Genomic DNA, 120,669 nt, shown 5'->3' on the forward strand with positions numbered 1-120,669 from the left:
ACACCTACACATTTTTAATGAAGTGGAATTAGAGTTGTTGCATGATTTCATGACATGATCTGCGGAACACAGATTCCGTGTTGATAATTAAAGAATCCAACACTCACACAACAGACCAATGAACCACGAGACACTTCCAGCACATTTCTCATAGTGTTGTCATTTGAGTCTCCATCTCCAACATGGAATCTAATACTGATCCATAAGTTCTTTCTCAAGTTGGGAAGAACCACTACTGTATATCCAGATTTTATTCCATGTCATAGTTTCTCCTGACGTTACAGATTCAACAAAACGGCAACACATGAACAGCCCTGTTGGCTTGTGTGTGAAACATATGGTCTTCATAGATCTTACGGCGGCAACGTCATTTGTTGTTGCTGTACCGTGGACAATTTAGGGGAAGTAACAACAGAATTGTTTTTCATTTGGATCAATTTCATTTTCTGTGAATAATCTCTTTGTTTATTGTTGTCTGATAAAATGTGGTTATTGTGCTTGAAATGTGGACTGTATAGTACTGTTGATTTCAATATACGTGAGCAAATCCACGCTGATAATGAACGTGAATTTACGCAGCTTGTCAGTTAACAAGGCTCTGTGTAGTAACAGATGCTCTATGTGAAATCACGCATCTGATGGAATTTACTGCGGATTAGAGAACCGGCTTTACTGAGATGGGCATTAATTATCGGCCGATATTTATCATGCACCCCTAATATCAACTTGTGGAAAATGGGCATCAGATGACCCCTTTAAATATCACTAGGATTTTACAATAAAATACTATCTTCAGAATTTTTCTGTGTAATAAATGCAGACTAGGCCTTTTACTGCCACAACATAAAATATTACTGCAAAACATTAGTGACCAACACTAATATCCAGGAATATACTTTAAATTCAAACTAAAATTCAAAACATCATATTTTTTTTATCATTTTTGCATATATATATAAACATCGCTATTTTTAATGTTTCTGAAAGAAGTTTCTTCTGCTCATCAAACCTGCATTTATTTGATCAAAAATACAGAAAAAAATGTAATATTGTGAAATATTATTACATCTTCAAATAATAGTTTTCTAGTTGAATATACTTTTAAAAAATAATTTATTCCTGTGATGCAAAGCTGAATATTCAGCATCATTATTCCAGCTTCAGTGTCACATGTAACATCAGTCTATCACATGATCATTTAGAAATCATTCTAATATTCTGATTTATTATGAGTGTTGGAAATAGTTCTGCTGTCTAATATATTTGATCAATAAAAGGTTAAAAATAACTGCATTTATTCAACAACAAAAAAATTCTAATAATATATATTCTAATGATATATTTTCTTTACTATCACTTTTTATCAATTTAACACATCCTTGCTGAATAAAAGTATTGATTTTATTTTTTTTTTAAAAAGAAGAAAAAAAATTAATAACCCCAAATTACTGACCAGTAGTGTATATTGTTATTACAAAATATTTACATTTTAAAAACCGCTTCTTTTTTTTTTTTTTTTACTTCTTCATCAAAGTATCCTAAAAAAGTATCACATGTTCTGAAAAAATATTAAGCAGCAGAACTGTTTCCAACTTTGATAATGAATCATCATATTAGAATGATTTCTAAAGGATCATGTGATAATGATCCTAAAAATTCAGCTTTGCATCACAGAAATAAATGATAATTTAAAGTATAATACATTTAAAAACAATTATTTTAAATTGTAATAATATATCACAATATTACACTTTTTTTCTTACATTTTATATATATATATATATATATATATATATATATATATATATATATATATATGCAAAAATTATTAAAAATATAATGTTTTCTTTGTGGTTAGCCTTACAAGGTGATGAAAAGTTGTCTGTATTGGATGCAACTTAAGCCATTGGATAATATATATATATATATATATATATATATATATATATATATATATATATATATATATATATATATATATATATACACATCCAACTGCTTGAAAGGACCACTGTTTGTTCTAGCACATAAGCATAGGCTTATATAAAATTTAATTTCATATTTAAACTATAGTGTCAAACATTCATGAAATCTAAAACATCATATAGCACCACCAATGGTCAAACCAAGCTTCGCTCTTCTGAAAAGTTTCTAAACTGTTAAACTCTGTGGTGGCAGAACAACATCAAAAATGCACAAAATACAAATTTAAAAAGGAATAAACAAGAAACTGCTGAAGAAACGAGTGAGCGCTCTGCGGCTCATTCACTCAAGCGTAGAGTAATTGTGAAATCAGGGCTTAGACAAAATGGAGGCTCTGAGAGAATAAACACGGCAGATCAGTGCAAAGAATCGTGGGCCTTTCCTGCCCTCCAGAGGACATGAGGGTTCATCATTTCACCTCTGATTTATATCATTTAAAACAACAGCCTCTTATACTTATACACTGTGCCTGCAGCTGCTGTAACTCACTCCTGTAGGCAGAGAAAGATTCTAGATTCTGCTTCATACAGCAGCTGAATGACATCAGATCCTGTTAAAACATCGCTCAGTTTCGTCAGTATTAATCTCTATGTAGTTTCACCTCGATGAAATTGTATTAGAATGTTCTGTTTGTTTTTAATTTATTTGCATGTTGTCAATATGTGTTTTAACAAGCAGTGGTTGGTTATAGAAGTATAACAGACATCCCAAAATCTATAAATGTAACAGAAAAATTGCAGAACATGTCCACAAGGCTGATTTTAAGATTTGTTTTCCACAGGAGAGATTTGTAAAAAAATGTAAGAATTTTGTAAAATAAAAGTGTGACATAGATGTAAGTCAAAAGTATTGCATAAAATGTCTGATTATGTCCAGATAACATGAATTAGAAGGTGATTTAAATTAGTAGAATGACTGATTTTGCATAACATATTTTTGATAGTGATATTGTAACGTGCCTACACAGAGATGGATAGGAATTAATAATTGTGAAAGATGGAGAGAACAGCATTTTAGTGACACCTTCTGTCTGGATTGATATAACACGAGTGAAATGAAATAAACATATAGGCCTGAGAGGACCAAAAAGGACTCAGATGATTTCTGATCATTTCCATTTCTTTGTTCATTTCTCCTTTCCTAAGGTCTGTTCTGAATTCTTCATTTTTACACTCCTCCTGAAGACTCTTTAGCTTCTGAGAGGTGTTTGGAAAAACATTTGTGACAATGTCTTTATGAATAAACATAAGAGGTCAGACAGTGTTTATTATAGCAACATGGCTCAACAGTATAAAAAAATTAATTCAGCTTAAAATGTAAAATTTTACATTTCTTGTGGTTGTTCCTCTAAACAAATTTTACATTTGTATTTATCCAAATTTGTCAGAAAACATTTATAAATATACTGCATTTGATTAAAAAAATCAGGGACTTACAGTTTTAACAATAATTTAGCATTTTTGACTCAATTATGTCATGCACAATTCTTCATGGGATGAATAGTCAGTGTTGTTATTGTAAACCAAAAGTAAAATTATTAAAAAGTGTTTTAGTTAACTGAAACTAAAAATAAATATCAGGTGAAAAATTTAAAATGAGGAAAATTTGAATGTTGCTTTGGCAACTATATCAAATAAATAAGTATTAAAATTACTAAAACGGACAAAAGAATAAAGTAAAGAAATATTATATATATATATATATATATATATATATATATATATATATATATATATATATATATATATATATATATATATATATATATATATAAAAAAAAAGAAATATAATAACATTTACGAAAACACAATATTATTAAACTTCAACTTAAAAATATTTTAATCATTTTAAAATTATAATCATTATAAAAATAAATAAATTTAAATACTAATACATTCTATAATAGTATTATAAATAATAAAACAACAGGGAGTAGTTCATTCACAAAATAAACAGTTCAGTTTAGCACTCTTTATAAAATCTCTGATGCGCTCCTCTAGTACGTTCTGGACTCTTTTAGTTAGACCTACATCCTTTCTTCTCTGTGGTTTTGTCTTATTGATCTCAGCTCCTCTAAACAAGCCAACGAACGGGTCTGGCAGTAAACACCTCACTTTGTGCTGTTCGGATCTGCTTCATGATTTCACTCTCCAGCCGGAGTCTCTCGTGCGCAAGCGGCCCGTGTTTCCTCATAAAATCGATATCCTCCTTCAGACGTCGGTTCAGCAGCTCTGCGTGGGTCAGTCTGTCTCTCATCTCTCCTCATTTCATCAGCTCGGCGATGTCTGTGTTGCAGGCTTCACGCTCTGACCGTGCCAATATGAGACGGACAGATGCGAAAAGTTAAGGATGGAGCAGAAAAGAGATTATTTTGGTAATTCAACTTTTTTAAGGACCCCATAACATACGTTTTGTGGCTTTTAGTCCAAATCTGTAAAAAAAATTTACTTTTTTTTTTTGCCTTGATAACTGATATTGATAACTGGTATTTTATTGCCTTTAACATTTATTTTAATTCATATAAATTACTTTATATTTGTGCCCCTCAAGCCATTTTTGTGTGTTTTTGACCCTGCTGAATTTTTTTTGACTGTAAATTGTAATAGAATAGAATAAAATAGACACTTTATTGCCACATTACTGGGCCTGAAGTAAAATGTTAGAGCTAGAAAAAACTATCTGGACATAAATTGCATGCAGTAATCAATATCCAGTCCAACCTTTCTGCACTGCTAAAGGAATCTCAATCTGCTTCCAGAGACAGAGGCTGTCCGGCTTCTCTCAAAGTTTCTTTGCTTTCTCCTTTTCTTCCTGAAGAGTTTTCTCTGCTTCTCTGGTCCAGCTCAAGATGCTCGATCAAACTCATCGTCTCCATCAGGACGTCTGCGGAGAGACATCAACACTCCACTGTCTATTAACAAATGAATAAATTATTATTATTATGTTATTACTGTTATTTACTAAATAACTAAAACTAATTTGTTGATTGAAATAAAGCTGGAATAACTTGGCCATTACCTTGGCCAAATACACTATTTAATCAGTTTTAATAATATGAATAAATTAATTTACAGTTATTTTATGGTGATATGTTAGAGTCTGTATAATAGGTGTAAGACTGCTGATCACAAGTGCTATTGAAAAAAAAAGTTATAATTGATGTACTGTATGTGATCTATCTATAATGCTTCATGGCTCACTTCCAAATGATACTGTGGTTGTTTTCATGTGCAGTTTCATGCTGAGTATTATCACCCTAGAAGAGAGGAGACATTCATTATTCATTCATTATGTAATATGAGAGCAAAGAAAATAAGATGTGATTCAACTCATATAACTGACAGCTCAATCTGGGTTTGATCTGTGTGGTACTGGTCTTGATCTAAGGCTTGAATTATTGTGGTTGAGCCTTGGTCAGAGATAAAATAAATAACACATATTTTATATATATATATATATAATATGTGATGTTTTTAATCAGCTGTTTGGACTCTCATTCTGATGGCACCCATTCACTGGAGAGGATTCATTGGAGAGCAAGTGATGTAAAGCTAATTTGCTCCAAATCTGTTCCCATGAAGAAACAAACTCATCTATACATTGGATGGCATGAGGGTAAGTAAATTTTTTTGCTCATTTTCATTTTTGGGTGAACTATCCCTTTAAAGGTCAACATAAAATGGCTTGCACAACCCATTTTGACATATTTTAGAATGAAACAGCATTCAGAATAGATAAAGGTGGGGTTTTTTTTTTTATCCTAGTGGATATGATAGAAGATTGTGAAGACAATTTTGTCTTTTTTAGAATAATGTGCACAGATTAATGGTTAAAAATAAAACCAAAAACATGCATTAAGACAGATCTTATGTCCTGTTGTCTTTTTATGATGCTTTATTATTGAACTCAACTTTGCTGTGTTCATTGTAACTATTAATATTTAAAAAATAAAAATTGTATCCTGCATGTACGTATGTGATATTTGACACACATTAAGCACAATAGTTTGGGAAAAGGATCCTGATCCCTATACATGCCATGCTAAGCAAATACTATTGATAAACAGTATTGCACGTTACATTAAGAATGCTCCTTCACTTGAAGGAAACTTGAGTAACTTTAAGTCAGGCATCTCTCAAAAAACATCTATGAAAATCAAAATCAGTGACTGAATGTATCAATCAACAACCACTGATCACATACTGTTAAAACCAATGATTCTCTAAGCTTGATGATAACAAATGCATTACTATGGTATCCTATTTTTATTAATTTTTGTTGTTACTTTTGTTATTCTTGACATCATACATTGACATTAATCAAAACAGCTCTTTAACTACCGTCTGCACAAAAATAAACAAAGTTATCTTAAGTCAATTAGTAATGAAGCAGGTTAAACGATGTTCATCAGATAAGTACAGCAACACAACAGGTTTGACTGTGATTCACGCGCTAAATACTTACTTTATTCCCTGCTAAAGCGCTGAACGTTGAGCCATTGATGACATGTATTTTATTTATGACCCATCAAGCGCGATATGATACATGTTGACATCTCGCCTTTGTGTCACGTCGCGACGCCACTTTTCTGTTTCCAGCCCCCAGCTTTTATCGTGCGCGCGCGGTTACTAGGCAACAGGAAGGCCTTCATTCACCACTGAGACAATAGACAAAACTGAGAAAGTGAAAAAAGCCTTTCAGGGTTGCGAAGGTTTTGATGCTGTAGGGTTGAATACAATCACGCATTAGCATATTTCAATTGAGAAAATAAATAAATAAATAATAATAATAATATATGCACAAGATAAATCAAATTAAATAAGAGCTAATTTTCGTTGTTGTGATATATATGTTTGGTATTTTTCATATTTATAATACAATTATCCCACAAATGATTTGGTCATAACATTTCGACACATCAAATTTTACTTTAAATGTATAATATATAATAAAATTACTTTACTAATATTTATTAATATTTCCGCAGGGCACTGATGGATGTGTTCAGTAGAGAGACTCCGCATTACGTCATCGCGAGAGGCGAATTACGTCACATCAAAGCAAATGGGCAGCAGAGCTCCGCGCCGCTCTCCGCGAGTCTAATGCGTACGAAAACAGACTTTTGTATTCAAACGCCGAGATTGTCGTCGATAAAGTGCGTCGTTTGAGCGCAGATGGGCTTCAGTGATCGCAGAGGAGCTGAATTGAAACCCGTTTTGGCGATGACAGGCGTTTGGTGGTGAGTAGCAAGTGCACAGAGCTCGAGACGCCTCTTTGTGAACGCTCCACAGTCTACTACTAACACGCATGATGCAGATTCTTCAAGTATGATATTAATAGTACTGTGTATATGGGACATTATGTCCTAAATCATCTGCTCCAATGCCAAAACGATAAAATATAACTATATTTATTTTGGTACTACTTATAAATTCTTCTACTAAATTCTGCTGAATATTATGCATGCATAATGCATTTATATAATTGCATGCATTTGATTGAGTTTTTTATATGCAGTGTTTGTTTGTTTACTGTTTCATCTCGTAAAATTTCAACAAAAAACAATCTTTTTTAAAACACCTTTATATTGTAAACAAACATTGTTGCCATTTGATTTGTATTTTATGCACTTTAAGTGAAATTTTAATAGTAAGACATTTGGAAAATAAGTTAAAAAAGTTCTGCATGCACAAAGTCAATCTGTGTACATTAAAGTTATTTCTTTATTTGCTATGCCTTTTAATGTTATGCATGTTATTTTTGAAGTGCATCATTATATTAATTAATCTAATCAGATGCATAAAACAAATGGAGACTACTTAAAAGACGACATTAGAAGACTTTCCTGTAAACAACTACATGTAAATCATAGTCTGAATGGGCTGGGAGACTTTACCCAGAGTTCTGTGCTGCTTCATGGTGGTACCATGACAATCAGTGCAGCATACAGGCAGTTACTGTGTCTGATTGGTGGAAAAAGCAGTTAGGTTGAGTAATGGTTCACTTTGCTGCAGATAGAGTTCTCATGGAATCCAATTCACAGCTTTCAAAGAAACCCAAGACAGGACTTAATGTGCAAAAGTAAACAAAATCTCTTTTCATTCAGACATTGAAATTGACTGATGTTTCCATGAACTGCATATTTTATTAATGCATAAATAATGTCTAAAATGGGATTTTCCTGTGAAACCATATGCATATATGTATTATTATAAGTATAATAGTTTAATTGATAATGTACAGTATATACAAAGGACAATACAGAAAAATATAAGAATTTCATAGATATATATATAGTTTTGTCTGTTATCTAGCGATGGTGTTTCTCAAAAATATGCATTATGTGGTTTCGGAAAAATGCAATAGCATTATCTACTATCAGTTACTCCCACATATGGTTTAATGTGAGTAATCCAGCACTAATTACTTGGTGAAGATACTCCGAACAGCTGCTATATGTAGAACATGACTTTGTCCTCGAGGTCATATCTGTACGCCTAATAAGCCAATCGCCTTCAAGTCTGAGCCAAAAAAAAAAACACACACACAAAATTTCATGTTTTTCATTCAACCTGCCGTACTAAATAAATCACGGCCAGAGAGTGACAAAAAATGGAGTTGGGTTCAAAATGCCTGGATGCCACTGACTGTCCAAAACGATATTCATAGGCTCGGAGATCCCAGAGCCACAATAAAAGGAGAAAGAGAGAGAGAAAAAGATTAAGACACCGACTTTGTGAAATATGGGATCTCTCTAGAAATGTCCCATTAGAGGGGTTGAATTACAGTCCTCTCTAGCAAGCCATTCTTGCGTAAACTCATCATTTTGCCTAATAATTTCACACAGAAAGTCTTTCAACTACAAATAACAGTACAGGCCCTACAGGCAGGACCGGGCCTAGGGTTAAAAGACGGTGCAAACTAGCAACCAGATCTGAATCGGCCGTCTAAGCCCAACAAGAATGTGAGTCTCGCTCATTGGAAGTTAAAGATAGAGGCAACACATGCTGGATCCTGACTGGCTCTTATTTCAGTCGGCTGCCAAGAACTCTATGGGCCACTTTTGTTGTGTTACGACCTGACAAAAAGCATTATTAAAAGTTCTGGACTCATTGTGGTCGCGCTTATAAATAAGCGAGAAGAGGACCATGGTGCTTTCCGTAGGGTATTTGCTTTGGATTTTCCTTTGTTTTTTGTGATAGTTTGGTTATTTTAGTTTGTTTAGATCTCTTCCATTTGGTTTAGCATGATACATGCGCCGTTGAAACATTGAACCAAAACACTACGCTTAATCACGCTGTGGCAGCTTGTTTATCTCTGATGTGAGTTCACTAGGGTAGATTAGTGTCACGTTACTGATGGATTCATTTTTTGCAGTGCATTCTGGATATTTTTCACATCTGCAGGTGAATGCGATATCGATGGCTGGACGTGTAGCGCTTTGGCCCCATGTTGGGCTCAACTCTTGGATCTCTAGGATTGTGATTGAACATTCCTTAAAGTTAATTGAGCATTCAAAGCTTTGTGAAGGAGGTAGTTTAACTTCTCTAGTAGATCAACTTCATGTTCATCGTACGGTTTACAGTGCTGTTTTGGAGAGGGATAAAAACCTTATTTTCAAAGTTTCCTCAGAGCAAATTAAAAGCATTTTTTTTCATTTTTCATAAAATGCAATCATTCTTAGTTCATGTCATTTAAGATTATGACGATAAAAACCAATTTACTGAGACATTTACAAAAAAAAGTATTGTGGCTGTAAATACAGTATGTACACTAACATTCAAAAGTTCAGTAGTCAGTAGGATTTTTGTCTTCTAAAGAAATTAATACTTTTGTTCAGCAAGGATGGAATAAATTGATAAAAAGTGACTGTATAGACAATCATAATATATATTCAGTAAAGAATATTTAACAAAAAAAAGTCAGTTTCCACAAAAATATTAAGCAGTATGATTCTTGAGCACCAAATCAGCACATTATATACACAACAAATATTTTTAATTAAATGTATTATTCACAATATTACTGTTTTACTGTATTTTTTTTTATCAAATAAGCATAGTCTCGCTGAGCATAAGAGACTTCTTTTACAAGCATTAAAAATACCAACCCCAAAGATTATTGGAATACATTTTACAACAAAATACAATTTCAGTCTTTCTACTTAAAAATTTCACGTTCTTTGTAATGATTTGTGAATCTTACTACTGTATACATTTCTAAGTAAAATTGTTTCTATACCAATTCTTCTTTCAGTCTATGATGTTTTTATATATACCATCATACTGAATGATTGCCCTATTTATCACGAGCGTATTTACATGAAGTATTCCAAAGTACGTCCAGAAATTACTATTGTACCATGACAAAAAACTTTGTAAAATGTAATTGTTGTATAAATTATTGTAGCTCTGTATATTTGTTGTACTAGATGATACAGCTGTTTCCTCAGTAACATGAGACAGTATTATACTGAATGCCACAAGGCAGTGATCTTCTAAATGTTATTTTTAATCAAGGTCACAAGTGAAGTTCAAAACCTCTGTTACTGTCTTTGATGTGAATTGTAACAAAAGGGCTCTGTAAAAGAAGAATGGGAGATAAGCACATGAATTCCACCAATGAACTTGTATTTTTATATTAAGACAGAGGTGGGTCACAGGTTTGCAAACAAGTTTCAAATAATGAAATGCAACTAATTGTGTATATTTTAGGAGAATGAAGTAAATATTTTTATCAACTTTTAAAAGGGAGGAGAAAATTCTTCCGATATCTTTTGCGGTGGATATCAATGGTTGTGTGTCCAATCAGACTCAATATTCTGTAGCGGTGAGCCAATCCAATTTTCAGTATCTGTTTTGAAATTCTACACTGATGTAAAAAAATAAAAACGATGGTTTCAATGGTAAAAAGCAATGGTATCAGATTAATATCGGTATCGGCAGATACTCAGAATATTTGGTAATTGATCGGGATCGGTTCTGAAAAAGTGGTATGGAGCCAGCCCTAGATTATGGTTTGTGTATTTGTAGTTTTATTTTGAGATCTGCATTAAAAAAAAATAAGTTTTATTCAATTTGTAGTGGAGTTTTGATGTATTAACAGCTCAAAACTTTGGAGAATGATGTTATCATTATAGATGTTATTTTTTATTTTTTTCCTTTGTAATGAAGTTAGTATTTCTATATTTAGTAGATTGTGTGTAACACAAAATAGTGACAATCAGGTCAACACACATGGAGGTATTGAAATTCTACAGTGATTAAAAAAAAACTTAATTGTATCAGATTGATATCAGTATTGCATATGCTCAGAATTTTTGGTATCGGATTGGGATTGGTTCTAAAAAAATTGGTATCAAGTCAGCCCTAGATTATGCTTATAAATATTTTTTCGTTTGTTATTTTTCTATATAATGAAGTTGCCTATATTTAGTAGATTGTGTGTAACACACAAAATAGTGACAATCAGGTCAACACACATGGAGATATAGAAATTCTACTCTAATTAAAAAGAAAATGCACTTTTATCAGATTGATATCGGTATCGGCCGATACTCAGAATTTTTGGTATCGGATCGGGATCGGTTCTGAAAAAGTAGTATCAAGCCAGCACTATTATTTTATTGCAAATGTATCTGTCTTTTGGTAGATGCAAACCAAATAAGGCAGTTGCAGCATGGATTTGTGCATTTTGGTGTGTATTTGTAGTTTTATTTTAAGAACTGCGTTTGTTTTTATCAGTTTTAGTGAATTAACGGCTCAAAACCTTTGTGAATGATGTAATACATTATAGATGTTGTTTTACCCACGGTAATAGTTAATTAACTTTATGCAGATCTGAAGACTAATTCCTCAAAAGGTCTATTTGCAGCCCAGTTTTCCTTCACAGCTGTGGGATGCCTGTCACACTGACCTTTTGTTTTTTCTGATGTTTCGCAGAATGATTGAAGAGTCAGGCCGCAACAGCAGCACCATGGCAGACAGAAGACAACTGTTTGCTGAAATGCGTATGTATTTTTCTGTTTTACTCTATACTCAAGCTGCGATATGATGGTAATCATGTTGATAAGTTTATAGAAATTATTACATTTTGATTCATCAAGGATGCATTAAATCTAAACACCAGCTAAAATGTCTCAGGCTGTATTTAAGCTGTATATTTGGACATGAACTTTCATGAGATGTGATGTTTTCATCTCACAGGTGCACTAGATCTTGATTCTATCAGATTGTCCACGTATAGGACAGCGTGCAAACTGAGATTCATTCAGAAGAGGTGCAATTGTAAGTATGAAAGTGTTTACTGCTAAGAAATATACATTATGTTAACATTAGTAGATGTTTTTTCCACATAAACCTTTTGAATGCCCATTGTTATGAATACAACTTTTTTTGTTGTATTTACAGTAACTTTAGTCTTTGGAAATGATGTTGCCATTTGTTCTTCACTTCTTGCAGTGCATTTGGTGGATATCTGGAATATTATCGAGGTTTTCCGGGAAAACAGACTCAACTCCATGGACCTCAACACAGAGTTCTCAGTGTCACATTTGCAAGCAATACTGTCCACCATCTATTACCAGCTGAACAAGCGCTTGCCCACAACCCACCAGATCAATGTAGACCAGTCCATCTCGTACATCCTCAACTTCCTGTTGGCGGCCTATGACCCGTAAGAAACCATGCAGAGCTACCTTAAATATGCCTTTTTTTTTGAGAGTAGAAAGAAAAATGTGAACTTCCTGTACATGAGGACTCTTCATAATCTTCACTTAAATTGCCGACCGTATTAATTTCTGAGTTGACGATTGTCTCTTTTAGGGAAGGTATGGGAAAGATGTCGTTTTTTGTGGTGAAGATGGCTCTGGCTGCTCTCTGTGGAGGGAAGATTTTAGATAAACTAAGATGTAAGTTTCACTTTGGATTTTTTTATGTTTTTTCTCTTATGCTCACCAAGGCTGCATTTATTTGATCAAAATACAATATTATTACAATTAAAAAAACATTAATATTTTGTCAAATGTAATTTATTCCTGTGATGCTGTGATCATTAATCCAGTCTTCAGTGTCACATGGTCCTTCATAAATCATTCTTCCTGCTTTTATAAAATGAAACTGAAAACTCATCTTTTTGTTCCACAAGATGTATTTTCACAGATATCTGACCCAAATGGAGTGATGATCTACTCCCAGTTTGACCAGTTCCTCAGGGAGGTGCTGAAACTGCCCATGACGGTTTTTGAGGGACCATCTTTTGGGTACACTGAGCAGTCCACAAGAACCTGCTTTCCACAAGAGGTTTGTGATAATTTTTTTAAATGATTTAATGTCATTTCATGCATAAAGTTATCAGACACAACTGTTCAAAGGTTTTATGGTCAGTATGATTTCATTATATATATATATATATATATATATATTTTTTTTTTTTTTTTTTTTTTTTTTCTTTATGAATTAATACTTTTATTCAACAAGGACACATTAAATTGATCAAAAGTGACAGTAAAGACATTTATAATTTTAAATAAATGCTGTTCTTTTGAACTTTTTATTTGTAGAAGAATAAGTATCAAGTTTTGCACAAAAAAATAAAGCAATTTCAGCACTGATATTAAAAAAATATATATATTGAGCAGCAAATCTTCATATTAGAATGATTTCTGAAGATCATGTGACACTGAAGACTGGAGTAATGATGATGAAAATTCAGCTGCGCATCATATATATTCACTTAGAAAACAGTTCTTTCAAATTGTAATAGTATTTCACACTATTACTGTTTTTACAGTATTTCTGTTTAAACAAATGCAGTCTTGGTTAACATAAAAAACATTAAAATATATTACCGACTACAGTGTACATTTTTTGTAGGGCAGACATTAAAACAGGTGAAATTAATAAGCAACACACTGGCAATAACCAGCAACGACCCAGTTTCAAGTGCATAGGAACCGCAACAACATTTGCAATTCACAATTTCTTGAGAAAAACAAAAAAACAGTTTTTCTTTTGTACACACATGGTATTTATTGACTCATTTGTATACTAACTGCCGTCCGTCCTCAGAAAAAGGTCTCGCTCAATGTGTTTCTCGACACGTTGATGTCGGATCCTCCTCCTCAGTGTCTGGTTTGGTTACCGCTGATGCATCGGCTGGCAAACGTTGAGAACGGTGCGTGTTTGTTTCATTTTTGTAGCAAACCATACATATGGCTCAGTGATATGTTATTACTTCCTTCAGCCATTCAGAAACTATATAAAAGACAAATATTATGACAGTGTTCAATTAGTATTGTTGACTTGAATTTGCGTATCTCTTCTCTAGTCTTCCATCCTGTGGAGTGCTCCTACTGCCACAGTCAGAGCATGATGGGATTCCGCTACCGGTGCCAACAATGTGATAATTACCAACTCTGCCAAGAGTGTTTCTGGAGGGGTCATGCCTCGGGCAGCCATAGCAATCAGCACCAGATGAAGGAGTACATGTCATGGGTAGGTGAACGGCCATGTGGGAACCTGTCATCCAAACACCCTTTAGACTTTACTGTATGCCTCTATACTAAATGTCCTGCACCAGTCTAATTTTAACTCTGAGCACTGAATTTGCCACTTTGGTAGCATTTACTTTTCTTCTCTAAAGTTTACTTGTGTTTGGGGTCGGGAAATTTAAAAAAAAATGTTTGTTGAAAGAAACGCTCAGCAAGGCTGCATTTGTTTGATCAAAAATAAAGTAATTATTATTAAAATTATTATATTATTTCTATTTAAAATAAGTTTAAGCTAAAATTGTAATTTATTCCTGTGATCAAAGCTGTATTTTCAGCATCATTCCTCCAGTCTTCAGTGTCACACGATTTTTCAGAAATCATGCTAATATGCTGATTTGCTGCTTGAGAAACATACATTTTTATCAAAATAGAAAGCGATAGAAAGTTCAAAAGAACTGCATTTATTTGTAACGTTATAAATGTCTTCAGTGTCACGTCAGAGCGATATAATGCATCCTTGCTGAATAAAAGTATTAATTTCTTCGAACAAATCTTACAGATTTCGATCTTACAATCAAATGAAGTATGCAAAAATTGCTAAAAAAAAAAAAAAAACAATTATTTTTCACAATATTTAAAAAAAGGTAAATAATTTTTTACATGACCATTTATATTTATAATTAAACATTTATTTTTAGTTACTGTACCTTTAAGACCTCTATATGTAAGTAATCTCTTTTATGATATTCTTCGAGTACTTCTACATAAACATTCATATTTATTTAAGTAATTCCTGTTTTTCATTATTTGGTTCCATAAAACATATTCATATATATATATTATTTTTTATTTTTTTTATTTTTATTTTTATATTTATTCTTCTGGTTCAGTACAGTCCTTTATTTTGCTCCAGAAATCTCCAGCTAAGAAGTTGTCGGACGCTCTTGGTAAATCTCTGAGTTGTGCCACCAGTCGAGAGCCTCCTTACCCGATGTTCTCCGATGCACCTGAGAAACCGCTCAACTTCACTCATGTTGGGTATGTAAACTCAGACATGACCATATCCGACACATTTTGCTCGAATAGTCCTCTTGAGTGTAAAACGCTTGATTGTATTACACAAAAATTGTGCATGCTAACATTGTCCTGCCTTGTGTGTGTTTTTTTGTTTGTTTGATTTTTGCTCATGCTGCGAAACAGGGACACATGGTAAGTGAAGTGAAATGAAGAGTCATATATTCTCTTATATCATATGGATTCACAATATTTTGATGGGGGAAAGCTAATCTTAGATGCACGGATATGTTTGACAGACATACAGACACCCTTTCATCACTGCACTTCAATTATTGTTTGCATTTCCTCCAGGCCTCCCAGACCTGTGACCAGTGGAAATGAATGCATGCTCCCTCACACAATGCCTTACTCAGGAAACCCATACTCCAGCAAAACGTGAGTCTGTAACTGTACGACACGTTCAATAGAAGTATGTGTACAAGCATAAATCTGAACCTAAAGCATTCAAGCTTTACCTCACATCATGAAGTCTTTGTTTCTTTTTTTGTTATGTCTGTTATGCTTTTATTTCTATGTTCAGTCAGACAGGCTGCTATTGTAAATAAATGAAAATTTTAAATGAGTTTTTGGTAACTAACTGAAATAAGTGTAACTTAACTTGAAGTACTAAAACTAAAATTGAAATATAAATATCAAAATAAAATAAAAATGTAAATATTAAAACTTTAAATCAAGAAAACCAAAAAAAAAAAAAACGAAAATGAAAGCTAATTCTAGCTATAATAGTATATATATAATACTAAAAATGACACTGGTGTGTTGATTAAGCATGTTTGTGTAAGTATACGTGTTGCTCATTAATTGAAACTTTTATTATGTCTCATTTTGGGGGTAAAAAGAGGTGCTCACGATGAGACAAAGCAAAAGAAGCAGTTTTCCCGGACGGCCCCGGATCTTTTAAAAGGGAAAGGGTAAGTCAACCTGGATGAAATTATGTCACTATTATCTGTTGTAAGTGCGAGAAGCATGTTAAGAAATAACAAGGAACAAAGATCATCTTGTAATGAGATATATGGGACTGTTTTGAGTAGATGCAAATAAAAACAAAGCTGTGAGGGATTGAAGAACAGCCCATTTAACCTGTCATGCTGGTTTGTACCTGATCGTTGTTTGTTGAGATGTCCTTTGTCCATTGCAAATTTATAATAAAAGACTAATTTTCAATGTATAGTCAATATTAAATGGATGGTACCTCCATCCCACACAACTCAGTTGCATTTGCATCAAGTAAAAGGGATAGTTCACCCAAAAATGAAAATTAACAGAACATTTACTTACCCTCAGGCCATCCAAGATGTAGATGAGTTTGTTTCTTCATAAGAAAAGATTTGGAGAAATTCAGCTTTACATCACTTCCTCATCAATGGATCCTCTGCAGTGGATGGGTGCCGTCAGAATGAGAGTCAAAACAGCTGATAAAAACATCAGTTAATTTCTTGCGAAGTGAAAAGCTGCATGTTTGTAAGAAACCAATCCAGCTGATGGACTCTCATTCTGACGGCACCCATTCACTGCTGAGGATCCTTTGGAGACCAAATGATGTTAATGCTAAATTTCTCCAAATCTGATGAAGAAACAAACTCATCTACATCGTGGACTGCATGAGGGTGGGGATTTTTAAGCAGATTTTCATTTTTGAGTTGACTATTAAATATGTCATCAAAGTCTATTTGCATTCTGTATTACAAATGCATTCTGTATTATTATTATGAATGCATTAAAATAATGCATAATTGTATAGTGGAATCATAAGAAGATGAGAAGATAAGATCGTGTGAAGATGTTTTTTACACTCCATTACTTTTACATCTCATCTGTGTTTGTGAAACATGGTTTCAGGGTTCAGTACAGCCTCGATATTGCGGATAGGCTCGCTGATGAGCACATACTTATCGGACTTTATGTGAATCTCCTCCGAAAGGACCGTTCATGGTCAGTGTGTGCTGTCAGTCTGCTGAGGTTGCTGTGGCAGTTTTCTTCCTAATCTGTTTTTAGAGCTCCAAGGTCACCATGTCAGTCTGGTAATACTTCAGTGTAACATTGTTAATGTCAAACTATCATTTGAGGAAACATTGCAGGTTTTTTCCCACAGTTTAAATGTACAGTATGTAATATCATTTCTGCATTTTAAAAAGGATACCAGATGTGAGATGGTGACTATTCTGGACACAACGCTGTCTTGTATTTGCAGCTTGCTAACTGGCCAGGCTTTTGTTGTGTTTAAGCAGTGTATTTGCTCTGTGTTAAACATATTACATTTCACTGCCATAGAACGCAACAGTCCAGAAGTAAAAATGCCCTTCATTTTCCCCATAGAGAGAATGACTTTTAGCGCTAAAATATTAACCTTTCAGTACAGAACTACCATGAGCTCTGAAGTTGTATAGTGATAAAATATGCTTCTATAGAATGTGATTCAAAATCATATTTAATTGCTGAAGTAAAGAACTGCACTTTCCATAATTCACCAATCAGATAAGTTGCTGTTGTACAAAATAAGTTTTATAAATGCAAAAATATATATATATGTTTTATGTTTCTTGACTTATAATCTATGTATTTATATTTTACTGTCATTTCTATTATAATTATGTCTTTCAAAATGTCAGATAGTGGTGTTAGCAACTCCAGGGTTATGGGTTAAATGCTTGATGTGATAAAATGCATGTTGTGAATCCAATGTTACTTCACATAAATACATAAATATAATATTTGTGGGATGAGAAGTCCCTCATCACTGTATTTGAAATGTACATTTTCAGATTTTCATGTATTTTTGTAGCAATCACATGGTTGTAATGGTATGATTCTCTTCAGAGCCTATTGGTTGGATTCATAAATGTTGAATTGGCTATGGAGAAAATGGATTGAAAAATCCCCAAAAAACATCCATAACCAGAGAAAGAAAAGTGCCGTTCACTGTAGTGCCAGATGTATGTGCACAATAGTTCAAAATGAGAACTATTAATAGCATCCCTTGCTTGTTAAACAAATACTGCCAACTAAATGAATCCATCCCAAACTATAACTTGTCTTCCAATTCAACAAACGTTTTATGGACTCTTTTGGAATAATATTGGTTCCCATCTATTATTCAAATAGTGTGTAAACTTCTAATTTGATTAATATATTACAAATATATGAATTATTATTAAATGTGAGTTTTTATTTTTGGGGAGTCAAGAACACACACTGCACAATCGGTTATTCCTTTTTGGCTTGGCGACCAGTCTATAAACAAGGACATGGTTATGATAGTGGATCTCAGAGTCACCAGTATCTATGAATGAAGTGCTTACCTATGACTACATGTTTTAAATTTTTAAATTGAGATTATTTCTTGCCTTTGCTCCTAACCTTGCAGTGCTTTTTTGGGAAACTGGGGCTCTGTGGTCTTCATGCTTTGCTTAGATCCCGAAATGTGTTTACGTGTGCTGGTTTCTGCAATTAGGATAGTACTGGTGGATATCTTGAATTATTATAATTTTTTGTAATGTTAGAACTTACTTAAAATTTTATGCATATTTAAAGAATAATACAGTTGGTATATATATATATATATATATATATATATATATATATATATATATATATATATATATATACTGTATATATATATATATATACTGTATATATATATATATACTGTATATATATATATATATATATATATATATATATATATATACATACATATATATATATACTGTATATATATATATACTGTATATATATATATATATATATATACTGTATATATACACACACACACACAAATGTTACAGCAAGAAAACAAAATAATTTGTAACAGGATGAATGATGGAACCACTAGTTTGTTTACTATCTATGCATGAGCTTTGCATAGGCTACTAATTGCTATATAAATATATAATGTTAAAGTAAGTGCTTTTGTCATTGTCAACCAGTAACTGTAAAGATAACTGAACTCCACCCCCTTTTCCATGATTGACAGTTTTCAGGAGAGCTGTAAGAACCAGGATGATGAGCACTTCCTCATTGCCCGTTACGCATCTCGATTGGCTGCTGATGGCGCTGCAGTGGTAAGACAGCCAATCAGAGAAATTTTCCATTATTCACTGAATATAAATGCCATTAGTTTTATAAACTGCAAAAAAATTAATTAGAATTTTTTTTTTTTTTTTTTCGTGGATATATTGATGTAGTGGGCAACTGTATTGTTTGGGAAACCTGTTTGGAAACAAACATTATGCAGTCATGCAATTGTGCTTGTGGTGCTGCATTTAGGAAAAACAAATGACACACTTAGACTTTAATTGTTCAAATTAAATATAATGCATTAATACATGCAAATAAATTCATGTAAACAACTCATTAACTTTATATACAACCTGAAAACTATTAACAGAAGACGAGAGTCCCGGAGGATATCTCTCTCTGTTTGGACTCTAATAAACAGCAGCGACAACTCATCGCTGAGCTAGAGAACAAGAACAAGTGAGTTTGAGTCTGTTTATTTAATTATTGCATGGTGACTGTGAATTAGAATTCATAAAATGAATAAACTGTGTGTTAGGGAGATTTTGCAAGAGATCCAACGCCTTCGACAACAACATGAAGAAGCCTCCCAGCCTCCGCCAGACAAAAGCCAACAAAACCCAATGTTACTGGCTGAACTGAGACTGCTCAGGTAAACACCTGCACACACACACACACACATACATACACACACACACACACAGACACATGCAGCATACGGCCGGGAATCAGACCTGAAACCTGATCGGATGTGGTGAACAACAGATGCTGATGGTTATGAGATAGACGCCATTGAAAGTGAGTGTAACCTGATCATGGCTCTTCTCTTGAGTGAGTGAAAGCACTTTAAAAGCAGTTTGTAACACTGAGGCTCCTTCCTGTATGTCGACATCACCAGTTCAGATTTGAATGGCGAACTGAGCCAAGCATGGATATTTAAATAAGCTCTAGTCTTTCAATTCTGAAAATTTACTGTGGTTTAACTCAAGCATTGTTAAATGTAGTAACATGATATTTTGGTTCTAGATTCATACTAAATAATCTATTAGGGAAGTGCTTTGTGTGGCAGTTTTGGTTTCTAAATGTGGTTTTATCACTATATTCATAATAAACACACACACACATATATTTATGGGAATAAGGATGTACCTGTTAGTCTACTGCAAATACCACACTTAAGAATATGACCCCGGTGAAGAACTATTTTTATACCTTTACCCACAAGTTTTAGTTTTTCATTACGATTTTCATAATGAACATGATTGATGGTTTTGTGAAAACCATAATTACATTTATAGAAATTAATTACATTTATAGAAATTAGATTTGACCTTTAAATAAAACCTACTGCAAGTGCCACATTGAAGAATATGGTACATTTTCATTTTTGTATATATATATATATAGATAGATAGATAGATAGATAGATAGATAGATAGATAGATAGATAGATAGATAGATAGATAGATAGAATTATTATTTTATATTCATTTTTATATATTTTAATTTAATGTTGGTTTTATATGTTATATATTTTTACGCACCTGCTTTTAATGATTGACATTTCTTTAAAGTAGACGTCTGATACAAATGTATTGTGTACAAGCGTTTGTCTGGTTGTGTCTCAGGCAGAGGAAGGAGGAGCTGGAGCAGAGGATGTCAGCTCTTCAGGAGAGCCGTCGAGAACTCATGGTCCAACTAGAGCAGCTCATGCTTCTGTTAAAGGTAGAACAGATCACACAACAAATGATGATCACACGATTTGAAGAAGTTAAATCCGGAATATAGACATCCAGAGTTAATGTTAATGAGCTGAACTGCTCCATCTACAGGAAGAAGAGCTAAAAAGATCTGTAAGTCTAGTGACAAAACTGTTAATATACCTCCACTTTCTCAAGATTAACTGGATGCTGTGTGTTAATATGAAACTCAAAAAATGTTTTGTGTTGGTTGTGTCTTTGGCATCCATCCAGGACTTACATTTGTTCATTTAGCATCGCACAAATCAAAGTAAATGCATGTTGTTATTCAGACAGTCTACATTTGGGCATGTCGATTACATACTCTAACAAACTTCTAACACACACTATAATAAATAATAATGCATTGTGCTTTGTAACTCATCGTTTCTGCTAAAGACATGAATGACTGAAAAAAAGAGAGAGAAACATGAGACAATCAGATTTTAAGACAGAGTACTTAAAGAACCTTACCTGACAAAGGACATTATATATAGTGTTACAAACTGTTATTCATAATAATTTGCTAATGATTATTTAATTTACAAGATTTGACAATGTATTTTATTAATGTTTTGTACTCAGACACTATGAGCACTTAATATTCTAAAATGTTTTTTTTTTTTTATATATATATATATATACATTTTCAGTTTTAATAATGTTGTTATGTGCTTTTGTCATTTTTGGGGGTGGCTATTTTTAATACTTTTAATAAAAACAGGTTTAAGAATGTATAACATTACATTTATAGATTATCCTGATAATCTCCTTTTGTTTCCTAGAACCAGGCCCCTGGCTCCTCCCCTCGCTCCTCCCCCAGCCACACCATCAACACATCCATCCAATCAGTGTCCGGCAATACCACGCCCATCCCCATGCCCGTCCAATCAACATCCGGCAATACCACGCCCAGCCAGACACCTCAGGACTCGCTCATGGGTCTGGGAGGAGAGGTGCAGCAGGCCTTCGCTCAGGGTAGCAGACACTTTCATTCATTCACCTGGGCTGACAAAATAAAACAACCTGATACTGCATTTTGACAATACAGGAATATCTTAGATTGCACCTGGTGACTCATTTTATTTTTTTAATACCTTTTATATTATTATAAATAATAAAGTAGCAGTTAAATATTAATATTTATGTAATTGAATATAATACACATGGTCAAAAATCATTAAAAAAATTAAAAATAATTGTAATGTTATTGGTTACCAAAGCAGCAAATACAGCACAAACATCAATATTGTAAAATATTATTACAATAACTCTTTTCTATTGTAATAAATTTTAAAATATGATTGATTTCTGTAATTAAAGCTGAATTTTCAGCATCATTCCTCCAGTCTTCAGTGTCACATGATCCTTCAGAAGTCATTCTAATATGCTGATTTAGTGCTCAAGAAACATTAATTATTATCAATGTTGAAAACACATTAAGTGTTATTATTAAATAATATAAAATAATTTGGTTTCTTTTTTAAAGGCTCCAGAAGGAACTTAAGAAATGATCTCCTGGTAGCTGCAGACTCCATAACCAACACAATGTCTTCACTGGTGAAAGAACTTAACTCAGGTAACATTGAATTTTATGCACTTGTTTAATTATAATTATAGAATAAGTCATACATTGATGTTCACACTTTGCCTTCGATGATGTTTAGAGGCCGGGAGTGAAACAGACAGCATCTCTGACCTCACGTTCCCAACATCAGACGTTGTTCACGCCAGGAGCGCTTCAAGATCAGGGTAACACAAGCTGGACTAAATCATCTGCTGACTGGCGGATCACGTGCTGTCCAGATGTTTACAGTGGTTCTGGTCTCATAGGGCGGCAGGTGCGCTGGAGTCTGGGGATTTCTATGGACATGATCTAGAAAAGCAGCTGAACAGAGAGCTGAAGATGGAGGAACGTCTCAGACACACGCAGGAACAGGACAAGAACGTCCTGGTGAGAGGCCTAGAGCTTTTTATAGAGCATTTCAAAGCAAAAACAATAATGCAGCAGTAAGATCAGCTTCGGTCCATTATTAGTCATCATTTTACTTCTATTTCTATTTATAATCTTGGCAGTATTATGCTCCTAAAAATTAACAAAATTAGACAGCATCTTAATTCAATGGGAATACTGAAAAAAAAAGTTTTGCTTTCCCAAAAATATGAAGCAGCACTGTTTTTAACACTGATAATAATCAGAAATGTTTCTTGAGCAGCAAATCAGCATATTAGAATGATTTCTGAAGATCATGTGACGCTGAAGACTGGAGGAATGATGCTGACAATTAAGCACCGCATCACAAGCATAAATTATATTTCCAAATATATTGCAATATTAAACATTTTAATGATATTTCCCGATATTATTGTTTTTATTAAATAAACATAGCCTTGGTGAACATTTTTAATGCATCAAAAAATAAAATAAAAAAAAATTCAGAATTAATTGTTAATTAAATTAAATTAAATTAAATTAAATTAAATTAAATTAAATTAAATTAAATTAAATTAAATTATTCCATTCAATTAAATATGCATGTAATAAGTGGTTTATATTTAAGACAAAACTCCCCCAAAAGATAAATAATATCTCTTACGTTTCTGTATTCACATCCATATTGTCATCTAACCCAAAGCCATTTTTAAGCAGCAAACTTTGGATGAATCTTCTGGAAAATGTGTGTCACGAGTGTGCTTCATCATATATCAAATTTTGATTCCTTTTTAACTGCTATAGAAATGAGAAGAAATAGAAATGAAATACCCATTAAACCAAATGGATATTTCATTGTAATGAACATATCCCCAGGCTGCTTCTAGGCACCTGTTTTTGAGTGCCATGATGATTTTAACCGTGCATCTGTACAAATAATGTCACGGGTGCTGCATGCAACATGCCACGACTATTCCTGCAAAAGACTTGCTCCTTCCATGTCATCTATGGATATCAGGTCATTTTAACATGGTCAGTTTTAAACTCCTTCATTCTATTTTTTCCAGGTGACTTTACAAGAATAGCTGTGTTTTAGTGAGCAATGGTAAGTATTTGTCAGTTGAACGGTGACTGATGCAATACAACAGTGTTTGATGCGTCAAATGAAGGTTTTCTCTGTCTCATGATCACAGCGACTCTGAAGCACTGTGCAGCCAGACCTGAGCTGGAACATACCACACTTCTGAAAACATCAACAGTACTGTGGGACACAACCCAATCTATAAATATATAGAAATATATTTTTAGACTCTGCAGGACGTTTTAAGACAATACTGTGAACGGACTTTGGAAATTACACATAATGGAACTGTCTACAACACCGCCAGTGCCATAAATCCAGTGATTATGAGATTATTTCATTTCCTTGGTGTTTATGTGTCCGGTTTGGTTTATTTCTGTGTGTATCTGTTCAAACGTGTTCTGTATTTAAATATCTGTTGGGTGAAGTGGGAGGGGGGTCTTTAATGAAGCTGCTATCTTTACAAATGGCATCTTTTATCGTGCATTAAGAGCAGAATAGCCTGACCTGATGCTCCTTTGAAACGTATAAAATAGCTGTAGCTTCAGTTTCTCTTTGAGTGGAATGATTTGAGATTCTCTCATAGTGTTTGATACACAAATACACTGCCTTAGCTTATCAGATTTATTTTAATAGCGGATAGGGGTGAGTACTTGATTGCAGTTTATTATTTTTTAAAGACATTTTAATGAATACGGGTGAATCTCGTATGTCACCAGGCCACATTTAATTTTATTTAACTTTATTTTGAACAAGTTCCCAAAACTAAACATGCAGTATGTTTTGCATGAAGTGAATAAAGCCTATTTTTAGGACCATTTAAATTTCTGTCATAGTAACATTATTTTCATGACAATTAAGCACAACATTGTAATATGTATTTATTAAAATCAGCTTAAATTAAAGGTTGTAATAATAACAGATGAGCTGGATATATACATGAATATATATATATATATATATATATATATATATATATATATATATATATATATATATATATATATATATGTATAATTACTGCAATAATTCCTAATGCATTATATATATGAATATATATTAATTATACATAAATATATAATAAATACATTATATATATATATATATATATATATATATATATATATATATATATATATATATATATATATATATATATAATTTATTTATTAGAAATTATTGCAATAATGATTTATAAATAATGATTTTTAAATTACAACTTAATTATTTATTCTCTTTATGCAAAATATATATATATTTTTTCCCCTTTGGATTTTAGAGTCTATTGCATGTGTTTTTATTTTATTTTATTTTTTTATACAGGTTTCATGAGTTTCACCCAAACCTCTGCATTCAGTGGAACATACTATTTGACTCCAAATGGGACACAGTTCATTTACCATGCTCTGTTATTAAATTTGAAACATTTTAAATTTTTTTAAGGCAAAAATATGTGACAGCATCTAACACTACTGAATGTGCTGTTATGTTGATCAAGAACTTACAAAATGCCTTTTGGTGTAAGATATGTTGATCTGGAACCGAATTTTCATGGTTGGACTGATTTTGTTAGTGAATATGAATTTCCTTGTAAAGACCGTCTCTAGTAGACAGGTTAAGAAAGACTGGTTTGGCTTTGACCATCTCCAGATTACGACATTGATGTGTTTATATTTTTTTCTTTCTTTGATATTCTACTGTCACACTGCAGCACTCACATTTTTCTCACTGTTTACTGTTACCAGAAAAAAAAAGCAGCATTCGCACCCTGCTGCCAACCATTGCACTTTTCAGTGATTTTGCATGGTCCAAAATAAAAATACAAATATCAAGTATCATCAAGTGTCTACGTTATATTTAATGTTATTTTATCAAATCTGTGCTAGCTGTCTCTGTATTTTCCATATCTTAAGAGTTTGTTCCATGTTGGTTAAAACTAATATAATTCTAATAATTTTGCACATAATGATATTCTAATTTTGTGAACTGTCATTTGTTGATGCAATATATACAACGGCCACTAGATGTCCTTTTTGAATAATTTGATATATTTTTCCATACAACAATAAAAATCACATTAAAATTTACTTAAACGTAAATTAACCAAATTTAAATAATGACATAAATTCCTAAAACTATTTATTAATTTGGGACGATCTCGCGGCTTTAATTATTAATGATCTGATTTTTTTTAAGTATTATTTTTCATTCATTTTTATATTTTACATTTTAGGTAACGTTTTAGTAATTCTGTGTTTTTTTTTTTTTTTTTTAGCATTTTTTAAATATGTCTAAATAGCTTTTATATATTTATATTTCAGTTGTAGTTATTTAGTTTATTTATTAAGCGCACTGCATTCCCATTGGTCGAGAAATACAACATCCGTTGCTTCCCTCAGCCGTTCATCTGAACAGAGGGAGTGGCCAATGAAAAAAACAACGGCCATTCTATCTGTCAACCAATCAGCGAGAAGATTGATGGGCGTCCGCCAATCAGCGGCAGCGGGTGGATAGGCGGTGGTGCTGATGGTTCTCTGAGGCGCTGGAGGGTGGGGTGCGAACCGAGAAGCGCAGCTGGTTTGGTCGGATTAACTGTTGAGTTCACGGGTGAGTCGAGTTTATATCAGGCGCTGTCTTTAAACTATTAATGCATTTTCTTAATAGAGGGGTATGGCTTCGCTCTGGCATGATCGAGCCTATGGGAAACCCCTGATTTATGTTTAATATTGTCATTAAAATCATGCAGGCAGAGTAGCTTGTTAGCGTAGCGTCAGCTGTTCATTACATTGTAGTGCACCGTGGCACTAACCCTAACCATCACTTTTAATGTTTTATGATGGTGGTTAATAAATATATAATATTACTGACACAAATGTGTGTTGGTGTTGTTTTTTCTTTTGTAATTAAGACGAAGTTGGTAATTTTCTAAGCACACTTCCTTGTTCTAAGAGAAATGCAATTGGTTTGTGAGGCTGCAAGGTGCAACTTTTACATTGATGTTACATATTTAGTCCACGTGTTTGCACGAATAAGTGAAAGGGTGACTGCAAAGCCGTATGAGAGGGGAAACAAGCCAACAAAAGACAATTGAACAGCCTGGTGCAATTAAAATGCAGTAATCTGCAACACAAACAGCTTAGTGGCCTCATGTTTTAACATGTTAGTGCTGGTGCAGAAACTTGACTTATTACAGTCTGGTCCAAAGGTGTGAGATCACCAGTTGACAATGCTTTTATTTTGCATAAATTTTTATTCAAGGCTAAAAAAAAAATGCAAATTATATTATCAGTATCAGAAATACTTAATTTCAAAGTGCATATGAATTTCAGAAATGCTTTAGGATCTGATTTGTGCTTCTTTTGCTTTAATGACCGCAGCACTTGAGCTTTTTAAGCTTTTTAACTCCATAGAACAAAAAAAAAAAATAATAATAATTGTATTTGTGACTTTTTATCTCACTAGAATTGTGAGATGTAAACACATAATTCTGACTTTTTAAATCCCTATTCCAAGTTTATATTTTGCGATAACACATTTTCTCAGAATTCTGAGTTTAAATCTCAAAATTCAGACTTTTTAACTCTGAATTTTCTAATTGCATCTCACAATTCATCTAACAATTTAGATGTTCTTTCTCACAGTTGAAAGTCTATGTCTTGCAATTCTGAGTTTGTCACAATTTTGAATTGAAATTGCTAGAGTAGAAGCAAAATAAAAGCGTCTGTACTAAGTCACATGATTAATGCCACTAGTTTACTTTAATAGGATTAGCAAGGACGGTAGTATCGAATGTAAAATAGAGAATTTTTCGTGTTCATTTTACATATAACTTCTCAAAGTCCTAAATCCTAAAGCATCCTGCTTACAGTATTTTCAGGTTTAATGCCTGAAACTCTCTTACATCCGAGCTGTATATGATTTGTATAACACCATACATGGCTTCATGTCACTTTCACTTATATATACACATGCTTAAAATTTTATATTTGATGCAAAATACGTGTATATTTCATGTTAGCTTATTTGTGTACATTGCATTTGCTGTAATTTAACAGCATTATTATTATATCTGTCAGGCACTCTGAAGTCACTGCCAGCCATTGGAAACTTAAAGACTAATCTTTTGTAACATTCTCCGCTGGCAGTTTATTTATGACCAGATTTATGGTAGTATAGGAACATGTGTTTAATGCATATGGAACATCTCAGTTACCAACTTTTACTATCTATTTGGCGGTTTAATTATAATGCTGGAGCATAAAAAAACTTGAAATAATCTCACTAAAATTTTCTCCATTTGTAATGTCATCACTTGTAAAAGTATGACATCTTCATTCTTCAGTTTGAGACTATTGCTCATGACCCAGCAGGCCATTTTGATAATTTATCTCTCTGTTTTGACTGTAAAAACCATAGATTTGATTGGTTGGAGAGACTACATTGTAAAGATGTCATACAACAAGAGCCTTATCTAAACTTTGAGTTATGTGTATATATCATAAACTAAATCACAACACTCTTTGCAATACAGTGAAGAATAATGAGCCACAGGCCTCATCACATAAAGAGCCAGATATCTTTGGTTTCTTTTTGAACTATTTCTATTTTATATCATTATTATAATTTATATTAATTAATATATAGTCTCTTATGCTCACAAAGGCTGCATTTATTTGATAAATACAGTAAAAAAAAAGTACAATTATGAAATATAACTATAAAAAAATATTTAATACATTTTAAAATGTAGTTTATTCCTGTGATGGCAAAGCTGAATTACTCCAGTCTTCAGAAATGAAACTAATATTCTGATTTGGTGCTCCAGAAACATTTTAATAATTATTAATGTTGTTATTTATCTGTTTTGTCTTCCTAAAGACAATAATAATAGTAAAAATGCTATGCATTGTCGCATGCATTTACAGAGATTTAGTTGTGCTGAAAGAGCAGATTCGTTTATATGTAGCTGTGGAGATAAAGTTTATTCATAAACTAGAATGCCTTTGTCAACCCATAACATGTGTATTAATCTTTATTACACAATTTTACCCATGCATGAGACGTTTACTAGTGTGTGGGGGGATGCACATAAAAAAAAAATAGAAAACATATTTTGGGGCAGAGATACGGAACTACTTTCATTAGGAAGACAAACCTAGGAACTTTTCCCTGGGTCTAATGAGGATGAAAGACCACAACGTTGTATTACTATAAAATACATCATATATATATATATATATATATATATATATATATATATATATATATATATATATATATATATATATATATATATATATATATATATATATATATATATTTAGGAAGAGGTAAAGTTCCTCTGGCTCAAATCTGAAGCACCCCTCCCAAAGTCACGTGACTGTAGTTCCGTGACTCGCCTGTGAGTGCGCTGTTGAGCCGAAGACACACATTCATATATTTATACACACACACACTTACACTCACACTCTTACAAACGGGATTTTTTCTAAGAACAAACAAGCAGGCGGCAGGGAATAACCCCGACGTCCCTTTCCTCGTCCGAACGAGTATTTCACAGAGCCAAATGCCCGGTCCGATGCAAGCTCTGTCCCCCAATGGAGAGAACAACAACGACATCATTCCGGACAGCAACGGCACCAACATCATTCCCTACAGAAAGAACACAGTGCGCGGAGAGCGCGCCTACAGGTACACCACTGCCATTACCACCCACCGGCCGCTTTACAAAGAAAACCACCGCGTAAACCGACCTACAGTCATTGCATTTAGCCGAAAATATCAAGATTGTACGTTTTAAACCATGCTTTTCCAATGCACTCGCTCTGGGAACCCACACTATGGCTGCGTTCTGTCTAACGGTGGGGCTTTTCCTGAGCCAGCTATGGCGTTTCCCCGATGATGCAGTCATAAAAAAGCATGCTAAACGCTGTTTAGTAAATGCGTTCATGCTTTTGAGCTTTTTCTCAGGCGTTATGCATATGATTTGAGATGGATGTATGTTGGGATGTGCGCTGACAGGCTGCTTTCCAAGGTTTTGACAGTACATGGCCTGTATGTTCACCAAGCAGTCAGCCATTGCGTAATGTAATTCATTTCATCCTATCCCCCAAATCAGTTCAGGTCTTCTGTTAAGGCGTGCATGTCGTTCTTAATACTGGGTAATAATCTCGTGCATGGGTAGAAATATGATTGCATGTGTTTTACAGGTCTACAAACATGTTTTGGGTTGATTGCTTTTGTTGACACTGATTTTTTTTCTCCCTCCCCCTTCACTCCAACATCTCACTAAACTCTTTATCTTTCCTGCTAAATTTAGATGAATCTGCTCTTTAAGCTCAACATCACTAATGTCTGGAAATGCAGTGTGTGTCTGAGTTTATTAAAGTCATGAGAAATTAATAGGCAGGTCCATTTGTCCCGGAGTGGTTTTAAAGAAATCTTAGTAAGAGATGTGGGTTTTCTTGAGGGATTCGCTTCATTATTCATATGATGGTGCACTGGGAAATCAAGGAGAATGGGATTGATCTGGTGGATCTTTCTCTTGGCAGTGATCTGAAACTAGCTTCAGTTAATTGAATTAGGTTAGTTTATTATGTGTAAGTTGAGATGATCTTTGATATGTCCATAGTATTTTAATATCAGTCCTAGCATGAAAATAATTATCACCGTGTATCATGTCAGCTAGTATCCACCCAATCAAACTGTGTTTTGTGCCAAACTGAGATGTTTCAAATTTATCCACACATCAAGAGCTTTTCGAGGACAAACCTCAATTCCTAAACAAAGTCATTTTTGTCCGAAGCAAATGTATTGTTTGACATCAAACGCTGTTCAGTTATGGAAAATGAATATGTTTGTACATACATTTACAAAGTACTTCACATATTTATTTATTTATATGACAAACTTTTTTCCTTTAGATGTTTGAGTAAAAAAAAAAAAAAAAACTAGGATGAACTTTCAGTGAACTGTATGAGAACAAACAAAGCTCAAAAGCTTATTTTTAACATTGTGGAGCGCTCTGTATATCTTGCTGTTTACTTGGTGATTACTGAGTTGACGTTAGGATCATGTTTCACAGTGTTTACGGGCAAAATGTGCAACGCCAGTTAGCAGGAAACGGTCACAGCTCTTAAAGATCTCAAGATGTAAATGAGTTTCTTCATGAGAGCAGACTTGACTACATCACTTGCTCACCAGTGAATGGGTGCCGTCTAGGGATGCACCAAAATTTCAGTCGCCGAAAAACGAAGTAGTGCTACACGCGTTTGGTTCCTCTGGCCGTCGTCCCTGTGTGGATATTTCTCTCTATGAATGTGTGTTCAGTTGTGTTGCTCATAGCGAACGCTCCACTCGTGTACTGTGCATGATTAATACTATAGTAGTATCCTAAGTAGTAAATTTGTTCCTGTTTGCAATAGCACTACTGTGCTTTTCTAATTTCGGTGCATCCCTAGTGCTGTCAGAATGAGAAACAGCTGATAAAAACGTCACAGTAATCCACACCAGTCCGTCAGAAAAAGTCTTGTGAAGCGAAAAGAGCTAAATGTTTGTAAGACACAAATCTATCTAAAATACATTTTGAACTTTAAACCATTGCTTCTCTGAAAAAAAAAAAAAAGTTCAAACAGTTCCACCTTTGGAAAAAGGAAGTGGAAATCCCCTGTTGTCCTCTCACATCATTGTTGTCGCTTGTAAACAGTGCTTGATCAGTGCATATTTCTCTCCTGATTCAGACCAGATGGCTTTCTCACCAGAAATATGGATAGAGGACTTGAGCAACGGTTAGAAGTTAAAAACATCTTATGATGGATATGTTTCTCACAAACACACAGCTTTTCTCTTCACAAGACATTAACTGATGGACTGGAGAGGTGTGGATTACTCGTAGATTATTGTGATGTTTTTATCAGCTGTTTGGACTCTCATTCTGACGGCACCCATTCACCGCAGAGGACCCAGATGCTGAGCAAGTGATGTAATGCTAAATATTTCCAAATATGATATAGAAACAAACACCTCTACGTCTTAAATGGCCAGAGGGTGAGTAGATTTTTTGGGTGAACTATTCCTTTATGAATTCTCAATAATAGATGCCGTCCCAGTTTAATCCATCTCAGATTTCTTAATAGTAAAACTCTGCATTGCAGTTGCACATAAAAAAATGCATTGCAGTTGCACAATTTCATAATTTGAATAACAATGTAAGAGGATGACTTTAGGCATAATGCATTCTGCTGTTATACTCTGCATGTGCATGCATTGTAAATGGCTCAGACTGACAAGATGATTCAGTGAATACCAGAGCTGATAGTGTCATCCAGACTTTGGGCTGATGTCTGAGTCTCGTCCACAGCTGGGGGATGGCGGTCAATGTTTACTCTACCTCAATCACCCAGGAGACCATGAGCAGGCATGACATCACAGCCTGGGTGAACGATCTGCTCAGTCTAAACTACACTAAAGTGGAGCAGCTGTCATCAGGTATGTGATCCTCCCAACTTAACCCACCGCTGACACTCATTAGACACAAAGACCAGTAATCCCAGAGGATTTACAGTTAGTGCTCGTCTGAGCTGCTGCAGAACGCCTGCTAACTTTATATGTTTGTGGTAAAAAATGCTGCTTTATGTAACACAGCCATGAATTGTAGCAGTCCTAAATAAGTCATCACAAAACCTTTTTGACCCAGCGTATCGTATGTGCATCTCTTTCCAGGAGCAGCGTACTGTCAGTTCATGGACATGCTGTTTCCGGGCTGCATCAGTCTTAAGAAGGTGAAATTCCAGGCCAAGCTGGAGCACGAATACATCCACAACTTCAAACTCCTGCAGGCCTCCTTCAAGAGGATGAATGTTGATAAGGTGAGACGAACAGGAGAGGCTTGCAGTCATGCTTTCACTATTACCGCTGGAAATCTGATTGGAAATGAAATCACCATAGAGAAAATTGCATTTTAGCCTGAAAGAAAATTGTGGATATTTGTGATGAGAAAATATATATAAAAGATATCATAACCCCAGACTGATTTAATTCTATTATTTACAAGTTTTATGAGTAGTGGTAGAAATAGAAAAAAAAAATCAAATACTGTTTTCAGTATTCTTTGTTTTATTTACAAAGAAAAATATTTTTTACTGCGCAGCTGCTATTACTGCCTTTACAACAAAATCTTCAAATTAGATGAAGAAAAAAAATCACGATTTATGTGAAAAATGCATACCTTATTTTTCGGACTATAAGTCGCACCTGAGTATAGGTTGCATCAGTCCAAAAATATGTCACGATGAGGAAAAAAACACTGGAGTTGCACTGGACTATAAGTCGGATTTATTTAGAAACGAGAGAAAACATTTCCGTCTACAGCCGCTAGAGGGCGCTCTATGTCTGCAGTGTAGACTACAGGGGCACTGAGCAGCATAGAGCGCCCTCTGGCGGCTGGAGACGGTAATGTTTTCCCTTTGATTCATGTCAAATTAATTTTGATAAATAAGTCGCACCTGACTATAAGTCGCAGGACCAGCCAAACTATGAAAAAAAGTACGACTTATAGTCCGGAAAATACGGTAATAAATAATAATGTTAATTTGTTAAAATATACTTGCTAATATTTAATATTTATTGTTTATATTAAATGTTGCCACTAATTTTGAGCCTCGTTATTCACTCAGTGCTGTCGTTTTATAAATAATTCCATACTTTTTTCTGCTTAAAAGTGTGCACTTGAAAAACAAGGTATAACAGTGCTGTTTTATAAAGCTTGAATGGATATATAACCCATTATCTTTCTTAAAAACTATACTCGATTTCAGCCAATTTTCAACCACACACCCTCAAATCAAAAACTCAGTCAGCAAACCTGACATTAACAAACCCAACTGTGTAAAATGATTGACACACAAGCCACAATTGTTTATTCTTTTTTTTTTATATTTGCATAATTTTTTTTTTTTGTCCAGACAGTCAGATTGAGAGAGATTTCTTAGGACGCCTCTATTTGTGATATCTGACAGATGGAGACTTTTTATGCATGCAAAAAAAAAAAAAAGCAAACCACATTTTTAAATAATCATTTATGTCAATTAATGCTGGGATTCACAAACCTTTTTGGTTTACTTGAGACTTTAAATGAATATTTCAGTAATTTAATAACACATTCTTTATATTTTTATGAGTTTGCAGTTAATAAAATTATATATATATTTAATTCTTTTTTTTTTTTTTTTTTTATAATTTATTTTAATTTTACATTTTTATGGTTTAATTATTAGCACAAATCAGGTGTTTGTGGGACCCCACTGTTTTGTGAACCCCTTTTGTGAATTTAACATACATCTGTATTTGTTATGAAAAATCTGTAATGTTTTTTTTTTTTTCACATTTATACTCATCCTGTTTCCTTTCCTCTTAGATCATCCCTGTAGAGAAGCTTGTCAAGGGACGGTTTCAAGACAACCTGGACTTCATTCAGTGGTTTAAGAAGTTCTTTGATGCCAACTACGACGGGAAGGAGTACGACCCGGTGCAGGCCAGACAGGGTCAGGACGCCATTCCCCCTCCAGATCCCGGCGAGCAGATCTTCAACCTGCCAAAGAAATCCCAGCATGCCGTCAGCTCTCCCACCGCAGGTCTGTTCGGGCTGCTCGTGACATCATTTATTAATAATCATCATTAATCAAATGGCATCTAGCATCTACTAAATTGCATCATGCGTCTGTTAACTTGTGTGCAGGAGCTACTAGATCCACCAGTTCAACCCCTAAATCCTCCACCTCCACCTCCTCCACCATCACCTCCACCTCCAGACCCTCCTCTGCCAAAAAGATCCCAGTGATGTCAGCGACACCCGCTAAAGGAGAGAAGGAGCTGGAAGCCCAAGTAACACAACTAAATGAACAGGTGGACATCCCTAACACTGTTAACACGGTTAAAATCCTGAAATAAAGCAATTGAGAACATAATGGTCAGAAAAGATGAGTGAGACCTCCTTGAGATATGATGAGATTTTTGCAGATCATTTTTAAAGACAAGGGTTTCTGTGGGTCTTAAAAAGTTTTAATTTGCCCTCACACAAATGAAGGCCTTAAAAGGTCTTAAATTGGAGCAGAAAGTCTTAAATTCATAAAGTTATGGCATGAATATATATATATATATATATATATATATATATATATATATATATATATATATATATATATATATATATATATATATATTTATTTATTTGTGTGTGTGTGTGTGTGTCAGTGTTTCTGATACAATTATCTAAACATTCTTGAAACAAGATGACAAGACACATTTACTTGAAATGCAACATGAAGATATAAAGTCTTGATTTTGAGAAATTAAAATGTAATTTAGTTTATCAAAAAGCAAAAACTTAAACTTGTTTTCCCTTTGAAATAACTTGATTTGATCAGATATTTGTCCTATTTGTCCATAAATTCACTTCATTTTGATGAACTTCACAGAAAACAAGTGAAAGATTTTAGTATTGTAATTTTATGGTTATAATCAAATTTATTAATATTGTTTATTGATTTTCACATTGGCCAAATTGTGCAGTCCTACAAACAAGCATAATAAAAAATATTGCATTTAGATTTCTAATCACAGGCATCTTCCTAAATGTCATCATAGGCATCATCCTAGGCATTCTTATGACATCATAGCATAGCATTCTGGATGCTCTTATGAAAGCATGGACTGTGAACAGATGTTTAACGTGTAGAAATAATTTTTGGAAACCTAGTGTGAGCTGTCTTCTGACTGTGATTATCTGTTTGCCGAGACAGACAGCATTTTTGAGCATCATCGGCTGTTAATCCAGACCGCATGCTAGCTATCAAGACCTGGTTTCCTAGCATGATATCAAGTGCTGTCTGCTTAGACCGCATCAAACTTTTCTTTTTTTCCCCCATTTCAGCTGTTGACCTAGACAGCACTTTTGGGCTCCTTGTGTGCTGCCTTGTTAGACATTATGTTTGAGAATTATAGCCATTTTATTTAATAAGAGCCATGCATTGTTAATTGTGCACAAAAACCAAAGAAAGGACTTGTAATTTTTTTGGATAATAAACATCAAATAATGCGTCAGGAAATCTAAACATTCAATGAAGAGTTTTGTCTTCTAAAGCAATAACCGTCTTTTACTGTCAGTGTTTTCAGCCGTCCATTGACTGTGTTTTATGTCACTGGTAACTCTTGCGTCTCTCCTCTGCTGCAGCTCAATACATTAAAGCTCGCTCTCGAAGGAGTGGAGAAGGAGCGGGATTTCTACTTCGGGAAGCTGAGAGAGGTGGAGCTGCTGTGTCAGGACCAGGGCCAGGACAACGGGCCCTTCGTGGAGAGACTCATGGAGGTGCTGTACTCTGCAGACGACCAGGTTAGTGCTTCAGTTCAGTCTTCACTTCATCTATCTATCTATCCATCCATCCATCCATCCATCTATTGCTTTTAATTAAAACATCACATTTATTATTATTTATTTGTATATATGTGACCCTGGAGCACAAAAGCAGGGTATATTTGCAGCAATAGTCAAAAAAAATTGTATGGGTCAAATTTATAGATTTTTCTTTTATGCCCAAAATCATTGGGATATTAAGTAAAGATCATGTTCCATGAAGATGTTTTGTAAATTTCCTGCCATAAATATATCAAAACTTAATTTTTGATCAGTTTTATGCATTGATCAGAATTCATCTGAACAACTTTAAAGGTGATTTTTCTCAATATTTAGATTTTTTTTGCATCCTCAGATTCCAGATTTTCAAATAGCTGCATCTCAGCTAAATACTGTCTGATCCTAATAAACCAGACATCACTGGAAAGATTATTTATTCCGATTTCAGAAGAAGTATAAATCTCAATTTTGAAAAATGTACTCTTAAGCCTGGTTTTGTGGTCCAGGGTCACAGATATTACATGTTCTGCTCTTTCTTTTGTAATAAAATATGAACACATTCACAAATAATAAATAATAATAATAATAATAATAATTATTATTATTATTATTATTATTATTACTTTTTTTAATGTTCTTTCAATACATCAAACCTATTTAAATTAATAGTTTTAGATAGTTATTTAACCAAACATCACAACATATAATATAAGTATTATTAATGTTGATTTTCTTTTTCTTTATTATTTTCTTTTTTTGTTTGAATAAAAAAGACTTTTTTATTGTTTATTTTTCATATTCATACTCTACACAAACATTTAAATTTTCCCCTCAAAAGTCCACTTATTATGTTGGTCAAAGCCAAAATATGGTCATAATTCTTAACAATTATTTTTCTCCCTCTATATTGCACAGACTATTCTTCTATAAATGACCTGTTGTTTTTAACTCATTTTGTACTACTACTTTAGTTCAAACTGTCCTTCAGTACTGAATAGATATACGTATGAACGTTCTTAAATAGTTGTTACATAACTATCCTGTTTTTGATCGTTTCTTGTGCTATAACCCTACAGATCAAGTGCTTCTGTCTCATACACAGTGTAGTTTTTCACGTTTCGTGATTAATGTTATCTAATGTAACAAGATCTTCAGAAATAACAAATGACCGTGTGTGTGCAGGAAGCAGGTGGAGAGGAGCATGAGGCTCCGGCTCAGGAGGAGGACGTCCCTGACGACACACAGGACGAATACTGAACAGCTGTCAATCAAACAGACACCTGAACATACATGCACTCAGTCAGAAAACTGCTCTTGGGTTCATTTCCTCAAACTCACGGCGGTTTATTTCTCATTTGGTTTATTGACAAATTGGCCAAATATGTCTCTTTTTATTGTCATTTCGAAGCCCTGTTTAATTGGATCATGACTATTATGAACATGTCATCTGACAGCAGCTTAAATGGTGAATCTTGTCCGTGTGAAGCCTGTGATAACCACCGCACATCAATTCCATTCGATTTTTACTTTAACTGCTATTTTACATCTCAAAGCTGTTAGATGCATCGTTAAACCATTACATTTTACAATATTACAATAAGAGTAGCTCAGAGAGCTACCAATACATTTTATCTGCTGGTAGATTCCTCAAGAAGACTAACCATTGGTTACCACAGTAAATTTTGCATTATAACCTAATGCACACTGTTAATATAAAGCAATGTGATTCATTTTGAAACAACGCTAAATTTTTCTCAATGTTAGATTAAAAACGCATATTTTTTATGAAATTTTGTTTTTTGGATAAATGTGTCTGAGCTTCACCGAGGTGAAAGCCAATCACAATGTTTGGTAGGAAGTATTTTATTTGAACCGTGCAATCCGTATTTTGCGTCTAAACATGTTTTACTTTATAAGTACAGTAAAGACAATGCATATTGAAGATTTTTGTTAACTGTTGTTCTAAAGCACAGGTCTTCTGGACAGAAAACCGCATTCTCGTGATCTCCCAATATTCTCCACAGGTCAATGGTCTTATGTCATTTATTATTGTGTACAATGAAAAGGAATGTAAACAAATGTACTGTTAATAATTATAAATAGACAATGTGTTTCTTTTTATTTCCCTCACCGTATCTCCCCTTATGCATTCCCCGAATGTGTTGCATGTTTGCATTTTATTTGTGAATAACTTGACCTGCTTTTTACATATTTAATAAAAAAAGAAAATTGAAAAAAAAAAAAAAAATGTTAAATGTTTTTTGTATGTTTAACTTGCTGTTTAGAATCTTTGGAGATATGATAGGCTTGCCCTAATAAAACCCTTTCGCTTTCAAAAGGAATAAATCATTTGTTTTTATTATGAGTAAGATTTAGGATAGAATTAATACTTGTGTCCAATATAGTAGACGTGTTTTGTTTAATATCTCATCTTTTAATATCTTTTAAATGTCTCATGAGACACCGAAGACTTTTCTGTGTCAAATGTTTGATGCTTGTCATTAATAAAAAAATAAATAAAAATACAATTGAATTAACGTGCTTTATGGAGAAGTTTAGGGTTTGGACAAGATTTTTCTTTGAATTGCTTTTAAAAATATTTGGCCAGTCACACAAATTAGCAGATTTTATGGAAAAGGAACAGGTTTGTTATTTTTCAGTTATCGTTAGTATTTTATTTATTCGTTTTTCATATAAATAAACATCTTCGGAGAACAACAGAGTATGATTCTCTTTGACAAAAACAGACGATTTTATTTATTTAGTAGATAAAAAAATTATCAATTGTGAAACCGTCTTCGATTTTGTTCCATATCATTAAGCGTCTCTGGCCGCCAGGTGTCACTAGCGCGCGACCTCACGAACTGAAAGATCGCGAGAGACGAAGCGAAGAAGAAACTGCCTGCAGTTCAGTGAACTACAATGTAAACAGTTATAATTTAATAAGGAATTTATCGCTATTTGAGGAAAGATACAGTTGTAAAACGCTTGCTAAACATCATTGGCAAGGTAAGCGATCAATAAACACCTTGTAAACAGACTTCCTCAAACTTTTAATGTGTTTCAGATGTTTGGGAAAACCACTTGTATACTTTTATTCAGTGTCAGTCCAGTCCAAGTTTTTTTTTTTCCACTACACATCACATCACATCATCATCGCAGTGGAAAATATTAAATAATATGCATTATGTAAGTAGAATAATTATGCAGTGAGCATAATAAAAAAAATCTAAACCAATTTATTTGAGCATTTGTGGCAATTATTATAAACTAATAACAATATAAAATGTGTTATATATATATGATAAAATCATTCAGATATTTGGGATTTTTAATGTTATTTAAAGAAGTTAGGTACACCAAGACTGCATTTATTTGATCAATAAATACATAAAAAATTGTTTTATTAAATATGAGATCTTTTTTTAATGTTTTCCATTTGAATATGTTTTCAAATGTAATTTATTCCTGTGATGCGCAGCTGTATTTTCAGCATCATTAATCCAGTCTGCAGTGTCACATGATCCTTCAGAAATCATTCTGATATGCTGCTCAAGAAAAATTTCTTTTTATTATCAATGTTGTGCTGCTTCATATTTTTGTGGAAACTGTCATACCGTTTTTTTTTAAAGGATTATTTGATGAATAGAAAGTTCAAAAGAACAGCATTTTGTTTGTTTTTACTATCACTTTTGATCAATTTAATTCATCCTTACTAAATAGTATTTATTTAATTTATTATTATTACAGCTGTTTGGGCCAGTCTGTCTTAATTTATTATTATTATTATTATTATTATTATTATTATTAATATAAATAATAATAATAATTTAAGCATAATTAAAAATTACATTTGTGTGTGGAAAATGTGTACAAAAATATTTTAAATGCATAAATTATAAATGTAACATCACAATTATTCAAATTATAAATTCAACATTAAATGTAACATTACAATTCTAAAAATGTAAATAAAAACATTTTTGGGGGGAGGGGGACTGGGTCTATTATTTTTGAAATACACACCCTGAAATTGTAAAACATCAGATGAAATCCCCAAAAAATAAATTATGCAGATGCATAATATGTCAGCATAACTTTGAGTAGAACTGAATTAAGCGGCATTAAAGAATGTATTAATTTAATCCCCTTACAACGATATTACTTGTGTTTCTCATTTAAAGAGTGCTAAACTACATGTTACTCAACAAACGTAGTGTAATTATTATTTGACAAGTGCTATCAGGAATGTGGAATGAGTGATGTAAAAATATTATCGTCCAATCAGAACCTTCTGCTCTGGATGCAATGCTAGACCTTCATAACTGTATGATTTAATATGCACTGGTTAATCTGCTTGTACCCTTGGAGACAGATGACCTTCCCGCTATTGATTCAGACAGTGAGATAGAGGAAGAGAATTCAGCTTCAAAAGAACTCACCGACTTTCTAAATCCTGTTGCTGTAAGTATATTTTATCTTTATTTGACACAGTACGTTTACGTGCATTCAAGTAATTCCTTTTTAGCACAAAATAATTGTTTTTGTTTTTCCATTATTAAGAAATAAAGAAAGACAGAAATATTGATAAAAGTCAAATTAAAGGAGAAACACTTTGGATCAGGGGACAAGTTGTACGGGACACATGTTAACTCAGTAGGGGGCGCAATGATTCCTCAGATAAGAGATTGAGATTGAAATCTTAAGCGTTCATCAGGGTTCTCAATGTCCCTGCTCCATTTAGGACTGAACTTTGGCCTGAATATTTTGGTATTAGACATGTTGTACAGTACATATGTCACTCAACTCATCTGAATACAAGATCAAATGTGGCTCAAAGGTCATGTCATAGTACATTCCACATTAAATTCAGTAATGACTTTAGTTTTTAATCGCTTAAAGGTACAACAGGTAAATAATGCCGGTCTAAGTCAGATATGTTGTTTTGCCAATTATCAGTTAGCATTAGCAATTGCCACTATGCATCTTATAGTTGTATATTATATATAATGCATATTGCATCTGAAAGTTAAAGTCGTGTTCAAGGATTTTCTTAGAGATATCTTAGACATGCTAGATGAAATAAAGCAAAACAATGTTACTAAAGAACAAAAATGGTGCAACTGCTTTTGTCCGTACAGTGAAAGTCAACGGCGTCAAAAACATCATTGTGACTTTCACCGTATGGACAAAAGCAGTTGCAGAATTCTTCAGAATATCTTTTGGGTTCCACGGAATGACAGTCAGATTTGGGGATGATTAAAGGATGACATCGTTTACATTTTGGAATAAGCTATTTCAAGTATATATCCTGATGTTTTATCCCAGGAATGCTATTCGCAACCTCCGAGCCATCAGCAATGACATCATGAAGTTATGAGACTCATGCTAGTGATCTTTGACTATGATTATCATAATTCAGCATGATGCATCTCACTGTCATAATGGTACGATTCACAGTTACTGTAAGTTACTTAGGTAAATTCGTCATGTTGAAGAGGTATTTTGCGGCACTGCATAAACACAGCTTTGATTTCACTCATTAATACTTGGAATAGTTGGAAGGCATCACATTGCACATTGCTGAAACATCCAAAGCTTTTTCCTCGTAGTTTAGTCTGGTCAAGTGGCGACGATCCAAATGATAATTTGAGAACACTCCAGAACTCAAAAGATTTCTTTGTCATCGGAAATGTCAAGAGTAATATAAAAAATAAAAAAAAACACTTGAAAGACTCTTTAGAAATGGTTTGTCCTTAATCAGGTCAAGGAAACTTCTAGATCAGTGGTTCTCATCTGGTTAAATTGCAAACTCCACACAGTAAAAAAGTGCCACAATTGATTGTTGTAGACATTCCCTCATTGTTAAATCATGAAATAATAATATTCAAAATAAAAAATACAATATAAATTTTTTTGTACATTATTATTTAAATATCAATAATTGTTTTTTAAATATTAAAATATAAATAAATTACATTATTATAAATATTTACATTATTAATCATTAACTCATTAATATTAATCTCTGCAGTCATTCACCATACAGAATACATTGTGGTCGGTGCAAATCATGATTATTTTTGTGAGTCATATTTTCTTTCACCTCGTGCAGTTTTGTTCATGCTCATTAAAACTATCTTTGTTTTCATCTATATAATTTATCTAGCTTCATCAAGTGGCAGATGTTTACCAGAGTTTTATTGAACATCCTTGACATGAACAACAGAATATATGGGAAGAATTATGTGCATTTAGTTTTGTCCCCGCACCCTAAATCAGAACCAGAATAGACCAGTTTTTGGATTAAAAAAAAAAAAAAGTCAACCAGTCTAGAGCGTCTTTGAAACGTCATTTTTGAATTTTCCCAAGGTGTCTTGAAAAACATTCGTCAGCCTTGAACTCTTCCAAATCACATCTATGTTTAGCACTTATTCCCATGCCTCCTGCTTCCTGGATTCAAGATTGAAACCATTTGTTTAAAAAAAACGATTGTGTACTTTGCTGGCCTTCGCTGGAAAAATGTTTGTGTCCATTTACAGCAAGAGGAGAGAATAACAGACATGCATCTCGACATTAATCACGTGTGACTGTATTTCTCAGTTAATTACCCCTGCAGTTCTACCTGTAATTAATTTCCTTGTATTTTTCCATCCTTGATGATGATGACACGTTTTCCGTGGCCTGGCGTCTCTCTTTGTTGATGCACGGTTTCGTCCTGTTCCCGCTGGTTTGGGAAATGCCCCTATATGATGTTTCTAAATTAGACCAAAACAAAAAAAAAGTGGGAGTGATATAGATTTGATAGAGCAAAATGTTTGTGTACTCCTCCATTCATTTAGCCAGTGCAGGGTGAACACATTTTTGAGCTTGGGCCAGGAACATAGTGTACTGCGCAGAGAGAGAGAGAGAGAGCGCGCGTAGTGCACTGTTCGCTGGCACACTGCCCTACAGGGTCAAGTTGATTCAAATAAAAGAGTGTGTAGGCTGTTCGGCGGCCTGGAATGCCGTTCATGTCTCCACATGATAACAAGGCAGCCGATTTTTTTCCACTAGAAAACCAGTTTGTGACAGTGCAACCATAAACACCCATACACACAAACACAACCACCTCCTGTTCTCTTTACATCCGTCTTTTACAGCCTGTCATAAGGTAAATGAGTCACGTATCACATATCATCAGGCGCGGGTCGTATCTACAGGTCTATCTGTGGAATGTATTTTCTGTCGTTCTTTTTCCTTTGTTCGTTTGAGGGTGTGTGCTTTATCAAGGCTGGACGTCCCTTGTCACATCTCAGGTTGCCTTTTGTAGATTTACCCATAATGCTTTTAGAATCGATGCTGTAAATTTGACAAAGGACTGGATTTGCAGTGCACAGATATTCCAATGATCAGTCCATACCAGAGCATGAGAAAGACAAAGACACACACACACACACACACACACACATGCATATGTATATGTATATAAACATTCCTGCAACTTAGGGAACAGTTATATATTTTTTTGTGATTTTTAGGCCTTGAAATGGGTTTAGAAATAAGGACTATGTAAATTTAATAATAAATACATGGGGCATTGATATATTTATTGACATAAATACCCAAATATGCCATAATGGAGAAGACTATCTATCTATCTATCTATCTATCTATCTATCTATCTATCTATCTATCTATCTATCTATCTATCTATCTATCTATCTATCTATCTATCTATATATTGTTATAGTATTACTATACTTCTATTTCCATATATACAGTAATATTTCTACGTTGTAATGTATGCATATATACATATATCCAAATGTGACAAAATAAAATAGATTAAATGGATAAATAATTTGGATAATGATTGTATAAAACTGCTCTGTTGGTGCATCTCAGTAATTTTAATATCCGGATTAATGCAGTGCTGGATAGGGAGATGCTCAGATCGGGGAATTACGATATGTTCAGGAGGATTTAATTAATGGGTGCTCATTGAGTTCTTGCTTTTTCGCCTCCCATCTTTGCCCCTCTCACTTATTTTCTTCTCTAGCATCCATGTGAAACGTGAGTTCGAATGATGATCGTGTTGTACAAGGTACTGACTGGTTCATATCTTGAGGTTTTTGGCTTTCCTTTGGTGGCGCTCAGCCATCTGTAAAGACTTTGTTTAACGTGTTGTTTATTTTTTTAGGCTCAAATAGAAACTCTATCGATTTTCATATCCCAGCATGACATGTGAATAAGGTAGAAACACAGGTTGCCATTTTTTTGTAACACCTGTTTAGTCTGTAATTTCACTTTGACAGCATGGCGGCAGCCTGTCAGGAGGCGTCACTCAGGTCCCATAATTTGTGTAATTGTGGGCCGAGAGTTTTTCAAGAGTTTTGTGTGCGTTTAGCTTGAGGAGTGAGTACCTATAAGATTAATTGTTAAATGAACTGGCCTCCATGCAGATTGACAGTGAAGGTCCAACACTCTTGAAAGGCATTCAATCACAATATTATGTCAAGGTTTTTGACTTTGCACTTTTAATGTTCATTTTATAATCAAACATGAAGAAAGATATTTATGAGGCAGATCTTGAACTTAAGGCTTCAGTTAGTTTTTGACCTTGAGTCTTGATGGTGCAGCTTTGAATCTGACATGTATCATATCTCTATTTGTCATGCATAAAAATATTTTATTTTCTTGTCAGTAAAAAGTTGCAAAAGGCCCCAAAATAAAATCGAAACCGTCTTTGCATGCATGTGACGTTCCTCATTTGTAAGTGCCATGAGATTATAGTATTTATTGAAATTTTGAACTACATTTTATTTTTATATTTCCAGTTTATTTTATTTAGTTTTTGTGTTTTATGCAGTTTTTTATTTATTTTTTCAAATAATTATGTTTAGCTTTTTTTAAGATTTAGTTTTAGTAATTTTTGTACTTAATCTTAAAGTTATTTTAAGTTGATTGCCAAGGCAACATGTCTATTTCTCTAGTTTTATTTATTCATTTTTTTTTCATTTAAGATTAGTTTTTCCTTTTAATATTCATATTTTATTTATTTCAAAACTGTCTTCATGTCCTTTCATTGCATATGATGTTCCTTAAGTAATATTTATATACTATTTTAACTATATTATAGTGTTATGAAGTAGCTTTTATTTTTAAATATAATTTAATTTTAGTTTACATTTTATTTTTATCTTTTCTGTACTCTTGTCAATTGTATTTTTTGTTGTGTTTAGCTTTTAATTTATTTTTATTTCAGTTTTAGTAATTTAAGTACTTCAACTTAAGTTATTTGCCAAGGCAAAATTTCAGTTTTTAAGTTTACGTTTTTCATGAAATATATATGTTTCTTATTTCAGCTTTATTTAAATTCAAATTATTTTTAATAATGATAAAAGCACATCAAATGACTAAAAGGCTACTCTCCTCTCCTTTTTAGTCACCAACCAAGATTTCAGTCTACTCCTCTTATGATGATAAAAAAAAAAAAAAATTGATAATGATGACGATTCAGAAGAAAGCTGCGCAGACTCTTCGTTTCTGGACGCAGCTGAGACCCGCAGGCAGTCGGTCAGTGAGTGGGTGCGATCTGCTCAGGCGATTCTTCAGACACCTCAGATAAGACCCCAGAGGACTCGAGTAAAAAGAGGAGGAGGTTTGAAAGTATGATGCATGGTACTTGGATCTTAATCTTTATTTCAGTGCAACCCTGTGCAAGATGAACTCAGTTTATACGTTCAGTGAGTGGCTTTATGATTGGGATTTATCATCTTGACTGACAGTAATCCTTCATACTGTTATATATTCTTATTGCAGTTTTTTTTTTCATAGTTTGACGTCAAGTTCACCCAAAGATTCATATCAGTGTAAACACACAGAATACAAAAGGGTTCAAAGTCTAGGTTTAATAATACATCCACACCCTTACCGTAAAATGTTGTCAGCTTGGGTTTTGATTGGCTATCAAGTATTGCTCATTTTTGTCCCCTTATTTATTTTACAAGTATTTGCTCACAAGAACCAGCACTACCTGCATAAGAGTCTTTTGTCAGATATTACTCAGCAGTTTCAGCAGTCACCATCAAAGACTGAGCCCAGCCCATGGCGTTTTTACCATAAATGAGTCGTTTATAAGATTTTGTGAATGGGAGAGGCAGGACGTGATGAGTTTGTTCCCTCACGGGGGAGCTGTGTCTCTTTTTGGCTCTTCTTAGTCCAGCGCTCCTTCTGCTGACCCTCAGTCCCTTCTGCAGGCAAGCGCAGGATAAGTTCCCTGTGTGTCTGTTGTTGTGGCTTTTTTATTATGCATTTTTGTGTCTACACACATAAAGATTATAGCACACGTAAAAACGTCCACCCACCTGTAAAAAAAGAACCCAAATATGTACATCATAAACATAATAAAGCAAATAACCATTAATAAGTGCATGCAGAATGGAGCTGCTCTGGTAATAAGAAGCATGTGGTTTAGCTAACAAGCCTGTAACAAATGTAAGCCTATAAAGTTTTATGAAAGACAAAACATTTAGCTAATTATTGGTCAGTTTTTCCTGTTCTGTGAAGATAGATTATAGTGAATATGACTATAGTGAGTACGATTTATTTCTGAAATTGTTTCTGTGTGTTTTGATTCAGATTGACTCTCTAAATGGAATTGATTCATTGTTTCTCATTGATTCTCTACGAGTGATTTTAGCTGATTCAGTCAGATTCATTCTCAATGGTTAATTGTATTGAAATATTTCTCATCTGGAATTATTGGAATGAATCTCATTCTATATCATTATGTGATTGAATCAGATCGATTCTCTATTCCTGAGTCTAATGGGATTGATTCTCTATAAATTATTCTGTGTCATATTTTATAATCTAATCCACGGGATTCATTCTTTAAGATTGATTCCGTGTAACTGGTTCTGTAGAGATGATTGGACTGGTTCTGCATGGTTAATTTTAATGTAATTGTTTAAATGTGATTCATTCTTTCCGATTAATTCCATTTGATTGATTTTATATAAATTATTCTGTGGGATTGATTCCACTTGACTGATTCAAACTGATTCTCTGTGATTGATTCTGTCTTTGAACAGATTCAAATGAATTCTCTTAATGGAATTGATACAATGAGACTGATTCGAACTGATTCTCTGTGATTGATTCTGTCTTTGAACAGATTCAAATGAATTCTCTTAATGGAATTGATACAATGAGACTGATTCGAACTGATTCTCTGTGATTGATTCTCTGTCTTTGAACAGATTCAAATGAATTCTCTTAATGGAACTGATACAATGAGACTGATTCGAACTGATTCTCTGTGATTGATTCTCTGTCTTTGAACAGATTCAAATGAATTCTCTTAATGGAATTGATACAATGAGACTGATTCGAGTTGATTCCCTATGACTCTTTCTCTAGGATTGATTCTAGTTGATTCAGTCAGATTCATTATTTAATTTGATAGAAATGATTCACGTTTATTCTTTATCATTGATTTTATTTGATTGAATGCATGTATAAATTATTCTGTGGGGTTGATTTCATGCAACTGAATCTATAGGTTTGATTCTGTGTAACTGATTCAGGGTGGTTTAAATCACACGGATTGTGTGTTTGATTCTGATTGATCGATTTCTTTGATTAAATAGGTTTGATTATGATCATGTGTATTTCTGAAGGACTGATTTTGTGTTTGGTATTTAATTATTGGTTCTATATGAATGATTCTGTGGGTATTTGTATAAATGTATTTGATTCAAAGCAATTAGAACGATTCTGTGGGATTGATTCAAATTCAGTTGATACTGTTGGCCTGATTCCCTGTGATTTCTCTCTATAGGGGACATCTTGCTTGAAAAGGCTGAACCGACTCTACAGCAGTCAAAGATCAGCCATCAGCTTCTGGAGACATCCGTGCAACTCAACCACATCAGCTGGTAAAACGCATCCTTCTGAATCCTGCCTGTTTATGTGAAGACTCAATTATGTCTTGAATGTCAGCTCCGTACAGATCATTAGTGCCAAGTTCTCTGTTCCTGACCGCTAATGAAATCATTATCACAAATCTTTTCACAATTAAAAACGTCATTCATTTCAATACTGCCAGTGTCAGATCTGCCCCAAAGAATGTGTCAGGAAAAGAATTTAATCACCAACCCGCAGTTTTCATATTTCCATAATAATTGCTTGTCATGCTTGATGAAATGTGTAGAATATTCCAGCGATGAGATCTCGCTGTGTACAGTTGGAGGAGTAAGAGGCTGTGAAAGCACGCTTGTTTCAGGTGATTAAGCTGACGATAGGACGTAATTGTCACACAGCCAAAGCAACAGGAAACCACAGACACAAACACACTGCAGACACAATCACACACCTTATGTTTTCATTTTCCATGGTTTAACGGATTTCTTTTCAAACAGTGGCCCACCAGGGGTCTTCAGTGTGTGTAGGTATGTTTGTGTGGAGGTTTAAAGAAGTTAATGTTTCAGTTGACGGTGGAAATTCAAGAGAAAACGTAAAAAACGTATGTGATGCACTACCAGTGCAAAGCAGTGTTGTTATTATTAATATTATTAAGTACAATTTTATGTTTGTTGCTTGAAATAATAGAAACATTAACTGAAATAAAATATTAAAACCTTTTATTTCAACTACTGTAGTTGCCAAGGCAAAATGTCTTATTTTTTGAAAATCGAAATTAACACTAAATAAAGTAAAATTGACATATTTTATATAATATCATATAACTGTATAGACTGTATATATGTATATATATATATATATATATATATATATATATATATATATATGTATATATATTAATAAATAAAAAAATTATAATAATAAAGGTGACAAAAATTAAAAATTATAAAAATAATGTTGAATGTTTACAGAAACTAATAGTATATCAATGATTGTAAAATAACGCTGATGGAAAGTTTTCTAACCCTACCCCATAATTTAAAAAATAGTTGATTAAAATTGTATTCATCTAATTTTTTAAAATCTCAAATGTATATTGGTTTAATTTTATTCTAGTTTTGAATGTCTGTCTTTCCACATCTACTGATTCATTACATCTTGTTCATGCAATGTTAGCTGAATAACTCTGAATTCAGTTCTCAAGCATTTATTTTTTTCATTTATGTTTGCACGTGGAAAAGTGATTTAGGATGATTGAATGTAGTTTATGGACAGATTTGCAACTTGCATAATTCCTAGAGAAATTCCTCCCACTCACTATTTTTATTTTATTTTTATCTATTTTTATATGCAACATATTAGGTGTTCTCATGGTTGATGAATCAGATGTCAGTGTGTGCATTTAGCAGCTAGTTCCTTTCCTTTGCATATGCATAGCTTTTTGGTACTTTTTCCTCCTGAAAAATAGAAAGTGTATTTTTGTTTTGCATGCTATTGCATGGGGTAAGTTTAGCCTGTTTCTTTCACTGCTTTAAAGTTTTCACTTAAATTTCCATTACACGTTGTTCTTCTCTGTAGTCTTGGCTGTGCTCGCCATGATTTCAGCTGAGTCAATTGTGTTCATGTGTCCAATTGAGGAGGCCAACTATTCCTTGAGCAGTCAGCATGGGAGTATATCCCGTCAGAGAGCTGGATTTTGTTTCATTTCCTCAGAACTGACTGAAATGAAAAACTTGAAGCCATGCCAGTGTTGGAGTTTTCACTGCATAACCCAAAATATCCTAGTGCTGTTATTCATTTACTGGGCCTGTATCGTATATCTGCTGTTTTGCAAAACTGAATGACTTTGAGAATGAAACCGTATTTCAGAGCTGGTCATTTTTTAACTTTTAAGCTTACTTTCAGGCTAATTATTCATGCTGTATAGTGCATAACTATATTAAATGTTGTTCAGTCAATCATTTTTAAAATTAATCTTCAAAACATTAGTTCCTAGTAGAAGCAGAGATTTTGTGTAAGTGTTGAGTGAGTGTTGTCAATCATCATTGTATTGAATTTGTATGCCCCCACCACCACAGAGCTGTAATCATAAAACAAAACATTTAAATATCATCTTACTTTAGACATATTATTATTATTTGGAGATATAGATTGACAACTTATATTTATATGCATTTTATATAAGTAGACTGGTATACAGTTATAAAGATCTCACAGATTTTATCTTACTTTTTGGCCATATAAAAAACCTGTTCAACAAAAGCATAAGCTTTTATTTATTTATTTTTTAATTTCCTGATTATTATTTCCCATATTGTTTCATGTTTATATTCTAGTAATATTGTTTTTTTTTTCTTATGCAAACAGCCAGGTCCTTTAAATTTTATGTATTTCTCTTTTTTATATTTTATTTAGTTTGTGAAATATTTATAGTCTCTGCATTTCCACTGTGCAAAAAACTTGTTTTGCCTGCTCCCGATTTTTTTCCTTCAGTTTCATCAACTCAAGTCTAGATTTTTCTCGTATTGCACAGCATTGACGCACATCTCCCTGTATCTTCTGTGGTCATTTGTGATGAATCAGTGTTCGAGCAGGAACAGTCTTGCCATGTGCAGCCGTGTGTTTTTGCACAGGGCTGATAAGAGCGAGAGGTCTGTGGGGCTGAAGGTGAGAGGGACAGAAGAGCCAGTCTCCATCTGTGTGGGAGGACCACAGATCTGTCCAAACTGTAGAGGCCGGGACTCGCCGGAAGTCAAAGCCCCTCCCCTCTTGCCCTCCCCCGTATCGCCCCCCATGTAGCGTAGCTCCCACGTCATTCCTCAGCTCCAGGGAATGGCCTGCATACCTCTTCCTGGCAGCTCTGAGCTCATTTCCAGCAAGCCGGGAAAAAACATTGTTGGATTCTTTTTCTTCCCTCACTTTTTGCTTCACTGAGATATTTTTTTTAGGCAGCGGATCACAATAACTGTGACAGAGGCCAGAGGGCCGAATAGAAAACACATGCAGCACAATGTGTTGCTGGCACAGTTTCTCCTCTTGTCTCATTTTCTCTCTTTCTTTCTCTCCCCCTGCGGAGTGTTTGCTTTAAGGGCAGGCATAGTTGACCCTGGAAAGTCCAAGAGTTCATTTTACCCTGGAAAGTCCATGGGATTAACTCCAAACCGGCCCCTTTAGTTTGCAGCAGAGAACACAGGCACCAGATGATTTGCAGGCACTTGTTTGGTTTTTGCAATTCTTTGAAATAGTAATGCAGTGTGATACAGGGTTGGGAAAAATTCCAATTTTAAAAACTGATATCCTTTCAGATCATCAGGTGGAATTATAATTGGTTCAGCCACTCCCCACAGGAAGTTAAAGCGGCGGTAGGGAACTTTTGACACTCTAGCGGTTAATAAACAGAACTGCTTGCGTCTTGCGGAAGAACATCGTAGCCGGAACTACTTCTCTGTTTATGTCTATGAAGAATCACACATATAAGCAATCTAAAATAGTCGGAATATAAACACTTATTATAGATGTACCCTAGTGATTCAGGACAAGCTAAAAACATGGTTTGGAAAACGGATTCATGGTGTACTCGCTTATTATATAAATTTTTCTACATTTTGAACACAAACAAAGTTACGGACCGCAGCTCTGATTGGTTGTTTCTTACCGGGAGCGATGTATTTCTGCAAATGGCAACAGGACACTGGGAGGAGCCAGAGGAGCTTGATTTTTTCACAGATTATCTGTCTCATATTCTACTGTCAGGACATAATGACAGGTTTAACAAATATGTAAAAAATATATTTTTACAAAAGTTACCTACTGCAGTTTTAAATTGGAAATAAAGAGTCAGATATTAAAATATAGTAAAAAAAAAATAAAAAACAGTTAGGAAAAAACTGTTCTTGGTTGTGCGAGCATAAATGGCTTTATGTCGCCTTCCAGATGGCAGCAGTTCAAAGAGGTGATGACCAGGATGTGTGAAGTCCTTGTGATGTTCATTTCCTTCAGCACTGGCACGATGATGGCTGATTTTAGATACTTGGGGACTGATGCCGGAGTCAATGACAGATTGAAGTTGTTCAGCACAGTCCCTGAGTCCTGGATTTACTCTCCGGCCGCCACAAGCGATGAACAACATCACAAATGCTCAGTGTCCAAAGCTGATCATCCAAAGAAATTGACAGTTTGAGTTCCTAAATATCCTTTTCAACCTTGATATCCATCAAATTTGGTTAGTTTCTATGTACCAAGTGATAGAGGTATTTGCACGTAACTTTTGCAGTTTAATCGGATGCATGGCTGTTAAAGGTACAGGTTGTAGGACCTGCCACGAGAGGGAGCACTATCAAAACAATAACAATCGCGTGGTTTGATGACGCTAAGAAGGAGCGTGGAATAATGGTATTTGTTGTCTTCTACCCAACCGCTGACGGCCATCAATCAGACGGAATGATAAATCATGGATTTAACTATTTGCGCAAGTAGATTACATACAAAGTCAATGCAAAGACGCGATCAGACTATGAATCAGACGCGTCCTCGCCCGGGTCTAGAGACGCGATGCCCCCTGTTTGGCATGTACGCCCCATAATACTAATCTTGTTGATCGTTATAATAGCATACGTTTGCTGTAAAGATACGAATCAAAACAACTTGAGTAAAACAAGAGCGAGATCGGCATCTCTTTCTAGTTGAAGTTTGTCGCGAAGCTACTTCCGCATTTGTCCACGACACTGTTGTCATGTGGTTTCTACGTCAGTAAAGGAGGTAACAAAGGGTAACTAATTTAATAATAATTTGTTACATTTATATAGCGCTTTTCTAGGCACTCAAAGCGCTTACTTACTTAAAGTCATTGACAGTCGACAGCACTGCCCCGTGTCACTGTTTAGAATGGGGATTTTCTCATGATTTACAAGTAGTTGAAAACATAAGAGATATTGTTAGTAATCAGCTGGACAAAATATATAACACTAGCCTAGTGTTTTTTGAATGTTTTACTCCAAATATCTTACAAATTGTACCTTTAACAACAAAAAAGCTTCTTTTTTTTCATCTCCAAGTTGATAATGTGTTGTTATTTAAAAAATGTTATTTTGCATACAGTATATAGTTTCGATTTATTATTTGGTGGCAGTATATTATTGATGGTTGGTATATTATTAATATCTGTATAATATAAATGGTGGCATTTGAGAACCACTTGCCATACATTAAAGTCTGAGTCATGTAAACCGCTTTGGATGTATTGGAGTGTTTCTGTTGACCGACTCTCTTGAACATAAACACACAAACACACATTATTCCCAGCCTCCTCATGGTTCAGCTATGAAGGAAATGCCTGTCATCACTAAGTAGTGATTACACCTGTGCCGCACCCTCACCTGTTCGTGTCAGCTCTGACGTCAGCACACTCTCTTGTGTTTGTTCTCAGACTTCCTGCTCAGATTTACCGGAAAACCATTCACACGTTTATCACGATAGCAATGCGATTCTGTGTGCACTGAGCTGAATAAATCTCTACAAAGGCTTTATTTTCCTGAGCTTCTGATCACTAAGATTTTGCCTTGTATTTTTATTTTTATTTGTATTTGATTTATTTTCTTAGTAGTAGTAGTAGTATGATTCGGTTCTGATTTTTATTAAACTAATGTAATTTATTAATTAATGATATTACATTTTTTAATTATTAAATGTATAATTATAATAATAATGATAATAATAATGAAAAATTATACAATTAAATAAAAAAAAATATATATATATATATATATATATAAAATGATTACAAATAATTTTATCAATTATAATAAATAATAAATTTATCTATATTATCTATATTATTAGATATTGCACACAGTGAAAATACTTTCATGTTTCTAGACTGAATGGCTAACGAGAAAATCAGATTTTATTTGCTCAATATATTTTATTTATTTATTTTTGACCTGTCACTGTTGGATTGTCAAAGACTGGAATTTTCTGTCCTATTCTTCTTAGTTTGACAGCGTGTTGAAAGGCGTTTGTTTGCACTGGGTTGGAGAGGACCTCCACCTCTCCTGTGTAAACTTGCCTTTGCTGGCTGCCCTGGAGCGGTGCGCTGTTGGCTCAAGTTCACTATGTTCAGTGCGTTTGCTCGTCTCTGCTGGCACCTGTTCAATTCTCTCACAGGGCAGGATGGTTTGAATGCTGACGTACATGCTACGTCTCATGACATGAGCTCTGCAGGCCCCGGCTTGTAGTGGAGTGGAGGCCTCCGTTTATTGAAGAAACGTTTGTTTAGAAACAGACCTGTGACAAATTACCCCCTATACACTCGGCGCAAAGATTGATCAGGCTGTTTGTAACCTACTTCTGAGGCCCTGGGAACAGTACGTTCTCATGCATCCATGACAGTGCTTTTAAACTAATGTGCAGATGTCCTTTGCAGGCTTTTGCCCCCATGTGCTTCATATCAAAAACTAGTTGTAAACACTTTCCTGCACATGCTCCAGTGAGTACTGCCTAATAGTGTAGATATTTCCAGTTATAATAATGAAACTGATCATGCATAATCAGAATGAAACTGAAAATTGCTTAGAAGATGGCTTAGTGCGATTTAATTTAATAGATGTAAGCTTTAGGTATTTTAGAGTGAGGTGTGGTGCTGTGTTCCCATCCGTCAGTTTTAAGTGTTTCAGAGTGGTTTGGTTCACAGTAAAAGCTGCTCCACATGAACTCAATCTCAGCATCTGCTCTGAGTTTTAATCTCTTTAACATTTATTTGGGAATGCAATGTGCCAACTATCTTCTTAAGAAGCTGTAATCAACAAAAAGGAAAGGCTCACTGCAGATTTCTGTCAGCATAAAAGTTCAGTGGTTGAATGTTCTTGAAAATAAAGAAATTAAGTCATAAGCCATAAATGTTAGCATTGTAATTTTATGGTTTTAATAAAATAATATAATTAAAATAATATTAATATTTTTTTTTTTTACTTTATTTTTTTTTATTTTATTTAGTAATAATTATAATAATAATTTTTATTATGTTATTTTCATTTCATGGTTGTATTGTAAGATACAATTATTATTATTATTATTATTTTTTATTCATATTTTTTTTAATATTCTATTTTTATTTTATAGTGAAATATTACAATAGCAGTGATATATTTCCTAATTTAGTAATTTAATATTTTTATTAAGTATTTTATTTTTTATTTGTATTTGATTTTGTTTTTAATTTTTTTGTGTTTTATTATAGTGTTATTTTCATTTATGGTTGTAATATAAAATACAATTAATTTTGGGCTATTTGGTTATTTTTGTATCTTATTTAGAATTTTTGGCCAAATTGTGCAGCCCTATAACAATGCACAGCAAACCTGGATTTAAAAAAAAAATGTAATCACAAGTTTATCAGAAATATTGCAGTTAATTTTTACGCCCTCAGATTGTGCATCTCTGGCATTTTTGCCAGGTAGGCTTAAATAAATATCATTTAGCCTTCAGCATGAAGTCTGGTCCACTTTGCAGCTGATTTTTATCTGCCTGCAAAGAAAAAAAGATGAATGGTGCTTCAGGAGGAGCCATGTTTAGATGCCACTCTATATTGAATCATAAATTCACATCTTTCTTTTGGCAAACAACGTCTAACACTTGTTTGTGCGTTTGTTCTTGCTCTGTTACTAAGACACACCAAGGCAAAACATTATCACAGGAGTGCAGCTTGTTTCACAGTCGATCTGTTAGATGCTAAGTACAAAGTAATAATGTCGACTCGAGTTCAGAGTATTGATATAAACATGTTTTGTGTGTGAGGAGAGTGGAGGTGGTTGTGCTTCTGCTGTCAATCTTTTAACATAGACAAAAAATCAATGCAGTTGAGTTTTATGAATGTTTTTAAAAGTGTCAAGCTGTCACATCAGCTGTCCTCTCCCGTGCGATCTCGGGAAAGAAAACGGAAATTCCCCGAAGTGACACGGTCTAGGTTAGATTTCGAATTTGGCCACACATAGAAATGTGTGAAAGTGCAGCTGGAATGGATGCAGCTGCAGTTTCCTGTGTGACACTCATGAGCGCAGATGATTTATGAGGGATGTTTTTATGCATAAATATTTACTTTAGTGTGAAAGCGAGGCCAAATTTTCCTGTTCGACAAGACCCTGGCGTAACAAATTCTTTTTTTTAAAAGACATTTGATGAATGAGGCTTTGTACTTTCCTCATGTTATTGTACTGCTCAAACTAAGCAGTGCAGTTTTGTCCGTAAAGAATTTGTGTTGGTTGTAAACACATAAAGTGTTAGCCACAGTTTTCAAAATACAAGTAACCATCATCTGCTGCTCTGAGATCTTTTTAAGGGCTTTTATGAAAATCTGAGCTAGCCAACAAATCACAAAGGGAAATTCCACTTGAAATTATTTTTAATTTTTTTTGTCATCATTAACTTTTTGTGGGTCTGTTGGCTCTATTTTTTTTTCAATTTTAATATAATTTAAATGCAATTTATTCCTGTGATCAAAGCTGAATTTTCAGCATCATTCCTCCAGTCTTCAGTGTCACATGATCTTCAGAAATCGATCTAATCTGCTGATCCGATGCTCACAAAACATTTGTTATTATCAATGTTTACAACAGTAATATTTTCGTTGGAACCTTAATTTTCTTTTTTTAATAGAAAGTTCAAAAGAGCAGCGTTCATTTGATATCCCAAATGTCCTAGCTGTCACTTTTCATCAATTTAATGCATCCTTGTTGAATTAAAGTATCAATTTCTTAAAAAAGACTAATCTTAATAATTTTTGAACAGCGATGTAGATGAGTTTTTAAGTTAAATTCCACTTGTTAGCTGCTAAGAGTGTTGTGATTTAGTGGTTTAGGCTTAGTTTGGTTTGGTCCTCCAAGGGCCATCAGTGTTGAGTACAAGGCACTTAAAGCATTTACAGTGAGAGAAACCGTAAACCATTCATTTTCAGTGAGAGTTGCCGATTTGAGGAGACTGACTTAATGCATTTGTGGTGCCATTCTGTGGTCATATTGTGTAAAAGTCATAAAACTGGTGTCTACTGGTGTGGTTTGGAAAAAATAAAATGCCAATGTTTCCATTTTTCCATTCTCAGGTCAGTGAGTTGAACAGATGAGGAGTACCTAAGTCTCTGCTGGACGCAGTGGAGGATTGTGGGTCGTCGGGGCCTCCATCAGAAGAATCAGCACCACCGCAAATCATCGGCAAGTACTGGACCTCTGTTTCATTTCTCTGGTTTCAATAACTTTGTTACTTTGGAGGAAGAAAACCCCGGAAAAGTCCTGTATAGTGTCGCAGCTTGCAAATCTTTTTTAAACAAACACACACACACATAAAAAACACTGTTTTAGTCAAAGATCATCTAAAGTTCTTGAAGAAATGTGCTGTTTAATAAATGTGTTTAAATTAATATATACATTACCGTTTAAAAGTTTGGGGTTGGTAGGTCTCTTCTGCTCATAATTGCTACATTTATTTCAATGCATTTGTAAAAACAGTAATATTGCAAAATATTATTGCAATTTATTATTTTAATTTTTCGTTTTTACTTTTAAGTGTTATTCATTCCTACAGCATTTATTTGAAATAGAGATATTTCTCTTTACTCTCACTTCTGATCAATTTAATTTCTTTAATAAATACCTTTTTGACCCAAAACAGTAGTGAGTACATGCACACACTATATATATACGGTATATATTATATTTTTGGGTGTATTGTTCTTGTAAGCCTATAGCGCTTTTATTACCTCCACAATATATATCAATGCATTTCAAAGCAGCTTTTCGTAGTTTAATTTTAATTCTTAAAAACTTGCATGTTTTCCCTCACATTTCCACTTTGTAACTGTTACCAGCACAGACACTTGAGCTCTCTGTAAATAAACACAATGTGCAGTTTATCAGCAGCTCTTCTTATCCAGTAACCAGACAAACTAGTTTGACAAACCAGATACCAGTTAGATCTCAGCTTTTACTCTAATTTGCTTCTAATAAAACCTATGTGAATTGATTGGGAATGTGCTTGAGGTCATAATAAAATACAATAACATGCATGACAGGTTCAAATCACACAGAATGAGCGTCAGAATGATCTAGAATGTGCTTCGTCGATCTGAGACGGTGCATCTTTGTACGTGTTTTACGAGATGTGTTGTGTGTTTGCTCTGTGTTCCAGCGCGGTGTAATTAGGCCATTGTCTGTTCTGAACTCCACTGTTAAAGCTCCAAGAGGTCAGCCTCCTCACGGAGTAATAAATGGTGAGAGAGAGCTACTTTGCTCCATGTTCTATCAATGACTAACCAAACAACCCCTCCCAGTACACAGAGTCCTCTCTTTCTCTCTATCTTGTTCTGCCTCACGCAGTTCTCTCTGCCATATGGTAAAACTCTACAAACATCTCTGATTGAGCCCAGCGGTGTCAGTGATCCATAGCCACATGCTTCTCAGAAAAAAAGCAAATAAAGGACAAAAAGTGAGAGTGAGAATGTGCCTTGTAAGAAAAGAAAATGCTCGAAATATGACCCCAAGCCAAGTGTAAATGAAATCTTTTTGTAGAGTTTTGTACATAGCTGTTGATGTGTTTTGAATGATTTTAGCATGTTGCTGCACAGCTGAAAAGGTGTTTTGAGATTTTTTTGTATGTTGCTTTACAGTTGTTAAGGTCTGGTTTTAACATGTTCATTTGCTATGTAAAGTGTTTTCAATCATTTTAGCATGTTACAGTTTTGCAGTTGCTATTAGTTGTTACTTGTTACCAAGTGTGCTGCACTCGTCCTGAAAAGTGAAGCCAAAATATTTTGTTCGCACCCTGGTGGCTGACAGCCCTCTCCACGTAAACACATGGGATTTAAGACCAACCAGATGGATTATGTAATATTATGCACTTGATATTTCTCTAAGTGTTTACTTTGTTTATTTTTTTGCTTTTCTTTAGTTATTTCAGGCAATATGGGTTCTTGTGATTGGGTCTGCGGGAGTTTGGGCAGGACTTTGATACTGTAGCTATAAATGAATCATGACTGCACAGACTCAGACTCCAAATGAATCACGACCGCACAGACTCATACTCCAAATGAATCACGACTGTGCAGACTCAGACTCCAAATGAATCACGACCGCACAGATTCATACTCCTAAATGAATCACGACTGCGCAGACTCGGACTCCAAATGAATCACGACTGTGCAGACTCAGACTCCAAATGAATCACGACTGTGCAGACTCAGACTCCAAATGAATCACGACTGTGCAGACTCAGACTCCAAATGAATCACGACCGCACAGACTCATACTCCAAATGAATCACGACTGTGCAGACTCAGACTCCAAATGAATCACGACCGCACAGACTCATACTCCAAATGAATCACGACTGTGCAGACTCAGACTCCAAATGAATCACGACCGCACAGATTCATACTCCTAAATGAATCACGACTGCGCAGACTCGGACTCCAAATGAATCACGACTGTGCAGACTCAGACTCCAAATGAATCACGACTGCGCAGACTGGCTCCAAATGAATCACGACCGCACAGACTCATACTCCTAAATGAATCACGACTGCGCAGACTCGGACTCCAAATGAGTCACGACTGCGCAGACTCATACTCCAAATGAATCACGACTGTGCAGACTCAGACTCCAAATGAATCACGACTGCGCAGAATGCCTCCAAATGAATCACGACTGCAGACTCATACTACAAATGAATCACGACTGCGCAGACTCATACTCCAAATGAATCACGACTGCAGACTCATACTCCAAATGAATCACGACTGCGCAGACTCAGACTCCAAATGAATCACGACTGCGCAGAATGCCTCCAAATGAATCACGACTGCAGACTCATACTACAAATGAATCACGACTGCACAGACTCAGACTCCAAATGAATCACGACTGCACAGACTGGCTCCAAATGAATCACGACTGCAGACTCATACTCCAAATGAATCACGACTGCGCAGACTCAGACTCCAAATGAATCACAACTGCGCAGACTGGCTCCAAATGAATCACGACTGCAGACTCATACTCCAAATGAATCACGACTGCACAGACTGGCTCCAAATGAATCACGACTGCAGACTCATACTCCAAATGAATCACAACTGCAGACTCATACTCAAAATGAATCACGACTGCACAGACTGGCTCCAAATGAATCACGACTGCAGACTCATACTCCAAATGAATTCACGACTGCGCAGACTGGCTCCAAATTAATCACGACTGCAGACTCATACTCCAAATGAATCACAACTGCAGACTCATACTCAAAATGAATCACGACTGCACAGACTGGCTCCAAATGAATCACGACTGTGCAGACTGGCTCCAAATTAATCACGACTGCAGACTCATACTCCAAATGAATCACGACTGCGCAGACTGGCTCCAAATGAATCACGACTGCAGACTCATACTCCAAATGAATCACGACTGCGCAGACTCAGACTCCAAATGAATCACAACTGCGCAGACTGGCTCCAAATGAATCACGACTGCAGACTCATACTCCAAATGAATCACGACTGCACAGACTGGCTCCAAATGAATCACTACTGCAGACTCATACTCCAAATGCATCACGACTGCACAGACTCATACTCCTAAATGAATCACTACTGCTCAGACTCGGGCAGGAGATTTTTTTGCCTGTTCTATCATCACCAGATGAAAATTAGTTGTTTGATAATTTGAATTATTTTTTAAATTGAATTCATTGATTTAAATGTAAATGCTGTGTATCAGTGACATACAGAGAAAGTGTAAGGGTTAGTGAGAGTTCATTCATCTTTTTCTGCAACAAGCAGTCATGTAGGCATCTGAGGACTAATGAGAATATCAAGCAGATTCAGCTGTGCTTTCATAAGTCAAATTCATTATATTCCTCGAAATTGACAATTTTTTTTTTTGCTGAATGTGTTTTTAAAACTGCCAGTAGGTGGCGATAAGTGCCTGATTAAATGAGTGATTTAATGAATTGTTCATTCAAACAGTTCAGAAACAAGATTCAGTTAGAATTAGTCTTTATGAATGGATCATTGAACTCAAATGATTAATTCAAAAACAGATTTGTTTAGGAACTAAACACTGCAGTGTAACAGAAAAAAAATATTGTGTCTAAAATGTAACTCACTCATTATTAGAACTTTTTTGTTGTTGTTGTGCTGTTAAGTAAAATCTATTTCACATTCACAATGTGAGAGAATGGCACTCTTGTTTGTTGGACTATCACTAATCTGTAGATAAATATCAAAAACACATACAGGGATATTTTTGATCTTATAACTTGAATTATATTAGCATTCTAACTGCAGACTTCATCATGCAGTGAATGCTTCTGGACTCTCAAGACACGACACTTTCTGTGCCCTCAGAATGAATCTTATGCATTTCTTTTTGTCAGATATTCAATCTGGATTTCTTCTGGTGCCTTTGTGGTCAGAGGTTTGTTATTAAACAGCTCAACCGGACAACCAGAAACCACTTCTGTTTCTGTTTTCACTGCATTGTCAGTGTCAGTGTGTGCAGGTTTCAATTACAGACATGCTGCATGAGTTCAGGAAGACTGAAATCATATCCACAGGTTAAGTGTCCACGTTCTCCTCCCTTATACGCTTCCTGATCTCTTCACCGCTCTGAGACATGCTGTTTTGTTGTCAGAAAATGCACGTGGTGCTGTGTTGATGAAGTGTGATGGAAAAAGAGTCATTTGAGTGTCAGTAAGCGGATCCCCGTCAGACGCTACAGCATGCCGTAAACATTGAAGCACAGGAAGAGCAGACACTGTGGAATGGAGTGTGTTGACTGGGCCAAAGCTGGTGTGACAAAGTTGGAGCCAACACATGCACATACACACAATGCACAACATTTTTAGCAGACCCCAGCACATGACTAGCTGCCATTCACAGCCTCATATGCTTTCTGTGTCACTCACTCACTTTGTTTCTGATTAATTTTCTTGTTCATAAAGCAGTCTCATTGTATCATCAATCCAAGACCGAGTTTTATGTGCAGGTATCAAATGTCTCATATTTAAAACCAATTTTAATTACTGATTTATGTTTTCAAGCTATAATAAATATACAATAAAAAACTACAAGGAGAAAAATATTAAAAATATATATAATTTTATTATGAGTGGTATTATTAATAAATGACAATAAGATAATAAAAAAATAATAAAATAAAATAACATTTTATTATTACATATAATTGTTGTCATTATTAGTGTTAAAAGTAAATTTGTAATATTAGAGGTTTATTTATTTATTTATTTATTTTTTGTAGTCTAATGTTAATTTATTGTAGTGTCGAAGAAAATCAAATCTTTTTTTGCAATCTGAATTGCACTTTGAATTGCAAATTGGTTGAATCTTTGTTTTGGGTTGCGTTTACTGTAACTGTTTAGCCTGAAATGTTACTCAAGAATGAATAGCTGTTACATAAACAGATGAGTAATGTGAGTAAACAGTACAATAAGTTACTTTTAACACTTGTGAATGTACAGTGGGATGATGGTGATATCTATACTGTAGCTCAGCTGGTGGCACACGGTGCATACATGCGCTTATTCTCTTGAACATAGTCATACACACATCTTATGTTCAAATGCAGCATCAGTTGATTATACAAACACATTATCGCTCCCTCATGATTCGATTCTCCTTCCTCATTTTATGTTGGCTCAGATTGGGTCAGCTGACTGTGATGAGTTCAACTTCTGCACCCTCTCTATTTTTTAATCTAAATGATTTAGTTGTTGCTAGGGCAATCATCACTATTTCTAATGATCTTACATTCTGAGCCATATCAAGTGGTGATGCTCTTTTGACTTGGACTAGTAGGTAACCACCCAAAACGCCCTGACCCCATAGCAACACCCTGAATAGATCATCTGTGTTTAATTTTAGACTTTTTGAAGAAAATACTGTACGTTTGTTCATTTGCTCTACCAAGAAGATGGTTTATATCTTTACTTTTCTACTTTTCTGTCACCTTAATATTCAGCCTTTCAGATTGAGTAACATTTCTAAAGTTTTTTTTTTTTTTTTGCGTTTTTCATCTAATATTTTTGTTTTATTTTGTTTCAGATTTATTTTCATGAACAAAATATGTTGAATATGTTCAGTTTTAGTTAATAAAGCACTGGTAAAAGCTGTCTTGGCTCTGTTTATAAGTTCACCACACACATGCTTAAAATCAGATTATAAGCATATGCTTGAAATCCATGTTTATACCCTCAAACATGCATTATAGTTGTCAACAATATTTTTTTTTTCATGTGTGCTTTGACAACATTACTTCATTACAACTAGTTTGCAGTTGGATCCTGCCCTTTTTTTTCTTTATGGTTATTTCTCCTCGTTGAGTTTTTGTGGCCAGTTTCCAGACAATAATTAGCATTTAACTTTGGGTCCAAGAAGATATGTTGTTCCAGTAAAAACTCAGAGCAGTATAAACAGGCTGAAGAAGTACTCTGTGCTCAGACAGGAGGGGTTGGATGTTTTCTAGAAGAAGTAGAACACAATGTGCTTTACGTGTCGGATTACAGCTCTGTTTATCGAAAGATCCGCTCCCATTGGCCAGCGCTGTTCTGGAAGGAATCCCGCCCACTGTGCCTCAGCCAATCAGCTTCCAGAGAAGTTTTGGCGCATGTGTGAAAGAAACGCAGTGGGAGTGGGGTACCTACATCCAGTAGGCTTGTGTGAAATGTGTGTGTATGTGAGTGTTTGGACAAGCTCAATGGATCGCAGTTCCTGGAAGCGCCTCCAAGTTGCTGCGAATTCCTGCGAATGCTCACAATAACAGATTCCTGAAAGTGGCTCGTGACTGCGGCTGACTAGTGACAGAGACCCGGTGGGGGCGTCGGTTGGCCCCCAGTCCTGCTCCGTTGGAGGAAGTGCCTGAAGAGGAATAAAGAAGGGGGTTGTTTATGTCAGCCTGGCCATACCACAAAAAGCTACTGGCCAATCACCCCTCCTATTCTCCAGTTTCATAGACACACGGGTCTAAACAAGCCTCAGTGTTCACAACCGCACTCACTTAACCCCAGTGTTCTTTAGCAGCGCCACAACAGGGTAACAACAAGTCAGGATGATTCCAGAAACGCCAGTCATGGTTTATTAAAAGTCAACTCATACCGCGCCATCATCGTTTACTTGCTTTTTTTTCGTATCTATTTTGAAAGCCGTTTTATTAGTGCTTAGACTTTTTATTCATTGTTTTTCGCTTGATATTTGGCAAATTTATCAACTTAATTGCTATTTGAAGAGAACTGAAGTGATGACATCACTGTTTTCTTTATAGATGAATCGAATTCATTCCAAAATTGAGGAAATGCACACAGATATTAAACTCCACTGAATCAACAATGAACTGACTTTTAATGAAAACTTGACTGGTTACTATTGTCTTCTTTTAGAGCTGCTTTCCATCAGAATTAAATTTTGTCAGCATCATTGAAACATTAATATCCTGTTTAACACTGTAAAGTCACCTCGACACAATCTGTATTGTATAAAGCATTATCTAAATAAAGGCGATTTGACCTTTTAACATGAAACATCATTGTTTTATCCTAATCTGGCTCGAGCGGAGTTGAACGCAATGTTTTGTATAGACAAAGTGCTTTTTTGGACACTATAAATATTGAAATCATTTAATCGCAAATTTGAGATTGTTGGAAAATTGATATGGATTCTTAATTCAGTTTGAACACAACTAAATATGAACCAAAAGAAACGTCAGAGAATCTTGTTTTCTGTCAGCTCTGTGTGATGTGTGAATCAGCATTTCTTCTTGTCACCTTTAGCAAAAGAAAAGATAAAAATATAGAAAGAAACTGATGGGAAAATTGAAATTCATATTTTATAAGAAGTTTGAGATAATCTTGTTTTCTGTCAACTCTGCATATGAACACATAACTAAACTTCTGATGCCTTTTGAGATAAATACACAGAAATCGATAAGAAAGTATGCATAAATCACAATTCAGTATGCAAAAAAAAAAAAGGCAACCAACTGCAATTCAGTATGCATATAATGTAATGACATCACTTAGATTTCAAATAGCAATTACTATCATAAGTATACATTTTTTTTCGGGTGAAGAAAAGTTTGTGACTCTCTGTTCTAAACAGTCTATTAATAGTCTGCACAGAGAGTGGTTTGAGCTGAAATATATGCAGAAAATGTGGAGAAGAAAAAGAATGAAAGTAGATTATTATGCAGTTCTGCCTTGCAAGCACTTTTTTAACTAAACAGCACGTCTTCAGATCAGTGTGAAGAATGTACGAATCAACTGTGTTTATTTTTGTATTCCACTATAGTTATCTCTACTGTGCAATCAAATCACTGTCTCGCATGTGAAAATATATCTAAATACCAGCCTGCTTGTTTAGTCCTGTGGTTTACTGGCTCCAAAAAAGTCACCAGTTTCTGTAAACTGACTGTATGATCTGTAGAGACTATTAATACCTGCAAAAAAAAAAAAATTGAGTATAGAAACACCGCCATGTGACCGCTGCGAGTCAGGCCATAGATCAAATTATTAGTAAGTCCCCGTCTGGTGCCAAAGTCAACATTAAATCCGTAGACAGTATCTGTATCTATGTGAGTGTTTGTTGTTGGGATGAAGCTTCCCTCTTCATCAGAGACTCACATTTGCAGGTTTTCATTTGGGGTAGTTTATTTCTGAATACAGTTTGTCATGAAGAGTCTGCCAAAATAAATTCAAATGCTTGTTGGATTTTTAGAAACATCATCAACAGTTCAGTCTGTCTCAGTCTCTCTCTTTCTTACCACTTTATTATTGCTTTATTATTGCCATGGCAAAAATGGTAAGCTTTTTATTGCAAAAGTAAAATAACAGTAGTGCATTGCAAATGGAGTTAACAATTACTATTGAAACTCAAAACAAAATATCAGTAGTGCAAAGCAAAATAAGTCATTACAGGTTGTTAAATGGCTGAAAATGATTGTTTCCCCTCTCTTTCTCTTTCTCAGGTCGTGCGCTCTCATTCAGGATGGTTATGGGATGTTATATGTGTTCACAAACTGTCTCAAACCTGACTAGTGACTTAAAGTTAATGGCTGAAAATGATTGTTTCCCCTCTCTTTCTCTTTCTCAGGTCGTGCGCTCTCATTCAGGATGGTTATGGGATGTTATATGTGTTCACAAACTGTCTCAAACCGAACCCTGTTTTCTGCACTATTAGTGAATAATTAGTGAACCTTACTGCACTCTGTGAACTCAAAGTTAATATGAGCTCCTGTTTCCACCCTCTCCTGCTCAGATTAGCAGCACACTGGCCTGTGAGATTTACGTCTGTGTTGAGTATTATTGGCCTCTCGCCACATGTGTCTGCTCACTCAAGGTTGTCTGCGTGGCCACTGCTTTAACATATGTGTTGTTTAAGTTAAAGATGGCACGTGATGGGAAATTCTGGTGACACTTTTCCACAGATATGAACATGAGCCGTGTACACGAATACCCACGATGCCTTTCAACATGCACTGCTTATTTGGAATCAGCGGCCATCTATATGGTGTATAGGGTGTGTGAGATTAGGGTCAGGGCACTTAAGGAAATTCCGTCATCTTTACTTGCCCTTAAGTATTTAAAAAAAATCTAAACTTTGTCTTTTATTTCAGTAGAACTCCGAAAGAGATGTCTAGCGTGCTACTCTTTTCCATAGGATGAAAGTGAATGGGGACTGGGACTGTCAAGCTACAAAAAATATGTCCTTAAATATGATCGCTTTATGTGAAGAAAATTAAAAATGTATGTAGTTGCTGATAATATTCCCAAATGTTATCAGCGATAAATCATCTTAAATTCTAGTCTTTTCTTCACATAAGCCTAGAATGGTTTCAGAGCACTTGAAATTGTGTGTACAAGTCATTTGGACTGCTTTCATTTTAATTTTATCATGCTTTTTTATTTTTTTGAGCTTAATAGTCGCAGTCCCCAATTTCCACTTTCATTGTAAGGTAAAGCAACCTAATATCTCCTTTTGCCTTCATGGTTGTAACTCATTGGGAACCTGTGTTATTTTATTATGCCAATATAGTTTTATAAATTCTTATTACCTTACCTGATTTTGTTTAGTATAGGCTAATCATTTTGGTAAAACTTTTGTCATTTTGCTTCAGTTTTATTAGATTTATTTATTTTTATTTTAGTTCACGTTTAGTTTTAGTTTCAGTCTATTTGTTGCATCTAATATTTAAATATACACTTTAACTACACCTTTTAATAAATGATTTTGTACATTCGGATCAGTTTCATAATTTTTTTTTTTTCTCATACTGAATAGTATTTCAAGAAAAATGCTCTTTTTAATAGTTATCTAATAAACCTGGCATTGTTGGCTCTAGATAAAGTGTGCTGTGGATAAAAGTGTTTGCTAATGCATAAATGTAAAAAAAAAAAAACACTAGAAAAGATGAGTTTTTTGGAGTTAATGCCCAGGAATAGACAACTTTCTTCAGGATATAAACAATATTGTCATTCTGCAGTGTTTTCAGCGAGGGCTCGTCCCGCTGGACTGGATGGGGCGGTTGAGCGGGTCACAGGAAGAGTGGTTGAGAGTGATCAGATCATGCTGCACTGAGGCACACACAGGGCTCAAGAATGCTTTTTAAGCCCCACTAAGAACATTTTATTCTCTCGCGTTCTAGAAATCCATCTATGTATTAGAGCTTTTAAGAGTCCAGAAACTGAATTTGATCTATAATGAAAAATCAAGACCTTCTGATGATCTCCAAACAACCATATAGCAACTTGAGAACCCTAAACCAATACTGCTATAGTTTTTATTGTAGTATTATTATAGCTTTTTTCAGTATTTTTAATTAGCATTCTTATGTGTATATTCATTTAAAAAAAAAAAATAAATAAAAAAAAAAAAATATATATATATATATATATATATATATATATATATATATATATATATATATATATATATATATATATATATATATATATATATATATATATATATATGAGAGAGAGAGAGCGCTTTCTTTTTAATTTTAGTATAACGTTTTTGTGCTTTTGCCATTTTTATAACTTTTTTAAAATATTACTATTTAAATGAATCTATTTTAATAATATTATAAATTAGTGTTTTTTTTACATTTTCAAATTTAGTTTCTAAATTTCGTTTAGTTTTTCATCTCACATTTTTTTTTCTTTTCTTTTTCTTTTTTTTTTTAGTTAACAAAAAGTTTTTTATAGTTTAAGTTTTAGTTAACGACAATAACCCTGGTACCTATTTATGCCATATCTGTTTTAATTCTAATAATCTGGGAGTGTTTTTCTGTCACTCTATTAAATCAAACACAGACGGAGCTGATCTCGGTCCTTTTGTCTGAATGTCAGTCTGTCTGAGTTGTTTTGTTAGCAGCATAAACTCGGAATTGGAGTGTTAAAATAACACGTGGCCTGCCAAATATTAGATTATCAGCCATTTCAATGGTGATTATTTAATTCTTGAATGCTTTGATGACAGATTATTTACCTCTGTGTGTGTGTGTGTGTGTGTGTGAACAAGCCTCAGCCTGCTAGTGAAACTGATCTCGTACTCGTCACTAGACACTGTTCAGCTCCAACAGCAGCGTGTCAGTCCAAGCGAAGATAATGAGACTGACATTATAAACTCTCCACCTTCGGCTCCGGTGTTTCTGGACTTATTTCTTTTCCTCTCTCTTCTTCTCTTCGTCTGTGGCCTCCTCCGGTTGATCCAAAATCTAAAGATGATCTGCCGCAGTCTACCAGCATGGGTCTTCAAATCACATCGTAAATCACAGACTGTTTACTTCACATTTATCTCACATACCTGCTGCTTCTAGAAGATTCCTCCTGGATAAGACAATCATCACTGAGAGTTAGTGATTTAAACAAACCCCTGACGCCGAGTATTAAACTTTTCTGTGTGATCAGACATGAATGTATCCCTTTTTCTACAGATTTTCACCTAGCACCAACAAATCCCTTATTCACTTACACCGAATAAAGAATGTCATGAATGTCAGCTTCAAAAAATCTAAATGTTTTGTAGATTTTTTGTTGCTTTTATTAGGCCTAAAACGTTCTGCCTTGGGTTTAAAAAAGCAGCTTTAAAGGAACCATTTTCTACTTATTCATAGCATTTTGTTGTCCTTTTGTATCTTGAAGGACACGGGAGCGGCCCAAGTTCTGTAAATATATGCAGATGTATGCAGTCATATGTTAATGACCTTCTGAATTAGTGTTTTTGCTGTTTTGTTTCTATAAATAATCTGGCTGACCGGGAAGGGAACTTTACTCTGAGTGACAGAGGTAAACGATATTCATTTATATTCCATCAGATGACCTCTCTGAACTATTAAACGATGTAGTTGATTTTTAAATAGTGAGGACGGTCTGTGCTTTCCAGGATCGAGTCCTACAGCAGCGTCCAGTTTCTGCTATTGACTCGTCCAGCAGGGTCACATGGTTCCCTTATCAGGACAGACTGAAACTGTACTGTACCGAACACCTGTTCTTCAGACGCTAAGAGAGATCCTTAATGTAAAGCACTCAAAACAACGGCAAAACAGATTGACAGCAGACATGCTTCAAAAATAAAGAACATAATAAAGGAAAACCTGAAATATTGAGGAATTTTAAGATTTTAAAACTATATATATATAGTCTGAAGTCGCTGGGGTACATTTTTAGCAATAGCCAATAGCACATTGTATGAGTCAAAAATATTGATTTTTCTTTTATGCCAAAAATCATTAGGATATACAGTAAAGTTCATGTTTCATGAAGATATTTTGTACATTTCTTACCGTAAAAATTAATAAATGTTTGATTAGTAATGTGCATTGCTAATAATTCATTTGGACAAATTCAAAGGCAATTTTCTCAGTGTTTTGATTTTTTTTGCACCCTCAGATTCCAGATTTTCAAATATTTTCCGATCTTAATAAACCATACATCAATGGTCATCATCATCTTATTTATTCAGCTTTCACATGACATATAAATCTCAGTTTCGAAAAAGGTGTGGAACAGTGTTATTTAATTATTATTTATGTACTGTACTTTTATAGTTTTTATTTTGAATGAGCTTCAGTCTTTATATTTTCAGTTGTCATTTGAATTGTAGTTTAGGTTTTAGTAATTTTGTAAAGTTATTTTATTTGTTGTATTTATATATTTTTTTATTATTATTAATATGCGTATGTTTTTCATTGAATATTTATATTTTGCTTTATTTCTTTTTTTTTTTCAATTGATGAAAATGCTGTGTAATAATTTTAGTTAACAATACCAACAAAGGTGTGCAAACCATAAACATTTTTATTTGAATGTAAAATGTTTCTTTCTTGCTTTCTTGTTTAGGACGATTCTTTGAGGCGTTGTTACAGCTTTTGGGCCACTGTGGTTCATAAACAATTACTGGTAATGTTTTCGTAACCTATTTTTAACAACAAATGCATAAATCAGATCATCAGTTTTCATCATAGCTATCTTTGAGGACCATCTTGGCCCACCTGGTTTAAAGAAGGTGAGAAATAGTCCATAGCTTTGCCTTAAGATTGTCTTCTTAAGAACCCACCGTAGCTGTTTTCCCAGCACGTCTGCCAAGTCTTCATCCCTCAGGGGATGAGTTTCCCTCGCTTTTGGAAAAGTGTTTGGAAAGCTTTATGCGCAGTTTGTCGCAAGCTTCCCGTAAGTGACATCACCCATTGACAATCAGACTGTGGACTTTGATAACCTGGGATTTATCTGTTGGAGGTTAAGGGTCATGCACACACTCTGGCGATGATAGTACATTAATGTTTTTTGTTTTGATACTGACTGACATTGCACATCTGTGTAGGTGTACGAAGGAACAGTCTGGAAAACTGGCCCTAAAGCATTTCTCGTAATAATGACAGGTTTATGTCTTTTGAAATGAGGCAAAACAAATTCAGTTTTAATTACCCTTTGTTTGATAAACACCCATTTTTTTACATCCCTTTATCTGAGCAGATTTTTATTTTTTATTTTTTAACATTTTCTGTCCCCCAAATTATGTTTTATAACAATTTCCTTTATTCTTGAATTCCTGCACATGATATATACTATACACAATTTTGCACAATATTGATGTCTGCATGTTTGAAAAGAGAAAATGTGCATTGTACATCGAAAAGGTTTATTCCAGTGCTAATCTTAAAATCTCAAGTCAGTTCATAATAATGTATTCACTGATTTCTACATACATCTTTGTATTGCAGAGCTCAAATGCAGGCAAGAGGCAGATGCTGCTGTTTGTGACTGAAGGGGAACAGGAGAACTGTAACACACACACAACCCCTTCTGATGATCAGAGACGCTGTGAAGGAGAATGGTATTCACCTGTTAGACATACATGAACGCATCAGCTGTCTGAAAGTACTGCTATTGTCTCATTGTCTCATGACTTGCTAATTACTAGTTCAGTCTGCCATAATGGAAGTAATTCTGAGGTATTATAATTATTATAAACAATGCCGCAGGGTTTGATGACAATGACACTGAACCAAAAATTAAAACCATAAAAATATGAATAAATAAATAAATAAAAATGAAATAAAAATATAAAAAACTTAAAAATTCTATTATAATGAGAAATGTTGCCTTGGCAGCTAGATTAAAATAAATGTCTTGTCAAGGAATCTATTTTTAATTTAGTTTAACTGGATGTACTTTAACTGAAATAAAAATAAATACAAACTATTTAACAAAAATCTCAAAAGAATTACTCGTTTTAATTCAAATGTTACCTAAAATTAAAATAGAAAATGTAAAAATAAGAACTGATTCAAAATTATAATAGCAACTATGATAATATCTCAATAATACTAAAATGACACTGATTTATACAGTATTATAGGACATTATGCAGATTAATCTTAATAACTATGTAAAGAACATGTCCAGGTCATGTTTTACCCTGAAATCAAACAAGAGAAATAATGAATAATATTCATTTTTAATTTTTGGACTGTTAAGATTTCTTTGCATTGTGACATTATTTTCATGATAATCTCTTTACTGTAATGTGAAAAATACTGAAATGTGACCTTGGACCACAAAACCAGAAAAAAAAACTCTTAAGTGTCAATTGTTCGAAATTGAGAGTTATACATCATGAATAAATAATCTTTCCATTGATGTATGGTTTATTAAGATCATACAATATTTGTCTGAGATACAACTTTTTGAAAATCTGGAATCTGAGAGTGCAAAAAAAAAAATACTGAGAAAATCACCTTTAAACTGTCCAAATGAATTCTTAGTAATGCATATTACTAATCAAAAATATTTTTTTTCATTATAATGTATTTATATGTCATGGTAATATCTATGTATATAATTAAATTATTTAAACAAATTACAATATAAATAAATAAGTGAATTTATGCTTAATTGTAAATAATTTCACAGAATGTTCCTAAAAATAGGTATCACTTTTCTTCATTCTTTTTTTTCCTTATCGTTTTTGGAGTGAAAAATGACCTTGACTTGTTTTCATGTGATGCAGCCACAAATGCTTTATAATGCATCAAAAAGATATTTTTTTAAGGAAAAGTTTGGCACTACTGAATGGAAGCCATTCAAGCTGAAAGTCTCTGTGGTTGCTTCTTCATGTCTGAACTATTTTGAGATTTTGAGGCTTCCTTCATTAATCTTCATGTTGTTGTTTCTCAGAGCCTTGACTGTAGAACGTTCCCTGACATTAAGCTACTGCTCCTTCTTGTAAACCAGCTCAGATATTCTGCTGGGAACAGACAGTGATCCAACTGGAACCAGAAAACTCGTAATTCTCCATTCTGCAACTCCATAATACTGGAGCACCTGGATCCAGAAACCCTCCCTCTCTGCGCTGTCACAGGTTGGTACGTTCCCCCCAGAACCCTCCTTGTTTTGAGGAGTTGGTATGATCCAGCCTGACAGAACCAGATCTCGAGGGGGGTACAGCATGTTTGGACATTTAAACGAAACCAGTTGCTTTGTTAGGGACCTTCTTGTGGTTTGTTATTTACTCCTTCCTCCTTCAAGATCTTTCTCCCACATGTTGAAGTTGTCTTTTCGCCTGGTGTTGAGATATAAAACTCACATTTTGTTACAAAGTGTTCTGTTCTTCTCCTTATTATATTATTTTAACTCATGCAAAGTGAAGCCATCTGTCTGAAGCGTTTCATTCTTTAAATGATCCACAAATATCGACCATCTTCTTAACATTAATAGTTTTTGAGAGTTATTTCATTGCTTTTACAAAAAGTAAGGTTTATCTGCAGTAATATTAATAGAATGGATTTACAGTGGCGGTTTGTAGAAAACAGGCTAAAACAACGGCTATACAGAAAACTGAGTTAGTGGTCAAAATTTCAAAAAAAAAAAAAAAAAAAAAACACAAATATCAAAAATTATTTCTCTAAATGTATTGAGTAAATAAACATTCTGTCTACTCTTTGGTCTTTGATTGACCAACGGCAGATGGGAAATTCATTTTAAAGCATTATTTACAATTATTATATTATATATTTAAAAAAAAATTTAATTTGAATAAAATAACTTGTACAAAATTCTGTTGTGGTATACTGATGGCATACTTGATCTACCAACAGACCTCTCAGTGGATAAAGAACATTTCAATATTTTTAGAGAACTACATTGTATAAATGTTAATATTTGTTTACATTTCATTTGCTCTCATCTGTGCATTTTCACATGATTTCCATGATACCTTTCATAAATAATTAGATTAAATATAATCAATTTTAATTGTAATTATTTGAATAATGATTAGTAATAAGTAAATATTTTTCATTATTTTGTCATGAAAACAATGTCACAAATCTTAATGGTCCTAAAAAGATGCATTATTTTCCTTATCAGGAATACAAAAAAAATCCCCTTTTCCCCCCCTTTTTTTTGTGGTGAAAAATGACCTGCACATTCAGCCATGAATGCTTTCTAATGTCTTACAGATGGTCTGTTTTATGGAAACATTCGAAACTACTGAATGAAAGTGATTCAAGCTGAAATCCCTGTGGATGACCCAGGGCATGAAGCGATAAATCTAGATTCTATCATGTAGTATTTTGTCATCTGCACTGAGGTTTCTTGCAGACATTATGTTTAGATAGTTCCCCAGTGGTTTTCAAACTGGTCCTGCAAGCACCCCTAGCACTTCACATGTTGTATGCCTCCCTGTATGCGACACACCCGCTTCAGCTCTTGCAGTCTCTACTAATGAGCTGATGAGCTGAATCAGGTGTGATAGATAAGAGAGACGCAGAAAATGTTGCTTGCAGGACCGGTTTGAAAACCACTGATAGAAATGTCATTTTTGACACCCCATGTTAGACTTTGAATCTCTGTGGCAGTTTCACCCTGAAGATAAGACATATCATCTGACTCAAAATTGTCACAAGCACAAATTGTCTTCTGCAGTGGTCAGCAACTTCTGGCTGCGTGCCGGAGGATCTTCCAGAGTGCAGAGGTTCACGCAGGGGTCTTATCACGCTTTCTGTTATATAACACAGATGTGTGTGTGTGTGCTGCGTTACTTCTTTTACAGTGTTATTTGTCAGAAAATGTCCATGCAAGTTCTCAGATGAAGTCTGAACAAACAAAGTCATAGATTATGTGTCATTTCATAACTCATTTCACAGTAGTGGGTCAAATCAGACGGGTAAAAATGATGAGCTGTGATGAGCTAACAATAAGGAGTAAAAATAGCAGTAATGGGCTTAATCATAACCAGTAAACTGAAACTAGTAAACAAATGATTAAAGATGACATCCTTAAAAGTTAATCTATGGTTTCATGAAGAAGCTTTAACATTCATGGAACCCTTGATCGCACAGAAAGGTTCCAAAAATGGTTCTTTTAAAAACTGTTGACTGAAAGGTGAACTAAAAAAAAGAAAATCCCTTTTGGAAGCTTAATTTTTAAGAGCCTAACTTTTTTAGTTAAACAATACATAGTTTATTCTGTGATCAACAAGCAAAGTGATTAGATTCAAGTGTGTCAATGAAATGATTTGAGTTGTAGCAGTGGATGAAAGCACAGACTTCTCCTGGCTTGAGAACAACAGTCAGACCAAAGTTCTTATAAACCAGGTCTAAGTCCATACTGGGGAACTTTAAAGACCAGAAACTATCCTAAGTGAACATCAACCTGCAGCGTCTGTGATAAGAATGGGCTGACGGATTAACATTGGTCCTAGAGAACTAGAAGGCTTCAGACATTATTTAAAGCAGCGTCACAGCTGCAAATTCTAACTTGTGTCATCTTGTAAAGTCCCAAATGCTTTCTTTATTAAGAAGCAAATCAGAAAATTGAGTTTTCTCAAAGTACATTATAGGGGACGTGTTTGTGGCAGTTTATTTTGTTCCCAAAGCCACAGAAACAGACTTAAAGGCATAGTTCACCCAGAAATGAAAATTGCTTGGAGACTTACTCATCCTCAGGCCATTCAAGATGTAGATGAGTTTGTTTCTTCATCAGATTTGCAGAAATGTAGGATTACATCACTCGGTGGTAGAGCATTGCGTTAGCTGTGCAAAAGTATGCACTGTAAGTCGCTTTGGATAAAATCCTCTGCTAAATACTTAAATGTAAATGTAACCAATGTATCCTCTGCAGTGAATGGGTGCCATCAGAATGAGAGTCCAAACAGCTGATAAAAACACCACAAGCACACAGCTCCAGACCATCAATTAACGTTTTGTGAAGTGAAAAGCTATGAGTTTATAAGAATTACTTGTGGATTTTTGGGATGTTTTTATCAGCTGTTTGGACTCTCATTCTGACGGCACCCATTCACTGCAGAGGATCCTTTTTTGGTGTTTCTTTCAGATAGTACACTGTTGCTTCTCAGCTTCATACATTGACACTCCTATAAGTCAAACTGTAGATCATGACACTAGCAGTACCTAGATTAAGGCTTTAATTCAAATTCATAAAAAAATGTATGCCTTAAAAGCCAATGCTAGTCCTTTGAATAAAAGCATCTGACAAATAAAATGGCGCTGTCCTGGAATGCTTAATGCATGTGTTGCTTGTTCAGTTGTTGACCCATATGTGTTCAGAGTTAAAGGGATAGTTCACTTTCAGTTGCTGGTCCCCATTGACTTCCATTATATATATATATATATATATATATATATATATATATATATATATATATATATATATATATATATATATATATATATATAAACACTGCAAATCAATGGGGACCAGCAACTGGAGGTGAACTATCCCTTTAATGTGTAAAACGCCTCCTTTATGTGTTTAATCACAACCCACCACATGGCTAAACTGTTTTCACATTCCTGTGTAAGAGCTAAAGCTAAAGTGATGACTCATGGTGCCTTTTGAGTCCTCGCACTGAAAATGACTCAACAAACATACGCACGTGTGTTGATGTGCTTTTTTTTATGGAAGGATTGGTCTGTTTAGTATGTGGAGCAGTGATGGATGTTCATCAAGGTGGGGTGCTTTCAGCTGCTGGATGTGGAAACGTTCATTCCCACGGGGGACAAAAACATGCTAATCATATGTAAAAGAAATAATAATGAAATAAAACAGATAATAATTTGCATGAATTTAGATTAAGTTAGATTTTTATTATTGTTACAATAAAATGTCCAGTTTTCCTTCTTTCTTTTTTTAAATAGAATATATTTAATGCAATACAGTAAACATTTTCATAATAGAGATATACTTTACAGTTTAAATAATTAGCATAATTAGCATCAGCTCTTGTCTAGATATAGAAAAATCATGTGCCATTTTTAGCATAAATTAAGCATAAATGAAATGTAAAATAGCATAAATTAAGCATAAATTAAATGCAGTACAGCAGACACTTATATGATATATAAATAATGTACAATTTAAATAATTTGCTTTAATTTCAATTATATCAGCTTTTGACTAGTGTTATATAAAAATCATGTCCAGTTTTTTTTAAATAACATATATATACATACTTTGCCATTTAAATAATAAAGTACTTTTTTTCGCACCTAATGATATTTTGCCTATTATCATATATTTAAAATCATAATAGTAAGTTTGATCCATGTATATATATATATATATATTTGGGCTGATATATGACTTGGAAGTCTTCGTGACATTCTTCTAATTCTTGAAAACAGTATCTACATCTCACATGACTTTAAAATGATTATCATAAACACTTTAGAAAGTGAAGCTAGCATGATTTTATCTCTTGTGCAGAAACGAAAAAAAAAAAGATTTCATGTAGTGTTTATCTTTATTCTGTTTTATTTCCTGGAAATGTCAGCGAAAGTGGAGGGTCATATATTATGGAACAGATTTAAAAAGATACCTCTCATATGTTATCAGAAATGAGTTTCACTCGCAGAACCTGAATAAAGTTATGAAGTTTGGGACGGTTTGGGACTACTGAGTAAATGATGTATGAAAGGGAAAGTTTAGATGAAAAAAAAAATCTAATCTTAAGTGTTAAAATATTACAAATTTACTGAATACTAAGCCATTTTTATAATGCATTTAGTTGATGTAGCTCTCACCATGTAAAAGAAGACTTTAACATTATTTTGTCTAATGCTGTCAAGCGAAAATGGTTTAAGATGCTCGATTAGATGAGGTCAGACTGTTGATTTCCTGAGGCCTTAGTCTAAATGATTTCCAGGGTTGTCTGTGAGTTAACAAAAAATATTCATGTTTCATACAGTATTTTTCCCATATCCCTGTGACATCGTATGAATCATAATATGATATTAATGCATTCTTAATGCATTCATGGGCATGTGTTTCAGTTGCAGCAAAAGACCATTAAATATTTTTTGAACTCGACAAGATGTACTGAGGTTTGTCCACATTATCAGCAGAAGTCACACTGTTTGGAGGAGTTTGACCTCCACTGACTAGCACACTTATCTGCTGATTTTATGGTTTAAAAAGAATAATTAATCAACACTGGTCTTGCCTTATTTCCAAATGTATATAAATAAACAAAAAATGTATAGAATGCTAGAATAATTCTAGCAATGATCATTCATGAGCCTGTAGTATGAGAGCATTTTGAAACTGAACCATCAACTAATAATATTAGTATAAAAGATGCTCATGTGATGTCCAGGATCAGCTGAGTGATTACATTATGGTGGTGTTGAAGTTTAATTATTTGTACAATAACTGATTTTTGCTCTCCATGACAGCTGAACACCTACGTTTACTTTAAATAAAAGTTTAATGGCACCAAATAACTGATTAAGTCATTTTCATTAAAGATCAACCAGTACAACGATTTTTAAGTGTCTAATAACCAGTGTGCAAAATGCATTTTACATAGTTTTATTTCTAATTTGAATCCAGTGACAAGTTCACAACAATTAGATTAATCTGACATTTACAAAAAATATATAGGCTATATATTTTTTTAAGTTTAAAAATCTCTGTTTACAATCCCATTGAGCTGACTGACAGCTTCACCTTTCAACAGACCACGCCCCCTCAGATCCGCCCCCCTGCACACATGCGCGTTCACATAGATATTTTTGAAAATTCACGTCGTTTTATTATACATTTATACACACTGTACAATTTCAAACATGCTCTTGCATTGAATACGACGTTTTGGGTAATTAGAAAACAAGTACCATAAAAACATATGAAGTTTTTTCTGTAATAATTTAGAATACAAAAATAAGCACGACACCATGCGGTGCTAAAGTCCATCATCCAATGTGTAACTTAATGCACGTCTGCTACAGAAGAACATAGTAATTCAAGTTCACTGAGGTATGTTTTTGGCAAGGTTTTTGGGGAGCGCTCTCTCTCTCACACACGCGCTTTCTTTCCCCGAAGCGCGTCACCGACTGTCAACAGCCGCGCGCGCAGCAGTCCCAAAAGAAGGTTCGGGCATGTGTTTGAAGAAGTTTCTGATGCTGCTGAGCTCTCGTGTCAGCTGATCGATGGTTTTGTGCAGGCGCTCGTTGTCGGCGCTCAGCTCGATCATCTTCTGCTGCATCTCCAGGTTGCGCTGCTTCGCCTTGTCCCTGCTTTTACGCACGGCGATGTTGTTCCTTTCGCGCCGCTGCCGATACTCGGGACTGTGCCTGTCGACTGACTTTTTTCCCCTTTCCTTTCCCAGCCTCCTCCGGGTGTGGGGTTCTGGCTCAGGTGAGGTGGGAGGTGTCGGCTGACCCGTGTGCATGAGGCTCACGGACGTCTGCGCGCACGTCTCGATCTGAGATGGTAAGGACGAGGACACATCACTGTCGCTCCAGTCCGCCTCTGCCTCTGCCTCTGCCTCTTTCTTGATCGGTGCGCAAAACGCGCCCTTGCCAAAGCCCCCATCCTGGGTCTGCAGCCTCTCCGAGCTCTTTTGCGCAAAAGCGCCTGCCAGGTAAAAGTCAGGCTTTTCATGCTTCACCGTGTTGTTGAACAAGTCTGCAAAGAGCTCATCGTTGCAGATCTCCAAAGGAACCGTGGACATGGACTCGATGTATGCGCTGAAGTCGATGGCGCTCTCATCATCGTAGATGGCAGGCGCGTTGCTGAGCTCCATCATGCTGTTGCTGCTGCTGTTATTGTTGTTGTTGTCCTCGGACGTGCAATGCTCTCCCTCGGGTTTGGCATCCCCTGGCATGACCTTATTATCATAGAAGTTGGCAGGCTCCATTGCCCAGCTCATGTTGCATGGTGGCGTTACGCACTGCGAGTCCAGGTTGTACATGTCAGACATGGACACAGCGAAACTCAAACTCGATCAGCAGATGCTTTCCTTGTCCCAGTCCACAAAAGGCGTAATTTTTATTTTTTTTTCACGCGCAATCACACGCTGTCTCGCGCACCTAGCGCGTATCTCCAAAAGTCTGGCTGTCTCGCGCACAGGTGTTAAAGTCCTCGTAGCTCTCTATCGAAACTCTGCCGTCCGCCTGAATAAGTACGAGCGCACGGCTTGCGTCACGGCATCAACGCCCCCTTCCAGGAGCCAGTGAGTGTCCAGCGTCAGTCACATGTTCCGCCCGTGCTCTTATTTGAGGAGACTCGGGTGTGCGTGAACGCCTACACAAACTTGTAAGAACAGTCTGTCAGAACTTCATGTTGTAGGACATGAGGACAAGTTTGAATGCGTACGCGAGTGTACTGTACATTCATGCATACACAAATAAAATTAATTTAAATGGACAGAATGAATGTTTGGTTAGTTTTTATTTATTATTATTACTATTATGGATTTTCGTTCGGATTTATAATATTAATAATTTAAATTATTTTATTATACTTATTATGAATATTTTGTTATTTATTATTATTATTATTATGACCTCAAGCTGAATGCGTATGCATGTGTAGAAAGAAGGATCAGTGAGAGAAAATTAATGCGCCATTACCACCCTTCCTGAATAAAAAAAATAATGTAATAAATTAAAAATATTTTTTGTTTACTATTTTAGTTATTACTGTTGTTTTTGTTGTTGTTGTCGTTCATATTTGTTATTATTATTATTATACTTCATTTTTTTGGACATGAGGGCATGTTTGAATGCAAAGAAAGAAGGATCGTCGAGAGACAATTAATATAAATAAATACGAATAAAATATTTTTGGTTCATTATTATTATTATTGTTGTCATTATTGCTATTATTATAATGTTGTTGTTTTTGTTGTTAAGTGTGTTTATTGTATACTTGGAAATATACACACATTTAAATTCATTTATTTTTCCACATCCATGTATTTGAGAAGCACACTGAACGTACAAATTCAGTACAAAAATAATATAAATTGAAACGACATTAAAGCATTAAAGCAAGCAAAATTTAGGTTATTTGTTGTTAGTTATATTTAATTTGTAAAAATCATTTTGCTGTTATATAAGCAACACAATAAAATGTTTTATTCCCCTGCCTTAGACTTGTATTAATAAATAATTTTCCTTAGTGAGGCCAAAAAGTCATTCATAATTTTGTGAGGATGCTACAGTTGTTTTTCTATATGTAGGCATATTAATCTTGTCCACGTGGACATCTAGTGGATGTTAGAGGAATGACCTCTGTTTATTCTGTGTTGATGTTCTTTCCCGCGAAAACTTTGGACGATACCAAAAAGTTCATGCCATTCGTTTATATCACCCGCCCTATAATTGCCAACCTGCCATTAAAAGCGTTTGAAAAAGATTTGATTGTAATTTTAAACATAAGTAATCGAAAAGAATTGCGTAATCTAAGAAATAACGATTTTTTTTTATGATTTAAACACACATTTCGATCACTTCCCCCCTCTCGACTGATAGTGAGGAGCGTATTGTTGGTTGGTCAAAATTTCCCCGCGAAATTTACGTCACAGACAGTTTCGCGCCACCGTCCACATTAGAAGGGAAACAGTGCGCAAGGTAAGTGTTGTATTTCTGTATAAAAGCAACGTGTTTGAAAGTAGACGTATTCACGATAACCTAAAAAGAAAGGTATCGGTCAATTGGACGTTGGCATAGTGTGAGCTTATATTTAAAAAAAAAAAAAAAAAAGTTATTCTGGTTAAAATACGAAGTTATGTCGTTGTTGTGGGTGATGCAGCGTGCTACTAGTTGACTCTTCATGATACTTTACATCCTTCATGCTTTCGTTTCATCCTTTCTCAATGTCCTTACAAAATAAACGTGCTGCGTAGTTTAAATATTAAGTTTTTATACGTGGACAGATATTATATTCTCTGGGCATCTCATGCAAGCATTAAACTTGTTTTCAGAGTCAAAATGTGTCTTCTTGTTGATTTTATTTATTTATCCACGACGTGTTTAGCAAGACATTTGGGTGAGTGTTTTGTGATGCATTGCCATTTTTCAGTGTTTCAATGAAGACAGCTATTTATTTTACTCTTGGGGAAAATAAAAAATTAGGTGTGCTGTCATATCTTTTATAACAGGTAACAATAACTTAAATCATAGGTTAGTATGTCACAAGTCATTTATAATATAGCAGTTATAGTGTTTGTAAAGCATTTATAGTTATAACAGGTTATAAGAACTTAAGTCATAATCAATTACAAATGTTAAAGGATTTTCAGTTTCATACATGCTTAAGTAGTCTGTGTATGAAACATAAACATGCAACTATTTGAGTTTACATGAACTAAATTTAATGTTAGTACAACTTAAAAACTAAGTTACTTAATGTTAAAAAATGTAACAATATAACTATAAATCTAATAAATGTTATTCATTTTGGTTCCAGCTGATTAATTTTGAGATTTAATTTTATAGTTTTGAGTCGAGATGTCTTCACCAGCGTCCCAGAGCCGTAAGAGAGACCCTCCGACCCGTGAGTTACATACATTAAATCTGAATGCATACACATACCGGCATGCATGTAGTGTGTGACAGCTTTGTCTTTGACAGTAGTTGCATGTGAAGGGTTTGTGTGTGTTTGCAGCTGCGAGTGAGGACCCTCTCTCTCCTCCGTCGCAGCGGTCGAGAGCTCATGACACATCCACAGAGCTTCAGCCCATGCCCACATCTCCAGCCATGGACGTGTCGCTGTTCTCCAGCCCTATGGCCCCTCGCTCTGGTACAGCTTGTATTCAGCGTTTCACTTGCATTGAATTGAATTGAGCTGATTTAAGCAGGTCGGGAATTCATCAAGATTTGTTTTCTCCAGTCGTGCAGAGCGAGGTCGATGTGAGTTCTCCGCTGATGTACGGCACTCCCAGCTCCAGGGTGGAAGGAACGCCCCGCAGCGGCATACGCGGGACCCCGGCACGTCAGCGGGCCGACCTGGGATCTGTCCGGAAAGCTCCACAGGTCGACATGCATTCAGAGCCAGTGAGTGAAAGTTGTTGTTATTTGCAGTTTCATAAAAAAGGTTAAGGTTAATCTTTTGATTTATGACTTGCTGGTTGTGTTTTTAATTAGCCGTTTATTAGAATTAACACATCATAAATATTTATGGTTACTTGTATAATTCATATTTTATTTGGAGTTTGTTCATGTGCATCAGGCATGTGATCACATAAGGACAAAAAAAGAGGAAAAACCTTCTTCCTAATATTACAGTATAATAAATGTAATAATAATAATTATATATATAAATATGAATTAAAATATAAAACGTTTTTAAAGTAATATTACTATTGTGCTGGATAATAAATAATGAAGACACAAAATATCAAAATCCACATTATCCATATCCATAAGTCTAGACTATTTTAGCTAAAACTTAACTTGATAACTTAAACTGAAGTAAAATGTATTAGAAATGTTGCATTCAAAACTATTTGAAATAAGTTTGTTGAAATGAAAAATACTAACTGAAATAAAAAATGTATTACAAATATTTAGTAATATAAAAAAAGACAAAACGCAGAAAAGAATGACTACAAATAAAAAAAAAAAAAAAGGAATTTAAAAGCATTTAAAAATATAAATTATTAGCAAAGTCACTCTAAAATGTAACATAAAAATGTAAAGTGACTTAAAATATAACATTAAAATTATCACTGAAAATATGAAAATAAAAGTTATTTCATAATAAAATTAAATAAATAATAGTATATAAATAATTTTAAAATAACACTGATCCATAGAAATTAAAAAAGGACATCTCTGATCATTGCATGTGTTTATTTATTTGGATCTGTGCATCTCTCGTCATTCTCAGCCGTCTGGAGATGCTGTGGCCGGCAGCGAGCAGGGTGCAGGACAGAGACTGGTGATCTGGGGGACTGATGTCAACGTGGGAACCTGCAAGGAGAAGTTTCAGGTGTGTGTCACTACAGCCATGCACAGCTGACTGGCATAAAGCTAATCTTCCATGGAAAAAAAATCATCTTTGGTTGAGAATCTGTGTTGTTGTTTTTTTTTTTTGCAGCGTTTCCTTCAGCAGTTCACAGACCCCAACTCCAGAGAGGAGGAGAACGCTGGGCTGGATCTGAACGAGCCTCTTTATATACAGAAACTGGATGAGGTGAGGAGTGCAGGACTGATTAGAAAGGCATAAACGATGATTGTTCATGTTAAATGATGCAAAATCTTTAATATCCAGTTCTTGTGTTCTAATATGGCTGTTTTGTGTTTCAGATCAGTGTTGTTGGAGAGCCGGTATTGAATGTGAACTGCAGTCATATTCAGACATTTGATGCTGATCTCTACCGTCAGCTGATCTGTTATCCACAGGTAATGATATTAATAATAAACAATAAGCATTAAAAATTCCTTCCCAGAAAGGTATGGGATCAGGATTTAATACTTTTATTCAGCAAAAACACATTAAATGTATAATAAAGTAAAAATGTAAAGACATTTATAATGTAGCAATGTTGTTTAGAATGTTCTATTCTAATAAATGTAAAGGTGAGCAGCAAATCTGCATATTAAAATTATTTCTGAAGGATCATGTGACACTGACGACTGGAGTAAAGATGCTGAAAATTCAGCTTTGCTTCACAAGAATAAATTAAATTTTAAAATATACTCACATAGAAAACAGATCTTTTAAATTGGAATAATATTTCACAATTTTTTTTAATTAAATAAATGCAGCTTGCACTATATTTTTACTGTTTTATTTTATTTTTTTATGTAAAATCATTTTCTAACTGTTTTTAAATGTTTTAATCATTTTAAAAGTTTTAAAATTGCTTGTTTTATTTTTGTTATTATTTTTCTTCATGATTATTTTACTTACTTTTATGTAAAGCACTTTGAATTACCATTGTGTATGAAATGTGCTATATAAATAAACTTGCCTTGCCTTGCAGCTTTGGTGAGCTTTCTCTTTCAGCAGTATTAATAAACTTTTGTATTGTCACATGTATTGACCTGTTACTGAGCTCTTTGACTCTCATCCTCTCAGGAAGTCATCCCTACTTTCGATATGGCCGTCAATGAGCTCTTCTTCGATCGTTTCCCAGACTCCGTGTTGGAGCATCAGATTCAAGTGCGTCCTTACAGCGCCCTGAAAACCAGAAACATGCGTGCGCTCAACCCTGAAGGTAAGTGAAGCAGTGCTTAATGATCACACACAGTTTATTGATAAATGTCTGCAGCCGTCACATGATCTGATCGTCTCTCATCTCCTTTCAGACATTGACCAGCTCATCACTATCAGTGGGATGGTGATCCGCACCTCTCAGCTGATCCCGGAGATGCAGGAGGCGTTCTTCCGCTGTCAGGTGTGTGCGTTTAACACGCGTGTGGAGGTGGACCGCGGCCGCATCGCTGAACCTGCCGTCTGCCGCAACTGCAACACCACCCACAGCATGGCGCTGGTGCATAACCGCTCCGCCTTCTCTGACAAACAAATGGTGAGTTCACTTAGAATCTTTTGGGATATTTAACTTGGTTAGGAAAGGTTGTTATTCTTGGATGCATTTGTTTACTAGTCCTTAAGACCCTTACAGAAATTGAGGCGCATGATTATTATTATTTCAATATCTTTTGTGGTGACAGATAAAACTGCAGGAATCTCCGGAAGACATGCCTGCGGGTCAGACGCCACACACCACAATCGTCTATGCACACAATGACCTGGTTGACAAAGTGCAACCTGGAGACAGAATAAACATCACCGGTACGACCTGCTGTCATTGAAGCTTTGTTCTGTGGTTCTGTAGAGTACCTGATGCTATTTGAACCCTACACTTTCTTCGATCTGAACAAGGCATTGTATTGTAGCTGAACCGCTAAACTTTCAGACCCATTACATTAGGAAACTCTTCTGTAGAAAAACTGATAAGAACAGTTTATTACATCAAGTCAAAAAAATGTAAAAAATGAAAGTTCAGATTTCCAAACATGTGTTTTTTTTGTAATAATAAATTATAAAATATTTTAACCTCTTCATAAAAAAAGTAATTTTATATATATATGAAATTCTTTAATTTTTACGTTTATTTTCATAATATATTATATTGTGTATGCTGTCATGTATACATGATATTGTTATTTTTAATAATATATAATGTATAATATTTAATCATTTATGATCATTGTTCATAGAATAGTATATAACATATATTAATGTTAGCATAAAAATTAAGTATATTGTGTTACATGATATTCTATAATTTATTAATATTAATAACGTTAGTAGTTTTTGGTGTTTGTTTGTCTATAATTGTGTTATAATTCTTTATTTAAATTAAATTTATGCATTTAGCAGATGCTTTTGTCCAAAGCAACTTAAAGTGCATTCAGGCTATCAATTTTTACCTATCATGTGTTCAATAATTTAATAATATTGTGTTTAATAATTTTCAAATCTAAATATTTTAGCACAAGTGCTAGGGTTTGAGAACAGAATTTGAAATCCAACTTTTCAAAAGGTTTGATGTTAATTGAAGTATTGTATTTTAAGATAAGTGGTATTGTGAAAAAACTAAGCAGCATGTCTGTTGTTCTCATCAGGCATTTACAGAGCCGCCCCCATGCGTCTGAACCCACGACAGAGCCAGGTGAAGTCCGTGTACAAGACCCACATCGACGCCATCCACTTCCGGAAGACGGATGAGAAGCGTCTTCATGGACTGGACGAGGACGGCGAGCAGAAACTCTTCACTAAAGAACGGGTCGCAGCGCTGAAAGAGCTAGCGGCCAAACCGGACGTCTACGAACGTCTGTCGTCTGCGCTGGCGCCCAGCATCTATGAACACGAGGACATCAAGAAAGTGAGTTTCAGTCGGTGCTGCTTAAGACGTTTTTTGATTTACCTCATGTTATTCAAATGTTTCTCAGGATGTGGGTTCATAGTAGGCATTTTTTCCAGGGCATCCTGTTGCAGTTGTTTGGTGGGACCCGTAAGGACTTCACTCAGACGGGCCGTGGAAACTTCCGTGCAGAGGTCAACATCCTGCTTTGTGGCGATCCGGGCACCAGTAAATCCCAGCTGCTGCAGTACGTGTATAACCTGGTTCCTCGCGGTCAGTACACATCGGGGAAAGGATCCAGCGCTGTGGGTCTCACAGCGTACGTGATGAAGGACCCGGAAACACGTCAGCTGGTTCTGCAGACAGGAGCGCTCGTGCTCAGCGACAACGGCATCTGCTGCATCGACGAGTTCGATAAGATGAGCGACAGCACGCGGTCTGTGCTGCATGAGGTCATGGAGCAGCAAACGCTCTCGATTGCTAAGGTGAGGGCGATGCGTGAGCCATCATTTTCACGAGTGAATGGTTTTGTCAGGACAGGTCATGAATGCAGTGTTTGTGTGTCCCAGGCTGGGATCATCTGCCAGCTCAATGCTCGGACCTCCGTCCTCGCCGCAGCCAATCCAGTGGAGTCTCAGTGGAATCCCAAGAAGACGACTATAGAAAACATCCAGCTGCCTCACACACTTCTGTCCAGGTAAGAACACAACACGACACAGTATTTACATAAAACATATTTAACATCCATAACGTGATGCATTTCTGAGAGAATGCAAGAAGGTTTTATCTGTCAGGATTGCAGTTGATTGTGAAGAGTGAGTTGCAACATTTATAATTTTCATTTAGTTCAACTCGACTTAAAATAAAAAAAAATAAAAAAACTTTAAAAAAAAAGTGTAATGACAAACATGCCATAAAATTACTAAAACCTTAAAATTAAATGAAAGTGAAACAAAATTAAAACATTCAAATTTTACATTTATATAAAACTCTCTCTCTCTCTCTCTCTCTCTATATATATATATATATATATATATATATATATATAATATATAATATATAATATATAATACCTATAAAACTGATTGAAAGCAGATGTGCTGCTTAATATAGAGGGGTAAAAATAATTCAGGACTCTTTAATAAAAGTTCGAATCCATCATTGCTAAATAAAAGTAAAAGTTATCGACCACAAACTTCACTGACCCCAGACTTTTGAATGGGACTGAATTTATTAGTGTTATTTTTGCTTGAAAAGTCTTCTCAGAAGTGGATAAAATGTACTTTATAAACTGTTAAGTTGATGTACACAGTAACACTAGAGACAGTTATTACAGTAAATGGGGTAAATGTAGCCTTTAATGATCTCAAACGGTTTTAAAGCTTAAAATCCAAATGCTAAAATACTTTACATTTTCACTTTTGTAATTTTTTTTCTTTTCTTTTTTTTTTTACCCCACCTGAGCATTTCTCTTTTCTTTAATGAAACACAGCTGAAAACTCTCTGGTTCTTAGGTTTGATTTGATCTTCCTGATGCTGGACCCTCAGGACGAGGCGTATGACCGGCGTCTGGCGCATCACCTCGTGTCTCTGTATTATCAGAGTGAAGAGCAGATCGAAGAGGAACATCTGGACATGGCCATGCTGAAAGACTATATAGCTTTCGCACGTACATCTGTGCATCCCAGGCTCAGTGAAGAAGCTAGTCAGGCTCTTATAGAGGCAAGTAAACAATATAGATCAATGCTACTGAGTGACATGACTTGTCTTAAAGAGACTTTGGTAATTCTTAATGTCAACATTATCAAATTAATTGTCATTTTGACATTGCAGGCCTATGTAGACATGCGTAAGATCGGCAGTGGCAGAGGGATGGTGTCTGCGTACCCCCGTCAGCTGGAGTCTCTCATCAGACTTGCTGAAGCTCACGCTAAAGTGCGTTTCTCAAGCAAAGTCGAGTCCATTGATGTGGAGGAAGCCAAGAGACTGCACAGAGAGGCCCTAAAACAGTCGGCAACTGACCCCAGGACAGGATTCGTGGATATCTCCATCCTCACCACAGGTAGGGCTTAGAGATTAGGTCATAATAAACCGTTAGTACTGGCCAGGTCAAGTCACATGGGCTCATTTAACTTTAAGTTATTGAGAGCTATAATAATGAATAATAGTCTAATGATGTAAAATGTTTTTTGTTAATTTTTAATTTTGAAAATTACTCCATAATCAAATGATTTATTAGTAATTTAGGGTTATTCCTCAAAATATTAATAAAAAAATTAAATGTTTAATAAATAAAATAAATGGATAACTTAATTACATGATTATTAAATGATATACCATTATTAAATTATGTAATATAAAAATAATTATTATTATTATGTAGATTTATTTAATATTGGCTAGTTTTCATTTTGAAAATTGTTTCGTAATAAATATTATTTTAAAATTATGAAAATATTTTAAATTGGTAAAATAGTAATAATAAATTGGTAACGTAATTATATAAAGTACTATTATTTATTATTTGTTACACTTCTTTTTGAAATTTTTCGTAATCGCTGCTCTTCCTCAATTTACTTTCACTAATTATCCTTAACTAGTGAACAGCTTACATTGGTTGTAATTCTGTACTGATATAAATGCTTTATAAAAGAAAAAATAATATATAAAAATCATGTTTAAAAATAATTTAAATTAATAAAATGGTAATCAATGTAATTAAATATTTATTTTTATAATAAGTTATCTTCATTTTCAGTGCTCTTCCTCAACTTATCCCTTTATTATGCCTTAACTAGTAGCTGTGGATGTTGTTGAGTCTGATGATTGTTTCTGGACAGGGATGAGTGCTACAGCACGCAAGCGCAAGGAGGAAGTGGCTCAGGCCCTGAAGAAACTCATCCAATCAAAGGGCAAAACACCAGCTATGAAGTACCAGCAGCTGTTTGATGATCTCCGTGGCCAGTCAGAAGCGGTATGCTTTTTTTTTAATTCTTATTCTTATTTTAATAGTACTAAGAAAGCATAGATACTCCAGCTATATATCGATAAGAAATGATGTGAACCGTTTCTTCCTCTCATTTCAGGCCATCACAAAGGACATGTTTGACGAGGCCCTCAGAGCACTTGCTGATGAAGATTATCTGACCGTCACCGGAAAGACCGTTCGACTTCTGTGAACACTCGACTGCTGCTTCCTCTTTGTTACTTGCTTCATCCTATTCTCTGTTTCTATAGAGCAATTATTGTTAATAATGATATGTGTGGACAATTTCTGGTTGCAATAAATGAGTTTTGTTGTACAAAAGAAGACTTTGGTGGTTTATAGCTGTTATTTACATAATCAAGTATGGAAAGCATATATTCACTGATCCGAATCAGTCACATGGTGCTGGTTGAAACCTAAAAAATAATCACTTAAACATTTGCAATAACAGTGCAAAACCAAGCAAGTCAAATAAATAGAAAAAAAAAACACTCAATGACAGTGTATTATCACACAGCAACTACATTTTTGAGTTGTTTTTATAAATGGAGTATTTACACAATGGAAATAAAATTATGGAATAGGAGAGGGAATTATATAATTGTGTAATTTTAGGAATTTAAACAGATTAAGTAAAAAGAATACTTAAACTACTTAGTCTGTTACTTAAAAAGAAATATATATATATATTAGAGAGGGCTAAGACTGAAAAGTGAAACGGGACAAAGATAAAATTACCAATTAACTATATTTCTAACTCGGTCAAAAAAAAATACAACACCATCAGGGTGAACTAGTGAAACGATTGAACTGAATTCAAATGTACTTTTGAATGTAAATTTATTTTTTACCTCGAGCGTAATAAATTACATATTTAGAATTTTGCGGTGGAGCCACGCCCCTTTCTCTACAGACGTTAGTCACATGACGCGACGACGTCACGCTTTCGTACGCTTTTGGATTTGGACAGGAGAAGATGGCAGCCTCCTCAGGTTTGTCTCACAAACTCTTCAGTCCTCTGCGGCCGTGCTTTAACAATAGACGCCCCAAGCCCGTGCCTCAAGACCCTATATAGATTATCTGAGAGGTTTCCCGTGATCATACGCCTTGACTAATTTGACTTAACAGATCTGTGTACGGTTTAAACAGTGTGTGTGTTAGCATCGAGCTAACGGCCCCACTCAGACATTTACTTTAAAAATAACATCGTATTTATTTGTATGTATCAGCTAGTAAATATTACAGAAACAAATCAGATATAATTATGCTCTTACATAGTAGTAAGGTGTAGATGTAATGCTGAATATTGTAGTTGGGCGGGTGTTTCGGTGCTGAGGCGAGGCGGAGCATTGACGCGCGCGCTGCTGCTGGATCCGTCCAGAGTCATGATAAACGGGCCTTTAACTGCTGTTTATCTGTTATAATAGCACCTGATCAGGTTATTACTTCCTCACGGAGTCATATAAACCTTTTAAAGATAACACATCTTTGGAGAAGATTGCGTTGTGATTTTGTAAAAATAGATTTATAGGTGCAGAACAACACTCGTTCAAGTAACGTATAAAGGCATTTAAAAAAAGAATAACGTTACATGAGGTTTAGAGTTAATGATTATGTTTATTTATTATACACTCACGGAGAGCTTTTAAATCCGTTAAACTTATGAAATTTTGAGAACTGTATTATGATTATTTAATATGGTCTGTAGCTTCATATTTCACCAGTGTAAGATCGTGTATGTTCAGATCAAATCACATTTAGAGTTTCTATGTAAACAACAGCATTGTATCTTTAAATATGTTAAAACTCACAGATCATGAGATTAGATCCTTACATTTGCACAGGCTAATTTGGGAATTTGCATATCTAGATATACATATATGTAAATGAAATGTAGGACTGCGTGTGTTTGCATATGTATCTTAAATGTTTGCATGAGGTCAGATGCATCATCAGAAATGTATTGAGCTGTTCAGGCTCGTGCATGTCGCGATCGTCTTGAGATTGTGAGGAAGTGATAAACCCTGATAGAGCAACATGGGTGTCATTTCCTGAATCATTCAGCCTTTCCTTTAGAGCCTCACCTGAAGTTGCAAGTCTTGTCCCTCCACTTTTTCAGCGGTATGAAAACACTGGGTGATACTCTGTTGAAATACACAGATTACTAATGTTTCACAATTGATACCGCACAGATTTTGTGTTTTAATCTTATAGGTTTCATCCACTTAAATGTTCCTGCCCTACAGTATCATTTTTCTCTTGGTTGAGTATTTAAATGAAATTGCACCTTAAATGAGAGGTTTTTCACATTCACAAATGAGAAGCTGAAATTGTTTAAATTAAGCATTAACATTTTTTTTTTTAGCTGTGCTCTGTTCTTAAATATGTCATATTTAATAATGAGAATTCGTTGATCAAATGGTGAGGGAACCCTGAATGAAATTGAACAAACTTTTTTTTTTTTTTTTTTTTTTTTTGCATACATTTAAGAATAAATGATCATAAGTAAAGGAAAAGTGTGTATTTTAGGTTTCCCAATTCATTCAAAATCAACTTTTATTCCTTTTGCTTTTCACTTATGTAGTCTTGAGGTGTCTATGAAGTCACTCGATTCATATGAACACATAAAAACAGCATGTATAAAAATCATACAAGAGTTAGGACAAATCATTATACTTCATCGAAAACATGTCAAATATGAACTAATCAGCTGCAAACAAAGGTTTACAGAGACACTGGTTATAATTGTTCATGAATTGATTCTTGCAGGAGTTAAAGTCCCTCGTAATTTTCGTTTGTTGGAAGAGCTTGAGGAAGGACAGAAGGGTGTCGGTGATGGGACGGTGAGCTGGGGTCTGGAGGATGACGAGGATATGACTCTCACACGGTGGACAGGCATGATCATCGGACCTGCACGAGTATGTTTGCGGTTTAATCATGTTTAATGTAATCCAGGCTGACACATGACCGCAAGATAAAGATGCATGCTATGAAAGCAGTGCTGCAGCAGAAACATACTTCAGTTATTTATGTATTTGTTCCAATTGGCAGCCAATTCTGAATTGGACGGGGAATATGGAGCTCTCAGAAGTCTTCAGGATAAATTGTGAATTTGTTTCATTTGCTTAATGGGTAAACTGAAACCTACCAGGTCATATTTCACTCCAAAAATTATTGATATTATATTTTGCATAAAGATAATAAAGCCTATTTTTATGACCGTTTGCAATGGCACAATTGTACTGACAGTTAAGCACTTTCATTCTAAATGTAATTTACGCAGTTTGTAATAAAACAAAATTAATTGTGTCCAGGTTTTTTTTTTTAGTTTTTAGTTTTTTTTTTTTAACTGCAGTAAATTTTAGGCATAAAAATATCCTGAATTGGTATGACAAATAATCTTAAAGGACCTAAAATTTCCTTAATTTTTTACAAATGTAATTCATAAAATGTATTATTTTGAATTCAGGGTGAAATATGACCAATTATTTGTGAGATTCTCCCTAATAAATGTGCTGTTCTAGAGGTGATGTAAGATAATTGTATTTTTTTGTTTTTTATTTATTTTTTTATTTTTTTTCAGGGTGCTTTTAACTACCAAACAGAAGTAGTTAAGTTTTCTTTTGCATCCAAAATACCCGGCTAGCCGGAAATTGCAGGATAATTGTGTAGAGATAATATTATTGAATTCCTTTCTGTTATTCCTTTTCTGTTCATCATTTAAAGTTAAAAGTTACAAGGTTTCTGCGGGTCTTAAAAAGTCTTAATTCACCCTTCTTTAAATTAAGGCCTTAAAAAGGTCTTAAACTGATGCAAAAAGTCTTAAATTCAAAGCATTTAATGTGCATGCACTGCAATAGAAATGTCTAAATATCCTTGATATTCACAATACTTTTACTTGAGATAAAAATTAATGTTTTCTGAGAAATTGAACAAAATGAAATGAGTTTATGCTTAAAACATGAACAAATATCCGTCAAAAGAGCGTAAAAAAAATGCAAACTTTTTTTTTTCTTTCAGGTTGTGTGTGTCTGTTCTCTTTGATGAATTGATGTGTTCGTTATCCTCTCACTTTCATGTTCCACTCGGCATTTCGGCAGTAACCTTTGACTTTTCCCTCATTTCTCAGACTAATTATGAAAACAGGATATACAGCCTGAAAGTGGAGTGCGGACCTAAATATCCCGAAGTACCTCCGACTGTTAGATTTGTAACGAAAATTAGCATGAATGGAATAAATAATTCCAATGGGATGGTAAGTTGAATCATTTATGAATGAGTATTTTGATTGTTGTTTTATCAAGGTATTGTCTGTTGTGTTAGAGAGCATTTATCAGCAAACTGTTAGAAATGTGTGACATTGCAGTTTTTCAAAGCGATGCAGAACAGAGGCCCTCGAGTCCCATCAGTACTGCAGAGGAGGGACGTTTTTCACTGTGCCTAAGCAGAACCAATAATGAACCTCAAACACATCTAATGAGTCTCAGCTGGAACCAGAATAGAAACGGAGCCAGAGTAAATGAATCGCTTTATTACACCACAGAGGCTTTTCTTATATTGAATTCTCATTTGTGTCCGTTTTTCTTAATGGCTGGCAGAAGTAGTCTGTTGGATATAGAATCAAAACCTTTGTGCTGTTTGAAATATATTGGTTTAAGAATAACTACATTTTTGCAAGCTAATTTGTTGAAACAAGTAGGAGGAAATATGATAAGCTGTGCTTTAAATTCAAGATAAGATTAAATTGAATACATGTAGAAAAGTAAAGGGAAAACATATATATATATAGACTTCTTAAAAATTAGGGCCGGGACTTTAACGCGTTAATTGAGATTAATTAATTACACAAAAAATAACGCGTTAACTAAGATGAATTAATTACAGAAAAACAATTCCCGCATTTTTAATAACGTATTTTTGCACCGCGGAACGTTTCTCACTGGATGAGTTTCGGCAGACCGATTATACTGAAGCACCAACTAGCGTTCGCATATCACCGCAGCAGCACATCGAGCTTCAAGTATCACCTAAACGCAAAACATATAGCAGCTAGCGTGGAGTTTACACTTTATGTTGAACTATGTATTATTTTGTTGGTGCAACAGTTTATGTTGAACTCTTTATTGTTTTGGCCAAGGTTATTTAGAGTTGGACTTAGTATGTTATGGCCTCTGAAGCAACAGAGAGATGTTTTCTAATAGTCAGTTTTCTAATTTATTAGATTAATTTTTTTAATCGAGTCCCGGCCCTATTAAAAATATATAGCACTGACAGACACTGATCTTTCCCCATGCTCAGACTGAAGTTCTGTGCACAATAAAGAATTCAGTTTCTTGTTTTTGGTCTGTAGATTAAATAACACATCTTACCTTAAACTACAGTAATGATTATAAAGCACAAGTGTCTGCCACATCTGGAAATTGAGCTCTATTTGGTACATTTTTATATAGCAGTCATACTGATACCACAGGACATTTTTGTGATACGTTTTTGCTGCTACAGTGATATTATTTGCACCCACTTTAATTGACTTCTCTAGTTCAAGCTTTTACTGTTATTGTGCTTTTTAACTAGTTGGCATGTTTCATTTAAAAAGGCAATCTCATTGACGTGTTCAAGCTTTATGTTTAGCCGGCATTTGTGGCATAATTTGATAAGCACAGAAAGTAGTTTTCACTCATCCCTCAGTTTTTATGCAAAACTTTTAAAAGTGGGACTGGTTTTCATGCCAGATGAGCTTTTAAATATGCGTTACCAATATAATAATGATTATCTACCAACAAGTATAATGATTAAGTCTTGTAGCTATACTTTTAATCCTCATGTTGTGATTGATTTGCATTTTTGTTTTCCAGAAAATGCTAATGTTATTGCATTGGACTATAATTTATATAGGGCATAACAACTTCCCTCAAATGTTTTAAAAAATGTTTATGCTGTTTTGTGACCCCTCACCCCCTCGAAATCCAAGATTTGATGATAATATAGCATAAGAGATATACTATTAGTTTTTTATAAGTCACTTTTCAACAGGGAAACACCAAGTTTTATTTAATTACAAAACAGCACATGGGTTAAAACTATGTATTTTAATGTCTACTGTATTTTTATTTATTCCTCTTTCATTTTAATTACTGAGGAATGAATCGAATTGATTCCACAAATGCTGTTGACCGAGTTTAGCTTGTATACCCCCCCCCCCAAAAAAAAAATCTTTATTAAATCCTGTATATTCTTTAATTTTGTGATATCAGTGCAATGCAAATGCACTCTTGCAGTGTTTAATGACGTGTGCGGCTGTAACTGAAATCATGTTACTCACTTCCACATGTCCCCTTCCTTTCTTTCTGTCTCTTCTTTTGTTTCAGGTGGATTCACGTAGCATACCAATTCTAGCAAAATGGCAAAACTCCTATAGCATTAAAGTCGTTCTTCAAGAGCTAAGGCGTCTTATGATGTCCAAAGAGAATATGAAGCTTCCTCAACCACCGGAAGGACAGACATACAGCAATTAATTGTAAATGATTGTTATGACCCTCTGTCTTAAACCTCTTAGAAATGTCTTGTAAACCATCAGAAAAAGAAGAAACAAATATGATTCACTCCACACACAAACGGTCTCCTCTGCGGGGGCACGATTGGACATTTCTATTAGTTTAGCTTGAGAAACAAAGCAAAACGCCTTTATTGTGTGGCACCATGTTCAATTCTGTTTTAAAGTTACGAGTGCACAAACCTCTTCTCTTCCAGTAAGATTTACATCGACCATGAGCTTTATGATGATGAACTGAATCCAGTCAGCATAGACGCAGAAAGAAGGCATGCTAGGTGAGGTTTATATACAGATCTGTTCATTTTAAGTTAAAGTAAGGGGACACCAAAAAAATAACAAAAAAACATAGGATGCATATACAACGGCATGCTTATTCAAAAAAGAGAGAAACATAAAAAGCAGCTTTTTGTGTGTGTGTGTGTGTGTATCTGAACCCCACACTGACAATAACGTTAAGGGTCCTAAAAGTGTGCCTGTAGTCTGCTAGTATCGCTAAAGGGGATGGAGCCGTGCTGAACTTCTCTTCTGTTTCGTTTTTAGTTTTTAATGTCTGTATTTGACACAATCGCAGTGTGTTTCAACGCCTTCTGTTCTGAAATCAAACCGTGCACAAGGATCTGTCGGGTGCATTAAAATATGACTCTCCAACCTGCTGTCACACTCTGTATACGAGTCAATCACACGCGGCAGAAAAATACGCTGAGATGTTACTGTACGAATAAAACCGCAAACCCTTGCCATTCAGGGACGGGATTCAGAGAGTGGCCGATTTGCGGTTTTGCATCATTAGAATGACACAGCCTTATTTTCACAGTGATAAGATTCATTTCCTACATCAGTCCTACCAGTAAACGCTCACATTGATCTCATGTCACTGCTGTGTAACTCAACACAAGTGTGTGTTGTTGTGATCCCTAACATTTAAACCGCTCATTACATAAGTTTATCTAAAGCGTTTGAAGATTTTACACACTTCGTAAGGTGACGTACTGTGAAAATCAGTTCAGAAGTGAGTTTGAGGTAGGAATCACTGTTTTGTGTCAATGGTAAGGGTTTGCTGTATACTTGCCCTTGCTTTACCACAGTGCTTTATGACTCCACCTGTAACTGCGACAGCATGCTGTTATGTAGCTCTTATCATACCACCAACTAGTACTTCAGAAATGATTACATTAGAACCACTGTTATAATCCTTAGGTACTCGAACGAGGAGAATCATTCAATTCAGTTGTAATTCCAGTGAATGGTGGGGGTTTGTTGTGCTGTTCTTCATTTATGCTTATGATCTTTTTATTGAAGTCTTCATTAGCGAAAACGAATAGGCAGTTATTGTGCAAATTAATATATGTAGTGGCAGTTTTCTTACGGTCTCGACATTTTCAGAGCCACAGATGAATCACCCTGTAATGCACCTAAGAAATATTTTTATTTTCTCCTCCCTGTTCAGTTTTTTTTTTTAAGACATATTATCAAGTTAAGTTGAATTTGTGACACCGGGACTATGTTCAGAATAATAAAACAAACATTGTGGAACACACTCGTTTCTTACTCTGGTTATTTTTTACAAGGTTGCTCGTAGTATTTATGGAATTAATATTAAAAAATAAATTGTCATCTTGAAGACTTCTTGTGTCATTTGGGCAGTGCCTTCAGAAGTGTTGCTTTATACCTTATCTGCCCCTACTAGTATGTAATTTTAAGGAACTCCTCTCATTTATATATATATGTATGCTCTAATATGGTGCATAGAGACACTTTTTTATGATCTAATCATAAATTTAAGTCCTAAAGTCTGTAAGTTTCTGGTTGAGTATTGCTCAATATTTAATTAGGAATTGCATCACATTACATAAGTCCTGCTGTCTCGTCCTTGTGGTTTAAGGCCTTTGGTCCATCACCGGACATGACAGAAGAAAGACCTCTCTGTCAGTGAAAATATTGTGTCTCATCCATTTTATATTCCCTGTCCATTAAATATTGATTTTGTTTCCACTAAAGGGGTCTTGTTAGCGTCAAGATGCTATTTTCTACAGATTTAGCTGAAAAATTGTAGAATCGATGACATTTGAAATACATTTCACATAAATTATTGTGTGCTGAGAAGCTCAGCCACAACATAGGCTGTCTTTCTTTCTCTTAACTAAAATCACAAGCCTCGCATCACACAGCCGTGAAGTATTCGGACACTCAAGCCACAGTAAAAATGCCTGAATATCACTGAATTAGATGAATGTAATAAAAACATTTCATGAAAAGAAGTTATTAAACTTGATAAACGGTTCGAAATGAGTACATTTAATGAATTTAGACACATTCTGGCTCAAAGATGACATTGAGACTAGCAGCAAAAGGGGGAATTCTGAGAAAAGCTTCTGCAGGATATGAGCCCAGATGTCACTTGCTTTGATATGTTTGCTATATTATAATGAGATTTACCCCCCAGACACTTTTAAACTTGTGCTGTGCTGGAAATCCTTTTTGGAACTGATTGATCACATGCCTCACTGATAGGCACCTCAGTTCTTGAGTGAAAAAAAGCAATATTTATGGATAATTTTGTCAATATTCACTTAGAAACAGACAAGCATTCAGATCATTTAGTTCAAAAGCAATAAAAACCCTGTGTTAATTAAACAAAAACAAGTTGATAAAAATAATGATTTGAATATTTGGTATTAATACACCAAAAGTGTAACAAGGTGGGGGAAAAAATACAAAATAAGTAAAAAAAAAATAAATAAAACATAACACAACAAGTGGGTTAAATGTGACTTAACTGGATAGTTCACCCAAAAATGAAATTTTTGGCATACTTTACTCTCCCTTAAGTTGTTACAAACCTGTATGAGTTTCTTTCTTCTGTTGAGCACAAAGGAAGACTTTCTGAAGACTTTCTCAAACAGTTGGTAGCCATCCATAGAATGAAAAAAAACTAATTCTATGGAAGTCGATGGCTACCGTCAACTGTTTGGTTTTCAACATTCTTCATAATATCTTCTTTAGTGCCGTGTGCACTGTGGTGGTTGATGAGGAATGTCTAATGAAGGCTATTATAGATGGTTCAGCATGTCCTCAGGATAAAATACAATTTCTCGTTCTTTTTCTATGCTTAGATTCTCTTTCAGATGTGAATGATGTGTTTTGTGAATATGCTTCTAGTTTAATCTAGTTTTATTGCTCTCTCTGTCAAGATCAGCGAAACACATTTGTATTCCTGCATGGACCAAGGTTGAGAAAAACTGTCACATCACCTTGCTTAGTGCAAACTCCTGCAGGAATCACAGATGATCAAACGCTTTGACTTTTAAGCATGTCACAAGGAGGCGCTATATGCAAAGCCATGAGGTTCATTCATCTGCTTCTAATTCACTAGGAGCTTCTGTGCATGCAGTGTCCTCTGTGATCACTAGAGCGCACTGCCATGACTTTGCATACCGGAGCTATGCATTATTTTTATGTTTCCAAAAAAGTCATGCTTTATTGACCTTGCCAAACGGAAAGCCGACGACAGAGCAGAAGCCAGAGCAGTCGCTCTTGGCCATGTTATGGTGTCTTTGTGTCTCAGGCTGTGTATAATTGGAGCATTATCCTCAACACTTGTAAGAGGTTTGTCTCTGTCCAAGGGGACCTTTCATCCTGAATTAACCGCCACTGAGAGAGGAAAAGTCCCTTATTAAAGAAAGAAACTTATGTCTTTCAGATGTTAACTGAATTGCTCTGTCATTAAGCTTGTATGACAAGTGTGACCAAGAAGTCATGTGCCTGAATAATTCATTTTCATTGGTGCAAGCAGTCTTTTAAGCTAGTGTGACAGAATTGCTTTTAAATATAAAAAAGATAACTTTTGGAATACTTTCAGTGGTATTTTCACTGTACTTTAAAGATTACCATGGTGCATGTCTAAAAACATGGTAATGCTTTTTTTTTTTTGTAATTGAGTTGCATGTTGTACAATGCATGTTTGCTAGTAATGGCACTGATGAACAGCATTGCATTATAACTGTTGCATTACATTATTGCATTTCAAAAAGTTGAAAAAGCACATTCAAATTAGAAATTTTCATATTCCCTTTTTTTCATATACAGTATATCTTAAAGCAAAATTATAAATCTTAAACTACCATATCATTTATTAATTTTTTTCGTTATGTAATGTATATGTATGCATACTTTTCTAATATAATTGAATAGACAGACAACTGACATTTGATTATATGAACTTTTGCATGCATGAACTACATATATTTTTAGCATTATAGTGCTTAATGAAAGTCATTATAAAGCGTTGTCAAGTGTCATATTTGACAGCAAGCGCATTTGTACAGTATCAAAAGTTTGCTCAGTCTTGCTAATATGCATGACTGCTCTTTTGTGAGTGTTGGAACCTCTGGCAGATTGAAATCATGTGTGGTTTTTCTCATCTCCTCCTGTCGCCTGCTCTCACTCCTGACCGATGAGATGCAATTGTAAATATCTGCTGGAGACCGTCTGATGTGTGTTTACTCAATGCTCTGCCGAGCTGCAAAGTAAACCGTAACATCAAGACTGTGACGTCACAATGTAATCAGTGAAGCTGCAGGCGTGATGCTTATATAAGAACAATAAAGCAGTGCAGTCTGGTTGCTAGCGTTGTGGAAATTGATGGATTAACATAATATTAAATAATGTGGTTGGATAGTTTGGGACAGAACAATGCCTTATAATAGCACTAGCAATGTACACTTCTGGTATGTGTAGTGCCACTTGTATTTACTTTTTATTATATATATATATATATATATATATGTATTATGTATTCATACTTATACACACACATGCATATGTGTATATGTATAAATATATATAGAGAGAGCATGTATTTCTTAAATAAATGGAGATAGATCGATGCAAATATATATGTATACTTATGCTATATATATACTATGTTTTTGTTAAATATATGTGTGTAGATGTAAATATATATGCATTATGTGTGTTTTATAGCAAATGTATACTAAATTAAATATTTCTTTTTATATGCATTTGTACAATTCAAACTTGACCTTTATATTTGAATATGAATTAACTGGTCTGTTAATACTGCATGGTGAATTAATGAAGTTATCATGAAGTTATTATGTTACCCTAAAGTTTTTGGTCCTGTAGATTCTCTTTGTAAGGAAAGGCAACAAGGCAAAGAAAATATATATTCATGCTGGGGAGAAAGGAGAAGAACAAATAAGCTGTGTACGGATCCCATTCCAAGTTATTTATTCAGAGGGCAAAGCCAGCAGACTTTGTGTCTCTGGCTTGTGAGCGCTATTAAATTACCGCGGGATGTTTTTAATTACCGCCCATAAATGGAGCAACACAGCCCGGCTCAGAGCGCTTCGGCCCCCAGACTTCAGTTCTGCTGGGGGGCCGGCCTCAGCCCCTCCTCGTCCCGGTGGTCTTACTGTGTGTTGTCTGTGTGTGTTTATGCAATGCAAGCATTAGAAAGTGTGCTCTTTTTTTTTTAGGGAAAAGTGAGCGTTCACGCTGCTGCTGGATAAGAGGAAATAGCTAATAAAACGAGGGTGAAAACGGAGTGAGGGAGAGAAGGGGAAACAAGGAAAGTGGGACGGGGTGGGAAAGGGGCTCTGATCCACTTAATTGCTCTTAAATTAAAAGAGTTTTGGCTTCTTGGAGACTTAAACACAATCCCAGATGTACGGCCGCAGAGCGTCACTCTCACTGGCCCTGCAGGCTGTAATCCGTCTCCTGCGCTGGTGCCATCAGTAATAGCACTTGTCGCCAGTGGAATTGCTGTTAACGTCTCTTTCGAAACCTCAAATCTGCTGCCATATATTTCCTGGAGCTGTGTATGTCGAATCAGACCCGGCTACTTACAGTTAGTTTGACCTTATTTTACACACAGGGCCTTTTAAAGCAAAGAGAGTCAGTAAATCTCTTGTTAATGTCCGCTATTAGTATATGAAACATTTTTTGGTGTCGATATCAGCAGTTTGTCTTTTGTGAGGCGTGACAGACAAATGGACCGGCACGTCAAGTCAATTCGAAATGCTTTTGATAAAGCTCAAAGCAAGACCGAGCCATCAAATGACATTGGGCTGTGCTTTTGTCAAAAGCAAGACTGCAGAAATGTGCTGTCGCTAGTCATAAAAATCATCAGGATAACTGTGTAGTCTGCATGGCCGGAATGTACTTTCTCTGTCATCATTTAATCTTCCCATTACAGTATGTCGTTCAGAAACCTGTATGACACACACTCACACACAAAAGCAAATGACGTTTTGATGAATGTGATTGTGCAATTAAGTTGTTTATTAACTAACTAAATATCTTAACTAACTTTTAAAGCGATAGTTCACTCAAAAATGAAAATTGGTGTTCGTGGAACACAAAAGTAGATATTCTGAAGAACACTGGGGAACCAAACAACATTTAATTGCACACTGTGAGAAATGATTCTTCAAAGTTGCATATAATAAAAAAGAAACCCTATTTTTTAAGAAAACCAGGCACCTATTACAAGTAAATCTATTTTAGTCTTTCTTAATCGAAATTTCACTTTTAATTTGAAATTAGTTTTCATTTCTGTATTTTTTTAATTTTTATTTACTAGCAATTTCTAAATCAATTTCTTTCAGTGTATAGATTTAAATATATATATATATATATATATATATATATATATATATATATATATATATATTTTTTTTTTTTTTTGAGTGATTATGTGTAATTAAGCAATTACATGTAACTTAAGTAATTTAACTAATACTAATTAACTACTTACTGTACGGTTAAAGTTAGAATGAGGGTTTGTTGCATGGATTTATGCACAATAAATGGTTATTATTTTAGTAAGTACACGTGACGTCTAACAAGTACACTATATAAAAAAGATTGTTACCCAGAATTATTTATTTACAGGTGACCTTTTGAACTAAACAGCACAGTAAGATTCCCTTCAAGCTCTTGCTGCATCATGACAGTAGAATGAGAAAACTGGCGTCTTGTGCTCCATTATAATTGGCATCTAACAATATTTTAGCAAAATGAATACTTGGAACATCAATTTATCTAGTTATTGTATTCAATTAAACTTAAATGTTACACCTGATTGTTGTGTTCCAAGAGGTTCCCAATCAAGCGCATCGGAGAGCAGAATGGGAAAGCCGGCAGTTCTTCACGGCCTCCAGTGGGACAGATTTAAACCTGCAGAGGTCGGGCTAGGGGACAAATGTTGTGGTGACAGACTGGCTGGAAAGACAGTTGGTCCCTGTTGGTGCTGTTGTGGCACAGGCTGCAGAAGCAGTCCACAGGATGTAGGACAATACCGGGAAGGAAAGAGGAGGCAGGGAGAATAAGGGACATGAACCTGCCAACCTGTGAAGCCCTGATACAGACAATATCCCTTTGCGTGGCTTAAGCATTAGCGCTTCACTGAATGCATTTCACTTCCTTTAAGAAGCTAGAAACTTCTTAACTTAGGTCTCATTGTGTTGTTTGCTTGTAAAGCCCAAACAAGTCTCATTCAAAACAAGATATATATTTTATCCATTCACACATTCAGAAGTGTGACCTTTTGGATTATACTGAATTACAGTTGAAAGAAATTCAACAGGCAGTGGCATTCTTAAAAATAATGTTTTTCAGCTTGGTCAATGCATTGAAAGTTTTTTGTACATTTCATCTATTTGTTGTTTATCCTTTCAGCCTGTGAAACTTTATTTATTTACACTTTCAGGCAAGCCATAATTGAATTCAAATTTTTCTAGTTAAATATTAAGGCTGGTTCACACGGCAGGATAATTGGGCCGATTTTAGCCCCGATTCAGCCCTTCCGACAATCTTAGGATGCTCCGATTATCGTAAAATAATCTGATCAAATATTCCTGCCGTGTGTGGTGTGTTAAGACTAATCTCCTCTGCTCGGAAGAATGTCGGGACCGCTCCGATCTCAAATCGGGGATATCCAACATGTTGGATTTATTTTGCCCGATTTCTTCTCGTGTGTGGTGTCCCCCGAGGACAAACAATCACGCAGCCTGTGGACTGTGGCGTGTAGCCAATCAGAACGCGAGGTGACGAGGCAGTGATAGTACCGGGAAACAAAATCAAAACAGCCGGCGTATATAATATAACAAATACAAATAAAGTCGATGGGCATAACTACATCCACAACTGCAGTCCACCAGAGTACATGGAAACTAATATATGAACGTTTATTTCAACGGTTATTAATCTGTGTAGTACGTAACAACATTTCTATGAGATAAAACAACAACTTATCTCCATATCATGATATAGCAAGTATAGTCCATGCTCGCGTTGTCTCTACCTCTTTGACCATCGCCTTTTCTTATTTTTCTTATGTTTTTTTTTTCCCGTTAAAAACAAAGCACAAACTATGGCCACTGCATCCTCTTTGTCCGCCATGATTGTTTACTCTAAAGTCACGTTTGATCTCGAGGGATTTTGCGAGATTTCCCGTCTGACCTGGGAATGCTCGGGAGACAAATCGGTTCGTGTGTGATGTGTTGATATTGCCGTGTGGCTGCACACCACACACAGAGCGACCAAAACTGTTAGACCCGTGATTTTTTATCGCCGTGTGTGGGGTCTCTCAGGTTTGGAAAATCTGCCGACAATTTTAAAATCGTCCCGTGTGAACCAGGCCTTACACACGTTTATTTAAAGTTCAGTTTCTTGTGAATTCCACTTGTTTAAATTCAAATTCGAATTGCATTCCATTTGCGACCCTTTGCGTTCTAAAAGTGATTTAAAAATCAAATATGTTTGACATCCTCTTACTGGATGAATTACAGTCTATAGTTAAACAATCCATCACACCCTACATTATTTTCTGTGAAATCTATCAACTACAACGGCCCAAGATCAGCAGGCTGACTGACTTTCAGCAACTATCTAAATTTGTCTAAACTGTAAACTGGGGCAAAAATGTGTATTCAGCCTTTAAGTGAATTGGAATTTTAAAAACCTTGTTCGATTAATTGTCAGTTAATATTGAATAGTGCCCAACCCTGTTACTGCTTGAGCTACAGGTTTATGTGTAGGCCCTTGAACACGAATGATGTATGTTCAGGATACTGTGCACTTATTCACATTTTGATGTTTTTGGACCTAAAAATTGATCGGAAGCTTTGTCGCATAAACATTCACAACAGGTGAATCTTTCTAAAGGGGTCTTCAAATGATGGAAAGAGTCATCAAATGTATGTTTTCTATTGGTGCATATTGGCTGGATGTATCATTAACGGTATCAGATTTCATTCATGGTTCATGTCTCTGTTTACTCTCGAAAGACTAATGAAAGCATGTCAGCCTTCTCTGTTTTGAGAAGTAGAAAAGCGGCCGCAGTGGTGTGTCCTCTGAGGTTTTGGATGGCGTTCCTCGACTCTGGTGGGATGGAGCTAGTCGTGGCTCAGACGAGAGACGGAGCGTGAGTGGAGTCAGGATGTTTCAGAGGCTCCTGTGGCCTTGAGACGCAGCATAGCTCTGGCATGAGCTCATGTGTGCGGCCAGTGAGGTCTTTCTCAGCACTGTCAGTGTCCAACTACAGCGGCATCCAGACGTGTCCATGCAGATCGTGCTTGCTTTGCTGATTTATTCCATTAAGATGTGTATATATAAGGTGAATATTTGTCAAACACATTGTATGGGTAACAATTTCAACTGAATTTATGATGGGTTACCCATACACCCCCTTCCCCATTCATCAAGAATAAATTATTTTATATGCGTGATTATAATCTGACATTTTATGAATGAGAGATTTATATAGATTTTATTCTTATTTTTATTCAAATTTATGCAGTCACCAGACAACTTTTATCCAAACTGACCTAAATATACATATACATTTGGATAAAAAATAGCATGCAACATAATTAAGTGCAATATTTGATCAGTTCCTGATAATTGAACAAGTGACAGTTCTGTTGATAGTTCAGCTCTGTTTACTGATTTTTCAATATGATCACTGTTTTTAGTAATTGCAAATCAACAAATCATTGTTTCTTCTGAAAATGTAAAATGATTATATATCAAACCAGTTTTCCAGATGATGAAAAGCCACACTGATGCTAAACTCGAGTATGCCAAGCAAACGTCTGCTCTTTATTTATTCTTTCATGGAAGCAAACATGGTTTAAAGGCATCAGAAGTTTTCTTGCTCTCCTAACCCAGCTCCGCTCTGACATGAAATGCATCCTTGATAATGCAAACACTGGGAACAGAGGAGCCAGAAATAACTCCTCACATAAGATGTGGAAGCGATTAGCACCAAGTCTGTGTGTGTTTGTGTATGTGCGTGAAAGGCAGTTGTCGGTCGGCAGAGGGTTATGAGCGACGCCAGCAAGCGGGAGGTGTGTGTGTGTGTGTGTGGGGAAGTAGTGGGGGTGTCTGGTTTTGTGCAAAAGAACTCATAAAAGTCACATTTGTTAGTGAAGCATGAGGAAGTGAAGGCAGCTTTGGCACATGTGTCTGTGGTGCTAAATTAACTGTTAACACAAATAATCAAAGTGCAGGGCCCATTGAGTACTGGCGCCAGTCGAACAGGAGGAGGGGCCCCGGGCTCCGAGACTGTACCTAAAGCAAGGGCGCTGTGTGCGTCCGTTCCCCTCCGCCCCTGATCCCGGATCAGTGATATCAGTGTCCCTTCCTGGAAAGGTGGTCGGCCCCGAGCGCCTTTGACTTTCATGGCAGGTGGAGGGCTTTCTCTGTTCTGAGGGACTTTCACAGGATGGAAATGCTTACAAAACAGGGCCGTCTGCCCCTCTGTCAAAGGAAGAGCTCCGTCACACTCCTTCTTTCCAGCTATTGTTGCTCTGAGAGCCACGGCTCGATTTAGACCGCAGCTTTTGTGCTCACTGGGCTCGGACAGGCACAGGACGTGTTGTTAGGAAGAGGTGCTCCGAGCGTCCCATCTTTCTAATCAATGGGGTGTAATTGTAACTCTTCTGAATTACAGATTGGCTGCGAATGCCGAGTCAGAAAGCCAACTGTCAGAATAGAGGATAATTATGCAACAAGATTAGCTGAAAATATGATTAATTCCTCTCTGAATGCTGGATGTTTCTTTTGTTTCTCTAATATAATGACCCGAAAAAAGTATTTTGACCGTTTAACCACTTGAAATGTATGAATGGCATCTGCAAAGAGCTTTTCTTCTCACGTTTCTTCATCATTTTTCTCTGTGTCTTTTAGTCAGCTGGTGTTTTGGTGATTTAGTGCATGTGTGACGTCAGTTCTCCTAAAGTTCACAGAGTAACCACAGGTGTATTTCATCACATTAAAGGAATAGCTGAACATTTGCCCAAAATGTACTTACCCTCAGGTCATCCCAGATGTAGATTGATCCTGAGGGTGAGAACATGTTTGGCAGATTTTTATTTTGGGGTGAACTATTCTGTGTACTATAAACATGTTCCACTAACGCTTGACCAACACAAAAACTCAATACTTTCATTTTGAACAATATATGTTGTTTTATAACTAACTTCTATGCCTTTATATAATGTTTTGCTTGTATTTTACTCTATGACTTGTACTCTATAACTTATAATTGTAAGATATAAACTCCCTTTTTTATTGCATATTTCATATGTTAATAGATATGTTCATACAAATACTGTTTGTGGCAACTGTTTATTCTCAAACTCTATGCACACAAACTGTTCTAATATCATATTTTATGTGTGCTTTATAAATTATGGCCAGACTAGATTCTCTATTTGTGGGCACAGTATTTTGTTTGTATTTTAAGACTGAAAGAAACTCGCAAGAGGTCAGATTAGGAGGAGTGAGTGCATCAGTCATGTCTGAGGGCACAGTTTGGGTCTGGGTCAGTTTCCTGTGTCTGGACGACCCCACACCTCATTTATAAAGAGAGCCAAGTGGCTCCAAACCCAATTAGGCTGTGACGCTGGGCTGATATAGTAATGGTATTGAACTATATGTCTTTCTGAGATGTATACAGTATGCATAACGTGTTTCCATACAGCTTGTCCTTCTACTTATTTAAAATGTTTTTATGCATGCATATATACAAACATAATTTATACATACATACTTAAAGACAGTACACTAACTTTTTTGATCCACCTCAAATGTTGACTACTGTAGAGTAGCTTATTTTTCAGTATTGAAGCATCTTTCACTTATGTTTAGAATATGAATATGTAAATTTGTAGACAAGAAGTTAAGCGATTAACAATCCTTTTATTTATGTTGCCAATATATATACTGTTCAAAATTCCAAATATCTAAAAAAACAAAACAAAAAAAAAGAAATGTATTTGTGATGCACTTTTTTTTCTTCTTCAAGTTTTTAATCTAATACGTTTATTTTTGCATTGATTTAGCTGAGCAGGATGTGTGGCGTTTCTATCATCAGATACTGTGTGCTCTCGCAGCAGCTCTGGCCAGTAAAAGCAGGTCTTTCGCCGCAGTGCGGTAACAGTGAACTCAACCACATGGATGTAGAAAGTGAGTTTGAGAACAATGTGCTGAAAAAGGCAAATTATGCTGCAGCGCTCTGTGACATCAGTGCAAAAACAGTTTGGCTCCCCCGATATTCCCCGTTTCCCATGAAGCCTCAGAAAGTGGGCAGCAGTCTGCACTAGCCTGGCGCCACAGTCATCATCCATGTCAGTCATTTGCGAAAGTTTCTGTTTTCCTTAGAGGATGAGCTAAGCTCCTCCTTTAGCCCTAACGATTTATTTTAGGCTCCGCCGTCCAAGACTAAATTCTCCCCCCAAAATACACACACACAACCTTCCTTCAAATCAGCGTTTACCTTGGCCTTGTTGTTTCAGTGTGAACCAATCGGCTGAGCCGAATGTCCCCTGAGACTCTGCCTGCTTTCCCAATAGAGCCATTCATTGTGAGGACACAAGCGCAACATCTGGTTTCCATTAATCCTCATACAATAGTTCTCATCCAGTCTAAACGCTGCTTACTAGGACAAGTGGGCATCCAGGATGTTTGAAAGTCTCTTTATTATTGTCATCAGCTGCAATAACCAGTTAAAAGTTGGTGAGATTTAATACATCACTTGGAGTTTGAGTGTTAATCTGGTTATAATTGAATGTGATATGACCATAATACTCGTGCTAGTGCTGACAGATGTGAAGGAATATTACAGGTGTTGTACAGGAACCTTAAAACTATTGACACACTTTCAGAAAGCCAGTGATTTCCATCTGTGAAAGATCCAGGAATCTGACATCACAACTTCTCTCCTGTTATGACTTCATAGGATTTACTGTAATGTAGGAATACAGTGCTTTTCAGCCGGTTTTGTTTCAGGACTCTGATTACACATTGCACCCATGTGAGACAGTGCCAAAATTATTTATTGCACATATATATTCAGTTATGCAATATGCATCATTTAAATATGTTTAACTTGTTTTCATTTTAATTAATTTAATTAATAATATTATATATATATATATATATATATATATATATATATATATATATATATATATATATATATATATATATATATATATATATATATATATATATAATTTTGAATACATTCATTTGATATATATTTCACTTGTTTTAGTAGTAATTAATATTGTAATAATTTAGAATAATATTTGTGACATATATCTTCTTCTGTGAGTAATATTTTGTTAATGTGGGACAGTGGCAAAATGGTTTATTTTACATAATAAATATAATATATAATATTTATGTTATTTATAAAATAGTGTAATATAGTTACCATATTTTTATTTTAACAAATGAAAATGTTAAATATTTACATTTTAGATAATTATAATTATCATTTATATCTATCTATGTCTATATCTATCTATCTATCTATCTATATTTACTTTTAGCATAGTCTGTGAATTTGGCTGCTATAAACTGACAAAGCACATTTTTGATAAATTGATATGTCTCTGTGTACATGCATTTGAATTTCTACACCACGTGAACATGATCCATTTCAGTTTTTAAACTCTGGAGTTAAAGCAGAAACATTATAAATACAGAAGCCTCTCTCGGTTTTTAAAGTCAGTTCAAAACAAAGCTTTGGCACAAGTTCTTGCTGAAGTTGCACCTAAAAATCTAAACAGGCTGTAATTATGAACGAGGACCTGACACTGAGCCGCTGCGAGCTGGATGCCTATAAAAGGAATCGGTCGATTTCAGCTCTGCCTGCATGGTCATTACTTCTTCTTATACACTTCATTTTCATTTTTCTGTCACGTTGTGCCCCTTTGCTCTCACTGTGGCTGAGTCACATTATAATGACTTTAACTATTGGTGCATTTGTATAAAGGTCATACAGCCTTGTTATATTACCTGAACAAATCTTCAGGGATCTTAGTATTTTATCTTTAGTTTTAGTTTAATAAAGTGCTTCTCGTAGATTATTCTTACATGTATGTATGCCTGTTTGCCTACAAACAAGCATTTAAAGCTTTATATGGTTACCCATAGGCATAAGGTGAACCAAATCTGGTGTAAAAGTAGCTTAATGTCAATGTAATCTATTAGCTATGCAAATTATTATTATTATTTTATTTTTTTTGCTTGCCCAAGAAGAAATCCACTTTGAATCTAGAGATGGTTGTTCTGGGTTGTTGTGGATCATTATTGGTTCAAGTCAAGAGTCCAACCCCCAGTCTGGTAAATTGTTCAGGTCACTCCATCAGTGGGATTGATTGCCAGTTTTGTGCTCCAAAAGTCATTTGGATTTCTTAAAACAATGTTCTCTCACTCGGTTCTGGGAATGATATTCTTGCAGTTCTCATCTTAAGAAGCAAAGACACAGCCAGTGATTGTAATCCAGAGGTCCATGTGCTGTAACCTCTTTCCTACTTCAACTCTCAGTGCTGTTTTAATGACTGTTTCTTAGAAGGATCGTGATTCCAATTTGACTGTTTTAGTTTCACAACAACTAAAGTACTTGTTTTAAAAATGTACAAGATGTGATTATGCAGCTACTCGTCATATCAGCCATCCCTGGGGGTTAGCTATTGTGCCTTTAGATTGTAGTCTAATGAGGTGACTCTCAAAGATTATTTCTTACACTTATTCTTGTCTGTTTACAATTTGGAACTTTATTTATCTATACAATTCATACCTATAATTAACTCTTTTATATAAAATTTACCGTACTATTTTTTATTGTGATACAGATACGCTGTTCCTGTTAGTTAGCAGATGATCTTATTTTGCTGTATTTTGTTTTTTATTTAGTGAATGTGTAAAGTGTCTTGTTGTGCTGTAAATCATGGGTTAAGAAGATCACCTATTGGAATTTCTGTGAGCTCTAAGCATTTAACCTTTGACCCCTGAGAATGCTGGTTTACAGCTGGTGCAATTCTTAAAAAAAACATGTTTCTATTTTTATTTATGGACACCGAAACTACAAATCATTTTGGTTATATTTACACTTATTTTCATGCATTTAGCTAATGCAAATTGTAATCCATCACAGATTTTGAATTACAGGACAAAAATTGTAGTTTGTAACGTAATCCATTACATTACACATTTTTGGTAATATCATTGGACTACATTTGATTACTTTTGTAGATTACTCTTGGCCTAACTTTAACATGAAGTGCATGTTACTGTACTGTGTTTGTGTGTGTGTGTGTGTATATAGCATAGCCTATATAATAATATATATAGCCAATATAATAGGCAACTGTAGCTAATTAAAAGGTGTATTTCAACAATGCAATCTCTTACTTTTTGTATTCTAAGGTATACTCAGCCAACACCAGCACTGCATACTAAATACGTCACGTTACATATCTGCAATCCATTAAACAAAAATGCACTTACACCGACGTCCACGCACACCTCAGACACTGTGCAAAACATTGGTGCAGTAAATTCAATTTTTACCATTTCACATCCAGCGCAGTGGAAAGAGATACAGGCAGCCAATTAGTCGTCATGATCTAATGGCCGACCATCACAAAAGAGCACATTTAGCTCTCAATGGCACAATTAGAGGGCTCATGGTGAGCTGTTAAGGTCAGGTTGGTGTGAGAGGCAAGTGTTTTATAGGTCATTTGGGAGCAGGGGCTTGGAGACGGGCTCACAGTGGGGGCCGGCGGAGCGGCTTGTAAACGTGACAGAGTCTGCCGCCAGGGCTGTGCCACACAACAGGCCTGCTTTTCACAGCATGCAGTGTGGAATGTGTGTGTGCCGGGGGTGAAGGGGTGAGGAGAAGTCACAGAAAGGGCAGAGGAGATGTGCTCGGGGGGGGGAGAGAACAAGAGAGAGTGCAGCTTTACCATCAAAGCCGCCTTTGAACGACTGCTCTGTGTTGTCAGATGATTCGGAGTCACTATCAGGCCCTGCGTAAAGACATTTACCCCCCACAGTAACTCCGGAAATGGGTCTGTGCGAATACTCATGCGTGACAGATACAGAATGCTTCTTTGTGAGCTAATCGGAAAAAGAAAAAAGCATTAGGTCTATATATTATATAATGTTCTGTGCTCATACAGTGTTTTTGATATCATGCACAAAAATGGCAACAGCTGGCTGAAGTGGTGCTACACTGATTTTAGGTCTGAGAGGTGGAAATGATGATTTATTTATTTTTACAGATACTAAGCTGAAGTTTAATAGCTGGATTTGCTAAAGTTGTCCAGGTTAGTGACATCAAATATTTCAATATTCAGAGTTCACACACAGCATGCACTGTAAACTCGATATTCACTGAAACTGAAACAATGAGTAGGTTTTACTTTTGGATTGATCACAAAGTTTATTCATTTATTTATTTGTGATTGTTGTTTTTATTTTCTATATTTATTTATTTTATACTTTATAATTATTCATTTACTTTTATTTATATCATATTAGGTTTTATTTTATTTATACATGATTTTATTATTTATTATATTTTGTTATGTTTATCCATCATTTTGGTAAGACTTTACTTAAAGCCTTTCTCTATAATGCATTCTAACTTTGGTTGCAATTATGTATGAAAAGATATATTGCATTACAATGAATGTGAATGTTATGAATACCTTGATAAAACATTATGCATAAAATCTTTAAGTATTCATAATTTCTTTCCATATTTTTCTTACTATTATGTTGGCTTTGTCTATAGTTTGTGTTTGCTGTAAAGCAAAATATATTTTGGTACCACTTTATATTACAGTCCTGTTCCTCATGTACATACTATGTACTTATTATAGTGATTACAATAACTATGTAATAACTAATTACTAACCTTGAACCTACCTCTAATCCTAACCCTTGTATTTACCTTTTTTTTTTTTTTTTTTTTACTTTCTTAGTTAGGTACACTGTAAGTACACATACTGTAAAATAAACTGCAACCAATATTTTTATGAGATTTGTTCAATAATGTTTGCAATTCAGTTGTTGTCAGATAACCCCTCCCAAAGAGTACATAAAACAAAATAAAAAAAATTGTGATTGATTTCTCCAAATGTCAGTTAGTCACACCCTTTCTGTATTAGAAGACAGTTCTTGGCCAAAATAAGCACCAGATGGACTAGTCTTGATACCAATGTTATATAAAAATATTACCATTCGTTTTGAGATTATTGGAGTACAATGAATTATGAATATGATAATGATCTTGTAGCATAATATCAAAGTACGGATCTGATTCCATCACTGTATCGCCACAATGCATTTGTAATAGTACCAAAAACAGTCATGCACGTTCATTTCCATCAATGGCTTTATGCATGACTTGTATTATTTATCACTTAGGATCACATATGGAAGTAAAATTGTGATTGTCTCGTGATTATCATGGCCAAGGGATAATAACCGGCAGAGGTGTACAATTTGTACGAGCAACAGGGAGTCGGGTTTATGACAGTGCTGCTTTTTTTTTTTTTTTTTGCCTCAAGCCATTCAGTCTGGTTTTATAAGCATCTTAATGGAGCATAACTGGATCCTTAGCTGGAGGTAATTGCTATTATTCATGCTTAATAGTTTATTGTTAGGGACTGTTGGTCAGGACGGCAGTAACAAATCAACATTGTGAGCTGATACATCTACTAGATGAGTAAAGAAAATAGATCAAAATAACACCACAGAGTTTATTACTGTCACAATAATAATCTGTAAAGATGTTGTTCAATATATGAAGAAAATCCAGAACAAAAGACAAAGAAAGTATTTTTTCTCTCCTATTGCCATCCAATACTGTCAGTAGACTTTGTGGTCAGAAGTTTCATCTGTCCTACTAAGAATGGTTGAATGTAACTTTCTACTAACTCAAATGATTATATTTCATAGATTTGATGGCCAAAACCTTGTAAACTGCAATTAAAACCTTTGCTTCCTTAAATCCTGGAAATGCTCTATTAGACTGTTGAATTTGACCAGCATTGAATTTGATCACCTGTAACTACTTTAACACAGAATATGATTTGTTACATCCACATTCAAGTTCCTAAAGGGGGTTTTCTCAGCGAATGTCATAGAAGAACAATTTTTGGTTTACCAAAGAACATTTTGATAATCTAAAGAACTTTTTGTCCACTCTTAAAAATAAAAGTTCTTTATTGGTATCTATGGTTCTGTGAACATTCCATGAAACCTCTCCATTAAACAAAAGTTTTTTTTTTTTTTTTTTATACTTGAACCTGAAGGTTCTTTGGGGAGCCAAAACTGCAAAACCTTTGAACCTTTATTGATTCCAAAAATATAAAAGTGTGGAAGAACCATTTTCATTTCTTAAGGCTGGTTCACACGGGACGATTTTAAAATTGTCGGACGATTTTCCAAACCTGAGAGACCCCACACACGGCGATAAAAAATCACGGGTCCAAGAGTTTTGGTCGTTCAGTGTGTGGTGTGCAGCCACACGGCAATATCAACACATCACACACGAACCGATTTGTCTCCCGAGCATTCCCAGGTAAGACGGGAAATCTCGCAAAATCCCTCGAGATCAAACGTGACTTTAGAGTAAACAATCATGGCGGACGAAGAGGATGCATTGGCCATAGTTTGTGCTTTGTTTTTAACGCGAAAAAAAGCAAGAAAAACAACAAAAGGCGATGGTCAAAGAGGTAGAGACAACGCGAGCATGGACTATACTTGCTACATCATGATATGGAGGAAAGTTGTTGTTTTATCTCATAGAAATGTTGTTACGTACTACACAGATTAATAACCGTTGAAATAAACGTTCATATATTCGTTTCCATGTACTCTGGTGAACTGCAGTTGTGGATATAGTTATGCCCATCGACTTTATTTGTATTTGTTATATTTGTTATATTATATACGCCGGCTGTTTTGATTTTTGATCACCGCCTCATCACCTCACTTTCTGATTGGATACACGCCACAGTCCACAGGCTGCGTGATTGTTTGTCCTCTGGGGACACCACACACGAGAAGAAATCGGGCCAAATAAATCCAACATGTTGGATATCCCCGATTTGAGATCGGAGCGGTCCCAACATTCTTCCGAGCAGAGGAGAGCTGTCTTAACACACCACAGAACTAAAACCTTGAGAAGGATCACGGCAGGAATATTTGATCAGATTATTTTACGATAATCGGAGCATCCTAAGATTGTCGGAAGGGGTGAATCGGGGCTAAAATCGGCCTAATTATCCTGCCGTGTGAACCAGCCTTTAGTGTAAAGAACATTGAATGTTTTGTGCATTGAAAAGATTCCATGAAGGTTAAAGGTTCTTCATGGAACCATTGCCAGAACTTTTTGGTGCAACGTTTTTTCATAGAACCATACATCACTCTAAAAAATAAACGTTCTTTTTGCCAGCATTTTTTCCATAAAGAACCTTTAACATCCATGAAACTTTTCCATTCCACAAAAGATAGGAAAAGGTTCTTAAGGTTATTAAAATGTATTCAGTTATTCAAATAGTTATTCTATGCCATCATTTAGGAACCTTTATTTCTCAGAGTGCATGATCTTAAAGTATCAGCCGTGCCTGTAGGAAGTAGATCTGGCAGTGGAAGAGTTTGTTTAGTGCTGATATCTGCTCTTTATCTCTCTCTCAGTTCCTGATGCTTTGATCGGGTTGCTAGCATCGAGAAATCGATCATGTAGTACACCTGCTTCATTCACTGCTGGCATATAGCAAAGCAGAGCTGATTTATTCATGAAAATCATCAAATGCAGCTTAAAGGACATAGCTTCAGGCATCACTGCTGCTTCAGACACACTTTTCCAGGATTTACCAAACACTCCATCACATGGTGCAACCACACACACACTGCTGAAGAACATTCCTCTCCGAACAGTGTGTGAGATGTGTGGTGTGGCTGAATGTGTGTGTGTCATATATAGAGGAGAAAGAACAGGAAGAATCAGTGTGTTTGTGTGAGTTACGAGGCCCGGGGTGTTGAGATATGCTCCTGAGCGTCTCAGGATAGACACACGGTGGGTGTTTGTGGTTTGGAGGGAGAGGGGAGGAGGGCTGTGTGTGTATGGGATGGTTTGGGAGCAGGGGGAAGGCTGGTGGTTTGGTCCAGGAGACTGTAAGCCATTGTGGCTGGCCCTCACGAGCTCTGGGTGGCAACGATGCTTGAGCCCGAGACATTCATCAACCTGCCCGAGTCGCCCGCCGTACTGGAGCCACATCGGCGGCTTGCGCTTTCAGACCCCTCTCCCGAAAGAAAAACCCTTTTCTACACTCTTACACTCACAGTTTTGCCGTTTTTGATTCTCTTTAACTTACTTTACATGAAAAGGAATGTGTTCTGGTTATATGTTCTTCCTTGTTTTACCGCCACCTTGTCTTTCTTTTTCATTTTAATTTTCACTTCCACTTCCTTTCTCTGTTCCTTTTCTTTTTTCTTTCATGCCCCATACCTTTTATTTCATTTAGACACTTTCTGAGCACAAAATAAAATGTATTATTTCTTGTTCTTTAATAATAAAATATTTTTTTTCATCTTTTCTTCTTGTCTATTTCCTCCTTTCTTTGTTCTCTTTTCTTTTCCTTCCCATCCCTTTCTTTTTTTACCTTTTCATTCACATCGACAATTTTTTATCTCAATGTCCATCCTTTTCTGTCTTCCTTTTTATTTTATTTTTACATTATCCTATTAATTTTTAACCATTTCTTTTTATTCGTTTTCATTCTCCTCTACACTTTCTGGATCTCCATCCTTCTTTATCTTTCTTTTTTCCTATATCATTTTCTTTTCTTTCACCTCTACACGCTCTGTATCTTTAACCTTTTCTGTCTTCCTTTTGCTTTTCTTTTTACATTATCCCATTCATTTTTAACAATTTATTTTTATTTTTATTCGTTTTCATTCTCCTCTACACTCTCTGGATCTCCATCCTTCTTTATCTTTCCTTTTTCCTATATAACTTTCTTTTCTTTCACCTCTACACGTTATGTATCTTTAACCTTTTCTGTATTCCCTTTGCTCTTCTTTCCATTCACTTTTCCTCTCCATTCCTTCCACCTTTGCATTTCCTGGATCTGTATCCTTTTCTGTCTTTCTCTCATGTCTCCGCTCACACCATCTGTCTTTCTCACTCTCACTCACACAGGCTGTCAGAGCCCCCGCAGGAGACAGACTCGGGTCAGTGAAAATAATCAGCTTGCTGACGCCGGGGTCGGTTGCTCAAATACTCACACAGCCCCAAATATGTACGATGGAGAACAGGGATCCCACAGGAAGTTGGCGACACTGTTCTCCAACCACGCTCTGAGGACGGGGTTTGAGCTGCGGCGGTCCACACGCACCACTGCTGTATTCATTTATAGCACAGTCATGGGTACGAAAACATGAATTTCCATGCATGAATATTCAGAGAGAGACTTTGCATGTACAGTAGACTAAGTAGACTGTGTATATGTGCTGGTGTGTGTATGTGTGTGCACACAGATGCTGTTTCTTCATACATTCCAGCCCACTCATTTTCCCAGGCTTTGAGTCAATCCGAGTAAGTGCTCTTATCACAGAGCTAGACGCACGCAAACTGTCTCACACACTTGCGCCATCGCACACACACAGAATCCTAATTCTGCAACTCTGACTCAACTCCCGTAATTACATCTGACATGCTTTTGAATTCGACAGGTTCTGAGCGTCCACTGCTCTGCGGACGTCACTGGCCGCACGAGTAAGGTCCAGGTTAGCCTTCTCCTTGAAAAGTTTATCTAACATCAGCACAATTCTTTCTCAACCTTTCCCGCTCTCCCCGCCATTGACGCATTGCCCAGTTCTTGGTCAATTCGAAGTCTCTAGTGTGTTTATAGATGTGTTGAAACACCCGAGCGCTCTCATTCCCTCTGTTTATTGTCTTGTTTGAAAGAGAACATTTGTTTTTTTTCTGTCTGTCACTCTTTCACCCTGATCTGTCCCTGAGGTTCGACTCGTTTCGTCTGGAGTGGAGGAGTTAACACAATTTGGATCTGCACAAGCGTCAGGCTACCAAATGAATGATGCGAACGCTACATTTTCATGCACTGATGAACGATTTACATCTGGAAGTGGGTGTTGAAAGTCCTAAGAGCTGACTGGTCACACTTTAAGTATTTTCCTATGCATAAGTAAGGTGTAAATATTGTTTTAAATAAATACGAATATTCATGAAAGCATCCTTACAGAAGTTGTACTGTGATGAGGTTTAGTGCAGTGTACTGAATGATTGCCATATTCATGACCATGGTATGTTAATGCATGAGTGGTGTTTTCTAGTGCAAACATTCATAAGTGTGCAGATTACAGCACTGCATGTGTAATAATCCATGTTTCTTAGTTCCTTATGAATGTGTTACCATTGTAACAAATGATTATGTCATGGTACTTTATATATACATACCATGGTACTGATTAAAATATGAATGCACAATGGTAGCACCAAAGAACATATTACAAATAAATATATCAAAATTCTAGAAAGTACCATGTTACTACATTGGTAATTTGAATAGATACCATGGTACATGCCCAGATGTTATTACGTTTTGAAGTGCTATGGTACGCAAATGTCTTTACCATGGTGTATATATGCAAGTACTGACACAGTACTTTTTTGTAATGATAAAAAAAGGAAAAGCCCTGTAGTACATGGTTTCATAAGTGTCTGACATTTTTGTATAACATGTAATAGTGCATTAATAATAATAATCTGTAATTTAAGCCTCGTGGAATGCCTGTTTATACCATGCTGCCACTATAGTATTTTCTTGTAAGAATAATCAGCACATTTAATGAATGCTTGCGCTAACACAAATACCACGATGACTTGCGCAAATACGCAAATTGCGCAAATTTTGTGAGTGATTTCTGCTGCTTCGTGGTGCACAGTTCTCCCCTTCTGAAAATGTTCCTTGGCTTTTAGTTCTTGATCGTCAGCAACGTCCACAAACCCTCTCGGGATCTCCATCGTCCAAACTTCCTGCATCGGCGGCGAGGGGGCGGGGGGCGCTCGATCAGTGCCCCACAGATTGACGAGCCCTCAGATGCTGATTTACTGTATATGTCAGCCTCACTGGAGCCACGGCACATCTGGAGTCTACTAGAGCGGGAGAGAGAGAGAGGGTGAGGGAGAGAAGGAGATTTAAGGTGGAAGTAAGGGGGGCGCTTTGGCTAAAACAAGTGTAGCAAACCACAGTTGATGAAAGGAGCTCCCCAAACCTCTCTTTCCATTTCCATTCCCTCGTTCCTGACTGGGTTTGTGGAAACGGCTCCGTGTGGAAGGATACCGCTCGTCTGCAATCTGCTTCCCTTGATAAAAAAAATCTAATTTTTCAAAGTCTAAAGCGTGTTCCTTCAGCTGCGTCAGGCGTCCATAGACGCGCGTGACATAAAAGTAA

The 120,669-nt window shown here is 35.2% G+C and overlaps 5 protein-coding genes and 2 long non-coding RNA genes across 14 annotated transcripts; 5 read left to right on the top strand and 2 right to left on the bottom strand.

Moving 5' to 3' along the window:
• Positions 1-3,915: 3,915 nt before the first annotated feature.
• On the bottom strand, positions 3,916-6,589 carry LOC113092839 (uncharacterized). Its single transcript, XR_003287630.1, has 4 exons — positions 6,448-6,589; positions 5,184-5,239; positions 4,704-4,894; positions 3,916-4,289 (listed from the first exon to the last, which is right to left on the bottom strand). It is a non-coding gene; the product is annotated as an uncharacterized LOC113092839 (long non-coding RNA).
• Positions 6,590-7,030: 441 nt separating this feature from the next.
• Positions 7,031-25,252, top strand: dtna (dystrobrevin, alpha). 5 transcript variants are annotated; one of them, XM_026258590.1, is made up of 24 exons: positions 7,031-7,222; positions 11,925-11,992; positions 12,189-12,269; positions 12,444-12,657; positions 12,807-12,892; positions 13,129-13,283; positions 14,052-14,157; positions 14,311-14,477; positions 15,387-15,511; positions 15,674-15,682; positions 15,842-15,925; positions 16,390-16,461; positions 17,390-17,482; positions 19,524-19,611; positions 19,938-20,026; positions 20,106-20,219; positions 21,196-21,292; positions 21,400-21,420; positions 22,092-22,284; positions 22,796-22,885; positions 22,974-23,058; positions 23,140-23,260; positions 24,307-24,344; positions 24,433-25,252. In XM_026258590.1, exons 2-23 carry the CDS (start codon positions 11,926-11,928, stop codon positions 24,322-24,324), a joined length of 2,175 nt encoding a protein of 724 aa, XP_026114375.1. In that variant the 5' UTR covers positions 7,031-7,222; position 11,925; the 3' UTR covers positions 24,325-24,344; positions 24,433-25,252. The 5 variants fall into 5 exon arrangements, with proteins under 5 accessions (XP_026114375.1, XP_026114377.1, XP_026114380.1 ...); XM_026258592.1 differs by lacking the exons at positions 7,031-7,222; positions 21,400-21,420 and having other exon boundaries at positions 11,926-11,992; XM_026258595.1 differs by lacking the exons at positions 7,031-7,222; positions 17,390-17,482 and having other exon boundaries at positions 11,926-11,992.
• A 1,577-nt stretch (positions 25,253-26,829) lies between these two features.
• Positions 26,830-39,067, top strand: LOC113092833 (microtubule-associated protein RP/EB family member 2-like). Of its 2 annotated transcripts, none has more exons than XM_026258603.1 (7): positions 26,830-26,927; positions 32,680-32,807; positions 33,042-33,187; positions 34,735-34,951; positions 35,056-35,222; positions 36,550-36,708; positions 37,912-39,067. In XM_026258603.1, exons 2-7 carry the CDS (start codon positions 32,687-32,689, stop codon positions 37,984-37,986), a joined length of 885 nt encoding a protein of 294 aa, XP_026114388.1. In that variant the 5' UTR covers positions 26,830-26,927; positions 32,680-32,686; the 3' UTR covers positions 37,987-39,067. The 2 variants fall into 2 exon arrangements, with proteins under 2 accessions (XP_026114388.1, XP_026114387.1); XM_026258602.1 differs by lacking the exon at positions 26,830-26,927 and adding an exon at positions 29,736-30,011.
• Positions 39,068-39,609: 542 nt separating this feature from the next.
• On the top strand, positions 39,610-74,050 carry LOC113092838 (uncharacterized). Of its 3 annotated transcripts, none has more exons than XR_003287627.1 (7): positions 39,610-39,738; positions 41,105-41,193; positions 46,157-46,392; positions 48,557-48,653; positions 57,731-58,894; positions 71,914-72,026; positions 73,370-74,050. It is a non-coding gene; the product is annotated as an uncharacterized LOC113092838 (long non-coding RNA). The 3 variants fall into 3 exon arrangements; XR_003287629.1 differs by having other exon boundaries at positions 73,427-74,050; XR_003287628.1 differs by having other exon boundaries at positions 39,616-39,738; positions 41,101-41,193.
• Positions 74,051-79,008: 4,958 nt separating this feature from the next.
• Positions 79,009-80,605, bottom strand: cebpd (CCAAT enhancer binding protein delta). Its single transcript, XM_026258604.1, has one exon. It carries the CDS (start codon positions 80,415-80,417, stop codon positions 79,542-79,544), a length of 876 nt encoding a protein of 291 aa, XP_026114389.1. The 5' UTR covers positions 80,418-80,605; the 3' UTR covers positions 79,009-79,541.
• A 1,381-nt stretch (positions 80,606-81,986) lies between these two features.
• LOC113092828 (DNA replication licensing factor mcm4-A-like) lies at positions 81,987-90,627 on the top strand. Its single transcript, XM_026258589.1, has 17 exons — positions 81,987-82,071; positions 82,939-82,996; positions 83,108-83,242; positions 83,333-83,496; positions 84,332-84,433; positions 84,542-84,637; positions 84,751-84,846; positions 85,526-85,664; positions 85,756-85,976; positions 86,122-86,242; positions 87,079-87,338; positions 87,437-87,802; positions 87,887-88,014; positions 88,832-89,039; positions 89,151-89,379; positions 90,158-90,291; positions 90,404-90,627. The coding sequence occupies exons 2-17, from the start codon at positions 82,951-82,953 to the stop codon at positions 90,494-90,496; spliced, it is 2,538 nt and encodes an 845-aa protein (XP_026114374.1). The 5' UTR covers positions 81,987-82,071; positions 82,939-82,950; the 3' UTR covers positions 90,497-90,627.
• Positions 90,628-91,221: 594 nt separating this feature from the next.
• LOC113092837 (ubiquitin-conjugating enzyme E2 variant 2) lies at positions 91,222-98,393 on the top strand. Its single transcript, XM_026258606.1, has 4 exons — positions 91,222-91,295; positions 93,073-93,221; positions 94,433-94,558; positions 96,672-98,393. Exons 1-4 carry the CDS (start codon positions 91,280-91,282, stop codon positions 96,816-96,818), a joined length of 438 nt encoding a protein of 145 aa, XP_026114391.1. The 5' UTR covers positions 91,222-91,279; the 3' UTR covers positions 96,819-98,393.
• Positions 98,394-120,669: the final 22,276 nt, after the last annotated feature.

The sequence above is a fragment of the Carassius auratus genome, unplaced genomic scaffold (genome assembly GCF_003368295.1).
Source record: "Carassius auratus strain Wakin unplaced genomic scaffold, ASM336829v1 scaf_tig00214714_1_2670353, whole genome shotgun sequence".
Taxonomy (NCBI): domain Eukaryota; kingdom Metazoa; phylum Chordata; class Actinopteri; order Cypriniformes; family Cyprinidae; genus Carassius; species Carassius auratus.

Coding starts and splice junctions, on each gene's coding strand:
- dtna (XM_026258590.1), top strand. CDS start 11,926: ATGATTGAAGAGTCAGGCCGCAACAGCAGCACCATGGCAGACAGAAGA. Junction 20,027..20,105: donor GAGCTAGAGAACAAGAACAA/GTGAGTTTGAGT, acceptor ACTGTGTGTTAG/GGAGATTTTGCAAGAGATCC. Junction 21,293..21,399: donor AGCTCATGCTTCTGTTAAAG/GTAGAACAGATC, acceptor CTCCATCTACAG/GAAGAAGAGCTAAAAAGATC.
- LOC113092833 (XM_026258602.1), top strand. CDS start 29,887: ATGCCCGGTCCGATGCAAGCTCTGTCCCCCAATGGAGAGAACAACAAC. Junction 32,808..33,041: donor AGTGGAGCAGCTGTCATCAG/GTATGTGATCCT, acceptor ATCTCTTTCCAG/GAGCAGCGTACTGTCAGTTC. Junction 33,188..34,734: donor AGAGGATGAATGTTGATAAG/GTGAGACGAACA, acceptor CTTTCCTCTTAG/ATCATCCCTGTAGAGAAGCT.
- cebpd (XM_026258604.1), bottom strand. CDS start 80,417: ATGTCTGACATGTACAACCTGGACTCGCAGTGCGTAACGCCACCATGC.
- LOC113092828 (XM_026258589.1), top strand. CDS start 82,951: ATGTCTTCACCAGCGTCCCAGAGCCGTAAGAGAGACCCTCCGACCC. Junction 82,997..83,107: donor TAAGAGAGACCCTCCGACCC/GTGAGTTACATA, acceptor GTGTGTTTGCAG/CTGCGAGTGAGGACCCTCTC. Junction 84,638..84,750: donor ATATACAGAAACTGGATGAG/GTGAGGAGTGCA, acceptor TTTGTGTTTCAG/ATCAGTGTTGTTGGAGAGCC.
- LOC113092837 (XM_026258606.1), top strand. Junction 93,222..94,432: donor TGATCATCGGACCTGCACGA/GTATGTTTGCGG, acceptor CTCATTTCTCAG/ACTAATTATGAAAACAGGAT. Junction 94,559..96,671: donor TAAATAATTCCAATGGGATG/GTAAGTTGAATC, acceptor CTTTTGTTTCAG/GTGGATTCACGTAGCATACC.